At 46.0% G+C, this 144,179-nt stretch overlaps 3 protein-coding genes across 6 annotated transcripts; 2 read left to right on the top strand and 1 right to left on the bottom strand.

The window, feature by feature from the left end:
* Window positions 1–11,482: 11,482 nt before the first annotated feature.
* Window positions 11,483–15,355, bottom strand: LOC124009985 (myocilin-like). Its single transcript, XM_046322269.1, has 3 exons — window positions 14,612–15,355; window positions 13,884–13,967; window positions 11,483–12,670 (listed from the first exon to the last, which is right to left on the bottom strand). The coding sequence occupies exons 1-3, from the start codon at window positions 15,093–15,095 to the stop codon at window positions 11,868–11,870; spliced, it is 1,371 nt and encodes a 456-aa protein (XP_046178225.1). The 5' UTR covers window positions 15,096–15,355; the 3' UTR covers window positions 11,483–11,867.
* Window positions 15,356–41,758: 26,403 nt separating this feature from the next.
* On the top strand, window positions 41,759–113,576 carry LOC124009582 (dynamin-3-like). 3 transcript variants are annotated; one of them, XM_046321498.1, is made up of 22 exons: window positions 41,759–42,080; window positions 42,403–42,717; window positions 66,170–66,243; window positions 66,431–66,580; window positions 66,752–66,955; window positions 67,128–67,226; window positions 88,878–89,038; window positions 89,197–89,339; window positions 89,438–89,573; window positions 89,682–89,749; window positions 93,775–93,913; window positions 94,056–94,142; window positions 94,450–94,520; window positions 95,392–95,452; window positions 101,310–101,423; window positions 107,055–107,164; window positions 107,631–107,745; window positions 108,280–108,285; window positions 108,585–108,761; window positions 110,542–110,768; window positions 111,100–111,282; window positions 112,943–113,576. In XM_046321498.1, exons 2-22 carry the CDS (start codon window positions 42,557–42,559, stop codon window positions 112,986–112,988), a joined length of 2,532 nt encoding a protein of 843 aa, XP_046177454.1. In that variant the 5' UTR covers window positions 41,759–42,080; window positions 42,403–42,556; the 3' UTR covers window positions 112,989–113,576. The 3 variants fall into 3 exon arrangements, with proteins under 3 accessions (XP_046177454.1, XP_046177455.1, XP_046177456.1); XM_046321499.1 differs by having other exon boundaries at window positions 42,348–42,717; XM_046321500.1 differs by lacking the exon at window positions 108,280–108,285 and having other exon boundaries at window positions 41,760–42,080; window positions 112,943–113,575.
* Window positions 113,577–119,171: 5,595 nt separating this feature from the next.
* Window positions 119,172–140,646, top strand: LOC124009549 (SUN domain-containing ossification factor-like). Of its 2 annotated transcripts, XM_046321437.1 has the most exons (23): window positions 119,172–119,432; window positions 125,259–125,352; window positions 125,505–125,672; window positions 126,030–126,161; window positions 126,324–126,625; window positions 126,805–126,889; window positions 127,051–127,162; window positions 127,241–127,365; window positions 127,477–127,544; window positions 128,598–128,705; window positions 129,023–129,128; window positions 129,550–129,570; window positions 130,477–130,532; window positions 133,314–133,396; window positions 133,851–133,916; window positions 134,130–134,271; window positions 135,154–136,482; window positions 136,637–136,724; window positions 137,067–137,171; window positions 137,429–137,577; window positions 138,212–138,303; window positions 139,275–139,330; window positions 139,505–140,646. In XM_046321437.1, exons 1-23 carry the CDS (start codon window positions 119,371–119,373, stop codon window positions 139,925–139,927), a joined length of 3,972 nt encoding a protein of 1,323 aa, XP_046177393.1. In that variant the 5' UTR covers window positions 119,172–119,370; the 3' UTR covers window positions 139,928–140,646. The 2 variants fall into 2 exon arrangements, with proteins under 2 accessions (XP_046177393.1, XP_046177394.1); XM_046321438.1 differs by lacking the exon at window positions 129,550–129,570.
* The last annotated feature ends 3,533 nt before the right edge of the window (window positions 140,647–144,179 follow it).

The raw sequence follows: 144,179 nt of genomic DNA, 5'->3' as shown, positions 1-144,179 counted from the left end.
TAGATAGGCAGGGCAGAATGGATATAGGTTTGTAACAGTTTGGGTCCAGGGTGTCTCCCCCTTTGAAGACGGGGATGACTGCGGCAGCTTTCCAATCCTTGGGGATCTCAGACGATATGAAAGAGAGGTTGAACAGGCTGGTAATAGGGGTTGTGACAATGGCGGCGGATAGTTTCAGAAATAGAGGGCCCAGATTGTCAAGCCCAGCTGATTTATACGGGTCCAGGTTTTGCAGCTCTTTCAGAACATCTGCTATCTGGATTTGGGTAAAGGAGAACCTGGAAAGGCTTGGGCGAGGAGCTGCGGGGTGGGCGGAGCTGTTGGCCGAGGTAGGAGTAGCCAGGCGGAAGGCATGGCCAGACGTTGAGAAATGCTTGTTGAAGTTTTCGATAATCATGGATTTGTCGGTGGTGACCGTGTTCCCTAGCCTCAGTGCAGTGGGCTGTTATGCAGGTGAATGAGGACCCAAAAGCGACTTGGCGAAAACAGAGTTTTTAATCCAGTAAAGATACTTTACAAAACAAAAGGCATAATACTACTCGTAAAGACGAGAACAGACTGGAGACTTGATCAAGAACTGCAGGTTGCCTCGGGAAGGCACTTGAACCTAGCAGACTCAGACACCTGCTCACCACGCAGCATCTGAGGGAAACACGACACGACAGGGCAATACATAGACACAGCACGGTGAATTATAGACAAGGATCCGACAGGGCAGGAACGGAAAACAAGGAGAGAAATAGGGACTCTAATCAGGGAAAAGGATCGGGAACAGGTGTGGGAAGACTAAATGATTGATTAGGGGAATAGGAACAGCTGGGAGCAGGAACGGAACGATAGAGAGAAGAGAGAGCGAGAGAGTGAGAGAGGGAGGGGAGAGAGAGGGATAGAAAGAGGGAAAGAACCTAATAAGACCAGCAGAGGGAAACAAATAGAAGGGGAAGCACAGGGACAAGACATGATAATCAATGACAAAACATGACAGTACCCCCCACTCACCGAGCGCCTCCTGGCGCACTCGAGGAGGAACCCTGGCGGCAACGGAGGAAATCATCAATAAGCGAACGGTCCAGCACGTCCCGAGACGGAACCCAACTCCTCTCCTCAGGACCGTAACCCTCCCAATCCACTAAGTATTGGTGACCCCGTCCCCGAGAACGCATGTCCATGATCTTACGTACCTTGTAAATAGGTGCGCTCTCGACAAGGACGGGAGGGGGAGGGAAGACGAACGGGGTGCGAAGAAAGGGCTTGACACAGGAGACATGGAAGACAGGATGGACGCGACGAAGATGTCGCGGAAGAAGCAGTCGCACAGCGACAGGATTGACGACCTGGGAGACACGGAACGGACCAATGAACCGCGGAGTCAACTTACGAGAAGCTGTCGTAAGAGGAAGGTTGCGAGTGGAAAGCCACACTCTCTGGCCGCAACAATACCTTGGACTCTTAATCTTGCGTTTATTGGCGGCTCTCACAGTCTGTGCCCTGTAACGGCAAAGTGCAGACCTCACCCTCCTCCAGGTGCGCTCACAACGTTGGACAAACGCTTGAGCGGAGGGAACGCTGGACTCGGCAAGCTGGGATGAGAACAGAGGAGGCTGGTAACCCAGACTACTCTGAAACGGAGATAACCCGGTAGCAGACGAAGGAAGCGAGTTGTGAGCGTATTCTGCCCAGGGGAACTGTTCTGCCCAAGACGCAGGGTTTCTGAAAGAAAGGCTGCGTAGTATGCGACCAATCGTCTGATTGGCCCTCTCTGCTTGACCGTTAGACTGGGGATGAAACCCGGAAGAGAGACTGACGGACGCACCAATCAAACGACAGAACTCCCTCCAAAACTGTGACGTGAATTGCGGGCCTCTGTCTGAAACGGCGTCTAACGGGAGGCCATGAATTCTGAACACATTCTCGATGATGATTTGTGCCGTCTCCTTAGCGGAAGGAAGTTTAGCGAGGGAATGAAATGTGCCGCCTTAGAGAACCTATCGACAACCGTAAGAATCACAGTCTTCCCCGCAGACAAAGGCAGACCGGTAATGAAGTCTAGGGCGATGTGAGACCATGGTCGAGAAGGAATGGGGAGCGGTCTGAGACGACCGGCAGGAGGAGAGTTACCCGACTTAGTCTGCGCGCAGTCCGAACAAGCAGCCACGAAACGGCGCGTGTCACGCTCCTGAGTCGGCCACCAAAAGCGCTGGCGAATAGACGCAAGAGTGCCTCGAACACCGGGATGACCAGCTAACTTGGCAGAGTGAGCCCACTGAAGAACAGCCAGACGAGTGGAAACAGGAACGAAAAGGAGGTTACTAGGACAAGCGCGCGGCGACGCAGTGTGCGTGAGTGCTTGCTTAACCTGTCTTTCAATTCCCCAGACTGTTAACCCGACAACACGCCCATAAGGAAGAATCCCCTCGGGATCAGTAGAAGCCACAGAAGAACTAAACAGACGGGATAAGGCATCAGGCTTGGTGTTTTTGCTACCCGGACGGTAAGAAATCACAAACTCGAAACGAGCGAAAAACAACGCCCAACGAGCTTGACGGGCATTAAGTCGTTTGGCAGAACGGATGTACTCAAGGTTATTATGGTCTGTCCAAACGACAAAAGGAACGGTCGCCCCCTCCAACCACTGTCGCCATTCGCCTAGGGCTAAGCGGATGGCGAGCAGTTCACGGTTACCCACATCATAGTTGCGCTCAGATGGCGACAGGCGATGAGAAAATAAGCGTAAGGATGAACCTTATCGTCAGACTGGAAGCGCTGGGATAGAATGGCTCCCACGCCTACCTCTGAAGCGTCAACCTCGACAATGAATTGTCTAGTGACGTCAGGAGTAACGAGGATAGGAGCGGACGTAAAACGTTCTTTTAGAAGATCAAAAGCTCCCTGGGCGGAACCGGACCACTTAAAACACGTCTTGACAGAAGTAAGAGCTGTGAGAGGGGCAGCAACTTGACCGAAATTACGAATGAAACGCCGATAGAAATTAGCGAAACCTAAAAAGCGCTGCAACTCGACACGTGACCTTGGAACGGGCCAATCACTGACAGCTTGGACCTTAGCGGAATCCATCTGAATGCCTTCAGCGGAAATAACGGAACCGAGAAAAGTAACGGAGGAGACATGAAAAGAGCACTTCTCAGCCTTTACGTAGAGACAATTCTCTAAAAGGCGCTGTAGAACACGTCGAACGTGCTGAACATGAATCTCGAGTGACGGTGAAAAAATCAGGATATCGTCAAGATAGACAAAAACAAAGATGTTCAGCATGTCTCTCAGAACATCATTAACTAATGCCTGAAAAACAGCTGGCGCATTGGCGAGACCAAACGGCAGAACCCGGTACTCAAAATGCCCTAACGGAGTGTTAAACGCCGTTTTCCACTCGTCCCCTCTCTGATGCGCACGAGATGGTAAGCGTTACGAAGGTCCAACTTAGTAAAGCACCTGGCTCCCTGCAGAATCTCGAAGGCTGATGACATAAGGGGAAGCGGATAACGATTCTTAACCGTTATGTCATTCAGCCCTCGATAATCCACGCAGGGGCGCAGAGTACCGTCCTTCTTCTTAACAAAAAAGAACCCCGCCCCGGCCGGAGAGGAAGAAGGCACTATGGTACCGGCGTCAAGAGACACAGATAAATAATCCTCGAGAGCCTTACGTTCGGGAGCCAACAGAGAGTATAGTCTACCCCGAGGAGGAGTGGTCCCCGGAAGGAGATCAATACTACAATCATACGACCGGTGAGGAGGAAGGGAGTTGGCTCGGGACCGACTGAAGACCGTGCGCAGATCATGATATTCCTCCGGCACTCCTGTCAAATCGCCAGGTTCCTCCTGAGAAGTGGGGACAGAAGAAATGGGAGGGATGGCAAACACTTCACATGACAAGAAACGTTCCAGGATAGGATAGAATTACTAGACCAATTAATAGAAGGATTATGACATACTAGCCAGGGATGACCCAAAACAACAGGTGTAAAAGGTGAACGAAAAATCAAAAAAGAAATAGTCTCACTGTGGTTACCAGATACTGTGAGAGTTAAAGGTAGTGTCTCAAATCTGATACTGGGAAGATGACTACCATCTAAGGCAAACATGGGCGTAGGCTTGTCTAACTGTCTGAAAGGAATGTCATGTTTCCGAGCCCATGCTTCGTCCATGAAACAACCCTCAGCCCCAGAGTCAATCAAGGCACTGCATGTAGCACCCGAACCGGTCCAGCGTAGATGGACCGACATAGTAGTACAGGATCTAGATGAAGAGACCTGAGTAGTAGCGCTCACCAGTAGCCCTCCGCTTACTGATGAGCTCTGGCCTTTTACTGGACATGAATTGACAAAATGTCCATCAAATCCGCAATAGAGGCACAGGCGGTTGGTGATCCTCCGTTCCCTCTCCTTGGTCGAGATGCGAATACCTCCCAGCTGCATGGGCTCAGTCTCTGAGCCAGAGGAGGGAGATGGTTGCGATGCGGAGCAGGGAAACACCGTTGACGCGAGCTCTCTTCCACGAGCTTGGTGACGAAGATCTACCCGTCGTTCTATGCGGATGGCGAGAGCAATCAAAGAGTCCACACTGGAAGGAACCTCCCGAGAGGGAAACGAATAGAAGGGGAAGCACAGGGACAAGACATGATAATCAATGACAAAACATGACATGGGCAGCTGGGAGGAGGTGCTCTTGTTCTCCATGGACTTCACAGTGTCCCAGAACTTTTTGCAGTTGGAGCTACAGGATGCAAACTTCTGCCTGAAGAAGCTGGCCTTAGCTTTCCTGACTGACTGCGTGTATTGGTTCCTGACTTCCCTGAACAGTTGCATATCGCGGGGACTGTTCGATGCTATTGCAGTCCGCCACAGGATGTTTTTGTGCTGGTCGAGGGCAGTCAGGTCTGGAGTGAACCAAGGGCTGTATCTGTTCTTAGTTCTGCATTTTTTGAACGGAGCATGCTTATCTAAAAAGGGTGAGGAAGTTACTCTTAAAGAATGACCAGGCATCCTCAACTGACGGGATGAGGTCAATGTCCTTCCAGGATACCCGGGCCAGGTCGATTAGAAAGGTCTGCTCACAGAAGTGTTTTAGGGAGCGTTTGACAGTGATGAGGGTTTGACTGCGGCACCGTAGCGGATACAGGCAATGAGGCAGTGGTCGCTGAGATCCTGGTTGAAGACAGCGGAGGTGTATTTGGAGGGCCAGTTGGTCAGGATGACATCTATGAGGGTACCCTTGCTTACAGAGTTAGGGTTGTACCTGCTGGGTTCCTTGATGATTTGTGTGAGATTGAGGGCATCTAGCTTAGATTGTAGGACTGCCGGGGTGTTAAGCATATCCCAGTTTAGGTCACCTAACAGAACAAACTCTGAAGCTAGATGGGGGGCAATCAATTCACAAATGGTGTCCAGGGCACAGCTGGGAGCTGAGGGGGGTCGGTAGCAGGCGGCAACAGTGAGAGACTTATTTCTGGAGAGAGTCATTTTCAGAATTAGTAGTTCGAACTGTTTGGGTATGGACCTGGAAAGTATGACATTACTTTGCAGGCTATCTCTGCAGTAGACTGCAACTCCTCCCCCTTTGGCAGTTCTATCTTGATGGAAGATGTTATAGTTGGGTATGGTAATCTCTGAATAATTGGTGGCCTTCCTGAGCCAGGATTCAGACACGGCAAGGACATCAGGGTTAGCAGAGTGTGCTAAAGCAGTGAGTAAAACAAACTTAGGGAGGAGGCTTCTGATGTTGACATGCATGAAACCAAGGCTTTTTCGATCACAGAAGTCAACAAATGATGGTGCCGGGGGACATGCAGGGCCTGGGTTTACCTCCACATCACCCGCGGAACAGAGAAGGAGTAGTATGAGGGTGCGGCTAAAGGCTATCAAAACTGGTCGCCTAGAGCGTTGGGGACAGAGAATAAGAGGAGCAGGTTTCTGGGCATGGTAGAATATATTCAGGGCATAATGCGCAGACAGGGGAATGGTGGGGTGCGGGTACGGCGGAGGTAAGCCCAGGCACTGGGTGATGATGAGAGAGGTTTTATCTCTGGACATGCTGGTTGTAATGGGTGAGGTCACCGCATATGTGGGAGGTGGGACAAAGGAGGTATCAGGGGTATGAGGAGTGGGACTAGGGGCTCCATTGTGAACTAAAACAATGATAACTAACCTGAGCAACAGTGTACAAGGCATATTGACATTTGAGAGAGACATACAGCGAGGCATACCGTAATCACAGGTGTTGAATTGGGAAAGCTAGCTAAAACAGTGGGTGAGACAACAGCTGATCAACTAGCACAACAACAGCAGGTAAAATGGCATTGACTAGGCAACGGGGCCGACAGATAAAACAAACAAGCAGAATGGAGTACCGTGATTAATGGACAGTCCAGCGTGCATCAGCTATGTAGCCAAGTGATCAGAGTCCAGGGGGCAGCGGTGGATGGGGCAGGGGGCTGGACTGGCGAGTGTTATCACAGGTTAAAAAACTAACAATGACTAAATAGCTTGTAGCTAGTTAGCTGGTTAGCTTCTGGAGGTTCTTGAGTGTGTTCTAAAAATTAAAAATAATAGCGATTCCGTATCACATTGGGTGAGGCAGGTTTCCGGAAGGTATAATTATTTTTTTTTTAATCGGGAAGACATAGAAAGTACATATGGGCCACTGCGTGTTTGGGATGCGGCGATGCAGACGGTTAGCAGGCCTGTGCAAACAAGCTAACAGATTAGCAGGCTGGGGTAAACAAGGTAGTAGTTAGCGGACCTGGGCTAAACAAGCTAGCAGTTAGCATGCCGAATTAGCAAGCAAGGAGATAGCGAGGGCTAGATAGTTCGCCTTTGAGAGTCGTCGCGATGGGGTGAGTCTGTCTATTCCTCTTCATGCGGTGACATCGATAGACCGGTCGTGGGTCCGGGTATTGTAGCCCAGGAGTATGCTACGGTGGCAGCACAGGAGCTCTGGCCGGGCTAGCTTCAAGCTACGTGGGTGGAAACGCTAGCCAGGAGTAATCAACCAGGGTTGCGGTTTAGCTCGATAGCTAGTTGTGAAGATCCAGCTGAAAAATGTTCCGTTTGCGGTGGGAATCCGGGGATAAAAAATAAATAGGTCCGTTATGCTCTGGTTAGCGTCGCGTTGTTCGAACTGGCGAGAGCTTTCCGAGCTAAAGGTTAGCTGATGACTGGTTAGCTGAAGACCGCTAGCATAGCTGGTGGTTAGCTGGCTAGCTTCAGTTGAGGGGTTCCGAAGTAAATATAAATACTTTAGGAAAAGTAGCTACATTGGGTGAGGCGGATTGCAGGAGAGTATTTGGAAGCTTAGGTTTAGCAAAATGATTTTAAAGATATGCGAAGAAAAATATCTAAAACGAAAAAGAGACGATATATACAGATAGACGATACAACAGGACAACTTACTGCTACGCAATCTTGGATTGTACACCAAACCACATTATCGTTTTGGAGGTGTTCAGAACAAGGTTAAGGGTAGAGAAAGCTTGTTGGACACTAAGAAAGCTTTGTTGTAGAGCATTTAACACAAAATCCAGGGAGGGGCTAGCTGAGTATAAGACTGTATCATCTGCATATAAATGGATGACAGAGCTTCCTACTGCCAGAGCTATGTTGCTGATGTACATTGAGAAGAGCGTGGGGCCTAGAATCGAACCCTGGGTACTCCCTTGGTGACAGGCAGTGGCTGAGACAGCAGATTTTCTGACTTTATACACTGCACTCTTTGAGAGAGGTAGTTAGCAAACCAACCCAAAGACCCCTCAGATACACAATAATCCTTAGCCGGCCCACAAGAATGGAATGGTCTACCATATCAAAAGCTTTGGCCAAGTCAATAAAAATAGCAACACAATATTGCGTAGAACGAAGGGCAATGGTGACATCAATGAGGACCTTTAAGGTTGCAGTGACACATCCATAACCTGAGCGGAAACCTGATTGCATACCCAAAAGAATACTATAGACATCAAGAAAGCCACTTTTGATAAACAGAGCAAAATAGAAATAGGCCTATAACAATTAGGATCAGCTTGATGATCTGCCCCTTTAAATAAAGGGTGAACCGTGGCTGCCTTCCAAGCAATGGGAACCTCCCCAGAGAGGAGAGACAGGTAAAAAGGTTGGAGATAGGCTTGGCGATGATAGAGGCAGCAACCTTAAAGAAGAAAGAGTCTAAACCATCTGACCCAGATGGGTTTTTGGGGTCAAGTCACTGAGTCTCAGTGACTGCCTGCAGGAGGAAACTTTGTAGTGGGGCAGGGGGAAAAGAGGGAGAAACATTGGGGATAGTTGCATTAGAAGGGGTGGGAGATGAGGAAATGTTGGATGGGCAAGGAGGCATGGCTAAGTCAAATAGGAATCCTGACTAAATGAAGTGGGGATTAAAGAGCTCAGCCACGTGCTTCTTGTCAATAACAACCACATCATCAACATTAAGGGACATGGGCTGCTGTGAAGAGGGTTTTTTCTCCAGGTCTTTAACAATTTTCCAGAACTTCTTGGGCTTAGACCCCCAGAGAGAAAACTGCTCCTTAAAGTAACTAGTCAGCTTGAGTATGCATGTGCCGAGCCTTTCGCCAAATGCAATTCTTGAGGTGGAGTAACTCTGCAAGATCACGGTCAAACCAGGGGCTGAACTTGTTTTTAATTCTCATTTTATTTATGGTGGAGTGTTTGTTAACAATACCACTGAAAATATCAAAAATAAGGTCCAAGTGTCTTCGACAGAGGGGATCAAGCTGATTCTATACCATTTTACAGAGACCAGTTCATGAAGGCTTTACTCATTAAAGTTTAAGCGTTTATGACAAATCAGAACAGGTCGTTTCACTGAGCAGCCATTACGAACACAGGCTGTAAAACAGTGATCACTGAGGTCATTATGGAGAACTGTCACGCCCTGGTCGAAGTATTTTGTGTTTATCTTTATGTATTGGATCAGGCCAGGGTGTGGCATCGGGTTTTTGTATTGTGGTGTGTTTTGTCTTGGGGTTTTGGTATATAGTAGGATTGTAGCTAGTGGGGTGATCTAGCAGAGTCTATGGCTGTCTGGAGTGGTTCTCAATCAGAGTCAGGTGTTTATCGTTGTCTCTGATTGGGAACCATATTTAGGCAGCCATATTCTTTGGTTGTTTTGTGGGTGATTGTCCTTAGTGTCATTGTTCCTGTCTGTGTTAGTTTTCACTAGTATAGGCTGTTTCGGTTTTCGTTACGTTCTTTGTTTTGTAGTGTTTGTGTTTTTAGATTCGTTTTTTTTTTGTTCATTAAACATGGATCGCAATCTACACGCTGCAGTTTGGTCCAACTCTCCTTCACCACACCTAGAAAACCGTTACAGAATCACCCACCCTAAACGGACCAAGCAGCGTGTCAACAGGCAGGAGCAGCCCAAAGAGGAGATGCGCAATAAGGATTTCTGGACAAGGAGGGAGGAAATCCTTGACGGGAGAGGACCCTGGGCTAAACCAGGGGAGTGTAGCCGCCCAAAGGTGCAGCAGGAGAAGAGGCAACAGGAGCAGCCCAAAGAGGAGGAAGAACTGGACGGTGAGGGACCCTGGGCTCAGCCTGGAGAATATCGCCGCCCCAAGGAAGAACTGGAGGCGGAGAGAGCGGAGAGGCGCCAGTATGAGGAGGCAGCACGGCGACTCGGAAGGAAGCCTGAGAGTCAGCCCCAAAAATTTATTGGGGGGGGGCTCAGGGAGAGTGTGGCAAAGTCAGGAGTCAAACCTGAGCCAACTCTCCCTGTTTATCGTGAGGAGCCAAGGAGGAGACCAGAGCCGGTGTTGGAGGTGAGCGAAGCAGAGACTGTGAAGGAGTTAATGGGGAAATTGGAGGAGAGAGAAATGAGGGAGTTGCTGTGTTGGTGCTTTTTGCATGGAATTCGCCCGACAAACGTGTCCAGGATTTGATGGCACCTGGGTCAGCGCTCCATACTCGTCCTGAGGTGCGTGTTAGTCGGCTGGTGAAGTTGGTGCCAGCCTCACGCATCAGGCCTCCTGTGCACATCCCTAGCCTTGCACGACCTGTGCCAGCACTGCTCTCAAGATCTCCAGTACGCCTTAACGGTCGAGCCCATCCTGTGCCACCTCCACACAGGGGCTGAATCATTTTGCACGCCCAATTTTTCAGTTTTTGATTTGTTAAAAAAGTTTGAAATGTCGTTCCACTTCATGATTGTGTCCCACTTGTTGTTGATTCTTCACAAAAAAATACAGTTTTATATCTTTATGTTTGAAGCCTGAAATGTGGCAAAAGGTCGCAAAGTTCAAGGGGGCCGAATACTTTCGCAAGGCACTGTACATGCACATTTCCAGATATCATCAACAGTAATACAATCAAGGCACGGCAGAGGACAGGGAGATCTCTGAAATACTGAATTATGACATCTGAATGCGCATCAGATGACAACAAGATCATATTGTACAGCAATTTCATCAGGTAACATGAATACAAAGCCAGCGATAGGTGGTTAGAATAGGATGGGAGGCCAAGAGTCTGCGTAACCAATAGAGAGTCAGAGTCCCGAGTGTGGGAACAAACAGTCTTTCCCACGGTTGGGTAAAGACAGTTTGTAGTCAACAAAGTATGCAGGAGTCATGAGGAAAATAGAAAAATGCACAATAAAAAAATATATATAATGACTTGGGGCTAGCCAATGTAAGTTCAGAGTCACTCGCCCCAACAGTGTGTGCTGGAGGCGATCAAAATCTTGGGAGTGTGGTGGGGGTACCTGTAGTAGACATGGGGAGACAGGCCAGGGCATATGATAAACAGATTGCAAGGTGGAATCCAAACAGCAGTGCAGCAGGCAACAGGAGTAGGTCTCACACCCACTTGGGAGAAGCTTTTATTTCTGGAGTCAGATTTCTTGTATAAAATGCCAGTGGATGGTCTTTGAACAGCAGGAGGGGACTTCAGAGGATGCTTCAAAGACTCCTGACACTTGTTGTGCCCAAAGGCCTCGACACCTTTTACTTCACACCTTGGTGCTAATTGAATTTGTATCTAGTCTGTCCTTGCAAGCCTGGAAGCCTTAACTCAGCATTCAGTCCCCATAAAGTCAAATATATCATTGTAATGTACTTTATGTTAAAAAAAAAATTTTATTATTGGCTTTCAAAATAGCATCAGATCAAACACTACTCACTCAGTTCCAGGTTGGATGGTGTCCTCAGGTCTCTGATGTTTGTCTGTTAGAGCACCCTCCGTATAGCTTGGAAAAAGAAAAACCTTGGAAGCAGTAATCTCTAGGGTTAATTTTGGTCAAAATTAGGTTGTCGGTTAGGAGTTTTGATATGGAGCGAAATCCATGCTGTGGGGGGTAGCATCCTGCATATGTACCTGCCAAAAAATCCAAGTTTATCTAATTCCAAATCTAAAAACATGTTGAAAAATGTGAGAGCTCACATGCAGCTGTGTCTCTCTCTCTCTCTGAGGGGGGCGTGCCACTGGACAGAACAAATGCAGACTGATCAACTCTTTAGGGATCTCTATCATTTTAATATTTATTGAGAGATAAAATGACATACAAAAGGTCATTGGAGCCCATATAATACACAATAGTGAAGATACAACTTGAATATAGATTCAACATGGACAGTACAGTACATTTTTTAATTAAAATAAGTAAAATACACAGTATATAATACACCTTAGTGAATCTCCTGCCATTAATTTTATTGTAAGATTCATTCATTCACTTATTTACATTAGTAGAAAAAAATGCATTGTAGTAGACAGAGTAGCAACAGGCCTCGCTGTGATCTGATTATAAAGCTGTTAGTAATGTTGTTGGTTCATAATATTCTAGTAACAGCGTATGAGTTCATGCCACACCAGTCCATCATCTCTGCCCAGCCTCCTCTTATTGGCTGCTTCTGCTGGGTCTCCCCAAGCTGACGTCGTAGGTGATCATGTGGAAGTTGTCCCAGGCATAGAGCTTCCTCTGGGCATGGTTGTAGTCCACCATGCTGTTGTAGCGGTAGTGGTTCTTAAAGGGCACCGCCATGCCTCTGCCCTGGCCGGTGGCCGTGTCGAACACGTGGTTGACGGTGGTGTCTGGGGCGGTGTAGCTGGCCACCGTGTAGAGCCGACCGCAAATCATGAAGGAGTTAGCCACTGTGTTCTTCCTGATGTTGGTCTCCCAGCTCCTCTTCACCTCCAGGCTCTCAGGGTCCAGCTGGGACACCACGATGGCTCCCTTGGCCTTGCTGGTGCTGTAGATGGCCCACAGGCCCTGCTCGTCCACCGCCAGGTCGATGTCTGTGTAGCCGCCCCAGGAGTAGGGGTGCTGGCCGTGGAAGCCAGCGTGGGGGAGGTCCAGGCGTGCCGCCAGGCTCTCGTAGGCAAGGTCGTAGCGGAGCAGGGTGCGGCTGCGTCGTCGCTGGTAGTAGAGGGAACCACGGTACAGGGTGGCCCCTGTGCTCTCCACGGGCTCAGGCAGCACCATAACCTTCATGGGGAAGCCCTTGGCAAACTGCTCCATGTCCTCATAGGCGAACAGCTGGCGGACGTCCGTGCCCACTGTGTCGATGCGCCACACCGTCTTGTTTCCGTATGGAGAGGCCATGGGCTCAGGGTCCTGCAGCCACACCCCGTACTTCCCTGTGATGCTGTCAGCTTTTCGGTGCAGGACGGGCTCTCCCACAGACACCAGCTCACCACAGCCTGGACACAGAGAGAGGGTAGTTACATTAAATTCAATCAATCAAGTAAATTGGAATATGTGCTTTATGAAATATGATCACTACCTTTATGATCATCTCTCATTTATTTTAGTTTTTAGAGGTGACGTGCATATACATAATACACTGAACAAAAATATAAACACAACATGTGAACTGTTAGTCCCATGTTTAATGAGCTGAAATAAACCATCACAGAAATGTTCCATACGCACAAAAAAGCTTATTTCTCTCAAATTTTGTGCACATATTTGTTTACATCCCTGTTAGTCAGCATTTCTCCTTTTCCAAGATAATCCATCCACCTGACAGGTGTGGCATATCAAGAAGCTGGTTAAACAGCATGATCATTACACAGGTGCACATTTTGCTGGGGACAATAAAAGGCCACTCCAAAATGTGCAGTTTTGTCACACAATACAATGCCACAGATGTCTCAAGTTTTGAGGGAGTGTGCAGTTTTTGAGAATTTATCAGTATGTTCGAGCGGTGTGTATGGTGTTGTGTGGGCGAGCGGTTTGCTGATGTCAACGTTGTGAACCGTTTTCCATGGTGGCAGTGGGGTTATGGTATGGGCAGGCATAAGCTATGGGCAATGACCACAATTGCATTTTATCGATGGCAATTTGAATGCACAGAAATACCGTGATGAGATCCTGAGAACCATTGTGAGGCCCATTTTGTTTAACATACTGTACCTGTGTCCAACAGATGCATCTCTGTATTCCCAGTCATGTGAAATCCATAGATTAGGGCCTAATACATTTATTTAAATAGACTGATTTCCTCAAATGAACTGTAACAGTAAAATCTTTGATATTGTTGCATTGTTGCATTATATTTTTGTTCAGTATAGTTGGTGTGTAGTGGCTTTAAGAAGCCACTAGGGAGAGATAGATACAAGTTAAATCAGTGGTTTTCAACCTTTTTCTACAAGACCCCGTTGTTTTGCCAGAATTTCTGTCGACCCCACCCCAAATCTAACCTTCAAATCTGTACATTTTGATTTTTACATCAACAAATAACATTAAATTCATTACATTTTCCATATCTCTTTTCACAATGAAAAGAAACCAATAAATATATTTACTCAATAAAAAATGTCTTTCTCAACATTTTGCTGTATATGGTCCCATACAATAATCTGTACTCTAAATGTTTTGTTCCCAAAAACAATAACAATCCCAAAAAACGACCTGTGTGGTTCTGCCCAGCGTCTTGAATGAGACGTGATGCTGGGACCTCAGTCACCTCTGCCTTCATCTCCTGATAGAGAGAGTCTGAGAGGAAGAGAGAGAGAAATCACATTTTTTTCAATGGTTTATTTGGTGGCTGAAGTCATAAATCACTCAAAATATCCAGCATCAATAATCCTGAACACATTCAACGATGACACACTGACAACATGAAGGCATCTTGATATGTTCTCCAGTCATTTGACATGCAGCGCAGCCCCCTATTTAACAGAGTTATTGTATTCCCCAAAAGATCACAGACACTTAAACTAACATGCAACGTGCAAGTGACAGAGTAGTAGAAGCAGAATCCGTATAAATACCATTCCGCTAACCCAACCAAGCAGTGCATACTGAAACCTGACCTGTACTCCACTCTGTTTACATTAGAACACTGATTTTGACCAGATCAGATAAACAAACACCCACAATCCACAGTTCCTAACTCATTATCTAGAAACTTAAAGGGTTCTTCAGCTGTCCCCATATGATAACCTTTTGAGGAACACTTTTTGGTTCCATGTAGAATGCTTTCTACAGATGGTTCTATCAGGAACCAAAAAGGGCTCCTATGGGGACAGCCGAGGAACCCTTTAGGAACTATTTTCTCTAAAAGTATATATAATAATGCATTTTCACACAGTTCAGGGGTGGGTTATAAGTGATGATGTGAGACAGTAGAGACTTACTGCTGGCTGGTCTCTGGTTGAGCTCGTGAAGTGGGAGTCCTGCTCCAGCGGCTTGGTGCTGGTGGCAGGGTCTCTGTCGCAGTGTCTCAGCCGCTGCACTCAGTTCGTCCACCCTCCTCTGGAGCCCCTGCACCTGCCTGTTCAGCTGCTCCTTGTCCCCCTGCAGCTGGCTCTTATCTCTCATGGCCTGGGAGTACGCTTCCTGGATGGTCTTGTCTCCCCCACCCCCTGGACCCTCTCCCCCTGCTCCCTTGCCCCCCAGCAGCCTGCTGACCAGGGCCTCTAGCAGGGTGAGACGAGATTTCACCACCTCCATATCTGGTCCTCCGCTGGTCCCGGAGCAGCTCGCGTCTGCAGGATTGTCCACTGTGAAGGTGTACTGACAGCGCCCCGTGTGGTCATTGGAGCGTCTCAGGGAGGCTCTGTCCTGGCTCTGGGAGCTCAGAACCAGGTAGGACAGACCCAAGGCTACATGGAGCCACATTCTGGAGGACAGCTGGATGGATCACCTGGGTCTCAGACTGGATCACTCTCTTGGTCCTTCAGGAGTTGTTCTCTTTCTTTCTTTCTTTCTTTCTTTCTTTCTTTCTTTCTTTCTTTCTTTCTTTCTTTCTTTCTTTCTTTCTGATGGATCAGAGGACCTGTGATGGAACCTTTCAGCTGAGATCAGGTTTGTATCCTGTTGAATTCTTTGCCTGGTCTCTTTTATTTCTGACTGCGTCCCTGGTCTTTTGTCACTGTCTGTTGTTCTCTGAGTTAGAACACGCTGCAAGTGGGATATTTATACAGTCAACTAGCATACTGTGGGAGGGGACAAGGATCATGGCTGCACATCTGAGATGGGGCATGGGGGGGGGGGCTAGGGGGTGTGACGCCATGTGTTCTGAGATAGAGAGTGGATTTAACACAGCTAGTTTTTGTTCTGTCTATGTTTTATTGTGTCTGTCTGTAATAGTTGTTTGTCTGCAGTTATTTATCAAAACATAGGTTGTATTTGTCTATACTGAGCGTCTTCGTGTCTGTCTGATCCCCTTTTTATCATAGTAACGATGGCTACTCAGTGTTTACTTCCTTTATAGCCGATAGTTATATAATGAAATCACCATATGATTAAACTCTCCCCAGGCACAATGTCCAATATCTCTTTGATTTATCACCAGTTAGGTAGTGTCCTATGCACCTGCATTTTAGGTGTGAAGTACAGGTAAGCTCTGGGCTAAGGTTCAGCGAATTCACCATTACATCCTGTCTGCTTGCCTTAGTCTAAACAGGTCTGGGATGTCCAGCTGCCGTCCACCCCTTGCCCCCCACAACAGGCCAACCCAGCTTAGCCTGGTCCCAAATCTACGGGAAAATCAGTTCACCTCTACACCTGAGGGCAGTCTGGCACTGCTCTGCCAGGGCAGGATGTCTGGAGGGTGGTTAGGATTAGGAATGTGGTGAGCACAGATGGTCCATCCTTCCTGCCTAACCCATAGTTTCCTTTATCTGGCTGCTTCACTCTGGCATCATAAATCTAGCTAAAGGATGGGGATGATTAGGGAATATTTGACTGGACATCATCCCACTCTTGTGTAACAGAAAGCTTTCATTACAACGTGATTCATATCAGAACATTGAGACAGGGTTTTAGTCACCTCCCCTTTCTTTCCCCTCACATGCAGGAATCCCCACCACCCACTTCTCTTCTCTCTCTGCCTCCCTCTCCTTCCACTGCTCTCCTGCTGGCTATCCACCTTCTTCTCCCCCCCTCCTTCTGGCTAGGCACCCTCTCTTTTCTCCCTCCCTCCTGTCCTCCTAACTCTCTTCCCCGGTCCCCTGGCAAGCCACCTTCTCCCCCCCCCCCTCCTGCTCCCTAGGCGCCGAAAACGTGAGATATTGATTATGGCAGCCCCCCCACACCTCTCTGATTCAGAGGGGTTGGGATAAATGGGGAAGACACATTTCAGTTGAAGGCATTCCGTTGTAAAACTGACTAGGTATCCCCCTTTCCCTTTCCTTCTGGCTAGCCAACATCTCTTTTCTCCCTCTCCTCCCACCTCTCTCCCTCTGCCTAGACACCATATCTACTCTTCCCTCTCTCTGGCCTTCAACCAGCTTGGGATCTGGGCCCTGGGGAGCAGCCCTAAAGGGGATCATGTCCTTTGGTTTGATCTGGTGATCTGGAGACAAAACAAACCTTGTTTTGTACCAGGTGGACATTCCACGTGTCTTGCCTCTGTCAGTTGGTTTTGGGGGCCAGTTTTGTGAAGTGCCAACACACACACACACACACACATGTTTATGACTGAGGGAGTGGATAGGGGAGCAGGTTGGAACCACATGGCTCAGACACGATAGTCGATTAAGGGAAAAAACTAATGATAGGGAGAACGGAGGATCTGCAGAAGAGGAGAGGTAGCAGGGAGAATCACTAAGATAATAACAGATGCTCCATCTCCTCTCCCCTACCCCTCGGGGGAACGGAGTAATGGTTTTTGCATATTTACTCTTGGCACAGCTACGGTCGACTCAAATTCAAAACATTGCTTGAGTGATGATTTATTTTCTATTCCCTCCCCCCTTCCCAGTCATTCCACCCCTATGCTTCCAACTTAAATTCACCACATACTCACTAAAAAGTGTTTGTTCCACAATATCAAACTCAAACTCCCCTGGTTGGCTCAACTGGATAGACTTCATGTTTCACTGTGGAATCTCCAGCAGTGTTTCCACCGTAAGTTCGTTCACCTCTCCAATGTTTTTTTTCTGACATAAAGTTACGGTGCTTCAGGCATCCTATTTTTCTCCAGCCCTGTCCATGGCCACTGGCCCCCTGCCTCATAGTGGCCACAGAGAAAATACAGGCAGTCCACAGGCGGTCAGCTGCAGTCTCTCAGTGAGGGGCACGGACATACCGGTAGCATTTTGCCAGCCAAGAGTACTTAGCACCTCTGAACAGACTGCCGCCTGTAATTTGTAACTGAGTGCAAACCAATTCTACATGTAGAATCGAGCAAAAATATTGGTCCACCAGTCGGCGGTTCCCTAAAACACACCTCGCCGAATGAATGGCAGATCAACAGTCTGGTGTTTGTGGTCCCTCAGTCCAATGACACCAGACTGCTGCTTAAAATGGACTCCTGATGCCTCTGCCATGCACTTAATTAGGATGGCTTATTTAGTATTGTTTAAATAAAAAAGACAGACCACAAAAGCAGATCATGTTATTTCTTTCCATTTATCAGCAGCCCAAGTGGTTTGACTACTGCTGGGCGACAGCACCCAGAGTGTACAGTGCCTTTAGAAAGAAGTCATACCTCTTGACTTACTCCACATTTTGCTGTGTTACTGCCTGAATTCAAAATGGATAACATGTTTGTTCTTCTCAACCACCTACACACAATAACCCATAATGACAAAAATAAAACATGTTTTTAGACATTTTTGCAAATGTATTGAAAATTAAGTACAGAAATATCTCATATTTACACCCCTGAGTCAATACATGTTAGAATCACCTTTGGCAGCGATTACAGCTCGGAGTATTTCTGGGTATGTTTCTAAGAGCTTTATACACCTGGATGGTACAATATTTGCACATTGTTCTTTAAAACATTCTTCAAAGTCTGTCGAGTTGATTGTTGATCAGTGCTAGACAGCCATTTTCTAGTCCTGCCATAGATTTTCAAGCCGATTTGTCAAAAATTTAACTAGGCCACGTTGGAACATTCAGTGTCATCTTGGTAAGCAACTCCAGTGTATTTTTGGCCTTGTGTTTTAGGTTATTGTCCTGCTGTAAGGTAAATTAGTTTCCCAGTGTCTGTTGGAAAGCACACTGAATCAGGTTATCCTCCAGGATTTTTCCTGTGCTTAGCTCTATTCTGTTTATTTTTTCATCCTAAAGAAAACTCCCTAGTCCTTGCTGATAACAAGCATACATACCCATAACATGATGCAGACACCAACATGCTTTAAAATATGAAGAGTGGTACTCAGATGGATTTGCCCCCAAAATAACGCTTTGTATTCAAAACATAAAGATAATTTCTTTGCCACATTTTTTGTAGTTTTACTTTGGTGCCTTACTGCAAACAGGATGCATGTTCTGTAGTTTTACTTTAGTGTCTTACTGCAAACAGGATGCATGTTCTGTAGTTTTACTTTAGTGTCTTACTGCAAACAGAATGCATGTTCTGGAACATTTGCTTCCTTCTTTTTACTCTGTCATTTCAGTTAGTATTGTGGAATAACTACAATGTTGTTGATTCATCCTCAGTTTTCTCCTATAACAGCTATTATTAAACTCTGCAACTGTTTTAAAGTCACCTTTGGTCTCATGATGAAATCTCTGAGCGGTTTCCTTCCTCTCCGGCAACTGAGTTAGGAAGGACCCCTGTATCTTCGTAGTGACTGGGTGTAGATACACCATCGGAAATGTAATTAATAATGTCACCATGCTCAAAGGGATATTCAATATCTGCATTGAATATCAATAGGTTCCCTTCTTTGCGAGGCATTGGAAAACCTCCTTGGTCTTTGTGGTTGGATCTCTTTTGATATTCACTACTTGACTGAGGGACCTTACAGATAATTATATGTGTGGGGTACAGAAATTAGGTAGTCGGTCACGCCCTGATCTGTTTCACCTGTCCTTGTGATTGTCTCCACCCCATCCAGGTGTCGCTTATTTTCCCCAGTGTATTTATCCCTGTGTTTCCTGTCTCTGTGCCAGTTTGTCTTGTCTGTTTCAAGTCAACCAGCGTGTTTTTCCCGTGCTCCTGCTTTTGCTATTCTCTCTTTTGCTAGTCCTCACGGTTTTGACCCTTGCCTGTTTTCTGTACCCGCCTGCCTGACCAGTCTGCCTGCCCTGACCTCAAGCCTGCCTGCCATTCTGTACCTTCTGGACTCTGATCTGGTTTTGACCTCTTGCCTGTCCACGACCATTCTCTTGCCTACCCTTTTGGAACTAATAAATATGAAATAATCAAACCATCTGCCTCCCGTGTCTGCATCTGGGTCTGGCCCTGAGCCCTTATATAGTCATTTAAAAAATCATGTTCAACACTATTATTGCACACAGAGGGAGTCCTTGCAACTTATTATGTGACTTGCTAAGCACATTTTTGCTCCTAAACTTATTTAGGCTTGCCATAACAAAGGGGGTGAATGCTTATTGACTCAAGACATTTCAGCTTTTCATATTTTATTAATTTGTAAAAATGTGCAAAAACATAATTCCACTTTGACATTATGGGGTATTGTGTGTATGCTAGTGACACAAAATCTCTAATTCATTTTAAATTCAGGCTGTAGCACAACAAAATTAGGAAAAGGTGTGTGAATACTTTCTGAAAGAAATCAAATTTTATTTGTCACATACACATGGTTAGCAGATGTTAATGCGAGTGTAGCGAAATGCTTGTGCTTCTAGTTCCGACAATGCAGTAATAACCAACAAGTAATCTAGCTAACAATTCCAAAACTACTACCTTATAGACACAAGTGTCAGGGGATAAATAATATGTACATAAAGATATATGAATGAGTGATGGTACAGAGCGGCATAGGCAAGATACAGTAGATGGTATTGAGTACAGTATATACATATGAGATGAGTATGTAAACAAAGTGGCATAGTTAAAGTGGCTGGTGATACATGTATTACATAAAGATGCAGTAGATGATATAGAGTACAGTATATACATATACATATGAGATGAATAATGTAGGGTATGTAAACATTATATTAGGTCGCATTGTTTAAAGTGGCTAGTGATATATTTTACATCATTTCCCATCAATTCCCATTATTAAAGTGGCTGGAGTTGAGTCAGTGTGTTGGCAGCAGCCACTCAATGTTAGTGGTGGCTGTTTAACAGTCTGATGGCCTTGAGATAGAAGCTGTTTTTCAGTCTCTCGTCCCAGCTTTGATGCACCTGTACTGACCTCACCTTCTGGATGATAGCGGGGTGAACAGGCATTGGCTCGGGTGGTTGTTGTCCTTGATGATCTTTATGGCCTTCCTGTAATATCGGGTGGTGTAGGTGTCCTGGAGGGCAGGTATTTTGCCTCCGGTGATTGGAGAGCCTTATGGTTGTGGGCGGAGCAGTTGCCGTAGCAGGCGGTGATACAGCCCGACAGGATGCTCTCGATTGTGCATCTGTAGAAGTTTGTGAGTGCCTTTGGTGACAAGCCAAATTTCTTCAGCCTCCTGAGGTTGAAGAGGCGCTGCTGCACCTTCTTCACGATGTTGTCTGTGTGGGTGGACCAATTCTGTTATGCAGGTGAGTGAGGACCCAAAAGCGACTTAACAGAAACAGAGTTTATTAATGTCCAAACAGCGAAAACATAAATCCTCAATCTTTACAGGAGATGTCCAAACAGGGAAAACATAAATCCTCTATCTTTACAGGAGTGTCCCCCTTCTTGGTAGTAGAGGAGAATTGCAGGACTAGCGGCAACAGACTGCAGGTCCCTTCGGGTAGGCGCGGGCCGTAGAGGACAGAGACACCTGCTCACACGCAGCATCTGATGAAGAGGCAGACAACGACAGGACGGAACAAGGGCAAAGCAAACAAGAATCCGACAAGGACAGAAGCAGAAACAGAGAGAGAAATAGAGACTTAATCAGAGGGCAAAAGAGGGAACAGGTGTGAGAGAGTAAACGAGGTCATTAGGAGAATGAGGAACAGCTGGGGGCAGGAACGCGTCTTGTGACGGCCGGCCGCCCAACAACCTGCCCGCTTGACCCTATCCCCTCCTCTCTTCTCCAGGCCATTTCCGGAGACCTTCTCCCTTACCTCACCTCGCTCATCAACTCATCCCTGACCGCTGGCTACGTCCCTTCCGTCTTCAAGAGAGCGAGAGTTGCACCCCTTCTGAAAAAACCTACACTCGATCCCTCCGATGTCAACAACTACAGACCAGTATCCCTTCTTTCTTTTCTCTCCAAAACTCTTGAACGTGCCGTCCTTGGCCAGCTCTCCCGCTATCTCTCTCTGAATGACCTTCTTGATCCAAATCAGTCAGGTTTCAAGACTAGTCATTCAACTGAGACTGCTCTTCTCTGTATCACGGAGGCGCTCCGCACTGCTAAAGCTAACTCTCTCTCCTCTGCTCTCATCCTTCTAGACCTATCGACTGCCTTCGATACTGTGAACCATCAGATCCTCCTCTCCACCCTCTCCGAGTTGGGCATCTCCGGCGCGGCCCACGCTTGGATTGCGTCCTACCTGACAGGTCGCTCCTACCAGGTGGTGTGGCGAGAATCTGTCTCCTCACCACGCGCTGTCACCACTGGTGTCCCCCAGGGCTCTGTTCTAGGCCCTCTCCTATTCTCGCTATACACCAAGTCACATGGCTCTGTCATAACCTCACATGGTCTCTCCTATCATTGCTATGCAGACGACACACAATTAATCTTCTCCTTTCCCCCTTCTGATGACCAGGTGGTGAATCGCATCTCTGCATGTCTGGCAGACATATCAGTGTGGATGACGGATCACCACCTCAAGCTGAACCTCGGCAAGACAGAGCTGCTCTTCCTCCCGGGGAAGGACTGCCCGTTCCATGATCTCGCCATCACGGTTGACAACTCCATTGTGTCCTCCTCCCAGAGCGCTAAGAACCTTGGCGTGATCCTGGACAACACCCTGTCGTTCTCAACTAACATCAAGGCGGTGGCCCGTTACTGTAGGTTCATGCTCTACAACATCCGCAGAGTACGACCCTGCCTCACACAGGAAGCGGCGCAGGTCCTAATCCAGGCACTTGTCATCTCCCGTCTGGATTACTGCAACTCGCTGTTGGCTGGGCTCCCTGCCTGTGCCATTAAACCCCTACAACTCATCCAGAACGCCGCAGCCCGTCTGGTGTTCAACCTTCCCAAGTTCTCTCACGTCACCCCGCTCCACCGCTCTCTCCACTGGCTTCCAGTTGAAGCTCGCATCCGCTACAAGACCATGGTGCTTGCCTACGGAGCTGTGAGGGGAACGGCACCTCAGTACCTCCAGGCTCTGATCAGGCCCTACACCCAAACAAGGGCACTCTGTTCATCCACCTCTGGCCTGCTCGCCTCCCTACCACTGAGGAAGTACAGTTCCCGCTCAGCCCAGTCAAAACTGTTCGCTGCTCTGGCCCCCCCAATGGTGGAACAAACTCCCTCACGACGCCAGGACAGCGGAGTCAATCACCACCTTCCGGAGACACCTGAAACCCCACCTCTTTAAGGAATAAGTAATCCTTCTCACCCCCCCCCCCCTTTTAGATTTAGATGCACTATTGTAAAGTGACTGTTCCACTGGATGCCATAAGGTGAATGCACCAATTTGTAAGTCGCTCTGGATAAGAGCGTCTGCTAAATGACTTAAATGTAAATGTAAATGAACGGAACGATAGAGAGAGAGAGAGAAAGAGAGAGAGAAAGTAACCTAATACGACCAGCAGGGGGAAACGAAGAGAAGAGAAAGCACAGGGACAAGACATGACAATACATGACAAATTCAGTGTGTCTGTGATGTGTACGCCGAGGAACTTAAAACTTACTACCCTCTCCACTACTGTTCCATCGATGTGGATAGGGGGGGTGTTCTCTCTGCTGTTTCCTGAAGTCCCCAACTCTTCGTAAGAGTTGTGCATGTCATATTTTCTATGAGAATAAATGGACAGATACTGTACATCAGATGGAGTAAAGAGTGAAGAAAATAATAGCAAGGAGGATGACCATCCTGGCAGAGAATCAGAAAAGAAACTGAGACTGAAATCTCCTCTTGGACCAGTTTAGACCAGTTTTTTTTAAGATTCCAAGAAACCCTGAAGGTACAATTACTAGCAGCATCCTTGGCAACAACTTCAGATTTCCACTCCTGAATACCAAAGGGAAGGCTTATGTTACAGATACATTGAGTTAAATAAGAATGACATACTTCCCTCCTCAGAAAGGAAAATAAAATTACATAAAAAAATCCAGAAGATGGATCCAGAAGCTTGAGACATTTTGAGAAGTATTAGTGAAGTGGGACATGGAAGTTGACGATGCATCTGATCCTGCATGACAAACATAAGGGATAAAGAGAGAAACAGTTGAAGTGGTGATCCAGGACAGTAAAAGGACTGTGGAAATAACTTCTGGTACCTGGAATAAGTTGCCAGCCTGTCAACAGACAAACAGACAACATTAGTTACGCAGACTAGTCAACTTCAAATCGGTAATTTCAACAGCCTTACCAACAGCCTTGAGGGTTGGGAAACAACAGATCTACCTCTGGTGAGAAGCAAAACATTTAGTTTCAGAACAAATTATGCATTTTGCTCATTTTGTGGAGGCCAACACACTCATTAGCCCACACATTGTGGGGTAAAGGGTCATTTACATTGTGGTGATTTGGTATTTTGGTATTTTATTAGGATCCCCATTAGTTGTTGCAAAAGCAGCAGCTACTCTTCCTGTGGTCCACACAAAACATGAAACATAATACAGAATGACATAATACAGAACATCAATAGACAAGAGCAGCTCAAAGACAGAACTACATACATTGTTTTTAAAGGCACACATAGCCTACATATCAATGCATACACACAAACTATCTAGGTCAAATAGGGGAGAGGCTTTGTGCCGTGATGTGTTGCTTTATCTTTTTTTTTAAACCAGGTTTGCTGTTTATTTGAACATTATGAGATGGAAGGAAGTTCCATGCGAGCCCATAAGGGCTCTACATAATACCCCTGGTGGCATGTCTGGTGGGAAAGGAGGTGTGTTAGAGCTGTGTGTAAGTTGACTATGCAAACAATTTGGGATTTTCAACACATTAATGTTTCTTATAAAAAGAAGTGATGCAGTCGGTCTCTCCTCAACTCTAAGCCAAGAGAGACTGTCATGCATAGCATTTATATCAGCCCTCTGACTACAATTAAGAGCAAAACGAGCAAAGCTTAACTAGGTCTTTCCTTGCAGCATTGGACCACACGACTGAACAATAATCAAGATTAGACAAAACATGAGCCTGCAGAACTGACTTTTTGGAGTGTGGTGTCAAAAAAGCAGAGCATCTCTTTATTACGGCAAGACCTCTTCCCATCTTTGTAACCATTGAATCTATATGTTTTGACCAAGACAGTTTACAATCTATGGTAACGCCAAGTGATTTAGTCTCAGTTTCAGCTGAGGTATAGCACTTAAGGAATGATTTGTACCAATGATTTGTACCAAATTCAATGGTCCTAGTTTTAGAGAGGTTCAGGACCAGTTTATTACTGGCCACCCATTCCAAAACAGACTGCAACTCTTTGTTAAGGATTTCAGTAACTTCATTAGCTGTGGTTGCTGATGCGAATATGGTTGAATCATCAGTATACATGGACACACACGCTTTGTTTAATGGCAGGTCATTGGTAAAAATAGTAAAGAGTAGAGGGCCTAGAGAGCTGTCCTGCGGTACACCACACTTTACATGTTTGACATTAGAGACGCTTCCATTATAGAAAACCCTTTGAGTTCTATTAGACAGATTGCTCTGAATCCACGATATGGCAGAGGTTGAAAAGGCATAGCAGTTAAGTTTTTTCAACAACAGGTGATTGGTTGGTGGTATGATTGGACTGTTGTATTTGGCATGGGTCCTCAGATCCTCAACAGGTTCTACAGCTGCACCATCGAGAGCATCCTGACTTGTTGCATCACTGCCTGGTATGGCAACTGCTCGGCCTCCAACCGCAAGGCACTACAAAGTGTAGTGCGAACGGCCCAGCACATCACTGGGGCCAAGCTTCCTGCCATCCAGGACCTCTATAGCATGCGGTGTCAGAGGAAGGCCCTAAAAATTGTCAAAGACTCCAGCCACCCTAGTCATAGACTGTTCTCTTTGATACTGCACGGCAAGCAGTACTGGAGTGCCAAGTCTAGGTCCAAGAGGCTTCTTAACAGCTTCTACCCCCAAGCCATAAGACTCCCGAACATCTAGTCAAATGGCTACCCAGACTATTTGCATTGCCCCCCTTCCTCCCCTCCACACCACTGCCACTCTCTGTTGTCATCTATGCATAGTCACTTTAATTAACTCTACCTACATGTACATACTACCTAAACTAATTAGTGCCCCCGCACGTTGACTCTGTACCGGCACCCCCTATATATATATTCTTATTTTTTACTCCTGCTCTTTCATACTTGTTACTTTTATCTCTTATTCTTATCCGTATTTTTTGAAACTGCACTGTTGGTTAGGGGCTCGTAAGTAAGCATTTTACTGTGAGGTCTACTACACCTGTTGTATTTGGCGCATGTGACTAATAACATTTGATTTGATTTTGGTATGCAGGGTGAGGTAGACGTCACACACACACACACACACACACACACACACACACACACACACACACACACACACACACACACACACACACACACACACACACACACACACACACACACACACACACTATGACCTCTTAACCCCAGAGGCAGCAGGTGGTTTCTTTCCCAGACATTCTTCAGTTACCTCAGTGTTTACTTTGCTACATGTAGCATTACATGTATGTGACTATACCATAATGTAAGGCTGGTGAAAACATAAATGACTCAATACTTTTGATTCATGTTGCTGGAAAAGGTGGCCTTCAAGGTTGGTACACTACAGTAGTCCTGGTGTTGGGTACTGAGGTGGATACCGGGGGTGTTTTGTTGTGTCCTATAACTTAGCCCTCAGGCGTTATGATGCGATGGTGGGATGGGATGTTTTTGTCTGTAAGGATTAAATATTGTCTGCTGTCTGTCTGCTATGACTGTCTGCCAGGTGTAATCATGGTGGATCACACACTATGTCCCCCCCCCTCCTCTTACTGTAAGTGTTGTTTAGTCACTCAGTGCTCACTGCCAGCCCAAGGCAGCCAGCCAGGTGTTTCTGTCCATAAGCCTTCATTAGTGATGCAGACAGACTAACATGGCACCAGACCATTATACAAACGCTCCACTGTAGACTGGCTACATGGTCACCTCAGTCAGTGACACACACACACACACACACACACACACACTTTCTGTAAAGGGTATGCATGCAGTACCAAAGGCTTTTTTCTCTCTCCCTTTCTCTCCCTTTCTCTCTCTGACACAATGAAAACAGCCTGATGTTGATTCAGAGATATTATTATTGTATCAGACATTTGCTACCATGCCGTAACACTGTATCATATGCAAATGTATCTCCATCTGTAATCTCTCTCCCTCACTGTCACTCTGTCCACCTGTCCGTCCGTCCGTCCGTCCGTCCGTCCGTCCGTCCGTCCGTCCGTTTCTCTCTCCGATTACAGTGAGGGAAAAAAGTATTTGATCCCCTGCTGATTTTGTACATTTGACCACTGACAAAGAATTGATCAGTCTATACTTTTAATGGTAGGTTTATTTGAACAGTGAGAGACAGAATAACAACAACAAAAAAATCCAGAAAAACACATGTCAAAATTGTTATAAATTGATTTGCATTTTAATGAGGGAAATACGTATTTGACCCCCTCTCAATCAGAAAAATTTCTGGCTCCCAGGTGTCATTTATACAGGTAACGAGCTGAGATTAGGAGCACACTCTTAAAGGGAGTGCTCCTAATCTCAGCTTGTTACCTGTATAAAAGACACCTGTCCACAGAAGCAATCAATCAGATTCCAAACTCTCCACCATGGCCAAGACCAAAGAGCGCTCCAAGGATGTCAGGGACAAGATTGTAGACCTACACAAGGCTGGAATGGGCTACAAGACCATCGCCAAGCAGCTTGGTGAGAAGGTGACAACAGTTGGTGCGATTATTTGAAAATGGAAGAAACACAAAAGAACTGTCAATCTCCCTCTGCCTGGGGCTCCATGCAAGATCTCACCTCATGGAGTTGCAATGATCATGAGAACGGTGAGGAATCAGCCCAGAACTACAGGGGAGGATCTTGTCAATGATCTCAAGGTAGCTGGGACCATAGTCACCAAGAAAACAATTTGTAACACACTACGCCGTGAAGGGCTGAAATCCTGCAGCGCCCGCAAGGTCCCCCTGCTCAAGAAAGCACATATACATGCCCGTCTGAAGTTTGCCAATGAACATCTGAATGATTCAGAGGTCAACTGGGTGAAAGTGTTGTGGTCAGATGAGACCTAAATGGAGCTCTTTGGCATCAACTCAACTCGCCGTGTTTGGAGGAGGTGGAATGCTGCCCATGACCCCAAGAACACCATCCCCACCGTCAAACATGGAGGTGGAAACATTATGCTTTGGGGTTTTTCTGCTAAGGGGACAGGACAACTTCATCAAAGGGATGATGGACGGGGCCATGTACCGTCCAATCTTGGGTGAGAACCTCCTTCCCTCAGCCATGGCATTGAAAATGGGTCGTGGATGGGTATTCCAGGATGACAATGACCCAAAACACACGGCCAAGGCAACAAAGGAGTGGCTCAAGAAGAAGCACATTAAGGTCCTGGAGTGGCCTAGCCTGTCTCCAGACCTTAATCCCATAGAAAATATGTGGAGGGAGCTGAAGGTTCGAGTTGCCAAACGTCAGCCTCGAAACCTTAATGACTTGGAGAAGATCTGCAAAGAGAAGTGGGACAAAATCCCTCCTGAGATGTGTGCAAACCTGGTGGCCAACTACAAGAAACGTCTGACCTCTGTTTGCCAACAAGGGTTTTGACACCAAGTACTAAGTAATGTTTTGCAGAGGGGTCAAATACTTATTTCCCTCATTAAAATGCAAATAAATGTATAACATTTTTGACATGCGTTTTTCAGAATTTTTGTTGTTGTTATTCTGTCTCTCACTGTTCAAATAAACCTACCATTACAATTATAGACTGATCATTTCTTTGTCAGTGGGCAACGTACAAAATCAACAGGGGATCAAATACTTTTTTCCCTCACTGTATGTCATCTAAATATACCGTGTAAAATCATGGAATTCCAGATCCTCATAATTCCAGTAATACCCTCTTCACAAAGCAGCCTTCAGGCACGTTGTTCCATAAGTATAGGTCCTCGGAATACCAATGTCCGTAATACTGTACATTTAAAAGCCCCAATAAATTCCTCTTTTCCTACTTTTGCTATATAATGCAGCCAAGCACACGCCACTAGCCAATCAACCACTGTGCGTGTATATGTCCGTGTGTGTTGATTTGGTGTGCGTGTTCATTTTGTGTGTATGTAGTGCTTGTGTGTGTGTGCATGTGAAAGGTGTAATGTGTATGTTACGGGAAGAACAACTGTTTTCCTCATCGATGACAGTTTAACAGGGCCCTCTGCCTCTGGCGCAACTCAGCCAAGAATTAGAGTTTGCCATCAAAATATTGATGGAGGAGAGGATGAAGAGAATCATAACTCTCCTTCTTCCAAGTAGTCTGGAGAGACCGGACCAGATGGAAGGAGTCAAAAATAAGACCAAGGCAATCCATAACTGTACATAAAGATCTCTGCTAAAATGACAAGTCCACGCAGATCTAGTAAACTTCAGACAAAAGCAACATTTTCATCTCATTTGGAGAAAGAAAGTTGCAGCAGGCACAGGAGGTTGGTGGCACCTTAACTTGGGAGGACGGGCTAATGGTAACAGCTGGAGCGGAATTACTTAAATGGTATCAAATACATCAAACTTGATCATATGTTTGATGCCATTCCATTTGCTCTGTTCCAGCCATTATTATGAGCCATCCTCCCCTCAGCAGCCTCCACTGGGAGAAGGGTAGGGGTAAATTCCATTTCAATTCAGAGGATGAATTAAAATTCTCGTGGACACGTAAAGCGATTTTTGATGCACTTCCACCTGAATTGAATTGGAATTGACCAACAACAATGAGCATCAGCAGTAATAGCACCGATACCATTTAGAGTCTGACATTCTTAGGCTATATATAGGCTAATAGCACCCTATTCCCTATGTAGTGCACTATATATAAAAAGTAGCGCACTACATAGGGAATAGAGCACCATTTGAGACAGACACCTAGTAAAAGCTATTACTTCTCTTGTCTTTGGCTCTGGACCTGTTGAAGGCAGTTGGAGGGAGATACAGTGCCTTGCGAAAGTATTCGGCCCCCTTGAACTTTGCGAACTTTTGCCACATTTAATTTTGCACGCCCAATTTTTCAGTTTTTGATTTGTTAAAAAAGTTTGAAATATCCAATAAATGTCGTTCCACTTCATGATTGTGTCCCACTTGTTGTTGATTCTTCACAAAAAATACAGTTTTATATCTTTATGTTTGAAGCCTGAAATGTGGCAAAAGGTCGCAAAGTTCAAGGGGGCCGAATACTTTCGCAAGGCACTGTATGTGGTGTTGGGGTATAGATGAGCCCAGCAGACGTCCCTGGCCATCAGGGAGATAGATACCACTGTCCAAACACAGCGCCCCACTGGAGTGTGGGTAATGAACGATTCTGAGGGCCGGTGGAGCGAGACGGAGGGACGACACACACACACACACACACACACACACACACACACACACACACACACACGATGCAAAGTTTAACACAATCAAATATAATGGTAAACACACTGATGCTAGAGCAAACGTGGTGCATGCGTTATCAACTCATACAGACATGTGTGTATGTCATCTTAGAAAGGTCTTAATGTTCCAAAACGGAGACAGTGAAACAGTGAGGGCAGATGAGACTGACTGATTGATGAGGGTCAGATCTGAAAAGACTAAAGTTAGACATCATAAATCAAACTAAATCAAATGGTCCCTTACACCGAATACAACAAGCGTAGACTTTACAGTGAAACGCATGCTTACGAGCCCTTTCCCAATGATGCAAATATTTGCTAAATAAAAAGGAAATAGTAACACAATAAAAACAATAACGAGGCTATAAATAAGGAGTACCAGTAACGAGTCAATGTGCAGGGGTACAAGGGAGTTGAGGTAATAACAAGGCTTTATACAAGGAGTACCAGTAACGAGTCAATGTGCAGGGGTACGAGGGAGTTGAGGTAATAACGAGGCTATAAATAAGGAGTACCAGTAACGAGTCAATGTGCAGGGGTACGAGGGAGTTGAGGTAATAACGAGGCTATAAATAAGGAGTACCAGTACCGAGTCAATGTGCAGGGGTACGAGGGAGTTGAGGTAATAACGAGGCTATAAATAAGGAGTACCAGTACCGAGTCAATGTGCAGGGGTACGAGGGAGTTGAAGTATTTGAGGTAATACAGTATGTACATGTGGGTAGGGGTAAAAGTGACTTAGCATATCACACAGGAGGTTGGTTGCACCTTAATTTGGGAGGACAGGCTCCTAGTAATGGCTGGAGTGGAAAATGTGGAATGGTATCAAATACATCAAACACATGGGTTCCATGTGTTTGATGCCATTCCATTGACTCCTCTCCAAACATTATTATGAGCCGTCCTCCCCTCAGCAGCCTCCACTGCTCAGCATATACAATAAACAGTGTAGCAGCAGCATATGGGAAAAGTGTGAAAGTGTGTCTATGTGTGAGTGGCGTAAATATGCATTTTGTGGGTGCGAGCATATGTAGTGTGTGTGTGTGTGTGTGTAGAGTCTAATGAGTGTGCATAGAGCCAGTGCCAGGGAGAAATAAATAAATAATTAACAGGGTCAATGTAAACAGTCAGGGAAGCCATTTGATGAACTATTCAGCAGTCTTATGCCTTGGAGGTATTCAGGTGCCTTATGGTCACAGAACTGGCGCTCTGGTACCGTTGGCTGTGCGGTAGCAGAGAGAACAGTCTATGACTTGGGAGGCTTGAGTCTTTGAGAATGTTTAGGGTCTTCCTGACACCGCCTGGTAAAAAAAGGTTCTGGATGGCAACGAGTTTGACTCCAGTGATGTACTGGGCCGTACGCACTACCCTCTGTTGCCATACCAAACGGTGATGCGGCCAGTGATGTACTGGGCCGTACGCACTACCCTCTGTTGCCATACCAAACGGTGATGCAGCCAGTGATGTACTGGGCCGTACGCACTACCCTCTGTTGCCATACCAAACGGTGATGCAGCCAGTGATGCAGCCAGTGTCAATGGTGCAGCTGTAGAACTTTTTGAAAATCTGAGGGCCCATGACAAATCTTTTCTGCCTCCCGAGGGGCAGGTGACGTCGTGCCCTCTTCACAACTGTGTTGGTGTGTTTGGACCATGATAGGTCCTTAGTGATGTGGACACCGAGGAACTTGAAGTTTTCGACCCGCTCCACTATAGTTCCAACGATGTGAATGGGTGCGTGTTTGGCTATCTGTTTCTTGTAGTCCACGATAAGCTCCTTTGTCTTGCCCACATTGAATGTGAGGTTTTTGTCCTGGAACCACACTGCCAGGTCTCTGACCTCCTCCCTATAGGCTGTCTCATCGTCGTCGGTGATCAGGCCTGCCACCGTTGTGTTGTCAGCAAACTTTAAAAAATGTATTTCATTTTTATTTAACTAGGCAAGTCAGTTATGAACAAATTCTTATTTACAATGATGGCCAACACCGGCCAAACCCGTACAACTCTGGGCCAATTGTGCACCGCCCTATGGGACTCCAAATCACAGCTGCTTGTAATACAGCCTGGATTCGAACCAGGGTGAAGGTAGTGACGCCTCTAGCACTGAGATACAATGCCTTAGACCGCTGCGCCACTCGGGAGCCCCGAGTGATGGTGTTGGAGTCATGTGTGGCCACCAAGTCATAGGTGAACAGGGAGTACAGGAGCGGACTGAGCACGCACCCTTGGGGGGCCCCCATGTTGTGGGTCAGTGTGGCGGATGTGTTGTTGCCTACCCTCACCACCTGGAACCGGCCTGTCAGGAAGTCCAGGATCCAGTTGCAGAGGGAGATGTTCAGTCCTAGGATCCTTAGCTTAGTGATGAGCTTGGAGGGCACAATTGTGTTGAATGCTGAGCTGTAGTAAATGAACAGCATTCTCACATAGGTGTTCCTTTTGTCCAGGTGGGACATGGCAGTGTGGAGTGCAATAGAGATTGCGCCATCTGTGGATCTATTGGGTCGGTATATGAATTGGAGTGGGTCCAGGGTTTCTGTGATTATGGTGTTAGCATTTCATGGCTACAGATGTGAGTGCTACGGACAGTTTACCTTGGCATTCTTAGGCACAGGGACTATGGTGGTTTGCTTAAAACATGTGAAGACACTTCCAAGCTAGTCAGTGCATGTTTTGAGTATGTGTCCTGGTAATCCGTCTGGCCCCGCGGCCTTGTGAATGTTAATCTGTTTAAAGTTCTTACTCACATTGGCTACGGAAAGCGTGATCAGACAGTCGTCCGGAACAGCTGGTGCTCTCGCGCATAGTTCAGTGTTGCTTGCCTCGAAGCGAGCATAGAAGGCATTTAGCTTGTCTTGTAGGCTTGCATCACTGGGCAGCTCGCAGTTGGGTTTCCCTTTGTAATCCGTGATAGTTTTCAAGCCCTACCACATCTGACGAGCGTCAGAGCCGGTGTAGTAGGATTTGATCTTAGTCCTATATTGACACTTTTCCTGTTTGATGGTTCGTCGAAGGGCGTAGCGGGATTTCTTATAAGCGTCCGGATTAGTGTCCTGCTCCTTGAAAGTGGCAGCGCTAGCCTTTAGCTCAGTGCGGATGTTGCCTGTAATCCATTGCTTCTGGTTGGGATATGTACGTACGTTACGGTCACTGTGGGGACAACGTTGTCAAAGCACTTATTAATGAATCCCCTGACTGATGTGGTAAACTCCTCAATGCCATTGGATGAATCCCAGAACATATAAAATAAAAAATCTAATTTTATTTGTCACATGCGCCCAATACAACAGTGAAATGCCTACTTACAAGCCCTTAACCAACAATGCAATTTTAAGAAAAAGAAGTGTTAAGAAAGTATTTACTAAAATAAACTGAAGAGAAAAATAAATAAATACAATGAAGAAAAAACAAAATAACAAATAATTAAAGAGCTACAATAAAATAACAGTAGCGAAGCTATATATAGGGGGTACCGGTACAGAGTCAATGTACGGGGGCACGGGTTAGTCGAGGTAATTGAGGTAATATGTACATGTAGGTAGAGGTAAAGTGACTATACATAGACAATAAACACAGAGTAACAGCACCATAAACAAATGGGGGAGACAATGCAAATAGTCCAGGTAGCCATTTGATTAGCTGTTCAGGAGTCTTATGGGCCTAGACTTGGGGCTCTGGTACTGCTTGCCGTGCACTAGCAGAGAGAATAGTATTTGACTAGGGTGGCTGGAGTCTTAGGGCCTTCCTCTGACACCGTCTGGTATAGAAGTCCTGTATGGCAGGAAGTTTGGCCCCAGTGATGTACTGGGTCATACGCACTACCCTCTGTAGTGCCTCGGAGGCCGAGCAGGTGCCATACCAGGCAGTGATGCAACCATGCTCTCGATGGTGCAGCTGAATACCTTTTTGAGGATATAAGGACCCATGCCACATCTTTTCAGTCTCCTGAGGGGTCATTGGCATTATTGTTCCCTCTTCACGACTGTGTTGTAGCCTACGGGCGATATGGATAACACTTATTATTGATCTAGGCTAGATAGTGCATTGAAATCTTGGCACATTTTTTCTCTCTAATTTAGCTCTATTTGCGCCTTACGAATTGTGGTTGTTGTAACGGCTTTCTTCTGTGGACGAAGGAGAGGACCAAAGTGCAGGCTGGTTAGTTTTCCTCATGTTTAATAAAGACGGTAAATGTGAACACTAAAAAATACAAAACAATAATAATAATAATATAATAAATGTGAAAAACCGAATCAGTTCTGTCTGGTGCAGACACACGAAGACAGAAGACCCAACACAAAACAGGCTACCTAAATATGGTTCCCAATCAGAGACAATGACTAACACCTGCCTCTGATTGAGAACCATATCAGGCCAAACATAGAAACGGGAAAACTAGACACACAACATAGAATGCCCACTCAGCTCACGTCCTGACCAACACTAAAACAAAGAAAACACAAAAGAACTATGGTCAGAACGTGACAGTACCCCCCCCCCCCAAGGTGTGGACTCCGGCCGCAAAACCTGAACCTTTAGGGGAGGGTCTGGGTGGGCATCTGGAACAGGACGTGGACCCCACTCCACCATAGTCTTTGTCCGCTTTAGTGTCCTCCTAGGAACGCCGACCCTTGCCGCCGACCCTGACCTGGGAACCCTAATAAAGGCCCACAGGACTGAGGGACACCTCTGGACAATTCCTCCGGACTGAGGGGCAGCTTCGGACTGAGGGGTAGCTCCGGACTGAGGGGTAGCTCCGGACTATGAGGTAGCTCAGGACTATGAGGTAGCTCAGGACTGAGAGGTAGCTCAGGCTGGTTGACGGCTCTGGCAGCTCCTGGCTGGTTGACGGCTCTGGCAGCTCCTGGCTGGTTGACGGCTCTGGCAGCTCCTGGCTGGTTGACGGCTCTGGCAGCTCCTGGCTGGCTGACGGCTCTGGCGGCTCCTGGCTGGCTGACGGCTCTGGCGGCTCCTGGCTGGCTGACGGCTCTGGCGGCTCCTGGCTGGCTGACGGCTCTGGCGGCTACAGCAACAAGCTGTAGCCTATATTTGGCACACATGCTGCCCAAACTGTGTCCTTCCCGACTGTAGGTATACCGGTAACTGCCAAAATAACTCCAGTCGACGCTTGGCATTACGCATGGTGATCTTAGGCTTGTGTGCAGATACTCGGCCATGGAAACCCATTTCACAAAGCTCCCGACGTGCTTCTTGTATTGAAGTTGCTTCCAGAGGCAGTTTGGAACTTGGTAGTGAGTGTTGCAACTGAGGACAGACGATTTTTACGCGCTTCAGCACTCGGCAGTCCCGTTCTGTGAGCTTGTGTGGCCTACCACTTCGTGCCTGAGCCGTTGTTGCTCATAAACGTCTCCACTTCATAATAACAGCACATAAAGTTGACTGGGGAAGCTCTAGTGAACTGACGAACTGACGAACTGACTTATTGGAAAGGTGGAATCCTATGACAGTACCATGCTGAAAGTCACTGAGCTCTTAAGTACCTGCCTTTATAGTGCCAATGTTTGTCTATGGAGATTGTATGGGTGTGTTCTTGATTTTATACATCTGTCAGCAACAAATGTGGCTGAAATCCACTCATTGTAAGAGGTGTCCACATACTTTTGGCCATGTAGTGTACATACATAACCATACATAACGTTATCCTGAAATAGATGTTCTTCAATTGGTAGTATTCATTTTTTGTCTTCTTCTAATTCGCCTTAAGCAGGTTGATGTTTATTGTGATGAGTCTTGTCCTTAAGGCAGAAATGAGCGATTTCCGCTATATTGTAAAACTTTCTGAAAATTAAAATATATTTTTTGGTCTTAATTTAAGGTTAGGCATTAGGGTAAGCAGTGTGGTTAGGGTTAGGTTTAAAATACGATTTTGTGACTGTGCCAGCTAGTGACCACTCTGCAGAGCTGCTTCAACAAGATTCATAATGAAAAGCGTAACCTGTAAGTAATCAGATTAGTTCTACATTACTGACTTTGGGTGCTCCAAAAGTTACGTTACTGATTACATTTTTGGACAGGTAACTAGTAATTAAAATGGTTTACATTTAGAAAGTATCCTACCAAACCCTGATTACAACAACAAAGAAGTTACTGCAAACAACGAACACAATTTTTTCATCTTGGACATAATTGCACACACAATAGAAGAGCACAATATGTACTTTTAAAAGTTTTTACCGTGCTGCTCAAAGCTCTTCATTTCGGCAACAAAAGCAATAACAATAGTGGTAGGGCAGCAAGTGGTGCTGTTCCCTCTACTGCGGATTCCTTCTTTAAATGTATACTTTGGGATTGTATCTACTTCCCCAGAGTCAGATGAACTTGTTGATACCATTTTTATGTGTCTGTGTCCAGTATGAAGGAAGTTAAAAGTTGTTTTGTGAGCCAATGCTGACTAGTGTTAGCGCAATGACCTGAAGTCCATGTTAGTTAGTGTAACAGGGTTAAATTGGTGATTCCCCTTGTCACTTTATTTGTAAGCCAATGGGTTTTTGGTTTGAGTTTGTCTTGCCTTCACCTACTCAACATGGCATCTTATTGGCTGGTTCGCGTAGCTTGCTTACGAGGGGGGACGTTCCAGTTAGAATCGTCCCAGTGAACAAGCACCAAATCAGCGGTAAGTTGTTGGTTGCAAAGCACTGTACATCAAAAGTGATTTTTATACCCTCAAGTGATGATTTAAATGTACAATTTATATCAAATAGTTTGTAAATGTTATTCAAACATCACACATAAGATGCAGCGGTTTTTGGAGAATATTTGTTGTGCATTTTGTTGTAGAGAATTCCCGACAGTATTAGCTAGCAACTTACTGTGTCTGGTGGGAGGGGGTTCATATATTTTGTACAGTGCGTGAGTGCAGAGTTGGATGGTGAGACGGGCATTGCATGACGTGCAATTTTGTGTCGTTCTTATCAGGTACATTGTTAAAGATATTATATTGTAATTGTATTATTTTGGTAACTGCCCCAGTGAACAAGCACCAAATCAGCGTGCGTGAGTGCAGAGTTGGATGGTGAGACGGGCATTGCATGACGTGCAATTTTGTGTCGTTCTTATCAGAATAAAGCTACATGACTGGTGCTACATATTGGAGTTCCGTGTCGATGACTGATGTACACAACGCCAGAAGAGTACTGTTACATTAGCAACTTCCTTCAAACTGGCACGCAGAGACAAAAATGGTCTCCACAAGTTCATCTGACTCTGGGGAGCTAGATTAAGGGCCTCATTGCCAAAATCCTGAAGTATCCCTTTAATAAGTGTTGATGGTGTATCGGAGGCTGCCTACTCACACAGAACCTACTCCAGTCTTCCTCCACAGGCGTTCACAAAAGATGACAATCAGCAAGTATCTTAATATTGTGTGATGGAGGCCTATTTGGATTGATTCCACTAATAACTAAGAATCAAGTGACTGGTAAATGAGGCCACGTGTTGATTCTTGATTAACGCTGCTCTCTGGTGGTACACTTGAAACACAGCAACATGTGTACCATCATTCACCATCATTGCTGTGTGGTATAGCCAGTAGGGAAATGAAAGGCTAAACGATAGGCTAGTGATACAACCATGCAAGAGAAATGTATGCTCCAGTTTTTTTACAAGGTCTCTGAACTATGGGGGGAGGAGCCTTCTGCTCCCTTGCCCCTCGCCTATGGAATGCTCTCCCTGATCATCTGAGAGATGCGCCATCATGTGGAACTTTTAAAACAGGCCTTAAAACACACTTCTAGAGACTATTTTTCATAGTGCTAGTCCTAATCTAAAATGTATTTAGCACCGATCCCACTATTGCTATGTTACCTGGCTCTATTCTAAATGTACAGTTGAAGTCGGAAGTTTACATACACTTAGGTTGCAGTCATTAAAACTCGTTTTTCAATCACTCCACAAATGTCTTGTTAACAAACTCGAGTTTTGGCAAGTCGGTTAGGACATCTAATTTGTGCATGACACAAATATATTATTATTAATAATATTATAATATATATATTATATATATTAAATATTATATTATTATATTATATATATTATTATTATTATATTACACAAGTCATTTTTCCAATAATTGTTTACAGACAGATTATTTCATTTATAATTCACCGTATCACAATTCCAGTGGGTCAGAAGTTGATATACACTAAGTTGACTGTGCCTTTAAACAGCTTGGAAAAGTCCAGATAAGGATGTCATGGCTTTTTATTTGTATTTTATTTCACCTTTATTTAACCAGGTAGGTTAGTTGAGAACAAGTTCTCATTTACAACTGCAACCTGGCCAAGATAAAGCAAAGCAGTGCGTCACAAACAACAACACAGAGTTACACATGGAATAAACAAACATACAGTCAATAATAAGTGTGTGCGAGCAAGGAGTCCTACAAACCTGACTCAGTTACTCAGTCAGGAGGAATGGGCCGAAATTCACCCAACTTATTGTGGTAAGCTTGTGGAAGGCTACCTGAAATGTTTGATCTAAGTTAAACAATTTAAAGACAATGCTACCAAATACTAATTGAGTGTATGTAAACTTCTGACCCAATGGGAATGTGATGAAAGAAATAGAAGCTGAAATAAATCATTCTCTCTACTATGATTCTGACATTTCACATTCTTAAAATAAAGTGGTGATCCTAACTGACCTAAGACAGGGAATTTTTACTCTGATTAAATGTCAGCAATTGTGAAAAGCTGAGTATAAATGTATTTGGCTAAGGCATATGTAAACGTCTGACTTCAACTGTATGTTGTTTTTATTGTATATACAGTATCAGTCAAAAGTTTGGACACACCTACTCATTCAAGGGTTTTTCTTTATTTTGACTATTTTCTACATTGTAGAACAATAGTGAAGTCATCAACTCTGAAATAACACATAAGGAATAAAGTAGTAACCAAACAAGTGTTAAACAAATCAAAATATATTTTAAGTGCAAAGCTGTCATCAAGGTAAGGGCTTTGTAGAATCTCAAATATCTTTTAAGTGCAAAGCTGTCATCAAGGTAAGGGCTTTGTAGAATCTCAAATATATTTTAAGTGCAAAGCTGTCAAGGTAAGGGCTTTGTAGAATATCAAATATATTTTAAGTGCAAAGCTGTCATCAAGGTAAGGCCTTTGTAGAATCTCAAATATAGTTTCATTTGTTTAACACTTTTTAGTTACTACATGATTCCATGTGTTATTTCATAGTTTTGATGTCTTCACTATTATTCTACATTGTAGAAAATAGTACAAATAAAGAAAAACCCTTGAATTGAGTAGGTGTGTCCAAACTTTTGACTGATACTGTATATATCAAATCAAATTGATTTATATAGCCCTTCGTACATCAGCTGATATCTCAAAGTGCTGTACAGAAACCCAGCCTAAAACCCCAAACAGCAAGCAATGCAGCTGTAGAAGCACAGTGGCTAGGAAAAACTCCCTAGAAAGGCCAAAACCTAGGAAGAAACCTAGAGAGGAACCAGGCTATGTGGGGTGGCCAGTCCTCTTCTGGCTGTGCCGGGTGGAGATTATAACAGAACATGGCCAAGATGTTCAAATGTTCATAAATGACCAGCATGGTCGAATAATAATAAGGCAGAACAGTTGAAACTGGAGCAGCAGCACGGCCAGGTGGACTGGGGACAGCAAGGAGTCATCATGTCAGGTAGTCCTGGGGCATGGTCCTAGGGCTCAGGTCCTCCGAGAGAGAGAAAGAAAGAGAGAATTAGAGAGAGCATATGTGGGGTGGCCAGTCCTCTTCTGGCTCTGCCAGGTGGAGATTATAACAGAACATGGCCAACATGTTCAAATGTTCATAAATGACCAGCATGGTCGAATAATAATAAGGCAGAACAGTTGAAACTGGAGCAGCAGCACGGCCAGGTGGACTGGGGACAGCAAGGAGTCATCATGTCAGGTAGTCCTGGGGCATAGTCCTAGGGCTCAGGTCCTCCGAGAGAGAGAAAGAAAGAGAGAAGGAGAGAATTAGAGAATACACACTTAGATTCACACAGGACACCGAATAGGACAGGAGAAGTACTCCAGATATAACAAACTGACCCTAGCCCCCCGACACATAAACTACTGCAGCATAAATACTGGAAGCTGAGACAGGAGGGGTCAGGAGACACTGTGGCCCCATCGAGGACACTCCCGGACAGGGCCAAACAGGAAGGATATAACCCTACCCACTTTGCCAAAGCACACTTTGCCAAAGCATAGTTGAGGTAATTGAGGTAATATGTACATGTAAGTATAGTTAAAGTGACTGCATAGATAATTAACAGAGTAGCAGCATCGTAGATGAGGGGTCTGGGTAGCCCTTTGCTTAGCTGTTCAGGAGTCTTATGGCTTGGGGGTAGAAGCTGTTAAGAAGCCTCTTGGACCTAGACTTGGCGCTCTGGTATCACTTGCCGTGCTGTAGCAGAGAGAACAGTCTATGACTAGGGTGACTGGAGTCTTTAACAATTTTTAGGGCCTTCCTCTAACATCGCCTGGTATAGAGGTCCTGGAAGGCAGGAAGCTTGACCCCAGTGATATACTGGGCCGTATGCACTACCCTCTGTAGTGACCTTGCGGTTGGAGGCCGAGCAGTTTCCATACCAGGCAGTGATGCAACAAGTCAGGATGCTCTCGATGGTGCAGCTGTAGAACCTTTTGAGGATCTGAGGACCCATACAAAATCTTTTCATTCTCCTGAGGGGGAATAGGCTTTGTCGTACCCTCTTCACGACTGTCTTAGTGTGTTTGGACCTTGATAGTTTGTTGGTGATGTGGACACTACAGCCGAGTTGATGAGAATGGTCCACAATCATCTCCTTTGTCTTGATCACGTTGAGGGAGAGATTGTTTTCCTAGCACCACAGGGCCAGGGCTCTGACCTCCTCCCTATAGGCTGTCTCATTGTTGTCGGTGATCAGGCCTACAACTGTTTTGTCATCTGCAAACTTGATAATGGTATTGATAACTCTGTAATGAAAAGCGCTATACAAATTAAATGTATTATTATTTATTATTATTTTGAATGGGACACCTGGTCATCGTGTAGAAGGGTTGTTTAGGTGTTTGGAATGTTAACCTGTTGTTATAGTGTGCCATGTCTGCCCTCACCAGGGTAGGCCTTAATGACCAAACACATTTTGCCACTGATTATAATGCTGTTTAATAAACATGTCAAATATAAGATATAGCTATTGTTATAATGAATGGAGGATAGAGAATGGCTTTTATCTAACACAGATGTTGGCTTGGTGAGGTTATAATAGGCAGCGTGTGCCTATGGCCTATGGTAGCCTAGCTACACACCGACTGTAGGGCAGACACCTGCTATGGAACAGAATGCTTTGCCATCAAACAAAATACATATTTGTATCATGCATTTTCACACACGATAGAAGAGGCCTTGATGGAAAGGTGGGATGAGTTGAGCATGAATGTGTCAGTGTCCCTCAAATTCAAATATTCGACATGTTATTTTTGCTTTCACTGTAGGGGACTGAAGGAACGCATCCAATCCTGCTCAGTGCGTGATGCGCAGCCGTGAGTCATGACCGCAAACATGGCACGATGGCACAGGGGCGGGTTTGTTATACCTAACCTGTATGCGCCCTGCCTATAGTCCTACCGCGTTTACAGCTCCCCTGTTGTCATTGGGCACTTCATATGTCAATTATGAGCACCAAATGCAGCGCCTCCTCGCAATTATCGCGGTTGCATAAAAATATATGAGTAATCTGTTATAGAGGCGAATTTGGGTTCGTTCGGAATGATGCGTTGACTCCATCCGAGCAAAACTACCCGAACAAAACATTATTATAGCACAGGACATCAACATTTAACATTTAACCGATGCTCATTTACAGCAGGTGGCGTTGCTTGTATAATCTATAATCGCGTTTCGATCCGGACCTTGGATTGGATCTGCCTGTTGTTCAGATTCAGCACTGGACAGCGACCGATTTTGTCGCTCGGACATTCAAAACGACAAGGAATCATCGAGAAAGGGTAGGTCTAAATGAAAAATGGCTATAGAAAAATAATAGAATGAATCATGTCGATGTATTTATTATTGACGTGTTGCCTGTAAGCAAAACATAATATCCGTTGCAACGTATATCATTTGGTGTAGGTTATTTTTCATCTTGATGCATGTAATCTATGGAATTATGTCTACAAATTTGCACGGCTTTATAGATGACTTTTAGACACAGATTTTAACAGGACCTCATTCCCCAAATGCCCTTGAAAATAATGGTGTGTGTGGTGTTGCAGGCAAACAACTGCGCAATCCTACTCTGACTGCCTCGCTTTCCCTGTCTCTCCTCAGTCGAATCGACCCTTGCTTGGCTCGGGGCAATGCGCGGCTAGATGACTTCACTACATCAACAAGCACCGTAGCCCTGGACTAAATATATCACCACACCCCCCTGCCTTCTCTCTTCCTTCTCTCTCATCTTGAGCGCCTCCCGCCCGCTAGCACCATGGGTAACCGAGGAATGGAGGATTTGATCCCGCTGGTCAATAAACTCCAGGACGCTTTCAGCGGCATTGGTCAGAGCTGCAATCTTGACCTGCCACAAATCGCGGTAGTCGGCGGACAGAGCGCTGGCAAGAGCTCGGTGTTGGAGAACTTCGTTGGCAGGTAGGTTCAACGAATAGCAGCCAAGCACAACACGTCAAATTCATTACTAATACTAGGGCTAGAAATAATCCAATCTCCTGTTAACCTTGGGGATGTCCTGTCACGGCCAATTTATCCTCAGTCGTGTCCATCCCCGTCACGTTTTGTTTTCCCAGAGGACGCACGCGCCGTGGCGTCCCTGTTCATCTCGTAGCCAGGAGCTCGAGCTCGTCTCCATCTTATTTTCAACGCACATTCCTATTGCATTGCAGGCTATATGACAGGGGAGCCGGTATTTGGGTTACCGCAACACCCTCGGGATTTCAGCCCCATCCAGCCTGTTTCATTCCTTGAAATATACATTTCTTCAGTAGCTCTACCATTTAAACAGAGACAACATTTGTTTTCAACCACTTTACACAAATCCATGTCTCTATTTGTAGCCTGTACATATATAATGTCTATAGGCCTACAGTATTGGGTTGAAATATAACATGTCCACCACCTGCATAAAGGTTGCTTTAGAACCCGAGATGTCTGCTGTGGTCTCCTGGTTCCAATAGGATTTCTAGTCATTACAGCATAAACTGTATCAATACTGTATCAATACTGCCTATCTCACTGCTGTGACACAACTGACTATCCCTTTCTTATTTCTGTCAAACAAAAGAGATTCATAGGCTGTTGCGTCAGAGTGAATGAAGGACGTAAACCTCTGTAGACGAAAGCATCTTTAGGTGAAGAGTAATTATTTGTCCATCCTTTTGTCTCTTGGTTTATTTCAAGACATCGATTTACCAATGAATGGATTGAAACGGTAATGCGAGACTGAATTGAATGAAGGCTGAATCATCTGGTTGAGTATTATATTACCAATTATCATTTGTCCCAAGACAAATTTGGGTGACAGATAGCCTAGCGGTAAGAGAGTTGGGCCAGTAACCAAAAGGTCTCTAGTTTGAATCCAAAATAGACAAGGTGGTGAAAAATCTGTCAATGTGTCATTGAGCAAGACACTTAAGACAGATTGCTCCAGGGTCGCCGTTGATAATGGCAGACCCTGGCTGTAACCCCACTCTCTGAGGGTGTCTCAGGGGGAGTTGGGATATGCAAATACACATTTCCAATTCACACATGGGTATAATACCTGCTTTTACATGTGTGAAATAGGACAAATTACAAGTGCCTACATTATTGTAAGACGAATCCTTTGTGTCCTCTGTAATGTAGTTGATTAAAGGTATTTCGGATGTGGGTGTCTCAGAGAGTGAATGATTTTGTCTGTAAAATAAGTAATGAAATGACTGTTGTAAGGACTGTTGGATATGCAGTACATATACCTGTCACCACTCTTCTCTCGTCTCATTACATTGATATGATCAAGACACTTCTGCTGTCAATCGTGAAGAACAGTTTCCATCAATATTGTTCACTGTGGGATGAATTGGTACTGTACGTTATGACACAGTGTGGCCCTTGAATGTGGGTTGTACATAAACAGATGCCATTGGATAGAGACAGAGGATGTTAAAGAGTAGTCTGACAAGTCAGACAACTGTTTCTGAAATATGACCAATGTCTACAAATATTTACAGACAAACGTGAATGGTAAAGACTGGTAATTGACGCTATGTATAGAAGATGTTTCTGCTATCGCCAGGGTTGTATTCATTAGTGCACACCGTAGCAAAACGTGTTTCTTATTGGACAAGATTCCGGAGTCCCTCCCTGTTTGTCCGTTTTCTTCCATTTGGTGCCTAGAAAATATGACCCAGGTCCAGATAGATGAGGTGCATGGTTGTTGTCAGCAGCAGCATCAGTCAAAGCTCAGCCGACCACCCCTGAGACCTGGGATCCAGCTGAGTAATGATCCTGCTGTCCAGGATTGGCTCCCCCACACCGCTGCTGAATGGACACCAGGGTTCTGACTCATCTTTTCTGCTCGCCCATAGATAGAGGGCAATCTCATGATCAATGTTCATCTAGCCTAGCCGTTGTTTCAATTGCGTCAGGATTGTAGCGTTCAACTATGTGATGAGAAATGACAAGTGTCCTAAACATACATATAGACAAGTGACATGCAAACACATGAGCCAACACTCACGCACACACACTCAATCTCTCTCTCGCCTGGTAGCAGACTGATATGTACTGAACATCACATTTCCAAAATGTCTACCTCATGAGTGACCATTGAAGGCATCTTTCACGATGTTATAAAATGAAAGGTACATCATGTTTAGCAGGCTTGATGCAAACTAGTGCCTATCTTGAGCATTTGGCCACAGGTTCTCATCAAAATTGAAGTAAATATCCTCATTGTTCATGTACCTGGAGAAAAAACAAGCCTGATATAGGTCTGGATTCATCCTGGACCTGAAGGAGAGTGGCATGGTCATGGCAATCTTCCCTCTGTATTCCATTTCACAGAATTGTAGTGGTCCTGTACGTGGCTTAGTTCATTAGAGCATGGCACTAGCCAGAGTTGTTGGTTTGATTCCCACTGGAGTCACATACCAAAATGTGTGGACTGTTGTCACTTTGGATAACAGTGTCAGCTATGTAAATTGCATAGATTACAGTACTGTATTGGGTCCTGGAGGGCAGGTAGTTTGCCCCCGGTGATGCGTTGTGCAGACCTCACTACCCTCTGGGGAGCCTTACGGTTGTGGGCGGAGCAGTTTCCGTACCAGGCGGTGATACAGCCCGACAGGATGCTCTCGTGCATCTGTAGAAGTTTGTGAGTGCTTTTGGTGACAAGCTGAATTTTTTTAGCCTCCTGAGGTTGAAGAGGCACTGCTGCGCCATCTTCACCACGTTGTCTGTGGGCGGACCAATTCAGTTTGTCCGTGATGTGTATGCCGAGGAACTTAAAACTTTCTACCCTCTCCACTACTGTCCCGTCGATGACCAGGACCAGGACCAGCGTTGAACAGACCTGAGAGCGGGAGCTTCCTGTTTTAGTTTCTGTCTATAGGCTGGAAGCAACAAAATGGAGTCGTGGTCAGCTTTTCCGAAAGGAGGGCGGGGGAGGGCCTTATATGCGTCGCAGAAGTTAGAATAACAATGATCCAGGGTTTTACCAGCCCTGGTAGCACAATCGATATGCTGATAGAATTTAGGGAGTCTTGTTTTCAGATTAGCCTTGTTAAAATCCCCAGCTACAATGAATGCAGCCTCAGGATATGTGGTTTCCAGTTTACATAGAGTGAAATAAAGTTTGTTCAGGGCCATCGATGTGTCTGCTTGGGGGGGAATATATGCGGCTGTGATTATAATCGAATATAATTCTCTTGGTAGATAATGCGGTTGACATTTGATTGTGAGGAATTCTAAGTCAGGTGAACAGAAGGACTTGAGTTGCTGTATGTTGTTATGATCTCACCACGTCTTGTTAATCATAAGGCATAATAACCCCCCCCATCCCCGCCCTTCTTCTTACCAGAAAGATGTTTGTTTCTGTCGGCGCGATGCGTGAAGAAACCAGCTGGCTGTACCGTCTCCGATAGAGTGTCTAGTGAGCCATGTTTCCATGAAGCAAAGAACGGTATAGTCTCTGATGCCTCTCTGGAATGCAACCCTTGCTCGGATTTCATCAACCTTGTTGTCAAGAGACTGGACATTGGCGAGTAGTATACTCGGGAGCGGTACGCGAGGTGCCCGTCTCCGGAGCCTGACCAGAAGACCGCTTTGTCTGCCCCTTTTACGGCGTCGTTGTATTGGTTTGCCGGCTGGGATCCGATCCATTGTCCCGGGTGCTGGGCAAAACACAGGATCTCCTTCGGGAATGTCGTATTCCTGGTTGTAATGATGGTGAGTTGACGTTGCTCTTATATCCAGTAGTTCCTCCCGACTGTATGTAATAAAACCTATGATTACCTGGGGTACCAATGTAATAAATAACACGTAAAAAAAACAAAATACTGCATAGTTTCCTAGGAACGCGAAGCGAAGTGGCCATCTCTGTCGGCCCCGGAAGTATCATACACAAACACCAACATAGAAAAGGAAACCTAGAACCCCACATAGAAATAATAAACTAGACTAAAACCCCTAGTCCCAAAATACAGTCTTTCTATGGTCAGGACGTGACAGTACTCCCACCAAAGGTGTGGACTGAGACCGCAAAACCTGAAACATAAAAGGGAGGGTTAGGGGGGGGTGTCTAGTGTCGGTGGCGGTTCTGGTGCGGGGCAAAGTACCCGCTCATCCGCCAGCATCGGGGGCGGCTCTGGTGCGGGACGAAGTATCCGCTTATCCTGCGGATCCAGCCATGGACCCAGGCTGAACACTGTGCATGGACTGGACCTAGATGCTGGGGAAGGCTCCTGCCTTGGAGCGGGACTGGACGCCATGTCTGGACTGGACATCGGCCCAGGGGAAAGCTCCCGCCACAGAGCGGGACTGGATGCTGTGCCTGGACTTGGCACCAACGCCGAAGAAGACTCTTGCCTTGGAGCTGGACTGGACGCCGTGCTTAGACTGGGCATCGGTGCAGGGGAAGGCTCTGGCTAGGGAGCTGGAGGTTCCGGACCATTGACCGTCGCAGGAGGTTCCGGACCGTGGACCATCTCAGGAGGTTCCCGACCATGGACTGTCTCAGGAGGTTCCGGACCATGGACCGTCTCAGGAGGTTCCTGACTGTGGACCGTCTCAGGAGGTTCCGGACTGGGAACCGTTGCCGGTAGCTCTGGACTGGGAACTGTCGCCGGTAGCTCTGGACCTGGCACCGTCGCCGGAAGCTCTGGACTGTTGAGGCGCACTGGAGGCCTGATGCGTGGGGCCAGCATAGGTGGCGCCAGACTGGTGACACGCAATTCAGGGCGAGTGCGAGGAGCAGGAACAGGACGTACCGGACTGGGAAGGCACACTTGAGGGAGTGGGTTGAGGAGCAGGCACAGGACGTACTGGGCTGTGGAGGCGCACTGGAGGTCTGGTGCGTATAGCTGGCATCAATTGTACCAGAACTTTAACACACTTCTCAGGACCAGTACGGGGAGCTGACTCAGGTGGCACTAAACTGACAACACGTTCCATTGGGCAAATGCCATGCATCCTCCACCAACTCAACAACTTTCCAATTTCTCTCTCCTCCAAATTCTCCCTCTTCTCTTAGACTGGCTCTGGTTCACTCCTCGGCTCCACGACTGCTCCATCCCCCCCCAAATGATTTTTTCTTGGGTTTTCTGTGGCCTTCCTCCCCGACGTCGTCGCTGTCCTCTCATGCTCCTAGGCGACTCCCGCCAAGGAAGGCGATCCTTGTCCTGCCAGGATTTCTTCCCAAGTCCAGGATCCATTCCCATCCAGGATCTCTTCCCAAGTCCAGGATACTTCCTCCTCCTGGGCACGCTGCTTGGTCCGTTGTTGATGGGATATTCTGTCACGATGTTCGTAATAATGGTCAGACCAAGGCGCAGCGTACGTAGATTTCCACATTAATTATTAAAGAAAGTGAAACTTAGAAAAACCAAAACAATAAAGAATAAACAAACCGTGACGACAATGCAGTGCTAACAGGAAACTAAACAAACAATATCCCATAACCCACAGGTGGAAAAAATGAAACTTTATGATCCCCAATTAGAGACAACGATTACCAGCTGCCTCTAATTGGGAATCATACACAAACACCAACATAGAAAATTGAACCTAGAACCCCACATAGAAATAATAAACTAGACTAAAACACCTAGTCATGCCCTGACCTACTCTACCATAGAAAATACCGGCTTTCTATGGTCAGGACGTGACAAACATCTGCTAATCTGTGTACGTGACCAATAAACGTTGGTATGTTACATACAGTACATCTCTGATCTTGTCAATATCAGATTTTTTAAAAATGTACTGTGAAGTAAAATCATAACTATCAAGGCACAAGGCGAGACCCAGATGCAGACACAGGAGGCAGATGGTTAGTCTTACAATGTTTAATAATACAAAGGGGTAGGCAAGAGAATGGTCGTGGACAGGCAGAAGGTCAAATCCAGATCAGAGTCTGGGAGGTACAGAGTGGCAGACAGGCTTGTGGTCATGGCAGGCAGAATGGTCAGACAGGCAGGTACAGAGTCCAGAAACAGGCAAGGGTCAAAACCGGGAGGAGTAGAAAAAGTTGCCAGTTTGTCTTGTATGTTTAGTCAAGTCAACAAGCATTTTTTCCCGTACTCCTTTTGCCTTGACTAAACATACAAGACAAAATGGCACAGAGAGACAGGAAACACAGGGATAAATACTCTGGGGAAAATAAGCAACTCCTGGAGGGGGTGGAGACAATCACAAGAACAGGTGAAACAGATCAGGATGTGACAATAACAGTCATCACCATAGTAGTCCATTCTGGTATATATCATACTTTTTATGTTTGTACTTCACAGACATACATTTTTATTATGTAGTTCTCAAAATCTGTAGTAGACAAACCAGTTTACATGTCAAATCTACAGGTTTACCAAAGGGTTAAGTGATCATCGATTAAAAGCAGTCAGATTAAGTAATAGTAAAATGTATTTAAACAAAAGAGAAGAGAATCATTTCAAAGTAATGTGAGCATTGCAGTGTGGAAGGCAATTTACTTTATATGAACATGTACCATGACTTTCAGAAAGCATTCAGACCCCTTGGCTAAAATTGATTAAATTGTTTTTTTACTTCATCAATCTACACACAATGTTCCATAATGACAAAGCAAAAACAGGTTTTAAGACATTTAAAAATGGAAATATTACATTTTTTTGACTAGGTAGGGCAGCTAATAAAAACACATTCTTATTTACAATGACGGAATAACCTCGCCAAACCCTGACAAATGCTGGGCCAATTGTGCGCCACCATATGGGACTCCCGATCACAGCCAGAAGTGATTCAGACTGGATTCAAACCAGGGACTGTAGTGACATCTCTTGCACTGAGATGCAGTACCTTTGAACGCTGCGCCACTTGGGAGCCCAGACCCTTTATGTCATGCAGGTGAAAGAGGACCCAAAAGCGACTTAACAGAAACAGAGTTTATTCAAGTCCAAACAGAAAACGACAAATCCTGAATCCTTAACAGGAAATGTCCAAACAGGGAATAACAGAAATCCTCTAGTCTGTAGAGGGGAATAACAGGAGAAGCGGCCACAGACTGCAGGTCGCTTCGGGTAGGCGCAGGCCGTAGCTGACAGAGACACCTGCTCACACGCAGCATCTGATGAAGGCAAAAACACGACAGGACAGGGCGATACACAATCACAGCACGGTGAATTCTAAACAAGGAACCGACAGGACAGGAACGGAACACAAAGGAAGAAATAGGGACTCTAATCAGGGGAAAGGATCGGGAACAGGTGTGGGAAGACTAAATGATGATTAGGGGAATAGGAACAGCTGGGAGCAGGAACGGAACGATAGAGAGAAGAGAGAGCGAGAGAGTGAGAGAGGGAGGGGGAGAGAGAGGGATAGAAAGAGGGAAAGAACCTAATAAGACCAGCAGAGGGAAACGAATAGAATGGGGAGCACAGGGACAAGACATGATAATAAATGACAAACATGACAGTACCCCCACTCACCGAGCGCCTCCTGGCGCACTCGAGGAGGAATCCTGGCGGCAACGGAGGAAATCATCGATGAGTGAACGGTCCAGCACGTCCCGAGACGGAACCCAACTCCTCTCCTCAGGACCGTAACCCTCCCAATCCACTAAGTATTGGTGACCCCGTCCCCGAGAACGCATGTCCATGATCTTATGTACCTTGTAAATAGGTGCGCTCTCGACAAGGACGGGAGGGGGAGGGAAGACGAACGGGGTGCGAAGAAAGGGCTTAACACAGGAGACATGGAAGACAGGATGGACGCGACGAAGATGTCGCGGAAGAAGCAATCGCACAGCGACAGGATTGACGACCTGGGAGACACGGAACGGACCAATGAACCGCGGAGTCAACTTACGAGAAGCTGTCGTAAGAGGAAGGTTGCGAGTGGAAAGCCACACTCTCTGGCCGCAACAATACCTTGGACTCTTAATCCTGCGTTTATTGGCGGCTCTCACCGTCTGTGCCCTGTAACGGCAAAGTGCAGACCTCACCCTCCTCCAGGTGCGCTCACAACGTTGGACAAACGCTTGAGCGGAGGGAACGCTGGACTCGGCAAGCTGGGATGAGAACAGAGGAGGCTGGTAACCCAGACTACTCTGAAACGGAGATAACCCGGTAGCAGACGAAGGAAGCGAATTGTGAGCGTATTCTGCCCAGGGGAGCTGTTCTGCCCAAGACGCAGGGTTTCTGAAAGAAAGGCTGCGTAGTATGCGACCAATCGTCTGATTGGCCCTCTCTGCTTGACCGTTAGACTGGGGATGAAACCCGGAAGAGAGACTGACGGACGCACCAATCAAACGACAGAACTCCCTCCAAAACTGTGACGTGAATTGCGGGCCTCTGTCTGAAACGGCGTCTAACGGGAGGCCATGAATTCTGAATACATTCTCAATAATGATTTGTGCCGTCTCCTTAGCGGAAGGAAGTTTAGCGAGGGGAATGAAATGTGCCGCCTTAGAGAACCTATCGACAACCGTAAGAATCACAGTCTTCCCCGCAGACAAAGGCAGACCGGTAATGAAGTATAAGGCGATGTGAGACCATGGTCGAGAAGGAATGGGGAGCGGTCTGAGACGACCGGCAGGAGGAGAGTTACCCGACTTAGTCTGCGCGCAGTCCGAACAAGCAGCCACGAAACGGCGCGTGTCACGCTCCTGAGTCGGCCACCAAAAGCGCTGGCGAATAGACGCAAGAGTGCCTCGAACACCGGGATGACCAGCTAACTTGGCAGAGTGAGCCCACTGAAGAACAGCCAGACGAGTGGAAACAGGAACGAAAAGGAGGTTACTAGGACAAGCGCGCGGCGACGCAGTGTGCGTGAGTGCTTGCTTAACCTGTCTTTCAATTCCCCAGACTGTTAACCCGACAACACGCCCATAAGGAAGAATCCCCTCGGGATCAGTAGAAGCCACCGAAGAACTAAACAGACGGGATAAGGCATCAGGCTTGGTGTTCTTGCTACCCGGACGGTAAGAAATCACAAACTCGAAACGAGCGAAAAACAACGCCCAACGAGCTTGACGGGCATTAAGTCGTTTGGCAGAACGGATGTACTCAAGGTTCTTATGGTCTGTCCAAACGACAAAAGGAACGGTCGCCCCCTCCAACCACTGTCGCCATTCGCCTAGGGCTAAGCGGATGGCGAGCAGTTCACGGTTACCCACATCATAGTTGCGCTCAGATGGCGACAGGCGATGAGAAAAATAAGCGCAAGGATGAACCTTATCGTCAGACTGGAAGCGCTGGGATAGAATGGCTCCCACGCCTACCTCTGAAGCGTCAACCTCGACAATGAATTGTCTAGTGACGTCAGGAGTAACGAGGATAGGAGCGGACGTAAAACGTTCTTTTAGAAGATCAAAAGCTCCCTGGGCGGAACCGGACCACTTAAAACACGTCTTGACAGAAGTAAGAGCTGTGAGAGGGGCAGCAACTTGACCGAAATTACGAATGAAACGCCGATAGAAATTAGCGAAACCTAAAAGCGCTGCAACTCGACACGTGACCTTGGAACGGGCCACTCACTGACAGCTTGGACCTTAGCGGAATCCATCTGAATGCCTTCAGCGGAAATAACGGAACCGAGAAAAGTAACGGAGGAGACATGAAAAGAGCACTTCTCAGCCTTTACGTAGAGACAATTCTCTAAAAGGCGCTGTAGAACACGTCGAACGTGCTGAACATGAATCTCGAGTGACGGAGAAAAAATCAGGATATCGTCAAGATAGACAAAAACAAAGATGTTCAGCATGTCTCTCAGAACATCATTAACTAATGCCTGAAAAACAGCTGGCGCATTGGCGAGACCGAACGGCAGAACCCGGTACTCAAAATGCCCTAACGGAGTGTTAAACGCCCGTTTTCCACTCGTCCCCCTCTCTGATGCGCACGAGATGGTAAGCGTTACGAAGGTCCAACTTAGTAAAGCACCTGGCTCCCTGCAGAATCTCGAAGGCTGATGACATAAGGGGAAGCGGATAACGATTCTTAACCGTTATGTCATTCAGCCCTCGATAATCACGCAGGGGCGCAGAGTACCGTCCTTCTTCTTAACAAAAGAACCCCGCCCCGGCCGGAGAGGAAGAAGGCACTATGGTACCGGCGTCAAGAGACACAGACAAATAATCCTCGAGAGCCTTACGTTCGGGAGCCGACAGAGAGTATAGTCTACCTCGAGGAGGAGTGGTCCCCGGAAGGAGATCAATACTACAATCATACGACCGGTGAGGAGGAAGGGAGTTGGCTCGGGACCGACTGAAGACCGTGCGCAGATCATGATATTCCTCCGGCACTCCTGTCAAATCGCCAGGTTCCTCCTGAGAAGTAGGGACAGAAGAAACGGGAGGGATGGCAGACATTAAACACTTCACATGACAAGAAACGTTCCAGGATAGGATAGAATTACTAGACCAATTAATAGAAGGATTATGACATACTAGCCAGGGATGACCCAAAACAACAGGTGTAAACGGTGAACGGAAAATCAAAAAAGAAATAGTCTCACTGTGGTTACCAGATACTGTGAGGGTTAAAGGTAGTGTCTCAAATCTGATACTGGGAAGATGACTACCATCTAAGGCGAACATGGGCGTAGGCTTCTCTAACTCTCTGAAAGGAATGTCATGTTTCCGAACCCATGCTTCGTCCATGAAACAACCCTCAGCCCCAGAGTCTATCAAGGCACTACATGTAGCGTAGATGGACCGACAAAGTAGTACAGGATTTTGATGGAGAGACTTGAGTAGTTGCTCTCACCTGTAGCCCTCCGCTTACAGATGAGCTCTGGCTTTTACTGGACATGAATTAACAAAATGTCCAGCAACTCCGCAATAGAGGCACAGGCGGTTGGTGATCCTCCGTTCCCTCTCCTTAGTCGAGATGCGAATCCCTCCCAGCTGCATGGGCTCAGTCTCAAAGCCAGAGGAGGGAGATGGTTGCGATGCGGAGCAGGGAAACACCGTTGATGCGAGCTCTCTTCCACGAGCCCGGTGACGAAGATCTACCCGTCGTTCTATGCGGATGGCGAGAGCAATCAAAGAGTCCACATCTGAAGGAACCTCCCGGGAGAGAATCTCATCCTTAACCACTGCGTGGAGTCCCTCCAGAAAACGAGCTAGCAGAGCCGGCTCGTTCCACTCACTAGAGGCAGCAAGAGTGCGAAACTCAATAGAATAATCCGTTATGGACCGTTCACCTTGGCATAAGGAAGCCAGGGCCCTAGAAGCCTCCCTACCAAAAACTGAACGGTCAAAAACCCGAATCATCTCCTCTTTAAAGTTCTGGAACTTGTTAGAGCAATCAGCCCTTGCCTCCCAGATAGCTGTGCCCCATTCTCGAGCCCGGCCAGTAAGGAGTGAAATGACGTAAGCAACCCGAGCTCTCTCTCTAGAGTATGTGTTGGGTTGGAGAGAGAACACAATCTCACACTGCGTGAGAAAGGAGCGGCACTCAGTGGGCTGCCCGGAGTAGCAAGGTGGGTTATTAACCCTAGGTTCTGGAGGCTCGGCAGGCCAGGAAGTAACAGGTGGCACGAGACGTAGACTCTGGAACTGTCCAGAGAGGTCGGAAACCTGAGCGGCCAGGTTCTCCACGGCATGGCGAGCAGCAGACAATTCCTGCTCGTGTCTGCCGAGCATGGCTCCTTGGATCTCGACGGCAGTGTAACGAGCGTCTGAAGTCGCTGGGTCCATTCCTTGGTCGGTTCCTTCTGTCATGCAGGTGAAAGAGGACCCAAAAGCGACTTAACAGAAACAGAGTTTATTCAAGTCCAAACAGAAAACGACAAATCCTGAATCCTTAACAGGAAATGTCCAAACAGGGAATAACAGAAATCCTCTAGTCTGTAGAGGGAATAACAGGAGAAGCGGCCACAGACTGCAGGTCGCTTTAGGCGCAGGCCGTAGCTGACAGAGACACCTGCTCACACGCAGCATCTGATGAAGGCAAAAACACGACAGGACAGGGCGATACACAATCACAGCACGGTGAATTCTAAACAAGGAACCGACAGGACAGGAACGGAACACAAAGGAAGAAATAGGGACTCTAATCAGGGGAAAGGATCGGGAACAGGTGTGGGAAGACTAAATGATGATTAGGGGAATAGGAACAGCTGGGAGCAGGAACGGAACGATAGAGAGAAGAGAGAGCGAGAGAGTGAGAGAGGGAGGGGGAGAGAGAGGGATAGAAAGAGGGAAAGAACCTAATAAGACCAGCAGAGGGAAACGAATAGAATGGGGAGCACAGGGACAAGACATGATAATAAATGACAAACATGACACTTTACCCAGTACTGATTAAAGCCTTGAGTCTTCTTGGGTATGACGCTACAAGCTTGGCACACCTGTATTTGGGGAGTTTCAACCATTCTTCTCTGCAGATGTATTCAGTAGGCCAAGCTTTGAAAAACTACAAACCTCAGTTTTCCCACTTCCTGGTTGGATTTTTCTCAGGTTTTTGCCTGCCATATGAGTTCTGTTATACTCACAGACATCATTCAAACAGTTTTAGAAACGTCAGAGTGTTTTCTATCTAATACTTAGAATACTATGCACATATTAGCATCTGGGACTGAGTAGGAGGCAGTTCAATCTGGGCACGCTATTTATCCAAAAGTGAAAATGCTGCCCCCTATCCCAAAAATGTTTTAAGAATGATGGAGCCCACTGTGTTCTTGGGGAAAAAGTCAAGGGGTCTAAATACTTTCCGAAGGCACTGAATTGCAATGCTAAACATGTAGTTTTAGATTAAACACAAATTAACTTTGGTGGAAAAAAGACTATGATTTTGTGCGTTGTACTTAGTCAATTGAAAATGTGGTTAGAGTTTTGAAACAACTGCCTTTTTGATGATCTGTTTTGAGTTTTGTACAAAGAGTTGTGAACATGAACCACATACTTGTGAAAATGGCACCAAAGCGATAAAAATACTTTAAATGAGTGCTCTGCTACCTGCTGCTTTGCATGCTGTTCATGTTGACCTCTTCTGCATGAACTATTTTATTTAATCAGAATCAGATATGCGAATCAGGGTTCAGGTGGGTCAGAGGGTAAATTGGACTGTATAATCAGTTGGATTTACCAAAGAGCCTGATGACATTTTCAGATCAAAATGTTTTTCTATTGATATTATCAAATCTCTTCCTCTGTCATTATTCAAAGAAGAGACCCTGTTTGGTTGTGTGCTGTGTGGTTTAATTCATTCTACGTTATCTGGTTGGTTTTGTGTGTTCAGTAGGTGTGAGACTTTACATCATGGCAGTTAGTGTCTGTTGGTGGTTGGCCAAGGGTTCACAAGGCCTCAGTCTCCCATAGTGCAACACAGTCACTGTTACGTCTCTCTTCGGAAGGCATGGACCAAAACGCAGCGTAGTAAGTGTTCATGATTCTTTATTTATCAAAACACTCAAACAAAATAACAAAGTGAAAAACGAACAGTTCTGCAAGGCAAATAAACTATACAGAAAACAACTACCCACAAAACACAGGTAGGGAAAAGGCTACCTAAGTATGATTCCCAATCAGAGACAACGATAGACAGCTGCCTCTGATTGAGAACCACACTCGTCCAAAAACAAATAAATAGAAAACATAGAAATAAAGAAACTAGAATGCCCACCCTAGTCACACCCTGGCCTAACCAAAATAGAGAATAATGGCCTCTCTATGGCCAGGGCGTGACAGTACCCCCCCCCCAAAGATGCGGACTCCGGCCGCAAACCCTGACTATAAAGGGGAGGGTCCGAGTGGGCATCTCTTCACGGAGGCGGCTCCGGTGAGGGACGTACATCTCTTCGCTTTGGTGGCGGCCCTGGTGCATGGACCTTCACTGGAGGAACCGAGCCGCAGATCATCGCCGGCGGATCCAGACCACCGATTATCGCTGGAGTGGGGACCGTCGCTGCAGGCTCCGGACTGGGGACCGTCGCTGGAGGCTTTGGACTGGGGACCGTCGCTGCAGGATCCAGACTGGGGACCGTCGCTGCAGGCTCCGGGCCATGGATCATCACTGGAGGCTCAGTGCCATGGATCATCACTGGAGGCTTCGTGCCATGGATCATCACAGGAAGCTTCGTGCCATGGATCATCACTGGAGGCTTCCTGCCATGGATCATCACTGGAGGCTTCGAACGTGGAGCCGGAATATGTCTCACTGGACTGGGGAGATGCACTGGAAGCCTGGTGCGTGGAGCAGCGGATACACTGGGCAGTGTCCCACCAGGGCCCACCAGGCTGGGGAGACATACTGGAGGCCTGGTACGTGGAACCAGAATAGGTCTCACCGGACTGGGGAGATGCACTGGAAGCCTGGTGCATGGAGCAACGGATACACTGGGCAGTGTCCCACCAGGGCCCACCAGGCTGGGGAGACATACTGGAGGCCTGGTACGTGGAACCAGAATAGGTCTCACCGGACTGGGGAGATGCACTGGAAGCCTGGTGCGTGGAGCATCGGATACACTGGGCACTGGAGGTCTCAAACGTAGAGCTGGCACAACTCGTCCTGGCTGGATGGTTACTATCGCCTGGCAAATGCGGGGCGCTAGCACAGGACGCACTGGGCTGTGCAGATGCACTGGAGACACAGTGCGCAGAGCCGGCGCAGGATATCCTGGGCTGAAGAGACGCACTGGAGGCCAGGAGCGCTGAGCCAGCACCATCCGTCCTGGCTGGATGCCCACTCTCTCCCGGCCAATGCGGGGAGCTGGAATATAGCGCACCGGGCTGTGACTGCGCACTGGAGACATGGTGCGCATCACAGTATAACACGGTGCCCGACCAGTCAAACGCTCCCCACGGTAAGCACAGGGAGTTGGCTGAGGTCTCCACACTGACTCCACCAATCTCCCCGTGTGCCCCCCCAATTTTTGTTTTTTGGGGCTGCCTCTCGTGCTTGCCTCATTGCCATGACTCCTGGTATCGCCGCCGTTCCTCCCTTGCTGTTTCCGCCTGTTTCCATGGCAGCGTCTTGTCCCCTGCGATAACCTCATCCCATGTCCATGAGGTCCTCCACTCACTCTTCTCCCGGGCCCAGGATCCCTGCTCCTCCTGGCCACGCTGCTTGGTCCTTTGGTGGTGGGTAGTTCTGTCACATCTCTCGTCAGAATGAGGATCGGACCAAAGCGGAGCGTGGTAAGTGTTCATGATTCTTCATTTATCAAAACACTCAAACAAAATAACAAAGTGAAAAGCTGCCTCGCTTGGGAACCACACTCAGCCAAAAACAAAGAAATAGAAAACATAGAAATAAAGAAACTTGAATGCCCACCCTAGTCACACCCTGGCCTAAGCCTCTCTATGGCCAGGGTGTGACAGTCACTAGTAGTGTCACCGTCAACCTAGTTTCCAAATCCAAACACCATCTTTTTGTCAAATTTAAACTTACCTCCTCTCTTTGTAACTTTCCTGATTGTCTGTCCCTCTGTGTAACTGTCATGTTTTGTCTTATATTGTCTTGTCATTTTGCTTTTCCTTCTGTTCGTTTTCCCCCTGCTGGTCTTTTTAGGTTCGTTCCCTTTTTTTTCTCTCTCCCTTCCCCTCTCTCTTCTCTCTATCGTTCCGTTCCTGCTCCCAGCTGTTCCTATTCCCCTAATCAACCATTTAGTCTTTCCACACCTGTTCCCTATCTTTTCCCCTGATTAGAGTCCCTATTTCTCCCCTTGTTTTCCGTTTCTGTCCTGTCGGATCCTTGTATATTGTTCACCGTGCTGTGTCTTTGTATCGCCCTGTCGTGTCGTGTTTCCCTCAGATGCTGCGTGGTGAGCAGGTGTCTGAGTCTGCTACGGTCAAGTGCCTTCCCGAGGCAACCTACAGTTTATGATCGAGTCTCCAGTCTGTTCTCGTCATTACGAGTGGAATTGTTTTTTATGCTTTATTTACCGCTCCGATTTGTCTAGGAGTATTGCAGATTTCCTTTACTGGATTAAAGACTCTGTTTTCGCCAAGTCGCTTTTGGGTCCTCATTCACCTGCATAACAGAAGGATCCGACCAAAGAATGGACCCAGCGACTACAGACGCTCGTAACACTGCCGTCGAGATCCAAGGAGCCATGCTCGGCAGACACGAGCAGGAATTGTCTGCTGCTCGTCATGCCGTGGAGAACCTGGCCGCTCAGGTTTCCGACCTCTCTGGACAGTTCCAGAGTCTTCGTCTCGTGCCACCTGTTACTTCCTGGTCTGCCGAGCCTCCGGAACCTAGGGTTAATAACCCACCTTGTTACTCCGGGCAGCCCACGGAGTGCCGCTCCTTTCTCACCCAGTGTGATATTGTGTTCTCTCTCCAACCCAACACATACTCTAGAGAGAGAGCTCGGGTTGCTTACGTCATATCACTCCTTACTGGCCGGGCTCGAGAGTGGGGCACAGCTATCTGGGAGGCAAGGGCTGATTGTTCTAACAATTACCAGAACTTTAAAGAGGAGATGATTCGGGATTTTGACCGTTCAGTTTTTGGTAGGGAGGCTTCTAGGGCCCTGGCTTCCCTATGCCAAGGTGATCGGTCCATAACGGATTACTCTATAGAGTTTCGCACTCTTGCTGCCTCTAGTGACTGGAACGAGCCGGCGCTGCTCGCTCGTTTTCTGGAGGGACTCCACGCAGTGGTCAAAGATGAGATTCTCTCCCGGGAGGTTCCTTCCAGTGTGGACTCTTTGATTGCTCTCGCCATCCGCATAGAATGACGGGTAGATCTTCGTCACCAAGCTCGTGGAAGAGAGCTCGCGTCAACGGTGTTTCCCTGCTCCGCATCGCAACCATCTCCCTCCTCTGGCTCAGAGACTGAGCCCATGCAGCTGGGAGGTATTCGCATCTCGACTAAGGAGAGGGAACGGAGGATCACCAACCGCCTGTGCCTCTATTGCGGACTTGCTGGACATTTTGTCAATTCATGTCCAGTAAAGCCAGAGCTCATCAGTAAGCGGAGGGCTACTGGTGAGCGCTACTACTCAGGTCTCTCCATCTAGATCCTGTACTACTATGTCGGTCCATCTACGCTGGACCGGTTCGGGTGCTACATGCAGTGCCTTGATAGACTCTGGGGCTGAGGGTTGTTTCATGGACGAAGCATGGGCTCGGAAACATGACATTCCTTTCAGACAGTTAGACAAGCCTACGCCCATGTTCGCATTAGATGGTAGTCATCTTCCCAGTATCAGATTTGAGACACTACCTTTAACCCTCACAGTATCTGGTAACCACAGTGAGACTATTTCTTTTTTGATTTTTCGTTCACCTTTTACACCTGTTGTTTTGGGTCATCCCTGGCTAGTATGTCATAATCCTTCTATTAATTGGTCTAGTAATTCTATCCTATCCTGGAACGTTTCTTGTCATGTGAAGTGTTTAATGTCTGCCATCCCTCCCGTTTCTTCTGTCCCCACTTCTCAGGAGGAACCTGGCGATTTGACAGGAGTGCCGGAGGAATATCATGATCTGCGCACGGTCTTCAGTCGGTCCCGAGCCAACTCCCTTCCTCCTCACCGGTCGTATGATTGTAGTATTGATCTCCTTCCGGGGACCACTCCTCCTCGGGGTAGACTATACTCTCTGTCGGCTCCCGAACGTAAGGCTCTCGAGGATTATTTGTCTGTGTCTCTTGACGCCGGTACCATAGTGCCTTCTTCCTCTCCGGCCGGGGCGGGGTTTTTTTTTGTTAAGAAAAAGGACGGTACTCTGCGCCCCTGCGTGGATTATCGAGGGCTGAATGACATAACGGTTAAGAATCGTTATCCGCTTCCCCTTATGTCATCAGCCTTCGAGATTCTGCAGGGAGCCAGGTGCTTTACTAAGTTGGACCTTCGTAACGCTTACCATCTCGTGCGCATCAGAGAGGGGGACGAGTGGAAAACGGCGTTTAACACTCCGTTAGGGCATTTTGAGTACCGGGTTCTGCCGTTTGGTCTCGCCAATGCGCCAGCTGTTTTTCAGGCATTAGTTAATGATGTTCTGAGAGACATGCTGAACATCTTTGTTTTTGTCTACCTTGACGATATCCTGATTTTTTCACCGTCACTCGAGATTCATGTTCAGCACGTTCGACGTGTTCTCCAGCACCTTTTAGAGAATTGTCTCTACGTGAAGGCTGAGAAGTGCTCTTTTCATGTCTCCTCCGTTACTTTTCTCGGTTCCGTTATTTCCGCTGAAGGCATTCAGATGGATTCCGCTAAGGTCCAAGCTGTCAGTGAGTGGCCCGTTCCAAGGTCACGTGTCGAGTTGCAGCGCTTTCTAGGTTTCGCTAATTTCTATCGGCGTTTCATTCGTAATTTCGGTCAAGTTGCTGCCCCTCTCACAGCTCTTACTTCTGTCAAGACGTGTTTTAAGTGGTCCGGTTCCGCCCAGGGAGCTTTTGATCTTCTAAAAGAACGTTTTACGTCCGCTCCTATCCTCGTTACTCCTGACGTCACTAGACAATTCATTGTCGAGGTTGACGCTTCAGAGGTAGGCGTGGGAGCCATTCTATCCCAGCGCTTCCAGTCTGACGATAAGGTTCATCCTTGCACTTATTTTTCTCATTGCCTGTCGCCATCTGAACGCAACTATGATGTGGGTAACCGCGAACTGCTCGCCATCCGCTTAGCCCTAGGCGAATGGCGACAGTGGTTGGAGGGGGCGACCGTTCCTTTTGTCGTTTGGACAGACCATAAGAACCTTGAGTACATCCGTTCTGCCAAACGACTTAATGCTCGTCAAGCTCGTTGGGCGTTGTTTTTCGCTCGTTTCGAGTTTGTGATTTCTTACCGTCCGGGTAGCAAGAACACCAAGCCTGATGCCTTATCCCGTCTTTTTAGTTCTTCTGTGGCTTCTACTGATCCCGAGGGGATTCTTCCTTATGGGCGTGTTGTCGGGTTGACAGTCTGGGGAATTGAAAGACAGGTTAAGTAAGCACTCACGCACACTGCGTAGCCGCGCGCTTGTCCTAGTAACCTTCTTTTCGTTCCTGTTTCTACTCGTCTGGCTGTTCTTCAGTCTGCTCACTCTGCCAAGTTAGCTGGTCATCCCGGCGTTCGAGGCACTCTTGCTTCTATTCGCCAGCGCTTTTGGTGGCCGACTCAGGAGCGTGACACGCGCCGTTTCGTGGCTGCTTGTTCGGACTGCGCGCAGACTAAGTCAGGTAACTCTCCTCCTGCCGGTCGTCTCAGACCGCTTCCCATTCCTTCTCGACCATGGTCTCACATCGCCCTAGACTTCATTACCGGTCTGCCTTTGTCTGCTGGGGAAGACTGTGATTCTTACGGTTGTCGATAGGTTCTCTAAGGCGGCACATTTCATTCCCCTCGCTAAACTTCCTTCCGCTAAGGAGACGGCACAAATCATCATCGAGAATGTGTTCAGAATTCATGGCCTCCCGTTAGACGCCGTTTCAGACAGAGGCCCGCAATTCACGTCACAGTTTTGGAGGGAGTTCTGTCGTTTGATTGGTGCGTCCGTCAGTCTCTCTTCCGGGTTTCATCCCCAGTCTAACGGTCAAGCAGAGAGGGCCAATCAGACGATTGGTCGCATACTACGCAGCCTTTTCTTTCAGAAACCCTGCGTCTTGGGCAGAACAGCTCCCCTGGGCAGAATACGCTCACAACTCGCTTCCTTCGTCTGCTACCGGGTTATCTCCGTTTCAGAGTAGTCTGGGTTACCAGCCTCCTCTGTTCTCATCCCAGCTTGCCGAGTCCAGCGTTCCCTCCGCTCAAGCGTTTGTCCAACGTTGTGAGCGCACCTGGAGGAGGGTGAGGTCTGCACTTTGCCGTTACAGGGCACAGACTGTGAGAGCCGCCAATAAACGTAGGATTAAGAGTCCAAGGTATTGTTGCGGCCAGAGAGTGTGGCTTTCCACTCGCAACCTTCCTCTTACGACAGCTTCTCGTAAGTTGACTCCGCGGTTCATTGGTCCGTTCCGTGTCTCCCAGGTCGTCAATCCTGTCGCTGTGCGACTGCTTCTTCCGCGACATCTTCGTCGCGTCCATCCTGTCTTCCATGTCTCCTGTGTCAAGCCCTTTCTTCGCACCCCCGTTCGTCTTCCCTCCCCCTCCCGTCCTTGTCGAGAGCGCACCTATTTACAAGGTACGTAGGATCATGGACATGCGTTCTCGGGGACGGGGTCACCAATACTTAGTGGATTGGGAGGGTTACGGTCCTGAGGAGAGGAGTTGGGTTCCATCTCGGGACGTGCTGGACCGTTCACTGATTGATGATTTCCTCCGTTGCCGCCAGGATTCCTCCTCGAGTGCGCCAGGAGGCGCTCGGTGAGTGGGGGGGTACTGTCATGTTTTGTCTTATATTGTCTTGTCATTTTGCTTTTCCTTCTGTTCGTTTTCCCCTGCTGGTCTTTTTAGGTTCGTTCCCTTTTTTTCTCTCTCCCTTCCTCTCTCTCTTCTCTCTATCGTTCCGTTCCTGCTCCCAGCTGTTCCTATTCCCCTAATCAACCATTTAGTCTTTCCACACCTGTTCCCTATCTTTTCCCCTGATTAGAGTCCCTATTTCTCCCCTTGTTTTCCGTTTCTGTCCTGTCGGATCCTTGTATATTGTTCACCGTGCTGTGTCTTTGTATCGCCCTGTCGTGTCTTGTTTCCCTCAGATGCTGCGTGGTGAGCAGGTGTCTGAGTCTGCTACGGTCAAGTGCCTTCCCGAGGCAACCTACAGTTTATGATCGAGTCTCCAGTCTGTTCTCGTCATTACGAGTGGAATTGTTTTTTATGCTTTATTTACCGCTCCGATTTGTCTAGGAGTATTGCAGATTTCCTTTACTGGATTAAAGACTCTGTTTTCGCCAAGTCGCTTTTGGGTCCTCATTCACCTGCATAACAGTAACTGTCCTGATTGGCTATCCCTCTGTGTAACTGTCCAAATTGGCTGTCTCTAGGGTTGGCACAATTATAGTATAATCATGGAACCGACAATTATCGACAATAATTGTCAACAAAAAACATTATTGTCATAATCTTAATCTAATCTTAATATTCATTTTAGGAGTAGGCGGATATGCTGTAGTTGTATTCATTAGGTATGCTGTAGTTGTATTCATTAGGTATGGTGTAGTGGTATTCATTAGGTATATTGTAGTTGTAATCATTAGGTATGTTGTAGTTGTATTCATTACGGTTGTTGTATTCATTAGGTATGCTGTAGTTGTATTCATTACGGATGTTGTATTCATTAGGTATGTTGTAGTTGTAATCATTAGGTATGTTGTAGTTGTATTCATTACGGTTGTTGTATTCATTAGGTATGCTGTAGTCGTATTCATTAGGTATGACATAGTTGTATTCATTAGGTATGTTGTAGATGTAATCATTAGGTATGTTGTAGTGGTATTCATTAGGCATGTTGTAGTTGTAATCATTAGGTATGTTGTAGTTGTATTCATTAGGTATGTTGTAGTTGTAATCATTAGGTATGTTGTATTATTATTGTAATCATTAGGTATGTTGTAGTTGTATTCATTACGGATGTTGTATTCATTAGGTATGTTGTAGTTGTATTCATTAGGTATGTTGTAGATGTAATCATTAGGTATGTTGTAGTGGTATTCATTAGGCATGTTGTAGTTGTATTCATTAGGTATGTTGTAGTTGTATTCATTAGGTATGTTGTAGTTGTATTCATTAGGTATGACATAGTTGTATTCATTAGGTATGTTGTAGTTGTATTCATTAGGTATGTTGTAGTTGTATTCATTAGATATGACATAGGTGTAATCATTAGGTATGTTGTAGTTGTATTCATTAGGTATGTTGTAGTTGTAATCATTAGGTATGACATAGTTGTATTCATTAGGTATGTTGTAGATGTAATCATTAGGTATGTTGTAGTTGTATTCATTAGGTATGTTGTAGTTGTATTCATTAGGTATGTTGTATTCATTAGGTATGCTGTAGTTGTATTCATTCGGTATGTTGTAGTTGTAATCATTAGGTATGTTGTATTTGTATTCATTAGGTATGTTGTAGTTTTAATCATTAGTGATGTTGTAGTGGTATTCATTAGGTATGTTGTATTCATTAGGTATGTTGTATTCATTAGGTATGTTGTATTCATTAGGTATGCTGTAGTTGTATTCATTCGGTATGTTGTAGTTGTAATCATTAGGTATGTTGTAGTTGTAATCATTAGGTATGTTGTAGTTGTAATCATTAGGTATGTTGTAGTTGTATTCATTAGGTATGTTGTAGTTGTATTCATTAGGTATGTTGTATTCATTAGGTATGCTGTAGTTGTATTCATTCGGTATGTTGTAGTTGTAATCATTAGGTATGCTGTAGTTGTATTCATTAGGTATGTTGTAGTTGTAATCATTAGGTATGTTGTAGTTGTATTCAGTAGGTATGTTGTAGTTGTAATCATTAGGCATGTTGTAGTTGTATTCATTAGGTATGTTGTATTCATTAGGTATGCTGTAGTTGTATTCATTCGGTATGTTGTAGTTGTAATCATTAGGTATGTTGTATTTGTATTCATTAGGTATGTTGTAGTTGTATTCATTAGGTATGTTGTAGTTGTAATCATTAGGTATGTTGTAGTTGTAATCATTAGGTATGTTGTAGTTTTAATCATTTGTGATGTTGTAGTGGTATTCATTAGGTATTCATTAGGTGTGTTTGTATTCATTAGGGATGTTGTAGTTGTTTTCATTAGGTATGTTGTAGTTGTTTTCATTAGGGGAGGTTGTAGTTGTTTTCATTAGGGGAGGTTGTAGTTGTTTTCATTAGGGGAGGTTGTAGTTGTTTTCATTAGGGGAGGTTGTAGTTGTTTTCATTAGGGGAGGTTGTAGTTGTTTTCATTAGCGGGGGTTGTAGTTGTTTTCATTAGGGGAGGTTGTAGTTGTTTTCATTAGGGAGGTTGTAGTTGTTTTCATTAGGGGGTTGTAGTTGTTTTCATTAGGGAGGTTGTAGTTGTTTTCATTAGGGAGGTTGTAGTTGTTTTCATTAGGGAGGTTGTAGTTGTTTTCATTAGGGGAGGTTGTAGTTGTTTTCATTAGGGAGGTTGTAGTTGTTTTCATTAGGGGGGGTTGTAGTTGTTTTCATTAGCGGGGGTTGTAGTTGTTTTCATTAGGGGAGGTTGTAGTTGTTTTCATTAGGGGAGGTTGTAGTTGTTTTCATTAGGGGAGGTTGTAGTTGTTTTCATTAGGGGGGGTTGTAGCTGTTTTCATTAGGGGAGGTTGTAGTTGTTTTCATTAGGGGAGGTTGTAGTTGTTTTCATTAGGTGAGGTTGTAGTTGTATTCACTAGTGAAGTTGTAGCTCATTTCCAAATATGCATTATGATGCGTTACCAGCTTAAAACATTTTTAAACAAAAATGACAATTATTATAATAACTGAGGCTATTTGCGTGATAAATAATTGTTTCCCAAACGTCCATAATCATCACAGCCCTAGCTATTTCTTTGTGTTGTTGTCTTGATTGGCTGTCTGTCTGCAGGGACTTCCTTCCCCGAGGCTCTGGGATCGTCACCCGCAGGCCCCTTGTCCTGCAGCTCATCAGTGCCAATGCAGGTAACACACGCGCTCGCACACACACACACACACACACACACACACACACACACACACACACACACACACACACACACACACACACACACACACACACACACACACACACACACACACACACACACACACACACACACACACACACACACACACACACACACATACCTATCTGCATCTTTCTTCACAGAATGGGCAGAGTTCTTACACTGCAAAGGGAAGAAATTCACCGACTTCGATGAGGTTCGCCAGGAGATTGAGGCGGAGACTGACCGCATTACTGGGGCCAATAAGGGCATATCTCCCGTCCCCATCAACCTGCGCGTCTACTCCCCACATGGTACACATACCTAACCCCTCATCCATCCTCTTTCTCTCTCTTACTCCCTCTCCCTCCCCCTCTTTTATCTCTCTCTCTCTCCCTCTCATATATATCTCTCCTTCCCTACTGTGTGTTCATTAATATTCACTATAAGATGTGTCCTCTCTCTCCTTTCCCCCCTGCCTGCAGTGCTGAACCTGACCCTGATTGACCTGCCAGGCATCACCAAGGTGCCCGTGGGGGACCAGCCAGTGGACATTGAGCAGCAGATCAGAGACATGATCATGCAGTTCATCTGCAGGGAGAGCTGTCTCATCCTGGCTGTCACTCCGGCCAACTCTGACCTGGCCAACTCAGACGCCCTCAAACTGGCCAAAGACGTTGACCCCCAGGGTAAGATTGATCATATTGCTATATCACATTTTGGGGTTAGCTGATATTTTAAACACCTATCCAGACGTTGAGAGATCTCGCAGGCATCTGCAATTAAGTCAGCCATGAACGTGGTCTTTGTGTTGTGACTGACTTCTGCCTTTGCCCCTTACCCTTTGACCTCTGACACCAGGCCAGCGGACCATAGGAGTGATCACCAAGCTGGATCTGATGGATGAGGGAACAGATGCCAGGGAAGTCCTGGAGAACAAGCTGCTGCCCCTAAGGAGAGGTGGGACATCGCTTTCTCTCTGTCGCTTACTCACTGTTTCTCTGTCTTTCTACCAATCTCTCTCTTTCTTTGTCCCTCGTTCTCCATCTCTATGCCCACCGATCTACTTCAGTCATCTTTGGGATCAGCTTTTCTGTTCTATCCTCCGCACTCGCCTTACATTATTGTATCACAGTCATGTCTTTTCCATCATCCCGTCTGTCTGTGTGTGTTGCCAGGATGGATTAGAGTGGTTTCACACTGCCCATCTGGGTGTGTTGCCAGGTTATATTAGAGTGGTTTCACACTGCCCATCTGTGAGTGTTGCCAGGTTATATTGGAGTGGTTTCACACTTCCCATCTGGGTGTGTTGCCAGGTTATATTAGAGTGGTTTCACACTGCCCATCTGTGTGTGTTGCCAGGTTATATTGGAGTGGTTTCACACTGCCCATCTGTGTGTGTTGCCAGGTTAAATTGGAGTGGTTTCACAGACCCCATCTGTGAGTGTTGCCAGGTTATATTAAAGTGGTTTCACACTTCCCATCTGGGTGTGTTGCCAGGTTATATTAGAGTGGTTTCACACTGCTCATCTGGGTGTGTTGCCAGGTTATATTGGAGTGGTTTCACACTGTCCATCTGTGTGTGTTGCCAGGTTATATTGGAGTGATTTCACACTGCCCATCTGTGTGTTGCCAGGTTATATTAGAGTGGTTTCACACTGCCCATCTGGGGGGTGTTGCCAGGTTATATTGGAGTAGTTTCACACTGCCCATCTGTGTGTAGCCAGGTTATATTAGAGTGGTTTCACACTGCCCATCTGGGTGTGTTGCCAGGTTATATTAGAGTGGTTTCATACTGCCCATCTGTGTGTGTTGCCAGGTTAAATTGGAGTGGTTTAACACTGCCCATCTGTGTGTGTTGCCAGGGTATATTGGAGTGGTTTCACACTTCCCATCTGGGTGTGTTGCCAGGTTATATTAGAGTGGTTTCACACTGCCCATCTGTGTGTTGCGAGGTTATATTAGAGTGGTTTCACACTGTCCATCTGGGTGTGTTGCCAGGTTATATTAGAGTGGTTTCATACTGCCCATCTGTGTGTGTTGCCAGGTTATATTAGAGTGGTTTCACACTGCCCATCTGGGTGTGTTGCCAGGTTATATAGGAGTGGCTTCACACTGCCCATATGTGTGTGTTGCCAGGTTATATGGGAGTGTTTTCACACTGCCCATCTGTGTGTGTTGCCAGGTTATATTGGAGTGGTTTCACGCTGCCAATCTGTGTGTGTTGCCAGGTTATATTGGAGTGGTTTCACACTGCCCATCTGGGTGTGTTGCCAGGTTATATAGGAGTGGCTTCACACTGCCCATATGTGTGTGTTGCCAGGTTATATGGGAGTGTTTTCACACTGCCCATCTGTGTGTGTTGCCAGGTTATATTGGAGTGGTTTCACGCTGCCAATCTGTGTGTGTTGCCAGGTTATATTGGAGTGGTTTCACACTGCCCATATGTGTGTGTTGCCAGGTTATATTGGAGTGGTTTCACACTGCCCATCTTTGTGTGTTGCCAGGTTATATTAGAGTGGTTTCACACTGCCCATCTGTGTGTGTTGCCAGGTTATATTGGAGTGGTTTCACACTGCCCATCTGTGTGTGTTGCCAGGTTATATTAGAGTGGTTTCACACTGTCCATCTGTGTGTGTTGCCAGGTTATTTTGGAGTGGTTTCATACTGCCCATCTGTGTGTGTTGCCAGGTTATATTGGAGTGGTTTAACACTGCTCATCTGTGTGTGTTGCCAGGTTATATTGGAGTGGTTTCACACTGCCCATCTGTGTGTGTTGCCAGGTTATATTAGAGTGGTTTCACACTGCCCATCTGTGTGTGTTGCCAGGTTATATTAGAGTGGTTTCACACTGTCCATCTGTGTGTGTTGCCAGGTTATATTAGAGTGGTTTAACACTGCCCATCTGTGTGTGTTGCCAGGGTATATTGGAGTGGTTTCACACTTCCCATCTGGGTGTGTTGCCAGGTTATATTAGAGTGGTTTCACACTGCCCATCTGTGTGTTGCGAGGTTATATTAGAGTGGTTTCACACTGTCCATCTGGGTGTGTTGCCAGGTTATATTAGAGTGGTTTCATACTGCCCATCTGTGTGTGTTGCCAGGTTATATTAGAGTGGTTTCACACTGCCCATCTGGTTGTTGCCAGGTTATATAGGAGTGGCTTCACACTGCCCATCTGTGTGTGTTGCCAGGTTATATTGCCCATCTGTGTGTGTTGCCAGGTTATATTGGAGTGGTTTCACACTGCCCATCTGTGTGTGTTGCCAGGTTATATTGGAGTGGTTTAACACTGCTCATCTGTGTGTGTTGCCAGGTTATATTGGAGTGGTTTCACACTGCCCATCTGTGTGTGTTGCCAGGTTATATTAGAGTGGTTTCACACTGCCCATCTGTGTGTGTTGCCAGGTTATATTAGAGTGGTTTCACACTGTCCATCTGTGTGTGTTGCCAGGTTATATTAGAGTGGTTTAACACTGCCCATCTGTGTGTGTTGCCAGGGTATATTGGAGTGGTTTCACACTTCCCATCTGGGTGTGTTGCCAGGTTATATTAGAGTGGTTTCACACTGCCCATCTGTGTGTTGCGAGGTTATATTAGAGTGGTTTCACACTGTCCATCTGGGTGTGTTGCCAGGTTATATTAGAGTGGTTTCATACTGCCCATCTGTGTGTGTTGCCAGGTTATATTAGAGTGGTTTCACACTGCCCATCTGGGTGTGTTGCCAGGTTATATAGGAGTGGCTTCACACTGCCCATATGTGTGTGTTGCCAGGTTATATGGGAGTGTTTTCACACTGCCCATCTGTGTGTGTTGCCAGGTTATATTGGAGTGGTTTCACGCTGCCAATCTGTGTGTGTTATATTGCCATCTGGGTGTGTTGCCAGGTTATATAGGAGTGGCTTCACACTGCCCATATGTGTGTGTTGCCAGGTTATATGGGAGTGTTTTCCACTGCCCATCTGTGTGTGTTGCCAGGTTATATTGGAGTGGTTTCACGCTGCCAATCTGTGTGTGTTGCCAGGTTATATTGGAGTGGTTTCACACTGCCCATATGTGTGTGTTGCCAGGTTATATTGGAGTGGTTTCACACTGCCCATCTTTGTGTGTTGCCAGGTTATATTAGAGTGGTTTCACACTGCCCATCTGTGTGTGTTGCCAGGTTATATTGTGGTTTCACACTGCCCATCTGTGTGTGTTGCCAGGTTATATTAGAGTGGTTTCACACTGTCCATCTGTGTGTGTTGCCAGGTTATTTTGGAGTGGTTTCATACTGCCCATCTGTGTGTGTTGCCAGGTTATATTGGAGTGGTTTAACACTGCTCATCTGTGTGTGTTGCCAGGTTATATTGGAGTGGTTTCACACTGCCCATCTGTGTGTGTTGCCAGGTTATATTAGAGTGGTTTCACACTGCCCATCTGTGTGTGTTGCCAGGTTATATTAGAGTGGTTTCACACTGTCCATCTGTGTGTGTTGCCAGGTTATATTAGAGTGGTTTCACACTGTCCATCTGTGTGTGTTGCCAGGTTATATTGGAGTGGTTTCACACTGCCCATCTGTGTGTGTTGCCAGGTTATATTGGAGTGGTTTCACACTGCCCATCTGTGTTTGTTGCCAGGTTATATTGGAGTGGTTTCACACTGTCCATCTGTGTGTGTTGCCAGGTTATATTAGAGTGGTTTCACGCTGTCCATCTGTGTTAGGTTATATTAGAGTGGTTTCACACTGTCCATCTGTGTGTGTTGCCAGGTTATATTGGAGTGGTTTCACACTGCCCATCTGTGTGTGTTGCCAGGTTATATTGGAGTGGTTTAACACTGCCCATCTGTGTGTGTTGCCAGGTTATATTGGAGTGGTTTCACACTGTCCATCTGTGTGTGTTGCCAGGTTATATTGGAGTGGTTTCACACTGCCCATCTGATCTGTGTGTGTTGCCAGGTTATATTAGAGTGGTTTCACCCTGCCCGTCTGTGTTTTGCCAGGTTATATTGGAGTGGTTTCACACTGCCCATCTGATCTGTGTGTGTTGCCAGGTTATATTAGAGTGGTTTCACCCTGCCCGTCTGTGTGTGTTGCCAGGTTATATTAGAGTGGTTTCACCCTGCCCATCTGTGTGTGTTGCCAGGTTATATTAGAGTGGTTTCACCCTGCCCATCTGTGTGTGTTGCCAGGTTATATTAGAGTGGTTTCACCCTGCCCATCTGTGTGTGTTGCCAGGTTATATTAGAGTGGTTTCACCCTGCCCATCTGTGTGTGTTGCCAGGTTATATTATAGTGGTTTCACCCTGCCCATCTGTGTGTGTTGCCAGGTTATATTGGAGTGGTTTCACACTGTCCATCTGTGTGTGTTGCCAGGTTATATTGGAGTGGTTTCACACTGTCCATCTGTGTGTGTTGCCAGGTTATATTGGAGTGGTTTCACACTGTCCATCTGTATGTGTTGCCAGGTTATATTGGAGTGGTTTAACACTGCCCATCTGTGTGTGTTGCCAGGTTATATTGGAGTGGTTTCACACTGCCCATCTGTGTTGCCAGGTTATATTAGAGTGGTTTCACACTGTCCATCTGTGTGTGTTGCCAGGTTATTTTGGAGTGGTTTCATACTGCCCATCTGTGTGTGTTGCCAGGTTATATTGGAGTGGTTTAACACTGCTCATCTGTGTGTGTTGCCAGGTTATATTGGAGTGGTTTCAGACTGCCCGTCTGTGTGTGTTGCCAGGTTATATTAGAGTGTTTTCACACTACCCATCTGTGTGTGTTGCCAGGTTATATTGGAGTGGTTTCACACTGCCCATCCGTGTGTGTTGCCAGTTTATATTAGAGTGGTTTCACACTGTCCATCTGTGTGTGTTGCCAGGTTATTTTGTAGTGGTTTCATACTGCCCATCTGTGTGTGTTGCCAGGTTATATTGGAGTGGTTTAACACTGCTCATCTGTGTGTGTTGCCAGGTTATATTGGAGTGGTTTCACACTGCCCATCCGTGTGTATTGCCAGTTTATATTAGAGTGGTTTCACACTGTCCATCTGTGTGTGTTGCCAGGTTATTTTGGAGTGGTTTCATACTGCCCATCTGTGTGTGTTGCCAGGTTATATTGGAGTGGTTTAACACTGTTCATCTGTGTGTGTTGCCAGGTTATATTGGAGTGGTTTCACACTGCCCATCTGTGTGTGTTGCCAGGTTATATTGGAGTGGATTCACACTGTCCATCTGTGTGTGTTGCCAGGTTATATTAGAGTGGTTTCACGCTGTCCATCTGTGTGTGTTGCCAGGTTATATTAGAGTGGTTTCACACTGTCCATCTGTGTGTGTTGCCAGGTTATATTGGAGTGGTTTCACACTGCCCATCCGTGTGTGTTGCCAGGTTATATTAGAGTGGTTTCACACGGTCCATCTGTGTGTGTTGCCAGGTTATTTTGGAGTGGTTTCATACTGCCCATCTGTGTGTGTTGCCAGGTTATATTGGAGTGGTTTAACACTGCTCATCTGTGTGTGTTGCCAGGTTATATTGGAGTGGTTTCACACTGCCCGTCTGTGTGTGTTGCCAGGTTATATTAGAGTGGTTTCACACTGCCCGTCTGTGTGTGTTGCCAGGTTATATTAGAGTGGTTTCATACTGCCCATCTGTGTGTGTTGCCAGGTTATATTAGAGTGATTTCACACTGTCCATCTGTGTGTGTTGCCAGGTTATTTTGGAGTGGTTTCATACTGCCCATCTGTGTGTGTTGCCAGGTTATATTGGAGTGGTTTAACACTGCTCATCTGTGTGTGTTGCCAGGTTATATTGGAGTGGTTTCACACTGTCCATCTGTGTGTGTTGCCAGGTTATATTGGAGTGGTTTCACACTGCCCATCTGATCTGTGTGTGTTGCCAGGTTATATTAGAGTGGTTTCACACTGCCCATCTGTGTGTGTTGCCAGGTTATATTAGAGTGGTTTCACACTGTCCATCTGTGTGTGTTGCCAGGTTATATTGGAGTGGTTTCACACTGCCCATCTGATCTGTGTGTGTTGCCAGGTTATATTAGAGTGGTTTCACCCTGCCCGTCTGTGTGTGTTGCCAGGTTATATTAGAGTGGTTTCACCCTGCCCATCTGTGTGTGTTGCCAGGTTATATTAGAGTGGTTTCACCCTGCCCATCTGTGTGTGTTGCCAGGTTATATTAGAGTGGTTTCACCCTGCCCATCTGTGTGTGTTGCCAGGTTATATTGGAGTGGTTTCACACTGCCCATCTGATCTGTGTGTGTTGCCAGGTTATATTAGAGTGGTTTCACCCTGCCCGTCTGTGTGTGTTGCCAGGTTATATTGGAGTGGTTTCACACTGCCCATCTGATCTGTGTGTGTTGCCAGGTTATATTAGAGTGGTTTCACCCTGCCCGTCTGTGTGTGTTGCCAGGTTATATTAGAGTGGTTTCACCCTGCCCATCTGTGTGTGTTGCCAGGTTATATTAGAGTGGTTTCACCCTGCCCATCTGTGTGTGTTGCCAGGTTATATTAGAGTGGTTTCACCCTGCCCATCTGTGTGTGTTGCCAGGTTATATTAGAGTGGTTTCACCCTGCCCATCCGTGTGTGTTGCCAGGTTATATTATAGTGGTTTCACCCTGCCCATCTGTGTGTGTTGCCAGGTTATATTGGAGTGGTTTCACACTGTCCATCTGTGTGTGTTGCCAGGTTATATTGGAGTGGTTTCACACTGTCCATCTGTGTGTGTTGCCAGGTTATATTGGAGTGGTTTCACACTGTCCATCTGTATGTGTTGCCAGGTTATATTGGAGTGGTTTAACACTGCCCATCTGTGTGTGTTGCCAGGTTATATTGGAGTGGTTTCACACTGCCCATCTGTGTTGCCAGGTTATATTAGAGTGGTTTCACACTGTCCATCTGTGTGTGTTGCCAGGTTATTTTGGAGTGGTTTCATACTGCCCATCTGTGTGTGTTGCCAGGTTATATTGGAGTGGTTTAACACTGCTCGTCTGTGTGTGTTGCCAGGTTATATTAGAGTGGTTTCACACTGCCCATCCGTGTGTGTTGCCAGTTTATATTAGAGTGGTTTCACACTGTCCATCTGTGTGTGTTGCCAGGTTATTTTGGAGTGGTTTCATACTGCCCATCTGTGTGTGTTGCCAGGTTATATTGGAGTGGTTTAACACTGCTCATCTGTGTGTGTTGCCAGGTTATATTGGAGTGGTTTCACACTGCCCGTCTGTGTGTGTTGCCAGGTTATATTAGAGTGGTTTCACACTGCCCATCCGTGTGTGTTGCCAGTTTATATTAGAGTGGTTTCACACTGTCCATCTGTGTGTGTTGCCAGGTTATTTTGGAGTGGTTTCATACTGCCCATCTGTGTGTGTTGCCAGGTTATATTGGAGTGGTTTAACACTGCTCATCTGTGTGTGTTGCCAGGTTATATTGGAGTGGTTTCACACTGCCCATCCGTGTGTGTTGCCAGTTTATATTAGAGTGGTTTCACACTGTCCATCTGTGTGTGTTGCCAGGTTATTTTGGAGTGGTTTCATACTGCCCATCTGTGTTTGTTGCCAGGTTATATTGGAGTGGTTTAACACTGCTCATCTGTGTGTGTTGCCAGGTTATATTGGAGTGGTTTCACACTGCCCATCTGTGTGTGTTGCCAGGTTATATTGGAGTGGATTCACACTGTCCATCTGTGTGTTGCCAGGTTATATTAGAGTGGCTTCACGCTGTCCATCTGTGTGTGTTGCCAGGTTATATTGGAGTGGTTTAACACTGCTCATCTGTGTGTGTTGCCAGGTTATATTGGAGTGGTTTCACACTGCCCATCTGTGTGTGTTGCCAGGTTATATTGGAGTGGATTCACACTGTCCATCTGTGTGTGTTGCCAGGTTATATTGGAGTGGTTTCACACTGCCCATCCGTGTGTGTTGCCAGGTTATATTAGAGTGGTTTCACACGGTCCATCTGTGTGTGTTGCCAGGATATTTTGGAGTGGTTTCATACTGCCCATCTGTGTGTGTTGCCAGGTTATATTGGAGTGGTTTAACACTGCTCATCTGTGTGTGTTGCCAGGTTATATTGGAGTGGTTTCACACTGCCCATCTGTGTGTGTTGCCCGGTTATATTGGAGTGGTTTCACACTGCCCATCTGTGTTTGTTGCCAGGTTATATTGGAGTGGTTTCACACTGTCCATCTGTGTGTGTTGCCAGGTTATATTAGAGTGGTTTCACGCTGTCCATCTGTGTGTGTTGCCAGGTTATATTAGAGTGGTTTCACACTGTCCATCTGTGTGTGTTGCCAGGTTATATTGGAGTGGTTTCACACTGCCCATCTGTGTGTGTTGCCAGGTTATATTGGAGTGGTTTAACACTGCCCATCTGTGTGTGTTGCCAGGTTATATTGGAGTGGTTTCACACTGCCCATCTGTGTGTGTTGCCAGGTTATATTAGAGTGGTTTCACACTGTCCATCTGTGTGTGTTGCCAGGTTATTTTGGAGTGGTTTCATACTGCCCATCTGTGTGTGTTGCCAGGTTATATTGGAGTGGTTTAACACTGCTCATCTGTGTGTGTTGCCAGGTTATATTGGAGTGGTTTCACACTGCCCGTCTGTGTGTGTTGCCAGGTTATATTAGAGTGGTTTCATACTGCCCATCTGTGTGTGTTGCCAGGTTATATTAGAGTGATTTCACACTGTCCATCTGTGTGTGTTGCCAGGTTATTTTGGAGTGGTTTCATACTGCCCATCTGTGTGTGTTGCCAGGTTATATTGGAGTGGTTTAACACTGCTCATCTGTGTGTGTTGCCAGGTTATATTGGAGTGGTTTCACACTGCCCATCTGTGTGTGTTGCCAGGTTATACTGGAGTGGTTTCACACTGCCCATCTGTGTGTTTTGCCAGGTTATATTGGAGTGGTTTCACACTGTCCATCTGTGTGTGTTGCCAGGTTATATTGGAGTGGTTTCACACTGCCCATCTGATCTGTGTGTGTTGCCAGGTTATATTAGAGTGGTTTCACACTGTCCATCTGTGTGTGTTGCCAGGTTATATTGGAGTGGTTTCACACTGCCCATCTGATCTGTGTGTGTTGCCAGGTTATATTAGAGTGGTTTCACCCTGCCCGTCTGTGTGTGTTGCCAGGTTATATTGGAGTGGTTTCACACTGCCCATCTGATCTGTGTGTGTTGCCAGGTTATATTAGAGTGGTTTCACCCTGCCCGTCTGTGTGTGTTGCCAGGTTATATTAGAGTGGTTTCACCCTGCCCATCTGTGTGTGTTGCCAGGTTATATTAGAGTGGTTTCACCCTGCCCATCTGTGTGTGTTGCCAGGTTATATTAGAGTGGTTTCACCCTGCCCATCTGTGTGTGTTGCCAGGTTATATTAGAGTGGTTTCACCCTGCCCATCTGTGTGTGTTGCCAGGTTATATTATAGTGGTTTCACCCTGCCCATCTGTGTGTGTTGCCAGGTTATATTGGAGTGGTTTCACACTGTCCATCTGTGTGTGTTGCCAGGTTATATTGGAGTGGTTTCACACTGTCCATCTGTGTGTGTTGCCAGGTTATATTGGAGTGGTTTCACACTGTCCATCTGTATGTGTTGCCAGGTTATATTGGAGTGGTTTAACACTGCCCATCTGTGTGTGTTGCCAGGTTATATTGGAGTGGTTTCACACTGCCCATCTGTGTTGCCAGGTTATATTAGAGTGGTTTCACACTGTCCATCTGTGTGTGTTGCCAGGTTATTTTGGAGTGGTTTCATACTGCCCATCTGTGTGTGTTGCCAGGTTATATTGGAGTGGTTTAACACTGCTCATCTGTGTGTGTTGCCAGGTTATATTGGAGTGGTTTCACACTGCCCGTCTGTGTGTGTTGCCAGGTTATATTAGAGTGGTTTCACACTACCCATCTGTGTGTGTTGCCAGGTTATATTGGGGTGGTTTCACACTGCCCATCCGTGTGTGTTGCCAGTTTATATTAGAGTGGTTTCACACTGTCCATCTGTGTGTGTTGCCAGGTTATTTTGGAGTGGTTTCATACCACCCATCTGTGTGTGTTGCCAGGTTATATTGGAGTGGTTTAACACTGCTCATCTGTGTGTGTTGCCAGGTTATATTGGAGTGGTTTCACACTGCCCATCTGTGTGTGTTGCCAGGTTATATTGGAGTGGTTTCACACTGTCCATCTGTGTGTGTTGCCAGGTTATATTGGAGTGGTTTCACACTGTCCATCTGTGTGTGTTGCCAGGTTATATTGGAGTGGTTTCACACTGTCCATCTGTATGTGTTGCCAGGTTATATTGGAGTGGTTTAACACTGCCCATCTGTGTGTGTTGCCAGGTTATATTGGAGTGGTTTCACACTGCCCATCTGTGTTGCCAGGTTATATTAGAGTGGTTTCACACTGTCCATCTGTGTGTGTTGCCAGGTTATTTTGGAGTGGTTTCATACTGCCCATCTGTGTGTGTTGCCAGGTTATATTGGAGTGGTTTAACACTGCTCATCTGTGTGTGTTGCCAGGTTATATTGGAGTGGTTTCACACTGCCCGTCTGTGTGTGTTGCCAGGTTATATTAGAGTGGTTTCACACTACCCATCTGTGTGTGTTGCCAGGTTATATTGGAGTGGTTTCACACTGCCCATCCGTGTGTGTTGCCAGTTTATATTAGAGTGGTTTCACACTGTCCATCTGTGTGTGTTACCAGGTTATTTTGGAGTGGTTTCATACTGCCCATCTGTGTGTGTTGCCAGGTTATATTGGAGTGGTTTAACACTGCTCATCTGTGTGTGTTGCCAGGTTATATTGGAGTGGTTTCACACTGCCCATCCGTGTGTGTTGCCTGTTTATATTAGAGTGGTTTCACACTGTCCATCTGTGTGTGTTGCCAGGTTATTTTGGAGTGGTTTCATACTGCCCATCTGTGTGTGTTGCCAGGTTATATTGGAGTGGTTTCACACTGTCCATCTGTGTGTGTTGCCAGGTTATATTGGAGTGGTTTCACACTGCCCATCTGTGTGTGTTGCCAGGTTATATTGGAGTGGATTCACACTGTCCATCTGTGTGTGTTGCCAGGTTATATTAGAGTGGTTTCACGCTGTCCATCTGTGTGTGTTGCCAGGTTATATTAGAGTGGTTTCACACTGTCCATCTGTGTGTGTTGCCAGGTTATATTGGAGTGGTTTCACACTGCCCATCCGTGTGTGTTGCCAGGTTATATTAGAGTGGTTTCACACGGTCCATCTGTGTGTGTTGCCAGGATATTTTGGAGTGGTTTCATACTGCCCATCTGTGTGTGTTGCCAGGTTATATTGGAGTGGTTTAACACTGCTCATCTGTGTGTGTTGCCAGGTTATATTGGAGTGGTTTCACACTGCCCATCTGTGTGTGTTGCCCGGTTATATTGGAGTGGTTTCACACTGCCCATCTGTGTTTGTTGCCAGGTTATATTGGAGTGGTTTCACACTGTCCATCTGTGTGTGTTGCCAGGTTATATTAGAGTGGTTTCACGCTGTCCATCTGTGTGTGTTGCCAGGTTATATTAGAGTGGTTTCACACTGTCCATCTGTGTGTGTTGCCAGGTTATATTGGAGTGGTTTCACACTGCCCATCTGTGTGTGTTGCCAGGTTATATTGGAGTGGTTTAACACCGCCCATCTGTGTGTGTTGCCAGGTTATATTGGAGTGGTTTCACACTGTCCATCTGTGTGTGTTGCCAGGTTATATTGGAGTGGTTTCACACTGCCCATCTGATCTGTGTGTGTTGCCAGGTTATATTAGAGTGGTTTCACCCTGCCCGTCTGTGTGTGTTGCCAGGTTATATTGGAGTGGTTTCACACTGCCCATCTGATCTGTGTGTGTTGCCAGGTTATATTAGAGTGGTTTCACCCTGCCCGTCTGTGTGTGTTGCCAGGTTATATTAGAGTGGTTTCACCCTGCCCATCTGTGTGTGTTGCCAGGTTATATTAGAGTGGTTTCACCCTGCCCATCTGTGTGTGTTGCCAGGTTATATTAGAGTGGTTTCACCCTGCCCATCTGTGTGTGTTGCCAGGTTATATTAGAGTGGTTTCACCCTGCCCATCTGTGTGTGTTGCCAGGTTATATTATAGTGGTTTCACCCTGCCCATCTGTGTGTGTTGCCAGGTTATATTGGAGTGGTTTCACACTGTCCATCTGTGTGTGTTGCCAGGTTATATTGGAGTGGTTTCACACTGTCCATCTGTGTGTGTTGCCAGGTTATATTGGAGTGGTTTCACACTGTCCATCTGTATGTGTTGCCAGGTTATATTGGAGTGGTTTAACACTGCCCATCTGTGTGTGTTGCCAGGTTATATTGGAGTGGTTTCACACTGCCCATCTGTGTTGCCAGGTTATATTAGAGTGGTTTCACACTGTCCATCTGTGTGTGTTGCCAGGTTATTTTGGAGTGGTTTCATACTGCCCATCTGTGTGTGTTGCCAGGTTATATTGGAGTGGTTTAACACTGCTCATCTGTGTGTGTTGCCAGGTTATATTGGAGTGGTTTCACACTGCCCGTCTGTGTGTGTTGCCAGGTTATATTAGAGTGGTTTCACACTACCCATCTGTGTGTGTTGCCAGGTTATATTGGAGTGGTTTCACACTGCCCATCCGTGTGTGTTGCCAGTTTATATTAGAGTGGTTTCACACTGTCCATCTGTGTGTGTTGCCAGGTTATTTTGTAGTGGTTTCATACTGCCCATCTGTGTGTGTTGCCAGGTTATATTGGAGTGGTTTAACACTGCTCATCTGTGTGTGTTGCCAGGTTATATTGGAGTGGTTTCACACTGCCCATCCGTGTGTATTGCCAGTTTATATTAGAGTGGTTTCACACTGTCCATCTGTGTGTGTTGCCAGGTTATTTTGGAGTGGTTTCATACTGCCCATCTGTGTGTGTTGCCAGGTTATATTGGAGTGGTTTAACACTGCTCATCTGTGTGTGTTGCCAGGTTATATTGGAGTGGTTTCACACTGCCCATCTGTGTGTGTTGCCAGGTTATATTGGAGTGGATTCACACTGTCCATCTGTGTGTGTTGCCAGGTTATATTAGAGTGGTTTCACGCTGTCCATCTGTGTGTGTTGCCAGGTTATATTAGAGTGGTTTCACACTGTCCATCTGTGTGTGTTGCCAGGTTATATTGGAGTGGTTTCACACTGCCCATCCGTGTGTGTTGCCAGGTTATATTAGAGTGGTTTCACACGGTCCATCTGTGTGTGTTGCCAGGTTATTTTGGAGTGGTTTCATACTGCCCATCTGTGTGTGTTGCCAGGTTATATTGGAGTGGTTTAACACTGCTCATCTGTGTGTGTTGCCAGGTTATATTGGAGTGGTTTCACACTGCCCGTCTGTGTGTGTTGCCAGGTTATATTAGAGTGGTTTCACACTGCCCGTCTGCGTGTGTTGCCAGGTTATATTAGAGTGGTTTCATACCGCCCATCTGTGTGTGTTGCCAGGTTATATTAGAGTGATTTCACACTGTCCATCTGTGTGTGTTGCCAGGTTATTTTGGAGTGGTTTCATACTGCCCATCTGTGTGTGTTGCCAGGTTATATTGGAGTGGTTTAACACTGCTCATCTGTGTGTGTTGCCAGGTTATATTGGAGTGGTTTCACACTGTCCATCTGTGTGTGTTGCCAGGTTATATTGGAGTGGTTTCACACTGCCCATCTGATCTGTGTGTGTTGCCAGGTTATATTAGAGTGGTTTCACACTGCCCATCTGTGTGTGTTGCCAGGTTATATTAGAGTGGTTTCACACTGTCCATCTGTGTGTGTTGCCAGGTTATATTGGAGTGGTTTCACACTGCCCATCTGATCTGTGTGTGTTGCCAGGTTATATTAGAGTGGTTTCACCCTGCCCGTCTGTGTGTGTTGCCAGGTTATATTAGAGTGGTTTCACCCTGCCCATCTGTGTGTGTTGCCAGGTTATATTAGAGTGGTTTCACCCTGCCCATCTGTGTGTGTTGCCAGGTTATATTAGAGTGGTTTCACCCTGCCCATCTGTGTGTGTTGCCAGGTTATTTTAGAGTGGTTTCACCCTGCCCATCTGTGTGTGTTGCCAGGTTATATTAGAGTGGTTTCACCCTGCCCATCTGTGTATCTTGCCAGGTTATATTAGAGTGGTTTCACACTGTCCATCTGTGTGTGTTGCCAGGTTATATTGGAGTGGTTTCATACTGCCCATCTGTGTGTGTTGCCAGGTTATATTGGAGTGGTTTAACACTGCTCATCTGTGTGTGTTGCCAGGTTATATTGGAGTGGTTTCACACTGCCCATCTGTGTGTGTTGCCAGGTTATATTGGAGTGGTTTCACACTGTCCATCTGTGTGTGTTGCCAGGTTATATTAGAGTGGTTTCACGCTGTCCATCTGTGTGTGTTGCCAGGTTATATTAGAGTGGTTTCACACTGTCCATCTGTGTGTGTTGCCAGGTTATATTGGAGTGGTTTCACACTGCCCATCCGTGTGTGTTGCCAGGTTATATTAGAGTGGTTTCACACTGCCCATCCGTGTGTGTTGCCAGGATATTTTGGAGTGGTTTCATACTGCCCATCTGTGTGTGTTGCCAGGTTATATTGGAGTGGTTTAACACTGCTCATCTGTGTGTGTTGCCAGGTTATATTGGAGTGGTTTCACACTGCCCATCTGTGTGTGTTGCCCGGTTATATTGGAGTGGTTTCACACTGTCCATCTGTGTGTGTTGCCAGGTTATATTAGAGTGGTTTCACGCTGTCCATCTGTGTGTGTTGCCAGGTTATATTAGAGTGGTTTCACACTGTCCATCTGTGTGTGTTGCCAGGTTATATTGGAGTGGTTTCACACTGCCCATCCGTGTGTGTTGCCAGGTTATATTAGAGTGGTTTCACACTGCCCATCCGTGTGTGTTGCCAGGATATTTTGGAGTGGTTTCATACTGCCCATCTGTGTGTGTTGCCAGGTTATATTGGAGTGGTTTAACACTGCTCATCTGTGTGTGTTGCCAGGTTATATTGGAGTGGTTTCACACTGCCCATCTGTGTGTGTTGCCCGGTTATATTGGAGTGGTTTCACACTCCCCATCTGTATGTGTTGCCAGGTTATATTGGAGTGGTTTCACACTGTCCATCTGTGTGTGTTGCCAGGTTATATTAGAGTGGTTTCACGCTGTCCATTTGTGTGTGTTGCCAGGTTATATTAGAGTGGTTTCACACTGCTCATCTGTGTGTGTTGCCAGGTTATATTGGAGTGGTTTCACACTGCCCGTCTGTGTGTGTTGCCAGGTTATATTAGAGTGGTTTCACACTACCCATCTGTGTGTGTTGCCAGGTTATATTGGAGTGGTTTCACACTGCCCATCCGTGTGTGTTGCCAGTTTATATTAGAGTGGTTTCACACTGTCCATCTGTGTGTGTTGCCAGGTTATTTTGTAGTGGTTTCATACTGCCCATCTGTGTGTGTTGCCAGGTTATATTGGAGTGGTTTAACACTGCTCATCTGTGTGTGTTGCCAGGTTATATTGGAGTGGTTTCACACTGCCCATCCGTGTGTATTGCCAGTTTATATTAGAGTGGTTTCACACTGTCCATCTGTGTGTGTTGCCAGGTTATTTTGGAGTGGTTTCATACTGCCCATCTGTGTGTGTTGCCAGGTTATATTGGAGTGGTTTCATACTGCCCATCTGTGTGTGTTGCCAGGTTATATTGGAGTGGTTTAACACTGCTCATCTGTGTGTGTTGCCAGGTTATATTGGAGTGGTTTCACACTGCCCATCTGTGTGTGTTGCCAGGTTATATTGGAGTGGTTTCACACTGTCCATCTGTGTGTGTTGCCAGGTTATTTTAGAGTGGTTTCACGCTGTCCATCTGTGTGTGTTGCCAGGTTATATTAGAGTGGTTTCACACTGTCCATCTGTGTGTGTTGCCAGGTTATATTGGAGTGGTTTCACACTGCCCATCCGTGTGTGTTGCCAGGTTATATTAGAGTGGTTTCACACTGCCCATCTGTGTGTTGCCAGGATATTTTGCATACTGCCCATCTGTGTGTTAGGTTATATTGGAGTGGTTTAACACTGCTCATCTGTGTGTGTTGCCAGGTTATATTGGAGTGGTTTCACACTGCCCATCTGTGTGTGTTGCCAGGTTATATTGGAGTGGTTTCACACTGTCCATCTGTGTGTGTTGCCAGGTTATATTAGAGTGGTTTCACGCTGTCCATCTGTGTGTGTTGCCAGGTTATATTAGAGTGGTTTCACACTGTCCATCTGTGTGTGTTGCCAGGTTATATTGGAGTGGTTTCACACTGCCCATCCGTGTGTGTTGCCAGGTTATATTGGAGTGGTTTCACACTGCCCATCTGTGTGTGTTGCCAGGATATTTTGGAGTGGTTTCATACTGCCCATCTGTGTGTGTTGCCAGGTTATATTGGAGTGGTTTAACACTGCTCATCTGTGTGTGTTGCCAGGTTATATTGGAGTGGTTTCACACTGCCCATCTGTGTGTGTTGCCAGGTTATATTGGAGTGGTTTCACACTCCCCATCTGTATGTGTTGCCAGGTTATATTGGAGTGGTTTCACACTGTCCATCTGTGTGTGTTGCCAGGTTATATTAGAGTGGTTTCACGCTGTCCATTTGTGTGTGTTGCCAGGTTATATTAGAGTGGTTTCACACTGCTCATCTGTGTGTGTTGCCAGGTTATATTGGAGTGGTTTCACACTGCCCGTCTGTGTGTGTTGCCAGGTTATATTAGAGTGGTTTCACACTACCCATCTGTGTGTGTTGCCAGGTTATATTGGAGTGGTTTCACACTGCCCATCCGTGTGTGTTGCCAGTTTATATTAGAGTGGTTTCACACTGTCCATCTGTGTGTGTTGCCAGGTTATTTTGTAGTGGTTTCATACTGCCCATCTGTGTGTGTTGCCAGGTTATATTGGAGTGGTTTAACACTGCTCATCTGTGTGTGTTGCCAGGTTATATTGGAGTGGTTTCACACTGCCCATCCGTGTGTATTGCCAGTTTATATTAGAGTGGTTTCACACTGTCCATCTGTGTGTGTTGCCAGGTTATTTTGGAGTGGTTTCATACTGCCCATCTGTGTGTGTTGCCAGGTTATATTGGAGTGGTTTAACACTGCTCATCTGTGTGTGTTGCCAGGTTATATTGGAGTGGTTTCACACTGCCCATCTGTGTGTGTTGCCAGGTTATATTGGAGTGGATTCACACTGTCCATCTGTGTGTGTTGCCAGGTTATATTAGAGTGGTTTCACGCTGTCCATCTGTGTGTGTTGCCAGGTTATATTAGAGTGGTTTCACACTGTCCATCTGTGTGTGTTGCCAGGTTATATTGGAGTGGTTTCACACTGCCCATCCGTGTGTGTTGCCAGGTTATATTAGAGTGGTTTCACACGGTCCATCTGTGTGTGTTGCCAGGTTATTTTGGAGTGGTTTCATACTGCCCATCTGTGTGTGTTGCCAGGTTATATTGGAGTGGTTTAACACTGCTCATCTGTGTGTGTTGCCAGGTTATATTGGAGTGGTTTCACACTGCCCGTCTGTGTGTGTTGCCAGGTTATATTAGAGTGGTTTCACACTGCCCATCTGTGTGTGTTGCCAGGTTATATTAGAGTGGTTTCATACCGCCCATCTGTGTGTGTTGCCAGGTTATATTAGAGTGATTTCACACTGTCCATCTGTGTGTGTTGCCAGGTTATTTTGGAGTGGTTTCATACTGCCCATCTGTGTGTGTTGCCAGGTTATATTGGAGTGGTTTAACACTGCTCATCTGTGTGTGTTGCCAGGTTATATTGGAGTGGTTTCACACTGTCCATCTGTGTGTGTTGCCAGGTTATATTGGAGTGGTTTCACACTGCCCATCTGATCTGTGTGTGTTGCCAGGTTATATTAGAGTGGTTTCACACTGCCCATCTGTGTGTGTTGCCAGGTTATATTAGAGTGGTTTCACACTGTCCATCTGTGTGTGTTGCCAGGTTATATTGGAGTGGTTTCACACTGCCCATCTGATCTGTGTGTGTTGCCAGGTTATATTAGAGTGGTTTCACCCTGCCCGTCTGTGTGTGTTGCCAGGTTATATTAGAGTGGTTTCACCCTGCCCATCTGTGTGTGTTGCCAGGTTATATTAGAGTGGTTTCACCCTGCCCATCTGTGTGTGTTGCCAGGTTATATTAGAGTGGTTTCACCCTGCCCATCTGTGTGTGTTGCCAGGTTATTTTAGAGTGGTTTCACCCTGCCCATCTGTGTGTGTTGCCAGGTTATATTAGAGTGGTTTCACCCTGCCCATCTGTGTATCTTGCCAGGTTATATTAGAGTGGTTTCACACTGTCCATCTGTGTGTGTTGCCAGGTTATATTGGAGTGGTTTCATACTGCCCATCTGTGTGTGTTGCCAGGTTATATTGGAGTGGTTTAACACTGCTCATCTGTGTGTGTTGCCAGGTTATATTGGAGTGGTTTCACACTGCCCATCTGTGTGTGTTGCCAGGTTATATTGGAGTGGTTTCACACTGTCCATCTGTGTGTGTTGCCAGGTTATATTAGAGTGGTTTCACGCTGTCCATCTGTGTGTGTTGCCAGGTTATATTAGAGTGGTTTCACACTGTCCATCTGTGTGTGTTGCCAGGTTATATTGGAGTGGTTTCACACTGCCCATCCGTGTGTGTTGCCAGGTTATATTAGAGTGGTTTCACACTGCCCATCCGTGTGTGTTGCCAGGATATTTTGGAGTGGTTTCATACTGCCCATCTGTGTGTGTTGCCAGGTTATATTGGAGTGGTTTAACACTGCTCATCTGTGTGTGTTGCCAGGTTATATTGGAGTGGTTTCACACTGCCCATCTGTGTGTGTTGCCCGGTTATATTGGAGTGGTTTCACACTGTCCATCTGTGTGTGTTGCCAGGTTATATTAGAGTGGTTTCACGCTGTCCATCTGTGTGTGTTGCCAGGTTATATTAGAGTGGTTTCACACTGTCCATCTGTGTGTGTTGCCAGGTTATATTGGAGTGGTTTCACACTGCCCATCCGTGTGTGTTGCCAGGTTATATTAGAGTGGTTTCACACTGCCCATCCGTGTGTGTTGCCAGGATATTTTGGAGTGGTTTCATACTGCCCATCTGTGTGTGTTGCCAGGTTATATTGGAGTGGTTTAACACTGCTCATCTGTGTGTGTTGCCAGGTTATATTGGAGTGGTTTCACACTGCCCATCTGTGTGTGTTGCCCGGTTATATTGGAGTGGTTTCACACTCCCCATCTGTATGTGTTGCCAGGTTATATTGGAGTGGTTTCACACTGTCCATCTGTGTGTGTTGCCAGGTTATATTAGAGTGGTTTCACGCTGTCCATTTGTGTGTGTTGCCAGGTTATATTAGAGTGGTTTCACACTGTCCATCTGTGTGTGTTGCCAGGTTACATTGGAGTGGTTTCACACTGCCCATCTGTGTGTGTTGCCAGGTTATATTGGAGTGGTTTAACACTGCCCATCTGTGTGTGTTGCCAGGTTATATTGGAGTGGTTTCACACTGCTCATCTGTGTGTGTTGCCAGGTTATATTAGAGTGGTTTCACACTGTCCATCTGTGTGTGTTGCCAGGTTATTTTGGAGTGGTTTCATACTGCCCATCTGTGTGTGTTGCCAGGTTATATTGGAGTGGTTTAACACTGCTCATCTGTGTGTGTTGCCAGGTTATATTGGAGTGGTTTCACACTGCCCGTCTGTGTGTGTTGCCAGGTTATATTAGAGTGGTTTCACACTGTCCATCTGTGTGTGTTGGCAGGTTATATTAGAGTGGTTTCATACTGCCCATCTATGTGTGTTGCCAGGTTATTTTGGAGTGGTTTCATACTGCCCATCTGTGTGTGTTGCCAGGTTATATTGGAGTGGTTTAACACTGCTCATCTGTGTGTGTTGCCAGGTTATATTGGAGTGGTTTCACACTGCCCATCTGTGTGTGTTGCCAGGTTATATTGGAGTGGTTTCACACTGCCCATCTGTGTGTGTTGCCAGGTTATATTGGAGTGGTTTCACACTGTCCATCTGTGTGTGTTGCCAGGTTATATTGGAGTGGTTTCACACTGCCCATCTGATCTGTGTGTGTTGCCAGGTTATATTGGAGTGGTTTCACACTGCCCATCTGATCTGTGTGTGTTGCCAGGTTATATTAGAGTGGTTTCACACTGCCCATCTGTGTGTGTTGCCAGGTTATATTAGAGTGGTTTCACACTGTCCATCTGTGTGTGTTGCCAGGTTATATTGGAGTGGTTTCACACTGCCCATCTGATCTGTGTGTGTTGCCAGGTTATATTAGCGTGGTTTCACCCTGCCCGTCTGTGTGTGTTGCCAGGTTATATTAGAGTGGTTTCACCCTGCCCATCTGTGTGTGTTGCCAGGTTATATTAGAGTGGTTTCACCCTGCCCATCTGTGTGTGTTGCCAGGTTATTTTAGAGTGGTTTCACCCTGCCCATCTGTGTGTGTTGCCAGGTTATATTAGAGTGGTTTCACCCTGCCCATCTGTGTATGTTGCCAGGTTATATTAGAGTGGTTTCACACTGCCCATCTGTGTGTGTTGCCAGGTTATTTTGGAGTGGTTTCATACTGCCCATCTGTGTGTGTTGCCAGGTTATATTGGAGTGGTTTCATACTGCCCATCTGTGTGTGTTGCCAGGTTATATTGGAGTGGTTTAACACTGCTCATCTGTGTGTGTTGACAGGTTATATTGGAGTGGTTTAACACTGCTCATCTGTGTGTGTTGCCAGGTTATATTGGAGTGGTTTAACACTGCCCATCTGTGTGTGTTGCCAGGTTATATTGGAGTGGTTTCACACTGTCCATCTGTGTGTGTTGCCAGGTTATATTGGAGTGGTTTAACACTGCCCATCTGTGTGTGTTGCCAGGGTATATTAGAGTGGTTTCACACTGCCCATCTGTGTGTGTTGCCAGGTTATATTAGAGTGGTTTCACACTGTCCATCTGTGTGTGTTGCCAGGTTATTTTGGAGTGGTTTCATACTGCCCATCTGTGTGTGTTGCCAGGTTATATTGGAGTGGTTTCACACTGTCCATCTGTGTGTGTTGCCAGGTTATATTGGAGTGGTTTCACACTGCCCATCTGATCTGTGTGTGTTGCCAGGTTATATTAGAGTGGTTTCACACTGTCCATCTGTGTGTGTTGCCAGGTTATATTGGAGTGGTTTCACACTGCCCATCTGATCTGTGTGTGTTGCCAGGTTATATTAGAGTGGTTTCACCCTGCCCGTCTGTGTGTGTTGCCAGGTTATATTAGAGTGGTTTCACCCTGCCCATCTGTGTGTGTTGCCAGGTTATATTAGAGTGGTTTCACCCTGCCCATCTGTGTGTGTTGCCAGGTTATATTAGAGTGGTTTCACCCTGCCCATCTGTGTGTGTTGCCAGGTTATATTAGAGTGGTTTCACCCTGCCCATCTGTGTGTGTTGCCAGGTTATATTATAGTGGTTTCACCCTGCCCATCTGTGCGTGTTGCCAGGTTATATTAGAGTGGTTTCACCCTGCCCATCTGTGTGTGTTGCCAGGTTATATTGGAGTGGTTTCACCCTGCCCATCTGTGTGTGTTGCCAGGTTATATTGGAGTGGTTTCACCCTGCCCATCTGTGTGTGTTGCCAGGTTATATTGGAGTGGTGAACCGCAGTCAGAAGGACATTGATGGAAAGAAGGACATCAAGATGGCTATGGCTGCTGAGAGGAAGTTCTTCCTCACTCACCCGGCCTACAGACACATGGCCGAAAAGATGGGCACCCCGTGCCTACAGAAAGTCCTCAACCAGGTAGGCTAACCAACAGACTGCAGACTGACCAGGTTATGAACCGTAACTGAGTCTCTCCTACAGGTTATTACATCCTTGCAAATCATCCTAAAGCCCAGCATAATAGGCTTGCTTAGCGACATTATATTTAGGGTACTTTTTGTGTTGTGTTGCCATAGCAATTGACCAACCACATCCGCGATACGCTGCCGGCGTTCCGTAGCAAGCTGCAGACCCAGCTTCTGTCTCTGGATAAGGAGGCCGAGGAGTACCGAGGATACCGCCCTGATGATCCGGGACGTAAGACCAAGCAACTGCTGCAGTGAGTTCCACACTCACAATCAGGGTTTGGGTCAATTGCGTTTTGATTCAGTATATTCAGTAAATCAACTGTAATTCCAATTTAAATTGTGTGTGTAGGATGGTGCAGCAGTTCTCCGTGGACTTTGAGAAGCGCATCGAGGGCTCTGGGGACCAGGTGGATACTGTAGAGCTCTCTGGTGGAGCCAAGATCAACCGTATCTTCCACGAGAGATTCCCTTTCGAACTGGTTAAGGTTAGATAGCTGGCGGATGCATATCTTGTTTCCTGGGGTGCTAGGCTGAAAAACAGTCTCTCAATCTCATTCTCAATCTCTCTTTCTCTCTCTTTCTCTCTCTGTCAGATGGAATGTGATGACAAGGAGATGCGGCGGGAGATCAGCTACGCCATCAAGAACATTCACGGTATCAGGTGGGTGTTTGTTTACCACTCTCATACCACCTCCACCTCTCACTCCCAACAGCAGCGTAAAAGAGGGGCTGGGGGGGGGGGGGGGGGTGGCGGGACACAATGCATATAGTCCGGGTAGCCATTTCATCAACTGTTCAGGAGTCTTATGGCTTCTGGGTAAAAACGGTTGAGAAGCCTTTTTTGTCCTAGACTTGGCACACCGGTACCTCTTGCCATGCGGTAGTAGAGAGAACAGTCTATGACTGGGGTGGCTGGGGTCTTTGACCATTTTTAGGGCCTTCCTCTGACACCGCCTGGTGTAGAGGTCCTGGATGGCAGGCAGCTTGGCCCCAGTGATGTACTGGGCCGTACGCACTACCCTCTATGGTGCAGTCGGAGGCCGAGCAATTGCCATACCAGGCGGTGATGCAACCAGTCAGGATGCTCTCGATGTTGCAGCTGTTGAACCTTTTGAGGATCTCAGGACCCATGCCAAGTCTTTTTAGTTTCCTGAGTAGGAATAGGCTTTGTCGTGCCACGACTGTCTTGGTGTGTTTGGACCATTCCAGTTTGTTGGTGATGTGGACACCAAGGAACTTGAAGCTCTCAACCTGCTCCACTACAGCCCCGTCCATGAGAATGGGGGCGTGCTCAGTCCTCCTTTTCATGTTGTCCACAATCATCTCCATAGTCTTGGTTACTATGAGGGATAGGTTGTTATTCTGGCACCACCCGGCCAGGTCTCTGACCTCCTCCCTATAGACTGTCTCGTCGTTGTCGGTGATAAGGCATACCACTGTTGTTTCATCAGCAAACTTAATGATGGTGTTGGAGTCATGCCTGGCCATGCAGTCGTGGGTGAATAGGGAGTACAGGAGGGGACTGAGCACGCACCCTTGGGGGGCTCCAGTGTTCAGGATCAGCGTGGCAGAAGTGTTGCTACCTACTCTCACCACCTGTTCACTCCTTCTTCTTTGGTTTGGAAAGACAGAGCAGTGAAGCCAAGGGTATGCATTATCTACGGCTGTCTGATGGGCGGGTGACCTCTGTGGTGGGGGAGATGCGGGAGCGGACTGTGGAGTTTTATACTGAATTGTATAGGGCAGAAATGTGTGATCCTATGTGTGCTCAGGTCTTGTTCGCAGGACTCCCTAAGCTCTCTCGGGCACAGAGGGATGAAATGGACATTCCTCTGTTGTCACATGAACTGGCAGAGGCAGTAACCCAGATGTCCCCCGGTCGTGCACCCGGGGTCGATGGACTTCCAGTGGAATTTTACAAAAAATTCTGGGGAACAATTGGACAGGATTTCTTTTGCGTGTTGCGAGAATGCGTCGGGGTAGGAGAGTTGCCGATGAGCTGCCGTCGGCCGGCTCTGACTCTCCTGCCCAAAAAAGGGGACTTGTGTGAACTTAAGAACTGGAGGCCTGTGGCATTACTCTGTGCGGACTATACGATTTTTGCCAAGGTCCTCTCTAACAGACTGAAGTCCCATCTGGACTCTATAATACACAAGGACCAGACATATTGTGTACCGGGACGCTCAATCACGGACAACTTGTTCTTGATTAGGGACATGTTGGACTTGTCGACTGGTCTCTTTAGATCAAGAGAAGGCTTTTGATAGAGTGGATCATGAGTATCTGTTTAATGTGATGTCTGTGTTTGGGTTTGGGAAGAGTTTTGTGACCTGTGTGAAGCTGTTGTATGCTGGGGCGTCATGTATGGTTAAGGTAGGAGGGGGGCTCAGTAGGCCAGTCTGGGTGAGACGGGGCATTAGACAAGGATGCCCTCTATCTGGGCAGCTGTACACACTAGCCATTGAGCCTTTTTTAGGACTGCTATGCAGGAGACTGCGGGGAGTGTGCTGGACAGGCATGGATGTGGTGACAGGAATAGCAGTCTCAGCATATGCAGATGATGTTTCTGTGATGGTCAGGGATGGGCAAGATATGCAGGAACTAGAGACCAGTCTGAAGGTGTACGAGGGAGCTTCATCAGCTAAGGTAAACTGGGGAAAGAGCAAAGCTCTGTTATGTGGGGCATGGGGGGATAGGGTGCCTCCTCTGCTTCCAGGGGGTTTGCAGTGGGGTTGTGAAGGGCTTAAAGTGTTGGGGGTGTACCTGGGCTCGGAGAGGTGGGTCAGCAAGAACTGGGAGGGGCTGACACAGGCAGTGGTGTCAAGACTGGCCAGGTGGAGGTGGCTCCTGTCCCAAGTGTCATATAGAGGGAGGGTGCTGATAATCAACAACCTGGTGGCATCTTCCTTGTGGCATAAACTGGCTGTCCTCAACCCCCCCGCCGGTCTGCTTGCAGACCTGCAACGCAAGCTGGTGGATTTTTTTTGGTCGATACATCACTGGCTGAAGGCAGCAGTTTTGTACATGACCGTCCACGAAGGAGGACAGGGCCTGGTGGAACTGGAGAGCAGGATGGCTGCTTTCCGACTAAAGGCGGTGCAGAGACTGCTGTACCACACTGATGTTGGCTGGAGGGAACCAGCATGCGCGCTGTAGAGGAGAGCTGGCGGATTAGGGTTGGACCGGCAGCTGTTCCTCATGAAGCTGGAGAGGCTGAGTACAGCAGGTCTCTCAGAGTTTTACTCTGCGGTGCTGAGGGCCTGGCAGCTGCTAAGGCTCACACGAGAAGGGGGTGTGGAGCCTGGGCAGTGGGTGTGGGAGGAGCCCATCTTCCACAACCCAGCCATCCCTTTGAGATCGGTTCAGTCGGCCACCCTGCAGAGGCAACTGATGGCAGGGGGTTTACAAAGGCTGGGTGACCTGAGACTGCTGGGAGAGGAGGGGTGCAAAACCCCGGAGGTCTTGGCGCAACAAACAGGAATAACGTCTCTTAGGCTGCTGGAGAGATTCCTGGAGGAGGTCCAGGAGGCACTGTCTGAGCCGGTAAGGGGGGTGTTTGAGAGGCCAAAGGGAGAGGGGCCACCAATGTTCCCGCCACTGCAGGTGACGGCAGAGACTGGAGACTGGCAAGGGGGTCTGGAGGACTTGTTAGATTTTAACACTCCGAGCCTGGGGGTGTTTGAGGGGGTGGGAGGTAAAGCCCTCTACAACCTCTGCGTTAAGGTTAGGAGCATTAGAAGCCTAACAGGAGTGAAGGCACATCAGTGGCAGGGGGTATGTGGGGCGGAGAGTATGGTGGGTTTTAGATGGAGGGCGCTCTACAAACCCCCAGTACCAAAGAGGTCAGGGGACCTCCAGTGGAGGGTTCTTCATGGAGCCCTGGCCACTAACAGCTGGTTAGCACGGGTTGATCCGGGAATTGGGCAGGGGTGTCTTTTCTGTCAAATGAAAGAAACTGTAATTCATGTGTTTTCTGTGTGCACCAGGTTAATGCCATTAATGTCTCTGTTGGAATGTCTATGTGACAGGTTGGGGGTGGTTTTTGCTGTTGGGATGTTTATAATGGGATACAGGTATTCGAGTAAGGAGAAAGAAAAATGTGTTTTGTTGAATTTTCTGTTTGCTCAGGCAAAGTTTGCTATTTGGCTAACAAGGAGGAACAGGGTCAAAGGTGGGGGGATAACAGACCCTTTACTACTGTTTCATGGGATGGTCTCTGCGCGCCTTAGGGTTGAGTTTGAGTTCTATAAAATGATCAAATGTGTGGAGATGTTTGAGGAGATATGGTGTGTTGGGGGGGCTGTCTGTATTGCTGGGGAAGATGTTTTGGATATACGGTTGTAAGTCGCTCTGGATAAGAGCGTCTGCTAAATGACTTAAATGTAAATGTAAATGTTGTAGGAGAGGGTTTTTGTGTATGGTGATTTGTATCATGTGGTAGATGGAAAGGTGAGCATGGTACATGTATGCAGTACAGGGTATATTTTTATTTTTTTATTTTAGGAGTGGGGGGGGGTGAGTTTTAAATGAATTGAGAATGTTTCAATAAAGAAAGACCAAAAGTCAAGTCTCTCTCTCTCTCTCTCTCTCTCTCTCTCTCTCTCTCTCTCTCTCTCTCTCTCTCTCTCTCTCTCTCTCTCTCTCTCTCTCTCTCTCCCTCTCTTTCTCTCTCTCTGTGCGCTGCAGGACTGGCCTGTTCACTCCAGACATGGCATTTGAAGCCATTGTTAAGAAGCAGATAGTGAAGATCAAGGAGCCGTGTATCAAGTGTGTGGACATGGTCATTCAGGAGCTGATCAACACCGTGCGCCAGTGTACTAACAAGGTAACCTTTTAGTTTAGTCAATCCTCATTATGATGTACGCTGTCATTCCTTTCAAAAACATATTTTAAATTGTATTATATCCTAGGATGCACTGTAACAGGTTGCGTGGTATGGGTATCTGTGTATGTGTGTGTGTTTTCAGCTGGATTGCTTCCCCAGACTGCGTGAGGAAACCGAGAGAATTGTGACCTCACACATCAGAGACAGAGAGAGTAGGGCCAAGGACCAGGTAACACATGCGTCTCTCTCTCTTTCTCACACACACACACACACACACACACACACACACACACACACACACACACACACACACACACACACACACACACACACACACACACACACACACACACACACACACACACACACACACACACACACACACACACACACACACACACACACACACACACACACACACACACACAGTACAAATGCACATGATTATAGTATAATTATTGACCCAGGGGCTGGTAATACTACACTGTAATTGCCTGCATGTATTGTTGACCATATCTTTCTGTCTCCAATTTCAGGTGTTGCTGCTGATCGATGTCCAGCTCTCATACATCAACACTAACCATGAGGACTTCATAGGCTTTGCTAAGTAAATGACTGACTAGGCCTGCCTTTAATGGCCTGCTGTTTTCATTACATAGTGGAGATGGGGGTAGGGGTGTGAGCATTCAAAACGGATACTGAATACCTGTAGACAATACTTTAACAGACCTCTCCCTCTCTTGTCTGGTTCCCTTTCTCCTGTGCTAACCTCCTATCTCTCTCTCTGTCTCTCTATCTTTCTCTCTCTATTTCTTTGCTGTCTCTCTCTGTCGCTCTGCTGTCTCTTTCTGTCTCACTGCTGTGTCTTTCTGTCTCTCTGCTGTCTCTCTGCTGTGTCTTTTTGTCTCTCTGCTGTGTCTTTCTGTCTCTCTGCTGTCTTTCTGCTGTGTCTTTCTGTCTCTCTGCTGTCTCTCTGCTGTGTCTTTCTGTCTCTATGCTGTCTCTCTGCTGTGTCTTTCTGTCTCTATGCTGTCTCTCTGCTGAGTCTTTCTGTCTCTCTGCTGTCTCTCTCCTGTGTCTTTCTGTCTCTCTGCTGTGTCTTTCTGTCTCTCTGCTGTGTCTTTCTGTCTCTCTGCTGTCTCTCTGCTGTGTCTTTCTGTCTCTCTGCTGTCTCTCTGCTGTGTCTTTCTGTCTCTCTGCTGTCTCTCTGCTGTGTCTTTCTGTCTCTCTGCTGTGTCTTTCTGTCTCTCTGCTGTGTCTTTCTGTCTCTCTGCTGTCTCTCTGCTGTGTCTTTCTGTCTCTCTGCTGTCTCTCTGCTGCATCTCTGCTGTGTCTTTCTGTCGTCTCTCTGCTGCATCTCTCTGTCTTCTGCTATTTCTCACTCTCTCTTTGCTGTTTCTCTGTTGTATCTCTCTGTCTCTCTTTGTTTCTCTGCTGTCTTTCTGCTGTCTCTCTCTCTCGCTGTCTCTCCTCCATAGTGCACAGCAGAGCAGCAAGCAGAGCAGCAAGCAGAGTAATGCTGCAAGCCAGGTCAGCCAGGTGAGGCATAGAGGAGGATCTGAACTACACACACACACACACACACACACACACACACACACACACACACACACACACACACACACACACACACACACACACACACACACACACACACACACACACACACACACACACACACACACACACACACACACAGACCATAGAGGAGGAAACAGACCATAGAGGAGGAAGCAGGACCATAGAGGAGGAAACAGGCCTATAGAGGAGGAAACAGACTATAGAGGAGGAAACAGGACCATAGAGGAGGAAACAGACCATAGAGGAGGAAACAGACCATAGAGGAGGAAACAGACCATAGAGGAGGAAACAGACCATAGAGGAGGAAACAGACCATAGAGGAGGAAACAGACCATAGAGGATGAAACAGACCATAGAGGAGGAAACAGACCATGGAGGAGGAAACAGGCATATAGAGGAGGAAACACACTATAGAGGAGGAAACAGGACCATAGAGGAGGAAACAGACCATAGAGGAGGAAACAGGACCATAGAGGAGGAAACAGACCATAGAGGAGGAAACAGGCCTATAGAGGAGGAAACAGGACCATAGAGGAGGAAACAGACCATAGAGGAGGAAACAGACCATAGAGGAGGAAACAGGCCTATAGAGGAGGAAACAGACCATAGAGGAGGAAACAGGCCTATAGAGGAGGAAACAGACCATAGAGGATGAAACAGACCATAGAGGAGGAAACAGACCATGGAGGAGGAAACAGGCATATAGAGGAGGAAACACACTATAGAGGAGGAAACAGGACCATAGAGGAGGAAACAGACCATAGAGGAGGAAACAGGACGATAGAGGAGGAAACAGACCATAGAGGAGGAAACAGGCCTATAGAGGAGGAAACAGGACCATAGAGGAGGAAACAGGCCTATAGAGGAGGAAACAGGCCATGGAGGAGGAAACAGACCATAGAGGAGGAAACAGGCCTATAGAGGAGGAAACAAGCCATAGAGGAGGAAACAGGCCTATAGAGGAGGAAACAGGGCCATAGAGGAGGAAACAGGCCATAGAGGAGGAAACAGGACCATAGAGGAGGAAACAGACCATTGAGGAGGAAACAGGCCTATAGAGGAGGAAACAGGACCATAGAGGAGGAAACAGACCATAGAGGAGGAAACAGGACCATAGAGGAGGAAACAGACCATAGAGGAGGAAACAGGCCATAGAGGAGGAAACAGGACCATAGAGGAGGAAACAGACCATAGAGGAGGAAACAAGCCATAGAGGAGGAAACAGACCATAGAGGAGGAAACAGGACCATAGAGGAGGAAACAGACCATAGAGGAGGAAACAGGCCTATAGAGGAGGAAACAGGGCCATAGAGGAGGAAACAGGCCATAGAGGAGGAAACAGGACCATAGAGGAGGAAACAGACCATTGAGGAGGAAACAGGCCTATAGAGGAGGAAACAGGACCATAGAGGAGGAAACAGACCATAGAGGAGGAAACAGGACCATAGAGGAGGAAACAGACCATAGAGGAGGAAACAGACCATAGAGGAGGAAACAGACCATAGAGGAGGAAACAGACCATAGAGGAGGAAACAGACCATAGAGGAGGAAACAGGACCATAGAGGAGGAAACAGACCATAGAGGAGGAAACAGACCATAGAGGAGGAAACAGGACCATAGAGGAGTAAACAGGCCTATAGAGGAGGAAACAGACCATAGAGGAGGAAACAGGACCATAGAGGAGGAAACAGACCATAGAGGAGGAAACAGACCATAGAGGAGGAAACAGGACCATAGAGGAGGAAACAGGCCTATAGAGGAGGAAACATGACACAGACTCTTATTTGTTTATTTATCTATCATTCATTTGTACACACATGGTATGTATACTCCAGTACGGTATACATCCATTACCTGTGTCGCATGTTTTTGCATTTCATGTTGATTTTGGGGACCTTTCAATAGCCTTTGTGTGTCTTTTTCACTTATTGTTATGTCAGTGTGTACAAACCAAATGGATGTTTTTACGCTCTGTTTCCCATCATCAATGTGTTTGAACCACTTCTATATCATCAAGGTGCCCCCATGCATTTCATCCCAAGCCCTTAGTGAGAATCTGAGCTGCCCTGTTTTGGGTGTGTGGTCTGGTTGGTGAGTATTACTCATTGGGGTTAGGGTTGGGCTATGCCTGCTGCCTGCTTTAGCGGCAGCTAATGTGGATCCTAATAAAATAAAATAAAACATTTAAAAATACTTACTCTACTGCTCATTGAGTGTGGCTCCCTCTTGTGGCCACTTTGAGTGTGCTGCTGTTTATAGCTTTTTCCACTTCTCAAGGTATGCTAACTTGAACCCACTCAACTGCTATGGCAAATACACATGTCAAGTACTTTTAATTACTTGATCTGTGTTGATTTAGTTTGCCTGCTGTACAATGGAACCAATGGAATAGTCCCAAAAGTACAAACTCCAAGCTAAATCAACCACAACTCAAGTATTAGAATGTATTTGCCTTGATGTATTTGAGCCAGGTGTGGCAGGTTCCAGTCGTGAGGTTGTATCCAGACGTGGTACCCACATAATGTGGTGCCCCAGGTGTTTTAACGGCCCACTTCCTTCCTGTTTCAGGCCTCCTCTCCTCCCGCCTCAGGCCTGATTGTAAGAGCAACAGTTTACATTACGACACTCCCTCATCCCTTTGACCACAGGGGGTTACCTTTCACAATCAGCCTCCCAATACAAATGGTGTTGTAAAAATCTTTGATTCGTGCAAACAACTGAACAAAATCAAGACTTTATAAATGAACTGTTTGGGTAACCCCCTTTGTGGTTCTATGCCGTCTGAGACACCTAACTTAATATTCACTCAATCCTTGGGCTTGTTGTGCCTGCTGGTTAACACACCTAACACAATGGACACTGATGTAGCACTAATGCTATAATGCTAATATTGTGTGTTTTGGGGATGCAATGAAGCACTAATAACCCAACAGCCACTTCTTAACACTGTGATACAGACCTGTGTTTGTGACTGTCACCCTAGTGCCTTGTTGTGCCAGGAGACTGTCACCGAACGGAACTCAGTCACATGTTGTGGTCTGGTTGAGTCACAAAGATACACACTGACACAATCGATTAACTTTTGAGTTCTCACACAACACACTTTCTCATTGCATTTTATTATTCATACATCATATCTGTGCAAAAATTGGTTTGGTTATGTATACATATAGTAGCTTAGCAAGCCAGGTTTGGTTACATATAGTAGCTTAGCAAGCCAGGTTTGGTTACATATAGTAGCTTAGCAAGCCAGGTTTGGTTACATATAGTAGCTTAGCAAGCCAGGTTTGGTTACATATAGTAGCTTAGCAAGCCAGGTTTGGTTACATATAGTAGCTTAGCAAGCCAGGTTTGGTTACATATAGTAGCTTAGCAAGCCAGGTTTGGTTACATATAGTAACTTAGCAAGCCAGGTTTGGTTACGTATAGTAGCTTAGCAAGCCAGGTTTGGTTACATATAGTAGCTTAGCAAGCCAGGTTTGGTTACGTATAGTAGCTTAGCAAGCCAGGTTTGGTTACATATAGTAGCTTAGCAAGCCAGGTTTGGTTACATATAGTAGCTTAGCAAGCCAGGTTTGGTTACATATAGTAGCTTAGCAAGCCAGGTTTGGTTACATATAGTAGCTTAGCAAGCCAGGTTTGGTTACATATAGTAGCTTAGCAAGCCAGGTTTGGTTACATATAGTAGCTTAGCAAGCCAGGTTTGGTTACATATAGTAGCTTAGCAAGCCAGGTTTGGTTACATATAGTAGCTTAGCAAGCCAGGTTTGGTTACATATAGTAGCTTAGCAAGCCAGGTTTGGTTACATATAGTAGCTTAGCAAGCCAGGTTTGGTTACATATAGTAGCTTAGCAAGCCAGGTTTGGTTACGTATAGTAGCTTAGCAAGCCAGGTTTGGTTACGTATAGTAGCCTAGCAAGCCAGGTTTGGTTACGTATAGTAGCCTAGCAAGCCAGGTTTGGTTACATATAGTAGCTTAGCAAGCCAGGTTTGGTTACGTATAGTAGCCTAGCAAGCCAGGTTTGGTTACGTATAGTAGCTTAGCAAGCCAGGTTTGGTTACGTATAGTAGCCTAGCAAGCCAGGTTTGGTTACGTATAGTAGCCTAGCAAGCCAGGTTTGGTTACGTATAGTAGCTTAGCAAGCCAGGTTTGGTTATGTATAGTAGCCTAGCAAGCCAGGTTTGGTTACATATAGTAGCCTAGCAAGCCAGGTTTGGTTACATATAGTAGCCTAACAAGCCAGGTTTGGTTACATATAGTAGCCTAACAAGCCAGGTTTGGTTACATATAGTAGCCTAGCAAGCCAGGTTTGGTTACATATAGTAGCCTAGCAAGCCAGGTTTGGTTACACATAGTAGCCTAGCAAGCCAGGTTTGGTTACATATAGTAGCCTAGCAAGCCAGGTTTGGTTATGTATAGTAACCTAGCAAACCAGATTTGGTTATGTATAGTAGCCTAGCAAGCCAGGTTTGGTTATGTATAGTAGCCTAGCAAGCCAGGTTTGGTTATGTATAGTAGCCTAGCAAGCCAGGTTTGGTTATGTATAGTAGCCTAGCAAGCCAGGTTTGGTTATGTATAGTAGCCTAGCAAGCCAGGTTTGGTTATGCATATTAGCCTAGCAAGCCAGGTTTGGTTATGTATAGTAGCCTAGCAAGCCAGGTTTGGTTACACATAGTAGCCTAGCAAGCCAGGTTTGGTTATGTATAGTAGCCTCGCAAGCCAGGTTTGGTTATGTATAGTAGCCTCACAAGCCAGGTTTGGTTATGCATATTAGCCTAGCAAGCCAGGTTTGGTTATGTATAGTAGCCTAGCAAGCCAGGTTTGGTTATGTATAGTAGCCTAGCAAGCCAGGTTTGGTTATGTATAGTAGCCTAGCAAGCCAGGTTTGGTTATGTATAGTAGCCTAGCAAGCCAGGTTTGGTTACACATAGTAGCCTAGCAAGCCAGGTTTGGTTATGTATAGTAGCCTAGCAAGCCAGGTTTGGTTATGTATAGTAGCCTAGCAAGCCAGGTTTGGTTATGTATAGTAGCCTAGCAAGCCAGGTTTGGTTATGTATAGTAGCCTAGCAAGCCAGGTTTGGTTATGCATATTAGCCTAGCAAGCCAGGTTTGGTTATGTATAGTAGCCTAGCAAGCCAGGTTTGGTTACACATAGTAGCCTAGCAAGCCAGGTTTGGTTATGTATAGTAGCCTAGCAAGCCAGGTTTGGTTATGTATAGTAGCCTAGCAAGCCAGGTTTGGTTATGCATATTAGCCTAGCAAGCCAGGTTTGGTTATGTATAGTAGCCTAGCAAGCCAGTGTTGGTTATGTATAGTAGCCTAGCAAGCCAGGTTTGGTTACATATAGTAGCCTAGCAAGCCAGGTTTGGTTATGTATAGTAGCCTAGCAAGCCAGGTTTGGTTATGCATATTAGCCTAGCAAGCCAGTTTTGGTTATGTATAGTAGCCTAGCAAGCCAGGTTTGGTTATGTATAGTAGCCTAGCAAGCCAGGTTTGGTTATGCATATTAGCCTAGCAAGCCAGGTTTGGTTATGTATAGTAGCCTAGCAAGCCAGGTTTGGTTATGCATATTAGCCTAGCAAGCCAGGTTTGGTTACACATAGTAGCCTAGCAAGCCAGGTTTGACAGAATGTGTAATCAGTGGAGGATGGGTACAGTAGGTTTAGCTTCTGTGTTGACCTGACAACTGTTCAGTGCCTTTAAACCTGTCAGAATTTTCTTCCTGACAATCACAACACCCACCACCACTATGGCCCCATCTCTTAATCCCTGTTCTCTAATCTCTGACCTCTGCCCCCTACCCTCTCTACAGGTCATCCGTAAGGGCTGGCTAACCATCAACAACATCAGCATCATTAAAGGTGGGGCCAAGGAGTACTGGTTTGTCCTGACCGCTGAGAGCCTGTCCTGGTTTAAGGATGATGAGGTGAGTTAGTCAACCCTCTTCAGGGTGGGTTAGTACGGTAGTCAATCACAGTAAGTTTGATGCAATTTATGGCTAGATTTCTGGTGTTGGTGGATTGGAACATCATTTCTGGTTAATGTCTGGCAGAAGGGAGGACAGGGTAAACAAATGGTAGAATATTCCAATGTCATAAGAGTCTCTTTTGTTTGATATATCTGTAGAGGACATTTTATAAATCATACCTTCTGACTACTCACTGAATCACAACTCAACGGTGGTTCCCCATTGGCTCTTCAGTGGGGTTTCCCCTCCCCTTGAGATGCAGGGTGCTCCTTGATTGACTGAATGTTGCGTTCATCACAGCTTGGTGGGCTGGTGTCTGTCTGCCTGTCTGTGCCTGCTGTACAGGTTCTAGGAAGTTCTGCACAGCAAGTGTAGACAGGCAGACACACAGCAACTCCCGGAGTCAGCCAATCCATGCACTGGTCAGCAGATGACATCCATAGGTCATAGAAAGAGAGAGCGGGAAGAGGATATAAAATACTTTTGAGTCCTGTCCAGTGAATATGGCTGTGTATTGACCACATTCTGAACATAGAGAGGATTAAACTATGTGGACTGTTTGTGACCCTATCAGCTGTCTCGCCCACTTTGTCTGTCTTTGAGTTTCCCCATCTTTTCTTTCTGTCTCTCTTTCTCTCTCTCCACCTCTCCTCTCTCACTCCGTTGGGAGTTAAAGCATTTGGTTTTCTTTTGCACAATTGGAACAATCCCAAATCAAACCACTGGTCACACATACTCACACACATTATACAAACACACACATTTACACAAAAACGGTAATGTGTTGGCTTTATAAGGCATTATTTGATTATTAATAGGTATAGACATTAACTGGGTGGATCGTAGACATTCTCAAGTTGCATTGACTCTCAAGCAGTTCTGATATTCAACCAAGCATTTCTTTACCTTCCTTGTGCGTTTTACTGTATATTTATTCTACACCCCCCCCCCCCCCCACACACACACACACACACACACACACACACACGCACACACACGCACACTCACACACACACACACACACACTTGATTAGACACACACACACACTCTCTAGCTCTGCCCCCCCCCCCGCCTCTTTCTTGGTGCAGTTGGCAGTTTCTCTGGAACAGCACACATTCTTGGCAAGTTTTTAGTCCAAACATCAGCCTCCAATGATTCAGTGCGGAGAAATCCCCTATTAAATGACAATATTCCTCCCTCTCTGTTTCTGAACCCAACACCCCTTCAATATCCAAACCATCTATCAGCAATACCAACCCACAGCCTCTGAAATACCACCCTAACAGTACAGTAAACCACCCCTTCATTATGCAAACCATCTATCAGCAATACCAACCCACAGCCTCTGAAATACCACCCTAACAGTACAGTAAAACACCCCTTCATTATGCAAACCATCTATCAGCAATACCAACCCACAGCCTCTGAAATACCACCCTAACAGTACAGTAAAACACCCCTTCATTATGCAAACCATCTATCAGCAATACCAACCCACAGCCTCTGAAATACCACCCTAACAGTACAGTAAAATACCCCTTCATTATGCAAACCATCTATCAGCAATACCAACCCACAGCCTCTGAAATACCACCCTAACAGTACAGTAAAACACCCCTTCATTATGCAAACCATCTATCAGCAATACCAACCCACAGCCTCTGAAATACCACCCTAACAGTACAGTAAAACACCCCTTCATTATGCAAACCATCTATCAGCAATACCAACCCACAGCCTCTGAAATACCACCCTAACAGTACAGTAAAAGCATTCCCAACACCATTGCTGATATATAGATTTAGATGCACTATTGTAAAGTGACTGTTCCACTGGATGTCATAAGGTGAATGCACCAATTTGTAAGTCGCTCTGGATAAGAGCGTCTGCTAAATGACTTAAATGTAATGTAATGCATTGCTAATCCTAGCAAGCATACTACACCCACCACTAATTCCAATCTCTATACAGTATACAACCCCAACAATACCACTGATTCCTATACATCCTCTCAACACCGCCATCTACTAACCCTACCAAACTACCAAACCACCAGGCCACTCCCCTCGCTGGTTTATAATATCATCAGTGAAGTAATATTTCTCGCTGATTTCGCTTGCACACCCTGGGCAATATGAAGATCATCTTTCACACAATAGTTTGATCACAGAATGAAATGATTTACTATTATATTTCATCACTATGAGTTTGACTGTATATTTAGGCAACATAGTTACTGTAACCGCCCAACCCCAATGAAGTACTAGAAGTATGTGTTTGCATTTGAAGCGGTAGTTGGTGGATGGGTTGACCACTGTTCTGTGTCTGATTCTATGGAGCCGCTGCTGCTCCTCCCTTTACTGCACCGGAGCCAATCAGGGCTGAATTCTTTGTGCAAGGGAGCCTATACATTTCTATTACTGTTGTTCTGTACATTTAGCAGAAAAACTGTTTCAAAGACATTACAACACATTGGTCTAGACAACTTTGTTATAGCATAGGCATTTTCGTCAGGAAACTGATGTTATACATGTGTTGCATAAATAAAATAAGTGTTTAAAAAAAATGCAGTTTACAACAGCCACAAAGTACAAATAGGATGCCCTAGTGAGAACCGATAGTTAACACACACAGTAAAGGAGGAAGCAGAGACGAGCAGGCAGCTCTGGAAGATACTCCATGGTGGAGTGTGGCTAATCAAACCCACTCCTTGAAAGCCAATGTTTCCCCAAAGAGAAGAGAAGTGCTTCCCTGCCCAGTCTAACCAATGTGCAGACTACTGTACACCAGTATGACAATGAACAGGTAGTCTGAACACTGGGAGGACGGAGCCGGACAGACAGACTCAGAGTGTCAGGCCATTCTATAGGCAGTAGGGCTGCACGGTTGCTGCTCTTTGCCTTCCTCCCTCATCCTCCTCCATTTTGGCATCAAGAAGTAGGGAACCCCCAACCGATCCCCAAAATCACTGTTTTCTTTTCACCAGTCTGCGTCACCTCTTCTCCCCCTCTCTCGTTAGTTTTTTTGTTAATTGTGTTTCTGTGTGTCGCTCCCATCGCGTTCCGTTTGGGTCATGTCGGCCAGGCAGAGTATCCAGGCTTGACGTGGCACATTCACGCAGATGACCGACCGGGACAGACTGGCTAAGCACTCTGGGAGGGGATATTACAAGAAAGAGAGAGGGAAAGAGAAAGGGAGGGAAAGAGAGTGAGAGAGATGGAGGAAGAGGGAGGGACCCGTGTGGCCATATATGGGTTGGAGTGACCCCTTGGGGAATACAAACTAGAGATGTCTGCAAAGTGTATTTTTCATTTCTCATTTTCTACTCCCATTGTTTTGTCTAGTAATACCCTACCATGGCTCTGCAGGGGTCAGATCTTGACACCTCTGTTGTTCCAGTTTTCTAAATCCTTCGTTTTGTTTCTTCTTCAGGTCTCCCTCTCTTTCTTAACTTCACTCTGGAAGTTCTTCCCCTCCCTCCCTCCCTCCCTCCCTCCCTCCCTCCCTCCCTCCCTCCCTCCCTCCCTCCCTCCCTCCCTCCCTCCCTCCCTCCCTCCCTCCCTCCCTCCCTCCCTCCCCCTACTTCTCTCCCTCTCTCCTTACCTCCTTCCCTCCCTCCCTCCCTCCCTCCTTCCCTCCCTCCTCTCCTTCTCTCCTTCCCTCCTTCCCTCCTGCCCCCTTGCCTCCTTTCCCTCCCTCCCTCCCTCCCTCCCTCCCTCCCTCCCTCCCTCCCTCCCTCCCTCCCTCCCTCCCTCCCTCCCTCCCTCCCTCCCTCCCTCCCTCCCTCCCTCCCTACTTCTCTCCCTCTCTCCTTACCTCCTTCCCTCCTTCCCTCCTTCCCTCCTTCTCTCTGTCTCTTTGTACTGTTAAGCGGTAGCAGATGTTAAGTCAACAACAGGCTGTCATTTAATCTCTCCCCCCTCTCTCTCCCTTTCTCACTCTCTCTCTACCTCTCCCTCTCTCTCTATCCCTCTCTCAACCTCCTTACCCGACAAATCAGGCAGGAAGTGGGCCCCTCTGGAATGGAAAGAAAAAATATTGAAGAAATAAGAGGGGGAGGGTTAATAGAGAGAGAGAGAGAAAGCGAGAGAATGTGAGAGTGAAGAATTGAGATGGTGAGGATGGAGAGATGGATGATTGAGTGATGGAGAGATGGATGATTGAGTGATGGAGAGATGGATGGATTGAGTTATGGAGAATTTTACATTACGTTTTACTCTCCATCTTGACTTGTTGCACCCACCTTTAAAACTTTGTCATGCTCAGTGTTATCCAGACAAGCAGCCCTCTGTTTCTTCTGATGTCCATGTTCACATACACACCGCAGAGTCCCCTGAGTCCCCTGTGTTTCTCCACATCTGTGTTTCCATAGCCAGAAGGTTTCCTCCAGCCCAGCTCCACCTCCCGTAGCAAGAAGGTTTCTTCCAGCCCAGCTCCCCCTCCCGTAACAAGAAGGTTTCTTCCAGCCCAGCTCCCCCTCCCGTAGCAAGAAGGTTTCCTCCAGCCCCAGCTCCCTCTCCTGTAGCCAGAAGGTTTCCTCCAGCCCAGCTCCCCCTCCCGTAGCCAAAAGGTTTCCTCAAGCCCCAGCTCCCCCTCCCGTAGCCAGAAGGTTTCCTCCAGCACCAGCTCCCTCTCCCGTAGCCAAAATGTTTCCTCCAGCACCAGCTCCCTCTCCCGTAGCTAGAAGGTTTCCTCCAGCCCCAGCTCCCTCTCCCGTAGCCAGAAGGTTTTCCTCCAGCCCCAGCTCCCCCTCCCCTAGTCAGAAGGTTTCCTCCAGCCCCAGCTCCCACTCCCGTAGCCAGAAGGTTTCCTCCAGCACCAGCTCCCTCTCCCGTAGCCAGAAGGTTTCCTCCAGCCCAGCTCCCTCTCCCGTAGTCAGAAGGTTTCTTCCAGCCCCAGCTCCCTCTCCCGTAGCCAGAAGGTTTCCTCCAGCACCAGCTCCTTCTCCCGTAGCCAGAAAGTTTCCTCCAGCCCCAGCCCCAGCCCCCCCTCCCTCATCCCATAGCCAGAAGGTTTCCTCCAGCCCCAGCCCCAGGCCCCCCCTCCCTCATCCCATAGCCAGAAAGTTTCCTCCAGCCCCAGCCCCAGCCCCCCTCCCTCATCCCATAGCCAGAAGGTTTCCTCCAGCCCCAGGTCCCCCTCCCTTACAGATGTAACATGGAGAACGACTGTGTCTTGACCAAAACACTAATGACTTCCACATGTAGGCTTTCTCTTTCTCTCTCCCTTACCCTCCCTCTCCTGCCCCGCTCTACCTCTCACTCTCATTATTCTTCCCCTTTTCCACCTCCCCTCTATCTCCCCCTCTGTGCTCCCCCACCCTCTCTCCTCTCCCCTGTGCTCCCCCTAAATTCTCCCTCTCCTTACCCTTGTCTCCACATTCCCCTTCTCTCTCTTTTCCCTGGATCGTCACCCAATTAACCCAACCTCTTGATTAAAAATCGAACCAAAAAATATACATCATTTGACACACAGAGATCAGACAGTAATCAGAAAAGAAGTATGCATTTCCATGCTATGGTTCTTTGCATTTGCTTGTTTCTATTGTCAAACCTGATGGCCTCTTCCTTTCTGTTTGTGCTTCTCAGGAGAAGGAGAAGAAATACATGCTCCCTCTTGACAACCTGAAGGTGCGAGACGTGGAGAAAGGCTTTATGTCCAGCAAGCACGCCTTCGCCATCTTCAACACCGAGCAGAGGTCTGGAACCAGACACATCCTAATAGAGTTAACTTTTAATATTGTAGCGGTACACAAGGGTTCTTCGGCTGTGCCCTTAGGGGAACCTTTTTGGTTCCATGTAGAAGTCTGTCTGTTTTCCAGGTAGAACCCTCTGTGAAACCCATAAGGGTTCTACCTGGAACCAAAAATGGTTATTCAAAGAGTTCACCTATGCAGACAGCCGAAGAACCCTTTTAGGTTCTACTGTAGATAGCACCTTTTTTTCTAAGTGTACTTTTACTTTAAATATTCCTACTTTGGTACCACTACTTCTAATAACACAAACTGTACAGGAAGACAGAAACCAATGTGGCTGGTGGGCTTCTTCTCTTCCTCTGCTTTATTTAACTAGATGGGCCTGACACCCCCTGCCTTGACCCCTAAGGGGACCTGGAAGCAGTGTATCTAACTTCCTCCTCCCCTCCCCTGTGTTGTGGTCCGACAGGAACGTGTACAAGGACAACCGTTTCCTGGAGCTGGCCTGTGACACTCAGGATGAGGTGGACAGTTGGAGGGCTTCTCTCCTACGCGCTGGGGTCTACCCCGAAAGATCTTCCAATGTGAGTGACTGCTGCACGGGCCACCAGCGTTGGGGACAATTCCATTTCCATTCAGTCTATACACAAAGCCAGCCGAATTGGCTGAATCTAAATGGAATTGACCTCGACCCTGGTGCCCACCACTGTGACCACTTCCTGTGGCATCACCCCATATTAGTCACTGACTCACTGTAAATCCTGTCCACCACATCTTACGTATTACCCATGACTACCTATGCCAAGAGTGTGCAAAGCTGTCATCAAGGCAAAGATGGGCTACTTTGAAGTTTCTCAAATATAAAATACATTTAGATTTGTTTAACACTTTTTTGGTTACTACATGATTCCATGTGTGTTTTGATGTCTTTAATATTATTCTACAATGTAGAAAATAGTACAAATAAAGAAATACACTTAAATAAGTAGGTGTGTACAAACTTTTGACTGGTACTGTATGTTTTTACAATTTAAAAAAGTCATATCTCTCCTATCACTTCCCAAGTGACTCATCATATCACTTTAATCTCTCCATCCTCTCTGTCTTTCTCCCTGAAGATTGATGTAAGTGTGAAGATGATGTAACTAGTCACAATAGCTGTAGGCTACATTTTGTTGATATGCTATTCGTACTTGTAACTCATTTTTGTTAAAAGATTTTAGCCCTTTTTAAAAGCCTGTGCTATGGTTGTTTCTGATGTACAGAGCTTTGTTATTTCCGTTTGTAATGAAAAGCGCACTACAAATAAAGTTATTAATATTTGTCATTGATAAACACAATTTTTCTGCATCTAAAGATGCAAGACACTAGCTCTGTATTGCTAAATACAGGTGTGTTAAAAGTAAAAGCCCTTTTCCTCCAGGTGGAGAGTGAGGGCGGCGGCTCCTCGTCCTCGTCCCAGGACAACTTTACCATGGACCCTCAGCTGGAGCGAAAAGTGGAAACCATCCGCAACCTGGTCGACTCCTACATGGCCATCGTCAACAAGTGCATCCGCGACCTCATGCCCAAGACCATTATGCACCTCATGATCAGCAACGTAAGAGACTTCTGCTTCACGCTGGCGTAGTGCTATCAGAACTGGGTTCAAATGGTAGTTGAAATCTTTAAAATAACTTCAGCGTCAGCTTGAGCCTGACTGGTGTACAGAGAGTACCAGGTAATAACATGGCTATATACAGGGAGTACCAGGTAATAACATGGCTCTATACAGGGAGTACCAGGTAATAACATGGCTCTATACAGGGAGTACCAGGTAATAACATGGCTATATACTGAGAGTACCAGGTAATAACATGGCTCTATACAGGGAGTACCAGGTAATAACATGGCTCTATACAGGGAGTACCAGGTAATAACATGGCTATATACAGGGAGTACCAGGTAATAACATGGCTCTATACAGGGAGTACCAGGTAATAACATGGCTCTATACAGGGAGTACCAGGTAATAACATGGCTCTATACAGGGAGTACCAGGTAATAACATGGCTATATACTGAGAGTATCAGGTAATAACATGGCTCTATACAGGGAGTACCAGGTAATAACATGGCTCTATACAGGGAGTACCAGGTAATAACATGGCTCTATACAGGGAGTACCAGATAATAACATGGCTATATACTGAGAGTACCACGTAATAACATGGCTCTATACAGGGAGTACCAGGTAATAACATGGCTCTATACAGGGAGTACCAGGTAATAACATGGCTCTATACAGGGAGTACCAGGTAATAACATGGCTCTATACAGGGAGTACCAGGTAATAACATGGCTATATACAGGGAGTACCAGGTAATAACATGGCTCTATACAGGGAGTACCAGGTAATAACATGGCTATATACAGGGAGTATCAGGTAATAACATGGCTCTATACAGGGAGTACCAGGTAATAACATGGCTCTATACAGGGAGTACCAGGTAATAACATGGCTCTGTACAGGGAGTACCAGGTAATAACATGGCTCTATACAGGGAGTACCAGGTAATAACATGGCTCTATACAGGGATTACCAGGTAATAACATGGCTCTATACAGGGAGTACTAGGTAATAACATGGCTCTATACAGGGAGTACCAGGTAATAACATGGCTCTATACAGGGAGTACCAGGTAGTAACATGGCTATATACAGGGAGTACCAGGTAATAACATGGCTCTATACAGGGAGTACCAGGTAATAACATGGCTCTATACAGGGAGTACCAATACAGAGTTGATGTGTAGCGGTGCGAGGTAATATTTTTTATTATTTTATTTAACCTTTATTTCACTAGGCAAGTCAGTTAAAAACAAATTCTTATTTACAATGATGGCCTACCCCGGCCAAACCCGGATGCCGCTGGGCCAATTGTGCACCGCCCTACGGGACTCCCAATCACAGCCAGATGTGATGCAGCCTGATGGCTATATAGGCATGGCTATATACAGGGAGTAGCTGTAACGAGTCGATGTGTGTATGGGTATGATGTAATTGAGGTAGCTATGTACATATAGAAAAGGGGTAAAGTGAGTCAATAGTACAGGTAGCCATTTGATTAGCTATTTAGCAGTCTAGTTTAGCAGTCTAGTTTAGCAGTCTAGTTTAGCAGTCTAGTTTAGCAGTCTAGTTTAGCAGTCTAGTTTAGCAGTCTAATGGCTTGGAAGTAGAAACTGTTCAGGGTCCTATTGGTTCCAGACTTTCTGCATTGGTAAATCAAACAGGCTGGGTTACCGTAAAGCACTTGCTGACAATTATTGTTGTAATAAGGGCTTTATAAACATATTTGAATGAGTGATTGATTTATCCATCAATTCTCTCTCCTGCCACCAGGTGAAGGACTTCATCAACGCGGAGCTGCTGGCCCAGCTGTACTCAGCCGGGGATCAGGGTGCCCTGATGGATGAGTCCCAGGAGCAGGTCCAGAGGAGGGATGAGGTCCTCAGGACCCACCAGTCCCTGAAGGAGGCCCTGGCCATCATAGGAGACATCTCCACCACCACCATCTCGACCCCCATGCCGCCGCCCGTGAACGACTGGCGCGGTGGAGGCGGAAACAGGTAGGCATCCTGGTAGTCCATTGAGAAGGACTACCCTAGACCCTAGACCCTAGACCCTAGACCCTAGACCCTAGACATGTATCTACGTCTAGTGTAGTGGAGTCAACTCTTGTTCTAATAATGGTGAAGATGTTGGAATTGGCCAGCAGGAGACCCGGGTTTGCACTGATTTCCAAGAAGACTTTGTTATTATGATTGTTTAATTTTTTACTTGGATAGTGTTGCGAAATAAAAAAAGGAAATCAAAAATAGTTAAGTCTATTTTATCTGTTATGTCAAGAATATGTCGATACACGAGAGGTCACTGAGGGCCATATCTCCACCCCCCCAGGTCTCCTCCAACCAGCCCCACTGGTTCCAGGAGGATGTCATCAGGCCAGCGCCCTAGTCCCGGAGGGGGGCGAGGGGCTCCACCCCCTCCTAACCGCCCAGGACCCCTGGGGCCCTTCAACAACAGTGCTGATAGCCCCCAGGTCCCCAGCCGCCCCAACCGGGCCCCTCCCAGCATCCCCAGGTGAGGCCAGCCCAGGGCCTATGTGCTCCTTTATGGCTCAGTTGGTCAGAGCATGACCGTGTGTACTAAAAGCAAGGGTTTAATTCACACAGGGATCACAAACTAAAAATGTATGCACTCATTGTAAATTGCTTTGGCCTTTAGATGAAAGGGTCTGTATACATAGAGACGGACGGGTTGGTGGTAATGGCTGGAGCGTAATAAGTGGGACGGTATCAAATACATCAAAGACATGGTTTCTATGTGTTTGATGCCGTTTCATTTGCTCCGTTCCAGACATTATTATGAGCCGTCCTGCCTTTGCTAGCCTCCACTGATAGATACACTGAACACTATTTGGTACCCATTACTAGTGGTAACGATCAGTTTTTCCTGACCATATAACCTGACTCAGCTCCCTACATCATGTATAGATGTTCCACTGTCTAATTTAAAGGGGAATATTTTAAGGGTTGTTATACTGAACAAAAACGTAAACACAACATGTAAAGTGTTGGCCAGATGTTTCATGAGCTGACATAAAAGATCCCAGAAATGTTCCAAATGTACAAAAAGATTATGTCTGTTACATCCCTGTTAGTGAGCATTTCTCCTTTACCAAGATAATCCATCCACCTGACAGGTGTGGCATATCAATAAGCTGATTAAACAGCATGATCATTACACAGGTGCACCTTGTGCTGGGGACAATAAGAGGCCACTCTAAAATGTCCAGTTTTGTCACACAACGCAATGCCACAGATGTCTCAAGTTGAGGGAGTGTGTAATTGACATGCTGACTGCAGGAATGTCCACCAGAGCTGTTGCCAGAGAATGTAATGTTCATTTCTCTATCATAAGCCCCCTCCAACGTCATTTTAGAGATTTTAGCAGTACGTCCAACCAACCACGTGTAATCACGCCAGCCCAGGACCTCCACATCCGGTTTCTTCACCTGCGGGATATTCTGAGACCAGTCACCCAGACAGCTGATGAAACTGAGGAGTATTCCTGTCTGTAATAAAGCCCTTTTGTGGGGAACAACTCATTCTGATTGGCTGGGCCTGGCTCCCAAGTGGATGGGCCTATGCCCTCCCAGACCCATCAATGGCTGCACCTCTGCCCAGTCATGTGAAATCCATAGATTCGGGCCTAATGAATTTATTTAAATTGACTGATTTCCTCATATGAGCTGTAACTGTAGAGTAGGGGCCTGAGGGCACACACTTAATGTGTTGTGAAGTCTGTTGTGAATGTATTGTAAGGTTTTTAAAATTGTATAACTGCCTTAATGTTGCTGGACAAATACCAAATACATTTTTTTTTAATTGTTGCATGTTGCGTTTATATTCTTGTTCAGTATCTTTCAACTAAAACACACAAACACATTCCAGTAGTTTGTGGTTACTGAAGCAAGGAAGTCCACAAGCTGAAGTGTTTCTCAACACCACTTCCAAATTCAGGATGACACTTTTTCTCTGTTTCTTTCTCTGAAGTCGCTATTTCTCTTTTAACACCTGTCCTTTATGCTATTGCTAATTGCCTGTTTTTAACCCTTTTTCAACTAACTTAACTCTCTGCTTCTCTCCTACTCTCCTACTCTCTTCTCTCTCTCTCTCTGTCATACTTCGTCCTCTAAACACTACTGCCCTCCCACCCTCCCTTCCTCCCCCGCCCCCAGTCGGCGACCTCCTCCTTCTCCAACAAGAAATGTCCCCCCATCTTAAGCAGTCAAAGGAGCTTGTGATCTCTTAAGGGCCTAGCGCTCATCCCCTAGCGCTCATCCGTCCCCATACCAACCCCATTCCCCCTATCCTCCACTAGCCCCTCTTCTGTCTATCCTTTACATAGTGCAGACATTGAACCTTTTGCCCTCTGTCCCTGACCCCTGACCTCACGCCAGGTGACGATCGATGTCCATGTATCTATGTACAGTATGGTGCTTGTCTTGTGGTGTATTTTTCTGTATGTGTGCTTGTGCTCACCTGTGGTCCAGGTCTGTTTAGCAGATCCAGTTCCGACTGAGTTTCAGCCCTTAGAAAACCTCCATCTCCCTTACCTAGATACCATCTTGCTGTCCCTAGAACCCCATCCTCACCCTCCACCCACCTCCACCTAGACCCCACTTGCTGCTTCTCTACATATCTATGCTCAGCAGTGGCACTGCCCTACCCATTCCAAAATGCAGCATGGCACATAGGTTGCTTTTATTGCATGTGTGTGTGTGTGTGTGTGTGTGTGTGTGTGTGTGTGTGTGTGTGTGTGTGTGTGTGTGTGTGTGTGTGTGTGTGTGTGTGTGTGTGTGTGTGTGTGTGTGTGTGTGTGTGTGTGTGTGTGTGTGTGGGGGGGGGGGGACTAATTGGCCTATCTAGGCCAAGTTAGTTTTAGTATCATATATTACATATTGTACAACACCTTCTTTCTGTGGGTTATTGGCTAGGTGTTCGTTCTTCTCTTAGAGAGGAAAGAATATGTCTTAGTGGAGTGTGTGTGCGTGTGTGTGTGAATGTAAGTGTGTGCGTATATTTGTGCATATATATGTGTGTGAGAGTGTGCCAACACGTGTGCATGTATTGTCTGTCTGCACGTTGGTTTGATGTTTGAGTTGTAAGCTGTTAATAAATCAAGACCCTTGGGACTAATTTGATGTTGGATTACTGTGTGATTTGTTCCTGTGTTGTAGTAGCAGTCAATACACATAGAACAAGGCTGAGGACATTGTTCAAAGCAAAACATCCTCAATAAATGGTATGCCTGTATCTACTGTATCACTGGTCAAGTGGAGATCTTCCTCACACCTTTAAGCTCAAACTCACAGAGGCTGGCTGGCGAGATGGAAGGAAGTATTCCCAACCCACAGAGAGACAGAGAAATACACTGATATTACCGGTCACCACTATGGGAAGATACATATCTCTGTGTGATTGAGAACAGTGACATTCTCCATTTAGCCTTTGCCTCAGGTTGGATTCAAACCTCCCCTGTGTTCATGACTGATCACATGCCACTTCAGAACTGTGTAAAACATATCCTCCTCTCACTGTCCTCCTCCTCTCCCCGTCCTCTCCTTTTCTCCTCTCCCTCTTCCTCCCCAGTCCCGAGTCCAGTCAGCCACTGTGCCCGGAGCTTAAGGTGGATTTGTGTAAGGTGCTCTCTGTCAGTTTGTTATTGTGTATGTATGTGGTCCTCTTTTGAGACTGTGTTCTGCAGTACATACATACACACCAAGGTATTAATAATACAGAGGTGACTGTTGACTATAATGACCTTGTTACAATCTAGCGCTTGTTCTCTCAATGTCTCTAGTGTTCTCTCGCTCTACTTCTCTAAATAGATCAATTAGACCGCCATAGTGGCATGAGTTACAAGTCTGTATTGCCAGAGTTAATTATAGAAAGGAAATCATACAATATCAAGCAGAACATCAACAATGTGGTTCCTATAGTTATGAAAATATATTGTATGTAGGAGGATTTAGATTAATTGGGAATTGAATTGCAACAGTGGTTCTTTTCTTTCTGTGTGTCTGTATCTCTCTTCAATAAACTATTCCCCTCCCACTTTCCATTTGTCCAAAATGTTTCTCTTCAAAATATATTAATCTGATTAACCCATGCAGGCTAAACTATTAGCCCCTCCACTGGAAACAGTAGCTGAACATACAAGTTGTTGAAAGGACATTCACAGACTGCACTGCACATAATACTAAGACAGAAGGTTTGTTTAAATGAATCAAATATGAAACGCAACTAAAATCAACTGATTTTATTGTGGTGGATTTATTCGGCCATCGTCACCATGATCTATAATGATAATTATACAGACACGAACAGTACACTTATTTTCCCAGAAGATGGCGCTGGTTCGCCATAAGTAACTGCAGGCCGTCACTTATTATCAGGCAGATGAACACGTCCTCATCAGCATTGAGTTGCATTGCATCACTTTTGTTTTTCTTTTGACATGAAGTACTGTTCTACACAGAGTAGACTATGTTTAAAAAACGTAATATGTACAGAATAATTTTGTTATTGTCATAGCTGGGCTATTTTCTAAAAGACAACGACAAAATAAAGCAACTCGGAATACATATTTTTCTGTTGAAAGCTCCAACTTGTCCATGTGGGGTCAAACGACATTAGGAGGGCGAGCTCGGAACTGCTGAAAATTGATTTTAAAGAACTGATTCTAAGTATGAAAGATTCCAAAAAGCGGCCAATTATTTCAGGCCCGGTACCATCAATGGGCCACGGCTGTGAAAGATTCTGCAGGCTACTGACATTACACACCTGGCTAAAAGACTACTGTAGCTCTGCTGTCATAACTTTTATAGATAACTTTGACACTTTTTGGAAACAGAAGATGCTCTACAGGAATTATGGAGTCCATCAAATGATCTTGGCTCCTGGACTCTGTCCGCGCATTTCAAGGCTGCATTGAGACAATGACTTATCCATGACCCAAGCCCTGCTCAGATAATCCCCACCATTGTGTCGCTGAGCTGTTGTAGTGCTGCTGCAAATGTAAATTGGCCCAGGGGTATTAGCAGTCATAATGTAAGAAAATGTAATTTATGTCCCTCTAACTCCCCTCAATGCCTCTGTCAATCCTACAGCTATTGTATGCAGTAAAACAGTCCTGTAGCTTGGCATCTGCTTCGTCTGACCACTTTTTTATTGATCTAGTCACTGGTACTTCCTGCTTTAATTTTTGGTTGTAAGCAGGAATCAGGAGGATAGAATTATGTTAAGATTTGCCAAATGGAGGGCGAGGGAGAGCTTTGTATGCGTCCGTGTGTGGTGTAAAGGTGGTCCAGAGTTTTTTCCCCTTTGGTTGCACATTTAACATGCTGATAGACATTTGGTAAGACGGATTGAAGTTTCCCTGCATTAAAGTCGCCGGCTACTCTGGGTGAGCGTTTTCCTGTTTGCTTATTGTGGAATACAGCTCATTCAGTGCGGTCTTAGTGCCAGAATCAGTCTGTTGTGGTATGGAGACAGCCTTGAAAAATACAGATGAAAACTCTCTAGGTAGATAGTGTGGTGTACAGCTTATCATGAGATACTCTACATCAGGCGAGCAAAACCTCGAGACTTCCTTGGATATCGTGCATCAGCTGTTATTTACATAATTACATAGTCCACCTCCCATGTCTTACCAGACGCCGCTGTTCTGTCCTGCCGATACGGCGTATAACCAGCTAACTGTATGTTGATAATGTTGTCGTTCAGACATGAAGCATAATTACATTTTTGAATGTCCCGTTGGTAGTTTAATCTTCCACGTAGGTCATCGATTTCTCTTTTCGAAAGATTGCACGTTTGCTATTAGAATGGAAGGAAGTGGGGGATTATTTGATCGCCTACGAATTGTCCGAAGGCAGCCCGTCCTCTGGCCTCTTTTTCTCTACCTTCTCTTCAAATTACGGGGATCTAGGCCTGTTCCCTCTGAAACAGTATATCATTCAAGTCGGGCTCGTCGGACTCGTTAAAGGAAAAAAAGGATTCTGCCAGTCCGTTTTGAGAAATCACAGTCTTGATGTCCAGAAGATGTTTTCGGTCGTAAAAGTTGGTAGCAGCAACATTATGTACAAAATAAGTTACAAACAAAGCAAAGAAACAAACAAAAAACACAATTAGTTAGGAATACGTAAAACGTCAGCCTTGTTCTCCGGCACCATCTTGTCCACTAAATACCTCCCCTTAATCTGGCCCTTCCTTAGGTTCCTTCCCTAGGCGGTATTGTTTCTGTTATTCATGTCTAGACGCTACTCCTACGTTGGATCGTTCCATGTTATTTGTCATATTAAACTTACCACCTGCACCTGCTTCTCAACTCCAGTGTCTACGTTACACCCACTAAACGCAAACCAGATGGGAAGGCATATCGCTGCAGAATGCTGTGGTAACCATGCTGGTTAAGTATGCCTTGAATTCTAATTCAATCCCTGACACGTTCACCAGCAAAGCCCCCCTACACCATCACACCTCCTCCTCCATGCTTCACGGTGGGAACCACACATGCGGAGATAATCCGTTCACCTACTTTGCATCTCACAAAGACACGGCGGTTGGATCCAAAAATCTAAAAATTGGACTCATCAGACCGAAGGACAGATTTCCACCAGTCTAATGTCTAATGTCCATTGTTCGTGTTTCTTGGACCAAGCAAGTCTCTTCTTTTTTTGTTTTTTTTTAACAGAAATTCAACCATTAGGCCTGATTCATGCAGACTCCTTTGAACAGTTGATGCTGAGATGTATCTGTTACATGAACTCTGCGAAGCATTTATTTGGGCTGCAATCTGAGGTGCAGTTAACTCTAATGAACTTATTCTCTGCAATAGAGGTAACTCTGGGTCTTCCTGCCCTCATGAGAGCCAGTTTCATCATAGCGCTTGATGGTTTTTGCGACTGCACTTGAAGAAACTTTCAAAGTTTTTGACATTTTCCAGATTGACTGACCTTCATGTCTTAAAGTAATGATGGACTGTCATTTATCTTTGCTTATTTTGAGCTGTTCTTGCCATAATATAGACTTGGTATTTTACCAAATAGGGCTATCTTCTGAATACCACCCCTACCAGGACACAACACAACTGGCACACCTGTTAATTAAAATGCATTCCAGGTGACTACCTCATGAAGCTGGTTGAGAGAATGCCAAGAGTGTGCAAAGCTGTCATCAAGGCACAGGGTGGCTACCTTGACTAATCTCTAATATAAAATATTTGATTTGTTTAACACTTTTTTGGTTACTACGTGATTCTACATTTTATAGTGTTGATGTCTTAACTATTATTCTACAATGTAGAAAATAGTAAAAATAAATAAAAACCCTGGAATGAGTATCTGTGTCCAAACTTTTGACTGGTACTGTACATGGAGAGCTAACATTAATAATATAATAATATAACATTAATAATAATATGTCAATCTCTCTCGGTTTAAAGTAGAGGAGAGATTGACTTCATCGCTACTTGTATTTATGAGAGGTATTGACATGTTGAATGCACCGAGCTGTCTGTTTAAACTACCAACACACAGCTCAGACACCCATGCATACCCCACAAGACATGCCACCAGAGGTCTCTTCACAGTCTCCAAGTCCAGAACAGACTATGGGAGGCACACATTACTACATAGAGCCATGACTACATGGAAATCTATTCCACATCAAGTAACCCATGCAAGCAATAAAATCTGATTGAAAAAAGAAGAAGATAAAAATACACCTTATGGAACAGCGGGGACTGTGAAGAGACACACACACACTCATGATAACCTACACATTATACACACATACACATGGGTTTTGTGTTGTAGATAATGTGGTAGTAGAGTAGTGGCTGGCCTGTGGGCACACACTTAAGGTGTTGTAATGTTTTTAAAGTTAACTGCCTTAATTTTTCTGGACCCCAGGAAGCGTAGCTGCTGCCTTGGCATCAGCTAATGGGGATCCTTAATAAATACAAACACAAACGCTTAAAAAAAAAGCTCAAATCAAATTGTATTTGTCACATGCACTGAATACAACAGGCGTAGGTAGACCTTACAGTGGAATGCTTACTTACAAGCTCTTTCCCAAAGATACAGAGTTAAATGGATGCACAAGAATAAAGCTATACAAGGAGTATTTTCAAAGAATACTTCCAACTCATCAGTAATTCGTCAATTTCCTGTAAATTTCCATTCCCCTATATAGTACTCAACAACAAAATGTTTTTTTAACTGTCACATTTTACACTCATTTGTGTCATAGTTCAAAATCAGAGTATGGGGATTTGACAGCGACACACTGTAACACAACATTTCTACGAACATTACTGCGCAACAGCGTTGCTGCGTTTTCATTGGACAGAGCCGGGGACGCGGCGGATGACACAGCTATCGCGTTGGCGGAACGCAAGGTCTCCTGCTCCAGTGGATTTGACAGGAGCCAACAGTTCAGCACAACACCACTTTCAGGAAACTATAAGTTAGGTGTCGGACCTGTAACTTGTAGTAGAAGTTAGACATATTCACGTTGAGTTAAAACATACAACTGTTGAATAACCACAGTATTGATACATGTGTAGGTAGACGGTGATAATGTTGGACCCTGCGGGAGGATGATGAAGAAGAGATTGTGGCGAGTTATGTCAGCGTGCCTTCTTGTGTTATTACTGTGTTGGTAAGTTTTAGCTCTACTGTACTTTTATTTTCATAACAAGTTATGTGTTTTACCTCACTAGATAACTATAGCATCTCGTTAGCCAAAACATGTTGGAATATATGCTATATTAACGAGAACCACGGCAAGCATAGCGTTAACTGTCTTGCTAGCCAGGTTAGCTAGTTATCTAGCTAGCTAAGTTACCTACTAACGTAGCTCAGAGTTGTTAGATAGCGAACGTTAGCTAGCTAGCTAGTGTTCGCCAGTAGCGTTGGCTAGCTCAGACAAATGCAGTTTGTATTTCAACAATTCATATCGTATTGCCTCAGCCTGCCTCCATCACCAGAAAGTGGAATATAGGACCCTAATAGTAACTTAACTAGTTACATAATATCTCTATCATACTAAATAGGGTAGGTTAAATAGCACACTATTGCTGTGTTGTTGCACGGCCTGTATTGATTTCTAATATGTTCTGTTAGTCACATAATACATTTGACGCTCACCTGATATTTAAGGATTTACAGCCTATTTAGTCACTCAGCTAGCAGGCTCGCTGCGTTTAGGTCCTGACCCCTGGCTGTAAATCCTTCATCACCAAAGTGCAGAGGCTCCATCCAGAGGTGATGAGAATTTAGGATAGGCTTAATGGAGAAGAATGCACCTGGTTTACTGTAATGGCACACATGAATGCTGCATTGATGCTCAGACAGAAATTCAAATGGCCTGAAGTCCTTTCGAGGAAAGTGATGCTTCTTGGCCCTTACATTTTTCAAAGTGTAGCACTGTATGAGAGTAGTCTTGCATCGTGCTCATTTGGGGTGCTGCTCGTTGCAACGTCATCTCGCTGAGTTTACTTTAAAATGTACATGGCCTAGGCTGTAATTTTGTAGTGGAAACTCATTAATGAGCTAAGCATCTGGAAAGTACCTAGTTAGGTGAAATGTAATGTGTAAACCTCCCCCTGAACTTTGTACTGCTATGATATGGCATGTTGATGGCTATCTCCTTCATCAGACTGCAGTGTTGGAGGCTACCCCTCCTTAATTCTACTCAGGCATGAAGGAGTATTATTGACAGTCCCACCCCTGGATGCAAATCTAACTTTCTCAATGTACCAATAATCTGCCCTTTATCCTGAAGTGGGCACTTGTTCACTTCCCTTTAAGGATTCAAGAGGGGAGAGTCACTTGTGTTTATGCTCAGGGAAGAGTGCTCAGTCACAATCACACCTTGGGTGTATTACTGTAAATGAGTCATAGAATGTGCCAGTTAGGCTGCTACTCCCTTATCTGGTTTCTCATGTGTTGTTATAACAAACTACAAGTAAAAACTGCAATATCTAACTGTTTTGGAGACCAGACCAAATTCACATAGAATTCTGAGTTATAAATGTGTCATTCTCATTGAAAGCAATTATAAGAAGCTGTGTATTTCTTTGCTTCCCATTCTTAAGTTTTGGTTTTTGACATCAAAACTATGAAATAACATTTGGAATCATGTAGTGACCAAAAAAGTGTTAAAATCAAAATATATTTTATATTTGAGATTCTTTAAAGTAGCCACCCTTTGCCTTGTTGACAGCTTTGCACACTCTTGGCATTCTCTCAACCAACTTCATGAGGTAGTCATCTGGAATGCATTTCAATTAACAGGTGTGTCTTAATTTGTGGAATTCCTTTTCTTCTTAATGCGTTTGAGGCAATCCGTTGTGTTGTGACGGGTGGCTACTTTTTAAGAATCTCAAATATAAAATATGTTTTGATTTGTTTAACACTTTTTTTGTTACTACATGATTCCATGTGTGTTATTTCATAGTTTTGGATGTGTTCAATATTATTCACAATGTAGAAAATAGTAAAAACAAAGAAAAACCCTTCAAAAATCAAATCACATTTTATCGGTCACATACACATGGTTAGCAGATGTTATTGCTAGTGTAGCGAAATGCTTCTAGTTCCGACAGTGCAGCAATATCTAACAAGTAACAATTCCACAACTACCTAATACACACAAATCTAAGTAAAGGATTGGAATAAGAATATACAGTGCCTTGCAAAAGTATTCACCCTCTTGGCAGTTTTCCTATTTAGTTTCATTACAGCCTGTAATTTAAATGGATTTTTATTTGTTTTTCATGTAATGGACATACACAAAATAGTCCAAATTGGTGAAGTGAAATGAAAAAGAAAAAACTGAAAAGTGGTGCGTTTATATGTATTCACCCCCTTTGCTATGAAGCCCCTAAATAAGATCTGGTGCAACTAATTACCTTCAGAAGTCACATAATTAGTTAAATAAAGTCCACTTGTGTGCAATCTAAGTGTCACATGATCTGTCACATGATCTCAGTATATATACACCTGTTCTGAAAGGCCCCAGAGTCTGCAACACCACTAAACAAGGGGCACCACCAAGCAAGCGGCACCATGAAGACCAAGGAGCTGTCCAAACAGTCAGGGACAAAGTTTCGGAGAAGTACAGATCAGGGTTGGGGTATAAAAAAATATCAGAAACTTTGAACATCCCACGGAGCACCATTAAATCCATTATAAAAACATTGAAAGAACATGGCACCACAACAAACCTGCCAAGATAAGGCTGCCCACCAAAACCCACTGGCCAGGCAAGGAGGGCCAGGCAAGGAGGGCATTAATCAGAGAGGCAACAAAGAGACCAAAGATAACCCTGACGGAGCTGCAAAGCTCCACAGCAGAGATTGGAATATCTGTCCACAGGACCACTTTAAGTCGTATGCTCAACAGAGCTGGGCTTTACAGAAGAGTGTCCAGAAAAAAGACATTGCTTAAAGAAGAAAATAAGCCAACACGTTTGGTGTTTGCCAAAAGGCATGTGGGAGACTCCCCAAACATATGGAAGAAGGTACTCTGTTCAGATGAGACTAAAATTTCGCTTTTTGGCCATCAAGGAAAACGCTGTCTGGCAGAAACCCAACATCTTTCATGTATCTTGGCATGTTCTCCAGTCTTTTCACATTGATGTTGGGTGCCTTTATGTCACTCCTGATGCAAAAATTCAAGCAGCTCGGCTTTGTTTGATGCTTGTGACCATCCATCTTCCTCTTGATCACATTCCAGAGGTTTTCAACGGGGTTCAGGTCTGGAGATTGGGCTGGCCATGACAGGGTCTTGATCTGGAGGTCCTCCATCCACACCTTGATTGACCTGGCTGTATGGCATGGAGCATTGTCCTACTGGAAAAAACAATCTTCAGAGTTGGGGAACATTGTCAGAGCAGAAGCAACTTTTCTTCCAGGACAACCTTGTACGTGGCTTGATTCATATGTCCTTCACAAAGACAAATCTGCCCGATTCCAGCCTTGCTGAAGCACCCCCAGATCATCACCAATCCTCCACCAAATTTCACAGTGGGTGCGAGACACTGACTTGTAGGCCTCTCCAGGTATTGCACCAACTGTGAAATTTGGTGGAGGAACGGTGATGACCTGGGGGTGCTTCAGCAAGGCTGGTATCAGGCTTATTCCACCAAATACTGATTTATGAACTCTTCCTAAGTTAAAACATTAGTATTGTGTTTAAAAATGAATATGAACTTATTTTCTTTGCATTATTCGAGGTCTGACAACGCCGCATATTTTTAGTTATTTTGACCCGTTGTCATTTTCTGCAAATAAATGCTCTAAATGACAATGTTTTTTTATTTGGAATTTGGGAGAAATGTTGTCAGCGAGTTATAGAATAAAATAAAAATGTTCATTTTACCCAAACACGTACCAATAAATAGTCAAACTAGAGAAACAGATAATTTTGCAGTGGTCTCTTCATTTTTTCCAGAGCTGTATATGGATGAGCAATGACCGAGCAGCATAGATAGGCAAGATGGTACACAATACAGTATATACATATGAGATGAGTAATGCAAGATATGTAAACATTTATTAAAGTGGTATTATTAAAGTGACTAGTGATGCATTTATTAAAGTGGCCAATGATTTCAAGTCTGTATGTAGGCACTAACCTCTCTGTGCTAGTGAGGACTGTTTAACAGTCTGATGGCCTTGAGATAGAAGCTATTTATCAGTCTCTCGGTCCCAGCTTTGATGCACCTGTACTGACCTCACCTTCTGAATGGTAGCGGGGTGAACAGGCAGTGGCTCGGGTGGTTGTTTTCCTTGATTATCTTTTGGCCTTCCTGTGCTATAGGTGTCCTGGAGGGCAGGTATGTTGCCTGCGTTGATGCGTTGTGCAGACCGTACCACCCTCTGGAGAGCCCTGTGGTTATGGGCGGTGCAGTTGCCGTACCAGGCGGTGATGCAGCCCGACAGGATGCTCTCAATTGTGCATCTGTAAAAGTTTGAGGGTTTTAAGTAACAAGCCAAATTCCTTTTTACCACACTGTCTGTGTGGGTGGACCATTTCAGTTTGTCTGTGATGTGTATGCCGAGGAACTTAAAACTTTCCACCTTCTCCACTGCTGTCCCATCATTTTGGATAGGGGGTGCTCCCTTTGCTGTTTCCCGAAGTCCACGATCATCTCCTTTGTTTTGTTGACGTTGAGTGAGAGGTTGTTTTCCTGACACTGCACTCCGAGTGCCCTCATCTCCTTCCTATAGGCTGTCTTGTCGTTCTTGGTAATCAAGACTACTACTGTTGTCGTCTGCAAACTTTCTGATTGAGTTGGAGGTGTGCATGGCCACGCGGTCGTGGGTGAACAGGGAGTACAGGAGGGGGCTGAGCAGCAATGAATGAGTAGGTGTGTCCAAACTTGACTGGTACTGTATATCATTTTTTATTTTATTTGTATAGCTCCCCTTGTGTGCACTTCCGGTAATACCATATACCCTGGTATGGTACAGAAACAGTATGAAAATCTGGATACCGCCCAACCCTAAGTACTACTACTCATTCTAACTACAACTCATAATACAAATTTAGGGATGTATGCTAGGCTTATGGTGTTGATTAAATTACATTTTACTGCAGTATATTTGGCAAGTAGGCCTACTTTAGCTTTACCGCCTAGTTTCTTTCTACTGCCTATTGTTAAAGTGGCCACACACTCTAATACATAATTTCTCGTCCAACGAAAACACCATGGCTCCTTAGAGGTTACATTAAGGTTACATTAAACCTATATTATTTGTGTCTTACCAGACTCCAGTGGCCAAGCACAGTAGACTACTTGCCCTATAAATTCACTGCTACACAAGGCCACGTTAGTGGTGCAGCTGTTTGACACTGCAGCTTAACACAATGACCTCTGTCCCCAGTAGAAATGTGACATTGTTGTGAGTGGACTTATTTAAAGCCTTGTCATGACCAGCGATCTCTGTTGTCCCGTGCCAAGATTCACAAGACAGCTGTGACATTGACTTGTCCATTTCCTTGACACACTGTCAGACTGTCAGCAGACAGTGGCATGCGCTTTTTAATTTTCCCTGTGCAGCCACATGGCATAAGGTTTTGACTTTGACCTCCCACCTCCAGCCTGGCCTGCCCCCCACAGTGATAAGATACGCTGTGAGAGAGAGACTCTGTCAGACACCTAGGCATTCCCATGTCGCCTCTTTCAGCTCTGAAACTGCTGGGAAGCAGCTCCCTCTGTTTGATTATGATTCCTTCATTGATTCTTTGAAATCAAGTTGTTTTTCTTCTGGTCAAGGCTTGTACTTGTTGGAACGGTAAACATAGTGACACTAGGTTACAGTATATTTCCACACCTTAATAGCATTAGGGTCAATTTCATCTAAATTCAGGAAGTAAACTGAAATTCCAAATCCACTATTCCCATTGCTCTCACTCTCACTCTGTGGCCCCCATGCCTAAATCAATAACACTGATGTCTTCTCCTATGTTATCTCAGGCACCCCACTAAATATGTTAGCTGCACAGAGCAACCCCCAGAGGCTCAGACCCAGAGTCTGAAGGAAGATCCTGGCGACATGTCCCATCACAAGGTACATCACCTGCTTCACCTGTTTGGACCATACGTTTCAATCATGCCTTTTGTTACATACCTAGTATAACATATCAACTACTCTCTTGTTGATATGATACCTGTTTCTTTAATGTTGGATACGACAACTAATGTTCACTTCCGGTCCGTCAGGGTGTTGTTCAGTTAGAGGATGGCTGGGGGTCACAGTATGTCCAGCACCTATCTGAAGAGGAGGTGCTGCCAGAGGGAGAGGAGGTGGAGACACAGCAGCGGGGCCTAGCAGAGGAGGAGGGGGCGGGGACTCCAAGCACTGAGGTGGAGAACAAGGAGCATGTTCAGGTACTTATGTTTTGGTTATGTTTTTATTTGGATCCCTATTTTGCTGTTAGAATTGAGATCTACTCTTCCTGGGGTCCAAAAGGTACAGGTTCTGCAGTGATGAATCATAAGAAGTAGACCTGAAGAACTACTCCACTCTGGCTTTCTTACTGTATGTGAAGCAGATGTCTATTTCTTTAGTTCAAGAGCAGATTGAGACTTGCATACCATCCACCAGACTTATTGACCAAACCTATTGATTGTTCCTGAAATCTTTGTATCATAAAACACATACTGCACAGGTAGGTGGATGGTTGCCATGGACCATCAATATTAAGTTCGGTCTTTTAATGACAGTGCAGTGATAATGTTTTCCAGACGTTGGACCTGGAGGATTCTGAGAAGGAGCCAGAGACAGCAGAACCAGAGGCCGAGCCAGAGACAGCAGAACCAGAGGCCGAGCCAGAGACAGCAGAACCAGAGACAGCAGAACCAGAGGCCGAGCCAGAGGCCGAGCCAGAGACAGCAGAACCAGAGACAGCCGACCCAGAGACAGCCGACCCAGAGACAGCCGACCCAGAGACAGCCGACCCAGAGACAGCAGAACCAGAGACAGCAGAACCAGAGACAGCAGAACCAGAGACAGCAGAACCAGAGACATCAGAACCAGAGACAGCAGAACCAGAGGCCGAGCAGCCACCTCCAGAGCCCGTTGTCACCCAAGAGCTGCAGCCAACACCCACCTCTGACCTATTCCCTCTATCCTCTGCCCTGAACCCCGTCACTGAAGACCCCTCCATGCCCCATGGCTCATCCTCTAGTGTACCAGAGGATACTTTGTCTGATGTCCCTGTACCGGAATTCAGCGATACTGATCTTGCCACAGACGACTGTGAAGCTGGAGAAACCAACCCCTTTGATGAATCCTGGACCTGCCTGAGTAGCGGCTCCAACATCCAGGACCAGAGTCCCAGGTATTGTGACTTGGAATGTAGAATGTACATCTCGCAATTTTTTTCCTGAAACGCTTATTTTCAAGTCTTGTGAAAGCAAAAAGTATTTTGTAGAATTCTCACAAACGGCTCAGGTTTGACCCCAGTTGCTTTTACCAGTGTTTGAATGTAGGCTATCTTTCTATTGTCTCCCTCTGTAGTCTTCCTGTTGTCCTGGAGAAACTTAACAACGCTCAAGGAAAAGGCACCAAGACCGACAACACCTCCCACATGCTGAAAGAACAGGTAGAGATACACCAACATTTGTTGCATAGAAATAATGTTTTCTGATGCTTATAGTCCCAAAAGTGCAAACTCCAAGCTTAATTAAGCCCAGCTTAAATGCTTGAGTATATGATGATTGAAGTAAGTATTTGAACGGATGTACTGTTGACTGCTGTTGCCAGGGCTTGAGCTCACACATCGCCACGGAGAAGGATCCTAATGTGGCAACCAAGGATGCGGAGGACATCCCCACCTTTGACGAGTGGAAGAAGAAAATTATGGAGAAGGAGAACAGTAAGATAGATCGTGTTCCTTATCTCACACACTCACTCACTCACTGGTTTTGATTTAAAACTGTATCTCTCTTCATAGCTCTGGCCACTCACATCTCCACCAACGGCGGCTCCCACGCTGTAAAGAAGGTGCAGAAGAACTTCAACAACTATGCCTCAGTGGAGTGTGGCGCCAAGATCCTGGGTTCTAACCCAGAGGCTAAGGTATTTATTTCAAACTGTCACCCTCCAAACCCATCTATATATTCAGTTGATACAACTGATTTTAATAGCTAGCTTTGCATATATTGATGGAAGGATCTTGTTTTCTATCAGAGTACTTCAGCCATATTAATGGAGAGCATGGATCATTACATGTTAAACCCCTGCAGCAACAAGATCTGGTGAGTGTGCGTGCGTTTGGAGATCCCTCGCCCCTTCTCTCGCTCTTTCTCTCGCCCCTTCTCTCACTCTCTCTCTTGCCCCTTCTCTCACTCTCTCGCCTCTACTCTCGCTCTCTCTCTCGTCCCTTGTCTCGCCCCTTCTCTCTCTTGCCCCTTCTCTCTCTTTCTCTCTCTCCCCTTCTTTCTCTCCCACCCTTCTCTCGCCCTCGCCCCTTCTCTCTCTCTCTCGCCCCCTTCTCTTTCTCTCTCTCGCCCCCTTCTCTTTCTCTCTCTCTTCCCCTTCTCTTTCTCTCTCTCGCCTTCTCTCTTTCTCACCCCCTTCTCTTTCTCTCTCTCGCCCCTTCTCTTTCTCTCTCTCGCCCCCTTCTCTTTCTCTCTCTCGCCCCCTTCTCTTTCTCTCTCTCCCTTCTCTCTTTCTCGCCCCTTCTCTCTTTCTCGCCCCTTCTTTCTCTCTCGCCTTCTCTCTTTCTCGCCCCTTCTCTCTTTCTCGCCCCTTCTCTTTTCTCGCCCCTTCTCCCTTTCTCGCCCCTTCTCTCTCTCTCGCCCCCTTCTCTCTCTCTCGCCCCTTCTCTCTCTCTCGCCCCTTCTTTCTCTCTCTCTCGCCCCCTTCTCTCTCTCTCTCGCCCCTTCTCTCACTCATCCCTTCTCTCTCTCGCTCTCTCGCCCCTTCTTTCTCTCTCTCGCCTCTTCTCTCTCTCTCTCGCCCCTTCTCTCACTCATCCCTTCTCTCTCTCGCTCTCTCACCCCTCCTCTCTCTCGCCCCTTCTCTCTCTCGCCCCTTCTCTCTCGCTCCTTCTCTCTCTCTTTCTCTCGCCCCTTCTCTCTCTTTCTCTCACCCCTTTTCTCTCTCTCTCTCTCTCTCCTTCTCTCTCGCTCCTTCTCTCTCTCGCCCCTTCTCTCTCGCCCCTTCTCTCTCGCCACTTATCTCTCTCACCCCTTCTCTCTCTCTCTCTCTCTCTCTCTCTCTCTCTCTCTCTCTCACCCTCTCTCTCTCTCCCTTCTCTCTCTCTCTCTCTCTCTCTCTCTCTCTCGCCCCTTCTCTCTCTCTCTCAGGTTCATCATCGAGCTGTGTGATCCCATCCAGGTGAAGCAGTTGGACATTGCTAACTTTGAGCTCTTCTCCTCCACACCCAAAGACTTCTTGGTCTCCATCAGTGACAGGTTTGATTTTTAGCCATAGATCTGGGGCATGTTAATTAAGGCACGCATGGGAAAATGTTTTAAACCATTTAAAAACTGAAACGAAAATGTGCTGTTATTGGACAAGTTCATATAGTCTCTTCCTGTTTCAGTCAGTTTTCTTCTTCTTGGTGCTTTATGAACACAACCACAATGGGAATATCTTGATTTGATCTTTTCAAACTGTCATTTGATGATGAACATATTACGTGTTACTAAAATAGTCAGTACTACTGCAGTAATAAGGGTTGAACAATAGGTTGAATGATGTTGAGTGTTGTTGGATGATTCTCCCTCAGGTACCCGACCAACAAGTGGGTGAAGCTGGGCACTTTTCATGCTCGGGAGGAGCGCACTGTTCAGAGTTTCCCTCTGGACGAGCACCTGTACGCCAAATATGTCAAGGTGTGTATGGCATTCTCCTGCACCTTCTGTTATCTACCCCCTCCTTTACTCCCATTCTAGTCATCCAGGTCTCTCTTGGGAAGAGCTATTCTGACTTCAATGGGACAACTTGATTAATTACAAATAAAATCAAGACTACAGTTGCCCCCTCTTTACTCTGTTATGGCCCTCTCCTTCACAAGTGGGTCAAACTCAAATCCCGCTCTGGGCTGTTTGTGTGTTTGTGCTGGTCCTCTCATTCTAGAGTAATGTTTTACAAATGTACAAAACATTGGAGCCTTTCTCGTCTTTAAACTGATGCTTCTGTACCTCTTCTCTGAAGAGTGGAACAGGAACCAGCATTCATTCATTGGTCCTATTTTAAATGCATGTATGCTTCTTGTAATTACTTGTTTCTCTTCCTTTGTTTCTCCTGCTTCAGATGTTCACCAAGTACATAAAGGTTAGCCTATTTATATCTTAGAGGTGGTTGGTCTGTGGAAGAGCATGTAGAGCGTTGAAGGGAAGGGCTTTAGTGTTACAATGCTAACAGTAGGAGAATCTTGCTAACTGATCAGCACCAGCTGACACTAGGCCAGGTAGCAAATAATCATTCTATCTAGATAAAGCCACTGAACATATCTCTAATCATTATAATTCATCTAGTCATGTCAGTCATGAGAATACCATGTCATTTTGACAGTAGATATTTTGACTGTGGAGTAGCCCATTTTTTAAAGGGCAACTTCTCTGATAGAAAACAGCCTATGTGGCATCGATATGAATCAGAAACATTTATTTTAGTGTCAAAGTTGACTACAAAGTGTAAATGGGATTACTTTTGTTCATTAGGTCTGTCTCGTCTATAACTGTATTACTTGAGGGTTGGGTTTTGAGTTCGACAATGCTCACTTGCCTTTTTCATCTTAGATTCATTCAGACTAATTTGAGGAAGGAATACTGACTTTGCTGCTATGGTGTCTCATGGGGGACAAACATCTAACTACCACATCAAACCATATTCCCTTGACTGAAATCTTGACTTTTCTTAATGAACATCAGAGAAACACATTTGGAATCGTGTCATTTAGTCTCTTTAATTGTGTAGAGCAAGGTGGTTCATCACAGCTTCAAAGTGCCTGTAATAGCTTGTCGCTGACCAGCCAGACAATCATAAATGTTAACAACATCTAACTTGAATTTTACTATTTGTCACACGATTTCAATAACAATTTAACCACTGGCCAAATCATAGCTTTGCCAAGTGTTCATATTGCAACATGATTATTATCACTGACAGTGTAGAACAGTCCCACCATGCACTAATGCCTGTCTCCTGGATGTAAATGATGTCTGTGTTTCATCGCAGGTGGAGCTGGTCTCTCACCATGGATCTGAACACTTCTGCCCCCTTAGTCTCATAAGGTAGGCAATGAATGGAAAAACATTTAGTTAATGGAAGTTTTACAGCCATTAAGAAAAACCCCAGATAAGATACATCAATTTACTGAATAAACAGGTATTTGCCAATTTGGAAAGTATTCAGACCCCTCAACTTTTTCCACATTTTGTTACATCATACATTTTGTTGCATTGGCCGCCCGGACAAACTAATCAATCGGGGGAGGTGACCAAGAACCCAATTGTCACTCTGACAGAGTTCCTCTGGAGAGATGGGAGAACCTTCCAGAAGGACAACCATCTCTGCAGCACTCCACCAATCAGGCCTTTATGGTAGAGTGGACAGACTTAAGCCGCTCCTCAATAAAAGGCACATGACACCCCACTTGGGAGTTTGCCAAAAGGTACCTGAAGGACTCTCAGACCATGAGAAACAAGATTTTCTGGTCTGAAGAAGCAAAGATTGAACTCTGTAGAAGAAACCTGGCACCATCCCTACGGTGAAGCATGGTGATGGTAGCATCATACTGTGGGGATGTTTTTCAGCAGCAGGGCTGGGATCGAGAAAGAAGAACGGAGCAAAGTACAGAGCGATCTTTGATGAAAACCTGTTCCAGAGCGTTCAGAACCTCAGACTGGGGTGAAGGTTCACCTTCCAACAGGACAATTATCCTAAGCACACAGCCAAGACAATGCAGGAGTGGCTTCGGGACAAGTCTCTGAATGTCCTTGAGTGGCCCAGCCAGATCCCGGACTTGAACCCGATCGAACTCAGATCTCTGGAGAGACCTGAGAATAGCTGTGCAGAGACGCTCCCCATCCAACCTGACAGAACTTAAGATGATTTGCACAGAATAATTGGATAAACTCTCCAAATACAGGTGTACCAAGCTTGTAGCATCATACCCAAGAAGACTCGAGGCTGTAATCACTGTTCTACAACAAAGTACTGAGAAAGGGATCTGAATGCTTATGTAAATGTGATAGCATTTACACAAAATACAAATACAATAAAAATACATTTTGCTAAAATGTAAAAAAGTTTTTGTTTGTCATTATGGGGTAATGTGTGTAGATGAGGGGAAAAAAACGATAATACATTTTAGAATAAGGCAGTAACGTGAAAAAGTGAAGAGTCTGTATACTTTCTGAAGGCACTGTATACAAGTGTGAGCTTTGGACCAGTAACCGGAAGGTTGCTGGATCGAATCCCTGAGTTAACAAGGTAAAATGATGTTGTTCTGCCGCTGTGCAAGGCAGTTAACCCACTGTTCCCCTGAGCAAGGCAGTTAACCCACTGTTCCCCTGAGCAAGGCAGTTAACCCACTGTTCCCCTGAGCAAGGCAGTTAACCCACTGTTCCCCTGAGCAAGGCAGTTAACCCACTGTTTCCCTGAGCAAGGCAGTTAACCCACTGTTCCCCTGAGCAAGGCAGTTAACCCACTGTTCACCTGAGCAAGGCAGTTAACCCACTGTTCCCCTGAGCAAGGCAGTTAACCCACTGTTCCCCTGAGCAAGGCAGTTAACCCACTGTTCCCCTGAGCAAGGCAGTTAACCCACTGTTCCCCTGAGCAAGGCAGTTAACCCACTGTTCCCCTGAGCAAGGCAGTTAACCCACTGTTCCCCTGAGCAAGGCAGTTAACCCACTGTTCCCCTGAGCAAGGCAGTTAACCCACTGTTCCCCTGAGCAAGGCAGTTAACCCACTGTTCCCCTGAGCAAGGCAGTTAACCCACTGTTCTCCTGAGCAAGGCAGTTAACCCACTGTTCCCCTGAGCAAGGCAGTTAACCCACTGTTCCCCTGAGCAAGGCAGTTAACCCACTGTTCCCCTGAGCAAGGCAGTTAACCCACTGTTCTCCTGAGCAAGGCAGTTAACCCACTGTTCCCCTGAGCAAGGCAGTTAACCCACTGTTCCCCTGAGCAAGGCAGTTAACCTACTGTTCCCCTGAGCAAGGCAGTTAACCCACTGTTCCCCTGTGCAAGTCAGTTAACCCACTGTTCCCCTGTGCAAGTCAGTTAACCCACTGTTCCCCTGTGCAAGTCAGTTAACCCACTGTTCCCCTGTGCAAGTCAGTTAACCCACTGTTCCCCTGAGCAAGGCAGTTAACCCACTGTTCCCCTGTGCAAGTCAGTTAACCCACTGTTCCCCTGAGCAAGTCAGTTAACCCACTGTTCCCCTGTGCAAGGCAGTTAACCCACTGTTCCCCTGAGCAAGGCAGTTAACCCACTGTTCCCCTGAGCAAGGCAGTTAACCCACTGTTCCCCGGGCGCCGAAGATATGGATGTCCATTTAAAGTGGTTCAGAGGGGTTGGGTTAAATGCGGAAGACACATTTCAGTTGAATACGTTCAGTTTGACAACTGATAAGTTTACTCCATGTCGCCCCTCACCAGTCTTGCATCTGGAGCTGCTAGTGTTGTACTGTTGAACTGATCTCTCTCTCTTGAAGCTGCCTTGTCAGGGGCACTGGGAGGCAGCTCTGGCTGTCAGAGTTTGCAGTACATTTTGTCTTCAAAAAGTACAGCTAGCCACTCGCTTTTTTTCTCCTACGGAGGCATTAATAGTTGTAAAACAAAAATACAGCTGGGAACATACGGGCTCATTGAATTATTGTGGGACTTAAACACACATTGGTAGTATTTGCTAACTCTCAGTTTGATGTTAGTTTAAACATTTAAGGAGTTTAAACTTTTTATTTTAGGATATCTTAGCTATCATTTGTTATGTTATTACTGGGCTCCTGGTGTATCTTTGTCTGCCCTCTGGTGACTGCTAGACAGTATAACACGTCTTCCTTTCTGTTGAAGGGTTTTTGGAACGAGTATGGTGGAGGAGTATGAGGAGATCGCTGACCCCCTGGACAGACCAGACGACCAGGATGACGACCTCGGTGAGAGCCTCCTGTTCTTCTGCACTATCTGAAATACTTGTCAATATTCTCTCAACCATCATGGTCATAAATATATAAATAAAATGTCTCTGGTCATACGTATCACACAGGGAATGCATGATAAGATATGACGCATTCATCAATGTACATTAACATGTTACACAGCAACATGTTCACCTTATGACGAGACGAGATGTAATATGTCAACAAAGTCCTTATACAGGTGTTAGGTTCTAAATATCAGAGTAAGACATTGACGGACACTATGAAACCTCTAACCCTAGACTATGGCACCTCTCATGTCTCTAGTAGAATGTACGATTCACAATATTTAACATTTAGGAATCCCAACCCATCACAGGTTAATGTCATTTGTACCTCTCACTTTTGAACTGTTTGGATGTTGTTCCTGATGAGTGTGATGTTATCTCTCCTGTGTTTGTGTGACCTTCAGATTATCCTCCTGGATACGTTCCTGCAGAGGACAAGGCTTCAAATGACCTCATAGGATCAGCCAAGGGTGAGTTAGACACATACAGCTAAATAAATATCCCATTACACCAGTCACACAACTATGGTTTCATCCTGCGTATAAGTGTCTTTGAGACTCACAGGGTTCCCACCCCTCTTAGTATTGAAAAAATGAGATCTGTCATACATGAGTCTGTAAACCCTTTGTGACGTCTATGTGGGGAGGGTTTCAAGTATTCACACGTGGGCTGTCTTGTTCCAGACGTCATTCTGAACATGGTGAACAACATTAAAGTCAACGTGCTGGGGGGAGGACTAGGTGAAGGGAACTTCTCAGGCCAGACAGTGAACCTGACTGTCGTTACATCATCTGATCCTGACACCACCACCACCCTCAGCCCAGTGTAAGTACCAGCCAACCAGTCATTTTTTTTCACTTAGTCTTTCACTTGATATAGATCCACAATAATGGCAGACATTTTGTCATTTAAACTGCTGAAGTGTTTATTTTTTAAAGTCTGACGGCAATGGTATTTACCAGAGTATATTGGAAGTCAGCTGAATGGGATAGTTTGTGATTCCTATGATAATAAATCACATTTCTGTTAGGGCCTGCAGGTTACCGTGCTTGGATGTGCATTATTGGTATTTTATAGCTGTAATAGCTTACGTCCCTGTCTCTCTTTCTCTGTGTCTTTCTCTCCCTGTTTCTGTCTCTCTTTCTCTGTGTCTTTCTCTCCCTGTTTCTGTCTCTCTTTCTCCGTGTCTTTCTCTCCCTGTTTCTGTCTCTCTTTCTCCGTGTCTTTCTCTCCCTGTTTCTGTCTCTCTTTCTCCGTGTCTTTCTCTCCCTGTTTCTGTCTCTCTTTCTCTGTGTCTTTCTCTCCCTGTTTCTGTCTCTCTTTCTCTGTGTCTTTCTCTCCCTGTTTCTGTCTCTCTTTCTCCGTGTCTTTCTCTACCTGTTTCTGTCTCTCTTTCTCTGTGTCTTTCTCTCCCTGTTTCTGTCTCTCTTTCTCTGTGTCTTTCTCTCCCTGTTTCTGTCTCTCTTTCTCCGTGTCTTTCTCTCCCTGTTTCTGTCTCTCTTTCTCCGTGTCTTTCTCTCCCTGTTTCTGTCTCTCTTTCTCCGTGTCTTTCTCTCCCTGTTTCTGTCTCTCTTTCTCTGTGTCTTTCTCTCCCTGTTTCTGTCTCTCTTTCTCTGTGTCTTTCTCTCCCTGTTTCTGTCTCTCTTTCTCTGTGTCTTTCTCTCCCTGTTTCTGTCTCTTTCTTCCTGTTTCTGTCTCTGTTCTCAGGTCTGACGCTGTAGAGGTGGAGCAGCCTGAAGTACTAGAGGACCCTGATGTCACTACCACAGAGGAACCCAAACCAGAGCATGTAACTGAAGAGGAGCAGGTAGTCTCTCCTATAGAGGATGAGGAGGTCCAGTCTATAGTCACCATGCTGGAGGAGGAAGAGGATGGGAGGGAGAGAGAGGAGCACCGTTGCCCTGGCCATCGAGAGAAAGAAAGCCTTGACTATTGTGGCCCATCTTCCTCCTCTTCTTGCTCCTGCTCAGCCTCCCTCCAGGAGTACCTCGTTCACCAGTGTTCCTTTCAGAGAAACTATACCAGCCAGGAGAGGAAACCAGAGGCTACTCCAGCTCCAGTCACCCCCACCACCCTGTCACAGCAGCTGCCCATCTCCCCCACGCCCACCCAGACACCCCAGCATTCACACACTCAGGGGGAACAACCCCAGGAGAGAGAGCCCAGCTCTGCCCATGGGGAGAGAGAAGCCAGGCCCACTGACACCCCACCACACCTTCCATGGGTTGAGACTGAGGCAGTGGAAGAGGTAGAGCCCAGTATGGAGCTGCCCCACCTAGAGCCCAGCCAGACCTCCACCCTGCTCAGACCCAGCTCCACCGACACCTCCAGCTCTGCCGCCAGGCCCACACCTGCCGTGGCGCCTCCACTCCACACCTTATCCAAAGACCTGCCTGGGCAGAAGCACCCCATCACTGGGGCAGAGAAAAGCCAGGAGGTGCAGCAGGGGGAGATCAGGCAGCCTCCCACTGTCGCCAGCTCCAGTGACCCAGTGGAGCAGAGCTGGGGAACCCCTGTAGAGGAGAGGCCCTGTCCTGAAGTCCAGCCTGTAGAACAAGACAACATCCCGGTCATCCACCAACCACATGTGGCTGATCCACCCCTCCTCACTACCTCCACCCCCACAGAGCAGCAACAGTCTCTGGGATCCCCACTTAAACCAGCAGGTGCCGGCGGCGGCAACACTACTCCTGAGGAGCAGAACTCTGTCCCCGTCGTGGTCATGACGGAGCCCCCCTCGCATGGCCATGGCCAGGCCATGGGGGAGGCGGAGCTTGTGGAGGACATTGTCTTCACCCCGTCGCCCAATGGCAACGGGCAGCAGCTGCCTCACCCCACCTCCTTCCAGCCCCCCTCTCCTTCCCCTTTAGACTTCTATGCAGAGCTCCACAACGCCACGGAGCAGGGGAACGGGAACCCGATGCACGGCTCCACCAGCCAGAAGGAGTCTGTGTTCATGAGGCTCAACAACCGAATCAAGGCCCTGGAGATGAACATGTCGCTGAGCGGACGCTACCTAGAGCAACTCAGCCAGAGGTACGGTGGCCTCAGCGATTCATGGATGGCCATTGGCTGAGCATTGAGCACCATGCTGCTGGTTTTATTAACAGATGTCAGACCTATCGGAACTAGAGTTAGTCAATTGAAGGTTTAGATGGTGATGCTGATACTTCTGTGTGTTTTGTTGAAGGTACCGAAGGCAGATGGAAGAGATGCAGAGGGCTTTCAACCAAACCATCATCAAACTGCAGAACACATCCAGGAAGGCAGAGGAGCAGGTGCGGAGTGGAGGGGGACCTACAATGTGTTTGTCTAGAACGTTACATACTGTGTAGCCTATCTTAAGATGGAGTCTCAGGCGGGTATCGCATAGTTTTGGCCTTTAAATTGTTTATTTTTTTAACCTTTATTTAACTAGGCAAGTCAGTTAACAACAAATTCTTATTTACATGGATGGCCTAGGAACAGTGGGTTAATTGCCTTGTTCAGGGGCAGAATGACATATTTTGTCATCTAGTCACTCAAAATTGCCCGGGAGGGTGTCATTTGCAATGTATGGGAATATGGCTTGTGAGAGTGTTTGTGATTGGTCAGCTCAAAAGTTTCCTTTGTCCCTATAGGACCAGAGACAGACAGAGTCCATCCATTCGTTGCAGGGCCAACTGGAGGACGTCACACAGCTAGTGCTCAACCTGTCTGTGAGAGTCAGCCAGCTGCAGAGCCAGGTAGATACTACATCATTTCTACCCTATTGAATACAGCAGGTTTGGGGTCAATACATTTAAATTCAGTCAGTGGTAAGTGAACTAAATAACTACTACACCTCATTGCTTTTCAACAAGGAAGTTTGCCACCTGAATTGACATGGAATTGAACCCAACCCTGGAATGCAGCAGTAAAATGTATTCTATATTTCTTTACACACTTTACCAATCACAGCACATGGCTGCAGTGTGCTAACTTGACCCTGTCTCTGTTGTAGGTGACCGACAGGCAGAGTTACCTCCTGCTGTGCCTGGTGTTGTGTTTGATCCTGGGCCTGCTGCTGTGTTTCCAGCACTGTCGCATGGCTGCCATGCAGCCTCCCTCCACAGACCCTCCTATAACCTACAGCTACTGCTCCCCGGAGAGGTATCTACACTCACATCCTCTGTTATGTCCCACTAGGGGGAACACCAGGGGTTGTGATTATGTACTGCTTATGAATGGGTTACGAATGTGTTATGAAGTCCTTACATAGGTACCCTTCAATTGGTGTTACCACATCTCATCCAAGGGACACCACACACTCACCTGCACATTATTGTTGACATTACATGAAGTGTCATCAGGATGCTGTGTTTAAAGTAACTGTCCAGTGTTTCCAGGTTTCTGTGAAATATGACCTATAATTAATTACAATATGAGTGAAATAGTTTTCCTTCCAAATGTTTTTTTTTTTAAAGTATGTTAAAAAGCAGCTTTTCTGTGTTGGAGTGGTCTGGGCGTATACCAGTCTTTAAAGATATTCACGCGAGAAGACCTCTGATTGGCCAGTGCAACATCCTCTGAGGAAAAAGCATTTTTTAAACGGTCTATTTGAGATACATGTTTGAGGTGGGGTTTTAGAAGTGTTTTTTTTCTTCTCTCCAATTGATGCTTTTGCCACATACGAGTATAGGACATGATTTGGGTATGAGTTAACAATATGAACTTTTAACATTTAGATTTTCACTGGACAGTTCCTTTAAGTCTGAGTCTAATTCATCCTGTCTCCTCCCCTCAGGCGGTTCTCTGAATATGAAGACATGAGCTTGAAGAGACGGGCCTCATATCCTCTCCTGCACTCTGATTCCTTCCAGTTACCTACCACTGAAGGCAAGTTTACGCATGACTATGTCTGTATGTGTGTGTGGAGGAGTGTGTACTTCCTTCTGATTCCTCATTCCAAGGTTTGTGGTAGCCCATTCATAGACACTATCCACCTTAGTGGCTGTCTATTCATGAAGGTACCTTCTGGCTGGGGGAGTTTTGTTAAGTGCCCTGACACACGGTCTTAAACTGGTAACACACATTGCTTGCGGTACGATTTTGGAAACTTAAATTCTCGCCTATATGAAAGATCAAATCAAATCAAATTTTATTTGTCACATACACGTGGTTAGCAGATGTTAATGCGAGTGTAGCGAAATGCTTGTGCTTCTAGTTCCGACAATGCAGTGATAACCGACAAGTAATCTAACTAACAATTCCAAAACTACTGTCTTATACACAGTGTAAGGGGATAAGGAACATGTACATAAGGATATATGAATGAGTGATGGTACAGAGCAGCATACAGTAGATGGTATCGAGTACAGTATATACATATGAGATGAGTGTGTAGACAAAGTAAACAAAGTGGCATAGTTAAAGTGGCTAGTGATACATGTGTTACATAAGGATGCAGTCGATGATGTAGAGTACAGTATATACATATGCATATGAGATGAATAATGTAGGGTAAGTAACATTATATAAGGTAGCATTGTTCCTTTATTAAAAGAAACTGTGTTAACGGTTCCACACAGCCATATTTACATGTTACATTTCTTGTTGACGGAAGACAGAGGTGACCTACTGTGCTCATTAGCTATCTAGCATGCTCGAACACCTGTGTGTTGTGATTGTAGTTTACATGGTCCCACCAGTAAGCGGTGTTTATAGCTGAGAACCCTTGGGATAAGGCAGAATGCCTTGGGTTCTCGAGAGCAAGGTTTGTGGTTGCTGTTTGACTGATTTTATAATATTGTTTCACAATCAGTTTTTTAAAATATAATTTGCTTTCTATTTTCACCTTGTGCTTGCAGGTGCAGAGTCACTGCAAACTGTTGAACCAATCAATTTTCCACCAGCTAATAAAAAGGTATGGATGGAACAGTGTCGCTATCTCAAGGAAATTCTCAACACTCTCTCACATATAAACTGTATCATGTATAACTGTATCATGAACATGATCTTTCCTCATCGCCAACCTCAACAAATAAAATCTCTCTCCTCAACCCTTCCACCCTCTGTCCCCAACACTTCTCTGGTGAAGAAACGCAGTAAGATGAAGACCGTGGAGACCCTGAAGAGCACTGCTTCCTGTTCTCCTTTGCTTGCTAACCGAGCACCCATATATAATGGCCATGGCACCATAGACCCTCTACCCCGCACGGGGCATCTCCGCCACCCTGCCTTCAGGGACCCCCCCTCTGAGGGCAGCTCCGAGGGCTCCTCCCAGTCAGACGAGCCCTCCTTCTGTGGCCTCGCTGCTGCCACCTGCACGCGCCTCTGTGACGGCCTGCCCCCGCCCAGGAACAGGGCAGAGAAGCTGGCTTTCAAGCCTGGGCGCGTGGATCTCCTGCAGGGCCCGCGGAGAGACAGTAGCGAAGCTACACCCACCATCCTTACCCTGCAGGACCTCATCGGGGGGGAAAAAGAGCTAGCTGCAGGGAGGCTGGGAGTGATGGCGCTCTGAGGTCCCGTCTGACACAGACTGCTCCTCCTTCAGACTCTGGAACACTCATCCTCTGAAAGGAGGGTTGTTGTTATCTCTGTATACATAGGAGGCTTTAGGCTAGTACACAAATGAGACAATCCCTCTTCTTCCACCTCCTAACCAGCATGTTATGTTCTGTCCATGTTCTCTGTCAAACCTTTTGTCAGGCTCTTTGTTATGAGGTTAATAATGACAACCATAAAAGATAAGTTCACTTTTTTTAACCAAATCTGTATTTTGGATGTAAATGGCATGTTCTAGAATAAAACATGAACAAAAATGTTATATTTAATTTTGTGCGACTCAAGCAGTTTCCCCGATCCATCTGTGCTTATTGTCCGTGTAGCCCGAGCATGCGCACCCAGAAAAGTATCATGGGCTACACGGAGAAATATCGCTCGAGTCGCACAATATGAAATATGTTTCCTGTTTCAAGAATGGTTCTCATTTTCTGAAGTTGAAAACAATTTATTATATTAGGGATAAATGGGCCCTATCAAAGCTATTTGACTACAGTAAAAGTCAGCAACACCTGCTATGACCTAGCTTTTTGTTAGAATTTGTTTTGTAATTTATGGACGAGTGAGTAGATTGTACCATGGTTGGACACCTGCAATTTAATGCAAATGTCACTTAAATATAAATCGTTAATATATTTATCATATCATGAATAAATGCAGGTTGAGACTTTTCTACTATTACGTTGGGGACTTTTATTTAGACATTTCCCCCAAAATGCTGTGACCCGGAAGTGACATTCTAATCTGGTTGACAGAGACGGAAGCGAGATGGCCCACTCCCTCATTTTTTGGGGTTGCATTACAGTCAATGAACTAAGCAGGCCAGACCCAACTCCTATTGCATTGGGGTCTATGGGAGAACCACCCAGTTAAGCAGAACGGATTTATTTCAATTTTGTTCAATTGTAAGCAGCCTGAGTGAACTATCTTAATTTATCCACCATCTTTGGCTGACAAGAAGCCTGGGATCACATGTGTTGTTTACAGAGATAGCTAGTCTAGTACTGCGCAAAAGAACTTGACTGCAGCTGGGTTTTCTTCAGCCAGCAGGCCGGTAACATTTCAGTGTGTAGTACCTGGATGCCACAGTAGAAATGTGACCATCGTTTTCCCAAAAATGAAGAGCTCAGACATTAGTGGGTGGATGGACAGGTTGCACCTTTATTGAACAAAAATATAAATGCAACATGTAAAGTGTTGGGCCCATGTTTCATGAGCTGAAATAAAAGATCTCAGAATTTGTCCATATGCACAAAATGTTTATTTTGGGCAAAAATGTGTTTACATCACTGTTAGTGAACATTTATCCTTTGTCAAGATAATCCATCCACCTGACAGGTGTGGCATATCAACAAGCTGATTAAAGTTTTGTCACAACGCAATGCCACAGATGTCTCAAGTTTTGAGGGAGCGTGCAATTGATATGCTGACTGCAGGAATGCCCACCAAAGCTGAATTGAATGTTAATTTCGCTACCATAGGCCACCTCCAACGTTGTTTTAGACCATTTGTAGCCGCGCCAGCCCAGGACATCCACATCCAGCTTCTTCACCTGTGGGATCGTCTGAGAACAGTCACCCAGACAACTGATGAAACTGAGTAGTATTTCTGTCTGTAATAAAGCCTTTTTGTGGGAAAAAACTCATTCTGATTGGCTGGGCCAGGTTACCACCCATGGATATGCCTCTGCCAAGTCATTTGAAATCCATAGATTAGGGCCTAATTAGTTTATTTATTTAAATTAACTGATTTCCTTTTATGAACTTGCAACTCAGTGATTGTTGCATGTTGCATTTATATTTTTGTTCAGTATAAGTCCCATTCCCAAACTCCATAGGTGTAAACACATGCTGCGTTCAAAACAACTCAGAACAATACGAGGTCAAATCATGATGTCGCTGATCTTCAGGTCGGAGCTCTTGAATGAGGCCCGATTTGATTTGTTTTAAGATAATATCTGGATACTGTGTATCAGGATGTTGTGGCCATTTACACAGATGGTTCAAAAGATCCAAGGACAGGTCGCACTGAGTCAGGGAACGTATTACAGATCATCTGGCTGTATATACCGCAGAGCTGATGGCCATACTGTTGGCCTTGCAGTGGGTGGAGGAAGTCAAGTCAGACAGAGTAGTTATTTGCTCTGATTCATGTGCAGTGTTAATGAGTTTCCAGTCGTTTAGATAAAGATAAAGCAAAGCAGTTTGACACAAACAACAACACAGAGTTACACATGGAATAAACAAACATATAGTCAATAATACAGTAGAAAAAGTCTACAGTGAGTGCTCATTAGGTAAGATACAACAATAAATAGGCCATGGTGGCGAAGTAATTACAATATACCAATTAAACACTGGAGTGACAGATATGCAGAAGATGAATGTGCTAGTAGAGATACTCTGGTGCAAAGGAGCTAAATAAATAAATACAGTATTGGGATGAGGTAGTTGGATGGGATATTTACAGGTACAGTGATCTGTGACCTGCTCTGACTGCTGGTGCTTAAAGCTAGTGAGGGAGATATGAGTCTCCAGCTTCAGTGATTTTTGCAGTTCGTTCCAGTCATTGGCAATGTGCAATTATTGCCAGAAAACAGACTGTTGAGCATGTATTGCTACAGTTTGGGCAGTATCAGAGGGAAAGAGTGTTTGGATGTTAAATGACAGGACAGAGTTATTGCTGGGAGTAACCAGTCTTGTTCAGTACATTGCAATACATCCGGATATATTAAGCACACCGGTAAAACACTGGTGTTGTAGTAATTTACCAACAGATGGCATCAACGTGCCATTTTGCACCCATAACATCTTCCCTTTTATAAAATAGGACAGGAGCTGTCAATTCACTAACAAAACAATTGGGTCTGTCAACAATCCCTAATAGGAAACCTACAGATTTAAGTATTTTATGTGGCTGGGACAGCCGCCAGCAGCATGAAAAGATAGAGGGCTTGTCTGTGAGGACTGCGGGTTCACGCAGAGGTGTGTCACCTGACTGTCTGAGGGGAGTATTGATGGGCGACGTGATCCCCTGGCTCTTCGCCCAGTGCCGAAGACCCCACATGACCTGCTGGGGTTCCGTCCTTTGTCACGTGACCCCTATGCCCATCCGGGTTCTGGGTAGGGGCTTGCTCAGCAATCTGAAGGTCAACCCTGTTACGACGGTACAGTGAGCCATTCACTTCGACCAAGTAGGGGCGTGGTGCAACTTTCTGTACACAGGATCCCGATTCTCCAGAGGCCCGTCCAGTCACCGGGTAATGGCTTCATCAGCACTGTTTCACCCACCCTGAACTCAAGTTAAGTCTTTTGCTGATTTGTCGTAGATGAACCTGGACACCTGTCTTCTGTGATGAAGCTTCTCCAGCACTTCTGTCACCACACAGGGCTCCAGGAGAGTGTTGGCTACTGGCACAGCTGGTTTTAAGCGCTGTGCCATGAGGAGCTGGGCCGGGCTGCTATTCAGACCTTCTGTGGGGGTATTGCGCCACTGCATGAATGCTTTCCAGGTATCCTTGCCCTTTTGCAGAGGTTCTTTGCGATTTTGACTGCCGACTGCCTTCCCATTAGCTTTTGGGTGTCGTAGCGATGAGGTGATGTGCTCGAATCCCCATTCTGTAGCAAGTTTCCAGAACTCAAAGCAGGAGAATTGGGGTGCATTATCTGAGATTACCTTATCTGGCTGTCCATAGCGTGCAAACTGAGCCTTGCAGCGTTTGATAGTTGTCTCTGCTGAGAGGTTGAGGAGAAGGTAAATCTCCCAGAAGTCTGAGTAATGCTCGACTACCAGAAAAAAGTCTGTCACTGTGCTGGAAGAGATCTAGACTTACTATCTGCCAGGGCCGCATCGGTAGCTCGTGGGACATCATCGTCTCTCTCTGTTGCTCAATGGCGTATTCATTGCAGATAGTGTGCATTTATTGACATAGTCTTTTATTTCACTCTGCATTCCTGGCCAATACAGTGTGCCTGTAACAGGCCTCATCTGCAATGTGACGTGAGTGAACGCGCTCCAGCATCTCAGGGCGCAGAAACCAGGTTCTAGCTTCTGTGTTTGGGAGTGATGGGTCTAGCAGTGATGGGAGTGTTGGCACCGCGGTATGAAGCTGTAGTCCCATCAGCAGTTGAGCTGGGCTGAAGCCATTCTGGAGTGAAGTTGACCGATAGGCCAGCAAAGCAAGGAGAGTAGGCCGAAACCAGGATCTCAGG

Source organism: Oncorhynchus gorbuscha, linkage group LG22, assembly GCF_021184085.1.
Source record: "Oncorhynchus gorbuscha isolate QuinsamMale2020 ecotype Even-year linkage group LG22, OgorEven_v1.0, whole genome shotgun sequence".
NCBI lineage: Eukaryota > Metazoa > Chordata > Actinopteri > Salmoniformes > Salmonidae > Oncorhynchus > Oncorhynchus gorbuscha.
This window is presented reverse-complemented; position numbering and strand designations above follow the sequence as displayed.

Bases quoted from the DNA above. Each gene is read 5' to 3' on its own strand.
- LOC124009985 (XM_046322269.1), bottom strand. From the start codon at position 15,095: ATGTGGCTCCATGTAGCCTTGGGTCTGTCCTACCTGGTTCTGAGCTCC. The intron at 13,968-14,611 runs GTAAGTCTCTAC...TCTTCCTCTCAG, and splicing joins CAACCAGAGACCAGCCAGCA to ACTCTCTCTATCAGGAGATG. The intron at 12,671-13,883 runs GTCGTTTTTTGG...CTCTGTGTCCAG, and splicing joins CGCTGGGCAGAACCACACAG to GCTGTGGTGAGCTGGTGTCT.
- LOC124009582 (XM_046321498.1), top strand. From the start codon at position 42,557: ATGGGTAACCGAGGAATGGAGGATTTGATCCCGCTGGTCAATAAACTC. The intron at 93,914-94,055 runs GTAACCTTTTAG...GTGTGTTTTCAG, and splicing joins TGCGCCAGTGTACTAACAAG to CTGGATTGCTTCCCCAGACT. The intron at 94,143-94,449 runs GTAACACATGCG...CTCCAATTTCAG, and splicing joins AGAGTAGGGCCAAGGACCAG to GTGTTGCTGCTGATCGATGT.
- LOC124009549 (XM_046321437.1), top strand. From the start codon at position 119,371: ATGATGAAGAAGAGATTGTGGCGAGTTATGTCAGCGTGCCTTCTTGTG. The intron at 127,163-127,240 runs GTAAGATAGATC...CTCTCTTCATAG, and splicing joins AATTATGGAGAAGGAGAACA to CTCTGGCCACTCACATCTCC. The intron at 134,272-135,153 runs GTAAGTACCAGC...CTCTGTTCTCAG, and splicing joins ACCACCACCCTCAGCCCAGT to GTCTGACGCTGTAGAGGTGG.